The sequence below is a fragment of the Spinacia oleracea genome, chromosome 6, assembly GCF_020520425.1.
Source record: "Spinacia oleracea cultivar Varoflay chromosome 6, BTI_SOV_V1, whole genome shotgun sequence".
Classification (NCBI taxonomy): Eukaryota; Viridiplantae; Streptophyta; class Magnoliopsida; order Caryophyllales; family Amaranthaceae; genus Spinacia; species Spinacia oleracea.
In genome coordinates, this window is record NC_079492.1 from 126,840,667 (window position 1) to 126,954,459 (window position 113,793).

The 113,793-nt window shown below is 34.4% G+C and overlaps 7 protein-coding genes and 1 pseudogene across 11 annotated transcripts; 5 read left to right on the forward strand and 3 right to left on the reverse strand.

The window, feature by feature from the left end:
• Positions 1-17,028: 17,028 nt before the first annotated feature.
• LOC110804472 (protein DEHYDRATION-INDUCED 19 homolog 3) lies at positions 17,029-23,072 on the reverse strand. 3 transcript variants are annotated; one of them, XM_056831491.1, is made up of 6 exons: positions 22,784-23,072; positions 22,498-22,658; positions 21,430-21,508; positions 20,864-20,890; positions 20,629-20,758; positions 17,029-17,566 (listed from the first exon to the last, which is right to left on the reverse strand). In XM_056831491.1, the coding sequence occupies exons 1-6, from the start codon at positions 22,851-22,853 to the stop codon at positions 17,458-17,460; spliced, it is 576 nt and encodes a 191-aa protein (XP_056687469.1). In that variant the 5' UTR covers positions 22,854-23,072; the 3' UTR covers positions 17,029-17,457. The 3 variants fall into 3 exon arrangements, with proteins under 3 accessions (XP_056687469.1, XP_056687467.1, XP_056687468.1); XM_056831489.1 differs by having other exon boundaries at positions 20,629-20,890; positions 22,784-23,069; XM_056831490.1 differs by having other exon boundaries at positions 20,629-20,890; positions 22,498-22,640; positions 22,784-23,064.
• A 2,035-nt stretch (positions 23,073-25,107) lies between these two features.
• Positions 25,108-28,084, reverse strand: LOC110804478 (uncharacterized; annotated as a pseudogene).
• Positions 28,085-43,233: 15,149 nt separating this feature from the next.
• LOC110804479 (uncharacterized) lies at positions 43,234-43,959 on the forward strand. Its single transcript, XM_022010077.2, has one exon. The coding sequence runs from the start codon at positions 43,234-43,236 to the stop codon at positions 43,957-43,959; it is 726 nt and encodes a 241-aa protein (XP_021865769.2).
• A 12,678-nt stretch (positions 43,960-56,637) lies between these two features.
• On the forward strand, positions 56,638-71,362 carry LOC110794431 (tlg2p-like protein a). Of its 2 annotated transcripts, none has more exons than XM_021999411.2 (8): positions 56,638-57,088; positions 65,080-65,353; positions 67,553-67,642; positions 67,732-67,809; positions 68,752-68,829; positions 68,923-68,988; positions 69,093-69,173; positions 70,801-71,362. In XM_021999411.2, exons 1-8 carry the CDS (start codon positions 56,886-56,888, stop codon positions 70,903-70,905), a joined length of 975 nt encoding a protein of 324 aa, XP_021855103.1. In that variant the 5' UTR covers positions 56,638-56,885; the 3' UTR covers positions 70,906-71,362. The 2 variants fall into 2 exon arrangements, with proteins under 2 accessions (XP_021855103.1, XP_021855102.1); XM_021999410.2 differs by having other exon boundaries at positions 56,641-57,088; positions 65,077-65,353.
• Positions 71,363-74,111: 2,749 nt separating this feature from the next.
• Positions 74,112-78,335, forward strand: LOC110794398 (two-component response regulator ARR2-like). The gene is made up of 7 exons (XM_021999367.2): positions 74,112-74,641; positions 74,776-74,928; positions 75,522-75,947; positions 76,367-76,443; positions 76,542-77,042; positions 77,122-77,196; positions 78,213-78,335. The coding sequence occupies exons 1-7, from the start codon at positions 74,518-74,520 to the stop codon at positions 78,333-78,335; spliced, it is 1,479 nt and encodes a 492-aa protein (XP_021855059.2). The 5' UTR covers positions 74,112-74,517.
• A 986-nt stretch (positions 78,336-79,321) lies between these two features.
• On the reverse strand, positions 79,322-83,378 carry LOC110794444 (COBRA-like protein 7). Its single transcript, XM_021999426.2, has 2 exons — positions 82,710-83,378; positions 79,322-80,921 (listed from the first exon to the last, which is right to left on the reverse strand). Exons 1-2 carry the CDS (start codon positions 83,242-83,244, stop codon positions 79,477-79,479), a joined length of 1,980 nt encoding a protein of 659 aa, XP_021855118.2. The 5' UTR covers positions 83,245-83,378; the 3' UTR covers positions 79,322-79,476.
• A 5,927-nt stretch (positions 83,379-89,305) lies between these two features.
• LOC110794430 (uncharacterized) lies at positions 89,306-92,209 on the forward strand. 2 transcript variants are annotated; one of them, XM_056833314.1, is made up of 6 exons: positions 89,306-89,481; positions 89,636-89,657; positions 89,740-89,845; positions 90,250-90,357; positions 90,441-90,582; positions 91,249-92,209. In XM_056833314.1, the coding sequence occupies exons 1-5, from the start codon at positions 89,421-89,423 to the stop codon at positions 90,540-90,542; spliced, it is 399 nt and encodes a 132-aa protein (XP_056689292.1). In that variant the 5' UTR covers positions 89,306-89,420; the 3' UTR covers positions 90,543-90,582; positions 91,249-92,209. The 2 variants fall into 2 exon arrangements, with proteins under 2 accessions (XP_056689292.1, XP_021855101.1); XM_021999409.2 differs by having other exon boundaries at positions 89,308-89,481; positions 91,305-92,209.
• A 10,329-nt stretch (positions 92,210-102,538) lies between these two features.
• On the forward strand, positions 102,539-106,513 carry LOC110794429 (eukaryotic translation initiation factor 6-2). Its single transcript, XM_021999408.2, has 8 exons — positions 102,539-102,725; positions 102,966-103,021; positions 103,793-103,889; positions 103,983-104,068; positions 104,175-104,219; positions 105,590-105,720; positions 105,824-105,934; positions 106,028-106,513. Exons 2-8 carry the CDS (start codon positions 103,012-103,014, stop codon positions 106,283-106,285), a joined length of 738 nt encoding a protein of 245 aa, XP_021855100.1. The 5' UTR covers positions 102,539-102,725; positions 102,966-103,011; the 3' UTR covers positions 106,286-106,513.
• The last annotated feature ends 7,280 nt before the right edge of the window (positions 106,514-113,793 follow it).

Consider the following 113,793-nt stretch of genomic DNA (forward strand, 5'->3'; position numbering starts at 1 on the left):
TGTTGTTATTGAATGTTCAACTCCCTATTCATTAATATTATTCCATCCCCCCTTTTTTTTTGCGATACACGATAGATGTCAAGAAAAAAAAATTATAGATATATAAATTTTGGATCCGTAGGTTAAACAAGAATGTCATTGTAGCCTTGTAGGAATGAAGTCAATTGTATAGTGGACTATTATTTTAAAAAATGTGTCTATAGACAGTCCGGCTAGGCGGGAGGTGCAACCGCCCAGGGCGAAGGGGGGCCCAAAAATTAGTCTGTAGTAATACAATAGTACTAGTATTAATTAGCAATTTAGCACCACAAAGAGACAATGGAATGTTGTTGGCCCAATGGTAAAAGGCACGGGGAAATCCTTGTTTTGAACATAAACACAAGTTCGATCCGCACAACCTCTGTTGACAACTTCACATTTTATTTCTTGTTATCAAGTGTTTATTAACTTGAAAGCCGTTTAATCCTTAGTACTCATATGTATATATTTTTGGATAAAAAGTACTTGTTTGATGCACTATGAGCCTATGTTTATTTTATTTTTATTTTATTGAAATTATTGAGTATGAGTATGAGTATGTCATATAGTCTAGAAATTTGAAATTTAAGCATTTAATAAAGATAAATTAAAGGATTATCATACGAATAGCTATCCTTCCTCCGTATAACAAACCTATATGCACTTATGGATTACGAAGTATAAGATACTTCGTATGAGTTTCTCCATGTAACAAACCTATATGCACTTATGAATTGCGGAGTATCTTAAACGCGAGTAATGAATTATAAGTGAATTATTATTTTCATCAAATAAAATAAAATTGAGTTCTTTATTAATATACTAGTTTTATATGCACGTGAAGTGTGCGAATATACATAAAAAACAAAATTATGTTGCGTAGGAAAAATTATTCGCAAAGTTTCTCTATAGAAAAATTAGACATCAATTAAAGAGGTTGTATTGTTATTACAGGGTGTATTTTTTTAGTGAATTTTGTTTAAAAAAATTTAATTAAAATGTGATTTATTTGTGACAATAAAAAAATGTGGCATGATAAAGTACTTAAAAGGAAAAAAAATTGTGGCTAATAAGGAGTATATTTGGATGTGATTAAGTGTTCAATTGTGACTTTGGTTTTTTACTTTTTACTTTTTGTTGTTATGAATAAATCTGATTGACTAACTATTTTTCTTTTATGCCTTTTTATTTTATTTTACAATTAATATTAACATATATACTCCGTAATTGGTAAATACTTCGTTGTATTAATTGATTAATTTTCTTTTATGTATTTTTTTAGAGATTGCATATATAATAATCGATGATTTGCATTAGACTTTTTTAATTGGTGATTTAATTTCATTAAATAATAAATTCTTAAATTAATTAAATCAATGTCATAAAATGATAAGCATTTTTAATATTAATTCAATTTAAATATAAAGTTATGAAGGATACTTTATACTATTATACAGGGGGACACCAAAAGGGAATTTACTGTAACACCCCGACAATTCTCTCTTTTCTAAAATAACCTTTTAATATAAAACGTAAAGAATTTTCAAGGCATTATCCCCGTGTGAAAACGTAACAACTTATTCAGAATTTTGCAGCGGAAAACATAATAAATAACTGTAAGTTTATAATTGGTCTACTATGGAATTAACTCCCAAAACCAAACCACGAAAAACAAAGTCAGCGAAACTAATTCAACAAGTTTAAAGTCCACTTAAACAAATCATATCCAACTTAGAAAATTAAATTAAACTACAAGCTCTCCAATCCCGTACTCAATGATGCATCATCTTCAAACCCGTAGATGGACAATGCTTAATGATCTTTATGGACTGCTCACCAAAATGGGTCATCACATGATCAACAAGGCACAGCCATGATCAACATACACAAACAAAGCACGTAATTAGCAAAACTGAGTACTACATACTAAATCATTAATAATCCTAACATGATTCTATTAAACGAACAATCCTAACATGATTCTAGTAAACGAACAATCCTAACATGATTATATTAAACGAATAATTCTAACATGATTCTATTAAACATAAGTAAGGTCAACCAAAATATATTAACTTGAAACCACATTTGACTAGACTAGACTAGACTTTTATATCATTAATATTATTTTAATTGGAATAGTCAATGGACCGAGTTGTCTAACTAGAATCCTTCACTAAGGAAGATGAGGTACGGGCGCGACTCCATAACCTCAATGACCTGCGATATCGATGAATCTTTTAAATAAAATAGAACGCAGTGATCAATCTGGTCCCAGAAAAATCTAGGGCTACATGTAATACCTCGTATTTTTCTGAATTTATAAATATATTTTATTATATTTTAAAGTATTTTTGTGATTTTTAGAAATTAAATTACATTTACGGAGTAATAATGATTTAAATGTATTTTTATTTAAAATATTATTATTATTTTATTAAATTCCGAAATAAATTAAATAGTTTTATTATTTTATTTTCAAGGAAATTTATTGGGTCATGTTTTAAATAAATTTCGAGCCCAATCAAATGCAGTTGGTGAACCCAACAGAGTTTTAAAGCTTCTAATCCTAGTCCAAACCAAATTGTGAAAGCCCAATGCAAACCCCTAAACATAAGCCCACTAGGGATTAGGAACCTATAAATACATCCCTCCCACATTAATGATCCCCTCTAAAATTCAGAAATTCTCTCTCCTCTCTTTTTCTCTCCTCTCCTTTCGGCCCTCTCCCTTACTCGTCCCCTCACCCGCACACAAGCAGCCGAGCACTCGCCCGTGCCCCTGTAGCCTCGTGTGCCTCGTGCCTTCAAGCACCGTCCCTCACATTCGCCCCTCCTCGTGCGAGCTGCCATGCGCACTCGCCACACTTTCGCCTCTCGCTCCCTCTCGTCGCACAGCACAACCCTCGTGCGTGTTGTTGCGTGTTGTTGTGTTGTTGATGCGCTTCTTCTTGCATTGCCGCGCGCGCCCAACCCTCGCCCAAACACTTGCCCACACTCACACTCTCTCGTGCTCGTGCGCGTCGAGCCTCGCCCCTGCTGCTCGCTCGTCGCTGCCCGCACACATATATGCACACGGCTTCATGTGTGTTGTGTGTTTTGTTTGTGTTCCGTTATTTCTTTTTGTGCCCAATCACATTCAATTCGTGATTGTACAGTGCTATAGGCCGATTTGGTATAATTCTCTTCTTCCTTGCATATTTTATTTCAATTCCGTATTTTAAAATTATCTTATATTATTGATTTTGATTAATTAAACTGCTGGGAACAGTTATGAACACTGTGTTGTGATGTTTTACGTGTTTGAATTCATTAGGATGTTTTTAAATAAAAGAATTATTATTTTCAGATTTAATTACTTATTAAAACTTGGATTTTTAATGCTTAAACGTGATTTTTATGGTTAATTAAGATTAAGGTTTTAATCTTAATATAATGGATGATTGATTTACATAATTTAAAGTCGTTTTCAATTATGAAAATCAAATCTAATTTTCAGATTCAATTCGAAGCTTTAAAGTGTTGATTTTAATGATTTTAAAGGCGAAATATCAATATTTCGTACTAGGACTTTAATTTTCAAGTGAGACTATTATTTTAATTATGGATAAAAAATTTCTAATTAAATCAAAGGTTTTAGAATTTATAAAAGTTGCTGGAAATTTAGTAAACATGGATAATAACTAAGTTTTATTATTTTAATTATAGGAGGTGATTTCTAGCCTTGATTGTGATTCGCAAAGTGGCCCCCGTACTTAGATATTCGAGGTAACATGTCTAGGGTGATCACCAAATTCATGAGGACTATGTGATGATTATTATTTGTAAATCATGTGACTGAATGTATTATTGAATTCATGTTTGATGTTGTGAACAAGCAGGTTGTGGTTTATTGTTGAATTATAAAGCCTATGTGAACAGTCATATTGTGATATATTATAATCGTTGAATTATGTTAAGCATGTTGTTCAAGTTTATATGCATGTATTGGAGTTTCACATGCAAGAGATTATGTTTATGCTATTGTACGTTGAGCCAAGTGTTATGCAGTTGTGCATCATTTTTTCTACCCCGTTGTAGGGTATGATTTGGGATGTTTATGTGAATTGAACTAAGGACTATTCGTGCCATGTGCACACCCCGCTTGTTAACTGGCAATGTCGGGTTATCTCAATAGTATATTGAAAATGAACAATCGGAGTAATATCACTTGAGTCCTATGTTTGATCACAAGTCCTAAAGGATTAAATAAAGTGCCAATGTTTGGTTGCTTGTATTTTATGACTTGTTGTTGTGTCTTGAGTTCACCATGCGCATAAAATATTAATTAACGTAAAGTGCAACCCGAATGAGCTTCAAAACTCTTGGTTGAGTATGAACAATAGGGGGAGTCTTGCCAGAAAACTTGTACTCCTTGAATGATACAAGACGTTGTTTCATTCTTTCTTTTAAGCGCGTGAATTCCATCGGTAATGGGCCGACAGTCGGTATGGTCCGACATTCATTTATTTATTTATTGGTTTGGTGTGTGGTTGGCTTCCAACACCCTTTTTCTTCCTTGTATGGATATTTGTATTTTACCCGTTCGAAGCTAATTCTTACTTAATCCGTGAGTCATGAGTCGTGTCCAATGTCGAGTCTTGTCTCCATGATTACTTGTTATTAAATGGCTTTTGCATGTGGATTATTATATTGTTGAGTGAAGCATGTTAGTTTAGGATTTCATTCTAGCTTGTTCGTACTCAGCTTTCGCTCACTTCGTGCTTCATGTTTCCTTCGGTCATGGCCTTTGCCTTAATGACCCTATGATGATCCATCATTGCATTTGCGTTGTTGGGGAGTAAATTTTAAATAACAGGTTTGTAGAGGTAACTTGTGGGAGAAGTTATCGATATGGGATTGAGTTAGAGAGATTTTTCCTCTTCTGTTTTTATAAACGGTTTTTTCATGAAATACCCCTGAGGTTTCACGAAATTCACCAAATACCCCTGCGTGTTTCAAAATACATAATATACCCCTATTTTTTTCGTACTGTTCACCAAATACCCCTATTTTGACTTTCCGTTAGTCCTCCGTTAAGTCATGTTTATAATTCACCAAATGCACCTAATTCGAACTTCTAATTTCTCTAATTTTATGCTAATTGTTGATGCTCATCCTCTACCTACGATGTTGCTGCTGCTATTCCTTCTCCTAATCGCAACTCAAGAACGAAAAATAAAAACAAAACACAAAAGAAATCAAAATCTGAAAACAAAATTCAAAATCTGCAGATACTAATTCAGCTTTCTATTCATCTCCTCTATCCTAATCTATACTCTACCCTAGTTCTAGTCGCTGCAGCTACTCTCCTATATCACGCAACAAAAATCAGACCCCTTATGAAATTGCTGCTGCTTCTTTTATATGATAAGAAAAATGAGTATATACATGTGTTTAACATCAATTATACATGCCCAATTACATTAAACAAATAACAAATTAAAACCCCCAAATTCGAAATCAAGGGTTAGGCTTGCAAAATCGACTCAAAATTCAACAATTTTGAACGAAATCGAGCCAAATTTGAACGAAATTATGTAATGGCTTGAATTTAAATGGTAAGAAATTACTCTCCCACAAAATTTTTAGGTTTAAAGAGAAAATAGAGTTTATGGGATTGATGATGATGATGATGATGATATGATATGAGGAAGATAGTGCACTGGGTTTTGGGAGAAATAGAGTTATGATGATATGAGGAAGATAGTGCAAAGAATTGTGCAAGTTTTTTTTCTGTTGAAATCATCAAGAAGAAGAAGAAAAAACAGAGAGATGATGGAGAGATGATGGCAGACGGGTCAAACAACAGAGAGGGGAGGAGAGAGAAGAAGAAGAGGAGAGAAATGAATTTTTTATTTTTTAAAAAAAAAGTTAAATGTAGAATATTGGGTGAGTAAGGGTATAAAGGTAAAGTAATCCTAACGGAGCACTAACGGCCGTTAAGTCTAGGGGTATTTGGTGCACTTTAAGTTTAAATAGGGGTATATTATGTATTTTGAAACGCGCAGGGGTATTTGGTGAATTTCGTGAAACCTCAGGGGCATTTCATGAAATAACCGTTTTATAAACTCTATAACTATTTTCTAGTCGTGAACTCATGACTACTTTAATTACTTGACCTTTTTGTTAATGGATTTTAAACTATTTAATGTTTTGGTTTTGGGCCTCAACGGTTCCTAGTTGTACTATGGCCATTAACTATTTATTATATTTCAAAGTTAGTTAAATTTCGCTGCATAATTCTGGTAAATAGCCTTAGCCGTTATCACGGTGGCGGTAATATCTTGGTAATTCCTGTAGTTTGAGTTGGAAAATGGTTTTATAAAATAAGGAATTATTAGGGTGTCACACTACCACCATGAACCACAACTCATGATTGTCCGTCACTTCAGACGTGCACAGTCTAAAGTTATTGCTATTCAGTTTCACTTTATCAATTTATACTGTTATGACTCATCAACAACATAAATAATATAATCAACACAAAATCACAGCTCCTTTTTATCTTGGATCTAAATAAGTGATCACACACTTTCAATCTAGAATTAATACCAATTAATTCAATCTTTTCTTCAGCAATGGTCAACAATCTTTCATAGGTGTAAAATATCAACATACTCCCTCCGTATTTTTTTAAGAGATACACTTACCTTTTCCGGCCGTATTTTTTTAAGAGATACACTTGTCATTTTTGGTAACTTATCAACCCCACCATCTAATTAAATAATATATCTACTACACCTTATGGCCCACCATCCAATTAAAAAAATAATTTTGCAACTACACCCACCCCACCCCCACCCCCACTTGTTCAAAAGGACATGGTCCCCACAGTACTTACTTATTAAAATATCTACTCCAACTCCACTTTTTTTATTCTTCTTAAGACCCGTGCCCAACCAAGTGTATCTCTTAAAAAAATACGGAGGGAGTACTAAACAAGACCCACGGTCCTCATAAAGTAGTGAAATACTGAAAAGGGAACAACGACCAATCGTGATCTATGCCAATATATAAAATAATATAAAGTTTCCAAACTGACATGCTTGCACCAATCATCCATGCTAACATGTTATAATTCTCATAATAAAACTCTATGCTCAACACATTCATCCAACGACATAGACCATGAAATTTCAACATAAACAAGTTCACAAACATATTCAACATGGTTTCAATAATAGCACCACATCCACAAACACACAGGTATGTACGTACCTTGTGTAAACAAATTGATAGGCCACTTTAACAATCTCAAAAGTCGCCTACGGAGAATTCTCCACCTAAAAACTGCCAATATAGATTCATATCAATTCACATTGAATTTTCAGCAACATTAGGGTGCTTCAAACCCTTCCTAAACATAATTAGAACCTTCCCCAATATCAAAACTTGACTACTTAATCTCCTAGCATAGTGATTACTTCACTAATGACCACAAATTATCATAAACTTCAACAAACATTCCTTTTTAAATTCTAGCAATATGAAATAATTTAAAAGTTCACCAAAACGTAATTAACATGCTTAGAATCATAAAAACAATAACTTTAATAATCTATAATCATTCTACTATTATTCTAAAACTATTAAAACCTTAAAATTTCATGCTTTACTAATTAAAAACCTTATTTCAATTCAGTTATATAATCTGAAAATTAATAATTTACTTATGCAAAACATATAATCTGAAATTCATAATTAAATCATAAAAACTATAAATTTAATTCAAGAAAAAAAAAAATTTAAGTTAAAAACACGTAATTAATACATAAATTAGTTTAAGGGTTTAAGAATTAACCAAAAAGAAGAGAGGAGGGAGGCTGGCTAGCGGCGGACTGCGCGACAGCAAGCACGGGAGGTCGGCGCGCCGGGCGATGCGGCTGGTGGCCGCAGGTGGTCGCGGTGGTTGGCATTGGTGGTTGTGTATTCGAGCAAGAAGCAAAGAAGAGAGGGGAAGGTTGCTTGCGTGCGTGGAGGAGAAAGGAGGGAGGCTGACAGGCTAAAGTCGTATCACCTAATCAAAAATAACCTAAGGTCCACTAGCTAGGTAGCAAGGGAAGTCAGGATCGAATTCACAGGGAAATATGCGTTCTTTCTACTATCAATTAATTAATCTAGACTATTGCGAACAAGAGTTGGTTGGTGGTTTGTATACTAAGACTACGAACGATAATTAAACACGAATGAATCAATATATTAAGGAATCTAGGGTATAGGTTCGCCAACAAATAATAATCCAGGACATTGAACAATCACGATAATCAACAAAGTAATTAATTAGACTAGCATGCTCTCTCAAGTCGATACTAATCATAGACTTAGAATTAACGGGCTCTCGCTACGTATTAACTCTAATTCCACCTATTGACACAAGCCTAAACATCAAATTGCATCTCTCGAATCTTAATTTGATATTGCATAACTACCACAATTAAACCTGCGCAAATCTAATTGTATAGTGAAATAAACCAATCAATAGGAATCAATTACAATGCCAGCAATCATAATCATTCAATCATCCCTTCATATTATTCATGGATCCCCAACCCTAGAAATTAAACTACTCAAGCATGTTGACAATAAACAAAGAAATAATCATAATTGAAAGCATTATTAAAGCAAGACAATGAATTGAAATAAGAAATAATACCTATTTGAAGAACAAAGGGAAATGAAAGCTTGAATTTTTATTGAGAATTAAACTAAATGTTTTTGCATAAACTAGAGGGAAAACTAGGCTAAGGAAAATAATACTAAGGTTCAATACTAGAAAATAAGATGTCTACTAAAAATAAAAGGGCTAGTATTTATAGTTTGCCCAAAATACAAGCCAAAAATCGGAAAGAAAAAACGCGAAAAAGCATCAGGGGTTGGCGTCGCCCGATCGGGCGGCGCTTCGCCCGATCGGGAGAAATTCCGCCCGATCGGGCGGTTGCGAAATGCCCAAAACAGCGCCCAGAATGACCGCCCGTTCCGGATCGGGCGAAGCCCGCCGGATAGGGCGCGTGTCGAAACTGCACGATCCTCAATCTTCAAAACGCCATATCTCCTTCGTTATTCGTCGGAATTAGGCGAGTGACCACTTGTTGGAAAGCTATTGAAGTCTAGAATCCAGCCCAATTGGAATTACTTCATTTGGAGTTGTAGAACTTGATTTATGATTAAAATAGTGGACTATAGTCAATTTTCTACTTCTTTCGTTATTCGCTTTGCTTCAAAACTTTTCCAACTTAATGTTTGTCCTCTCGAAAGTACATAATCTCTTGTATTGATTCAAATGAGTAGGAAATGCACAAAAATATGCTAATTCCTACAATGATGAACCTGAAACTACAAACACACTACAAGGAGCACATTAGTACTAAAAATCGCTCCGAAGAGCTCATTTGAGATCAAAAATTACTAAGGGACGGGGGTAAAAACACTATAAAATATGAACATATCAAACTCCCCCAAGCTAGATCTTTGCTTGTCCCTAAGCAAAGAAATCATCGATGAATACATAAATCAACTTCACCCCAAACACATCTTAAAACAATACGATTCAAGGTAAAATCCAACAAGCATGCATCAATGTCAACCGATCAAATCTATTCGACCGCTAATCCACCTTAACAATCATCACGCAAAGAGAACCACAAATGCACAATGGAATTCAAGACTAGTGCTCACACACTCGTCACTCATTTATGTGGCGGATAAAAGATGTACCCGTTCGCTCTCCTCCCAACATATAAGTGAACAATGCCCTCCCAAACTCACAACACTCGTGTGTCTAGAAAAACATACACTCAACCTAGTAGTCGACTCGGAATGTGTCATGTCATAACTTGCATTGATAAACAACTATTTTCACATAAGTACGACTCTATGCACAAAGGTCGGAAGGTCTTCAAAGCTTGTAATGTTAGGCTTAATTAGGTAAGGGTGCGGTAAATTTGGGAAAAATGTGAGCTTAAAGCCTTGGCTTTGGGGAGCATAAATCCTAAATAAAACCATGATCAACCAATATAATGACCATAACTCTCCCACTCAAAACATGACAAAACAAGAAATAACCAACACCATACTTTCTTGCCTTTTTCACAATTATTACCAATCACTTATAAGGATATGAATTTGCAAAACTCGATTGAAACAATGCTTTGAACTTTTTCTGAGAGTAATAGAATTTTCTCTTTCTTTTCTTTTTCAATCTCTTTTTTTTTCCCTTTTCTTTTAGAAACCTTCACATTTGTTTTGTTCTTTCATCTCTTTCATTTTCAACTCATTTTTCAACAACAAACATGATAAGACGAACTCCTTTTTCAACAATACTACAACTCCCTCACCTCACTACTATTAGCTCCCCCAAGCTAGGCTTGGGACTAGTAACCAATGGGGTTTTCGCGGGCTTGTAATGTGGCTAGTCACCGAATAAAGGGCACAAGCAACAACATGGGTAGAAAAGGAGGGAACAAATGTATCTAATTTCATCTGAAGGCTACCTAAATAGAAAAATGCCTTCATCCTCCTCAATGTGCATGTATAAGAGTCATAAAACATTACTAACAGTTGCAAACCAATACTCAAAATCAACGACACACCAGGAAGCTATCACACATTCCTAACCAAGTCAACTAGCCAAGCACCACGTCCACAAACAGTTAGTCAAGGTTGACTCATGTTAAGGCATCAAAAAAATCGAATCTCAAATCATGGTTAACAAATCAACAATGCTCGTCATCAAAAACCAAGAATAAAAACAGTTTACAATCAAGGGGCACAGGGAAGCATGGTTTTTGTATTCATCGGAACGTATTTTTGGTATTTTTTTTTTTGAAAAGCGATAAACTACACTAGAAAGCAATAACACATACCTCCCCCAAGCCGAATTCAGAAATGTCCTCAGTGCTTGAAGGAGTGGAGATCGAGGGTGTCAATCTTCGTTGAACCCCTCCGGCTCCAACTCTTATGTGCCTCCCGCAAAGAGATTGGTTAGTAAGTAACCAACCAACGAGCGCAGAAGCTTATCATGCGCACTCGCACAACTTTTGTGCAACAAGACATGTACGATAATCAACAACGCCATTTGCATAAAATCCCAACGAACTCTATGCCAGTAAGGAGTGGGATGCCTAAAGGAAGAAGAACAAAAAGAAAAAACAATAATAAAAGAAGAATAGGAAAAAGAAGAAAAAGAGAAAGTAGGCATACTCTCCTTATGGAAGTTGTTTTTGCGGACTATTGATTCTTCAACATCAATGATCAATGAAATAGCTCTCTCTGTGTTTTGGAATTCATGGTGGATAGGCTCTTCACCATATAGATCTCTCTGCAAAGCATCCACCTCTTCTTTGTAAGTACTATAAGTACCTGGAAAAGATTCACAAAGAGGAACATACTCTATTGGGTCATTGGGATTTTGATTTTCGTGGGGAGGAGGAAGATCCTTAAGCAAAGGTTTTATGGGAAAAGACAAGGGGAGTGAGACGGTGTAAACGGGGCTAAGAATAACCCTTCTTGGACTTGGAATATGAGGGGTAGGGGTTGACACAACAACAAGGGTTTTATCAACTTCAACTTCCTCATGGACTTGCTTTATAACATATGGGTTTTCAGTTTCAACAGATCCTTCATCCATTGATCCAACAGTTAAATCATCATCCTCCAACTCATCCTCAACCTCGGTTATAAGTTCCTCCCACTCTTGGTTGCCTATGGGTTCACTCAGTTGACCCCCATCCCCAACACAACTCGAATCATTATTTTCAATAATTTCTTGAACTTTTCTAAATCTCTCAAGAGTAGCCTTACTAGCTTTAATAATCTCATTAGTGGCCTCTTGAGATCTAGTACACTGAATCTCAATCTCAGAGTTTAATCTTCTTAATTCCTCTAAGAAGCTATCTCTGCTTTCTGATTCGGGTTGAACAGGATTGGGCAAGGGTTCACAATAATACACGTGGGAAGCAATAGTGGAATCATGAGGCAAAACTTTGATATCCATGCAAGGGTTAGATAAGTCATTAGAATAGACATGATTATCATAAACATTAGAATGCACCTCATTATAACAAGCATTCAAGGGAGAGGGGGTAGAAACATGTAGATTATGCTCATAATTTGGATTAGCACATGTAACATGAATGGCCATTTCACGCTCATACAAATCCCTTGCAAACCACATATAGTAATCCCACATATCATCCAAAGACAAGGCTCGAAAATCACCATTAAATCTACTTTCTATCACATTCCTTGTATACTCATTTAAACCACCATAAGCAAAACCACAAGAATCCCAAAGATTAAGATTGTGGTAACCAATAAAATCATTAAGCCTATCAAAATACACCCAAAAAGGCTCATTTACGAATTGAGGGAAAGAACAATAATCCATTTATTTTCAAAAAAAACAAAAAAACGAAAACAAAACAACAACAAAAAAAACAGAAAAAAAAATAAACTAAATATAATAAAATATATACATGGTCTCAAAGAACTGGAAGTTCTCCGAGACTCAAGAAAATAATCTAGACCACAAAATTAATAGCAGAAAATAAAACCGTTTCCCCGGCAACGGCGCCAAAATTTGACAGGCTAAAGTCGTATCACCTAATCAAAAATAACCTAAGGTCCACTAGCTAGGTAGCAAGGGAAGTCAAGATCGAATCCACAGGGAAACATGCGTTCTTTCTACTATCAATTAATTAATCTAGACTATTGCGAACAAGAGTTGGTTGGTAGTTTGTATACTAAGACTACAAACGATAATTAAACACGAATTAATCAATATATTAAGGAATCTAGGGTATAGGTTCGCCAACAAATAATAATCCAGGACATTGAACAATCACGATAATCAACAAAGTAATTAATTAGACTAGCATGCTCTCTCAAGTCGATACTAATCATAGACTTAGAATTAACGGGCTCTCGCTACGTATTAACTCTAATTCCACCTATTGACACAAGCCTAAACATCAAATTGCATCTCTCGAATCTTAATTTGATATTTCATAACTACCACAATTAAACCTGCGCAAATCTAGCTAATTGTATAGTGAAATAAACCAATCAATAGGAATCAATTACAATGCCAGCAATCATAATCATTCAATCATCCCTTCATATTATTCATGGATCCCCAACCCTAGAAATTAAACTACTCAAGCATGTTGACAATAAACAAAGCAATAATCATAATTGAAAGCATTATTAAAGCAAGACAATGAATTGAAATAAGAAATAATACCTATTTGAAGAACAAAGGGAAATGAAAGCTTGAATTTTTATTGAGAATTAAACTAAATGTTTTTGCATAAACTAGAGGGAAAACTAGGCTAAGGAAAATAATACTAAGGTTCAATACTAGAAAATAAGATGTCTACTAAAAATAAAAGGGCTAGTATTTATAGTTTGCCCAAAATACAAGCCAAAAACCGGAAAGAAAAAACGCGAAAAAGCATCAGGGGTTGGCGTCGCCCGATCGGGCGGCGCTTCGCCCGATCGGGCGAACTGCTCGATAGTCGGCCCGATCGGGCGAAATTCCGCCCAATCGGGCGGTTGCGAAATGCCCAAAACAGCGCCCAGAATGACCGCCCGATCCGGATCGGGCGAAGCCCGCCCGATCGGGCGCGTGTCGAAACTGCACGATCCTCAATCTTCAAAACGCCATATCTCCTTCGTTATTCGTCTGAATTAGGCGAGTGACCACTTGTTGGAAAGCTATTGAAGTCTAAAATCCAAACCAATTGGAATTACTTCATTTGGAGTGGTAGAACTTGAGTTATGATTAAAATAGTGGACTATAGTCAATTTTCTACTTCTTTCGTTATTCGCTTTGCTTCAAAACTTTTCCAACTTAATGTTTGTGCTCTCGAAAGTACATAATCTCTTGTATTGATTCAAATGAGTAGGAAATGCACAAAAATATGCCAATTCCTACAATGATGAACCTGAAACTACAAACACACTACAAGGAGCACATTAGTACTAAAAATCGCTCCGAAGAGCTCATTTGAGATCAAAAATTACTAAGGGACGGGGGTAAAAACACTATAAAATATGAACATATCAGAGGCCGACTGGGCGGGGCAGCAACAGTTGTGCAGGTGGTGCGGCGCAGGGTCGCGCGCGGTGGTGCTGGTTCGACGGCCAAGAAGAAACAAGGTGAGGAGGAGCGAAAAACAAAGAAATAAAAAAGAAACGAAAGAGAAGAAGGAAGAGGAAAGAGAGTTACGTGATTTGTTTGTGGGTTTGTGAGTTGAGAGGAGAGGGAATAATTGTGAGTAAATTTTTGGGGTTTGGGGTTTATTTACTTGTGGGCTTTACTAATTGGGCTAGGATTAGAATTGGTTTTAGTGTTTGAATCCAAAATCGATTTGAAGTGCTTTCCAAATTCAAACGTGTTTTCGTAATTCAAATTCTTTTCAAAGTATGATTCTAAAAATTATGTTTGATTGCATAAATCATTAAATTTAGAATGTAATTAAATAAAATAAATATACATTAATTATATATTTATTACTAAAATTTGTAAATTCTATTTAAATATAAATAACTATACGTAAGAATATATTTTTTAATAAAATTTATAAATTTACGGGGGATTACATTTACGAAAATAACTTCAGAAGTTCCCTTTTAGAATTGAGATTGCAAGAGGTAATTTGGAACTCACTTCTGGAATTTAGGAGGAGAGATATTAATTTATTGTTGACTTGATCTTGACAATATAATGAACTAAACAAAAAAATTTTGATACATAGTTTTCTTTCATTTGGTGAAACAATGTTATCTAACTAATATATCAACTGTATTGCCTTAATGAGACTTTATACGAAACAATGTTATCTAACTAATATATCAGGTCAATAATAAGAAAGTACGGTAAAGAATTTTCCTTCTTTTATTTAAGTGAAAGGTAAAAATGCGTGTTTATAGAAAAGGTCAATTATAGCAATGATGAGAAGGTAATGTAAAAAAAAAAAATCCTAAGGGGTGTTTTGTTCACCTTTAAACAATAAGTTTCAATAAGTTTACATAAGTTCAGACTAGTTACAATTAGGCAGTGGCGGTGCCAGTAACGGTTCAGTGGGTTCAACTGAACCCTTACTGGAACTGCAAAATTCTGATTAGTTTTAAACAGTAAACCAAGTTATAATGAGCGCAAAATACTATCAGCTGGATGCCAAGCGCTGCAGTGGTTGAAGCTAAGCAGCTTTTATACCAAGGGTCGGGAGTTCGATTCCCATCTCCTGGCATTTTGCTTCTTGTAATCAAGGGTTTCTTATGATATGTTTTGTTTTGAGCCGATCTGTTTTTGAAATAGGTTATGATAAGTTTTATTTTGCCTTGGTTTTTGTCTCAGGGGTTATGTTAAGGGGAATTAGTGCATTTCGTTCTTAATTCGGGTTTATTAATTTGTCATTCCTTTCTATTAGGATCGGTTTTAAAAATAAATAAATGTTGTTGAAGTAATACATGTGAACCATGGAATTATTGCTTGTAACTTAGATTTTGGACTATGATATTTGATTTAACTATATTTTGTCCGAAAATTTCGAACCCTTAAGTAAAAATTCCTGGCACCGCCACTGCAATTAGGTCTCATAAGTTTAGTAAGTTCCAATCAAGTCTAATGAGTTTCAATATTATTATAATAATAATTATTATTATTATTATTATTATTATAATAAATAATATTAATTATTATGATTATTAATTATTAATATTATTAGTCATTACTCCTGGTTATTAATTATTATTATTATTATTATTATTATTATTATTATTATTATTATTAATAATACTTCACTATTATTAAAAAGTTATTATTATTAATAATTTCTATAGGTTCCAATCATGTCAATCAGGTTTGATCAATTCATATAAGTTTATATCAGATAAGTTCAGGTCAAATAAGTTGAATAGAACGCACTCTAAGTTGTATGGAATTTTTTGAACTTTTCAAAGTTTAACGCCACTTCCATAGTCTTTTTATAGAATAGAAGTTTCTGATAGAGTATAAAACTAATATTGGAACTTCAACCATCAGCTTAAGCTTTTGGTTGAGTTGGTTCTTTGACATAGTATCAGAGCCAACGTGATGCAAAGGTCACGGGTTCGAATCTCACCCACCCCTCCTTTCAAAGTGGAATATTTTGCGCTAGGTATGAGGAGGCCTATGCTGCATCCACACTTCAAGCCCAAAGGGCTTTCATGTGAGGGGGCGTGATAGAGTATAAAACTAATCTTGGGACTTCAACCATTTCTTGCTCAAAAGAGTGTAATGCATGGTATCAAGATTGTCGGTTTGTGTAAAGGTCTCTTCATTATAATGTGGACGTTGTTGTTATGTAATTTTGGTGCTCGAATCATGGTAAATTGGTAATACGGTGCAGTTGGAAGAAAAAGGGGAAAAAAACTTGTTTAACTTTCTGGTATCGTTGAATTCACTTTAGTGTCAATTTTCTATCAGTATCTTATGATTTTTGAATTATGAATATTCATTACTCTATAGTTCCTAGTCTATATACATAACGAACTTAGCATTGTGTCTGGTGGGGCACATGCCCTGCCATTACTTTCGGCAAAAATGAACTAAGGTTAATAGTATGTACTACGTATATACATTATCTTGTTGGTTGGTTCAGTGGTTTGGTCATCACTTTCCACGCAAGAGTGCTCGAATCCCACATGTTGCGATCTTCATGTTATTTTTATTTGCTCTTTCCTTCTTTCAATTGTTTTACACCATTTTTTCGTTTTTAAAAGTACTTTTTCACCGTTTTTGAAGTTTTATATTTAACGGTACGCTATCATTCTTAGATTTCTGGGTCCACCACTGTTTATATGCCCTCATTTGGACTAGGGCCTGATAAATTTGTTTAGCTCAATATTTCATCCTACTGCATTACTTTTGATTGTTTTGGAGGCTATGAACACTCTGATTATGATTTTCTGAAAGCAGTCAGTGAGATGAAAAATAACCCCTGAGGGCCCTGACAATGTATAGGTATCGTTTCTGAAATAAAGAGTCATATCAGTCTCACAATAAGACATTTTACCACCATCTCATACAACGCATTGCCAAAAACATAAAACAGAAACAAGGATGAGGTATAAACTATAAAGCTGCCATTCTGCAACCTACACCATAAACACCCTCTGAAATGGCTTCCAAATCACATCCCATGACAGAGAAAGCAGCCAGTCCACCTCTTCGCAACAAGATCCATATCACACGGTAAATACTATGTGCAGAGAGTTACATTGTTACGTTGCCAATAGCAATACTTGCTGCAGCCTGATTCCTTCATCTGCTTCACTTAAGTTACACGGTTAGGTCCATAACAAAACAGCTGGAGCATTATTCCGCAGAGCTGATACTATTGCCACAATTTCACCACTATAAATCATCATCAAGGATAGTTGAGAACAAAAGTGACTGCATAAATTTGCATTTTTGTGCATGTTCCTCCTGTTTCTCCTCGGATATCACACAGTTTTTCATGCCCCTGCCATTACCATATAGGTCAGAGACCAACTCAGAAAGAGAAAATATTCGAAAAGTAAGTGTGACTGACAAGGGAGTGACTTCACTCTTTCTGCAACAATCAGCAAAAAGCAAGCATGATACTTATAAGTTATAACAAGGAAGCAAGCATGAAACTTTGATTTGCTTTCTTCCCACCAAGAGTGTTTGGCCTTTGAATTGATAGTATACTCAAATCCCGGAATCAGAACTATCTATTTCTAGATAAGTAACAACAAATACAGGCCAGTAAAACAGATATCTTTCCGAAAGACCTGCACTAACTCACATATTTAATCTGTTTCCTAACATTAAGCCAGAGACTTTTTAAATTTTTCCAGGTGACTACTCCATCAATAACCTCCCTGTTACGTTGAAAGTAGCTGGTCTGGACAAATAGCTTATGAAAAGTCCAATTACAGCTGAAATCATCAACTCGGAAATTCTTTTATCTACTGCATTGGTTTTCCTAGTTGGGGGGGGGGGGGGGGGGTAGGGGGTAAAGGATTTGTTTGTTCTGTCAGGAGCAAATTGTGCTGAAAATCTTTTACTTTAGGATGTTCCCACACAGGGGTTGTCAAATCTGACTTATGCGTCGACTAGCTCTTCATCTTTCATTGTCTAATGTCTATTACCACTTTGTTTCCACAGTTTCAAAATGAACTCACCGGGAAAAAGTCAAGTGCATTAAAATGCATTACCATGAACAGACAGACATCTTGTATACTGGCTCACACCTATAGAAGTTAGCAACTTAGCAAGCACTCTGGAGTAGATCAATTGATGAATGAGGTATTGAGGTTTCATGGGACAAGGCTAACGAGTGTCGTCCAGGTTAGTCACTCTATTATAGGTTTTTAACAATTAGCAGAAGAAGCTGTTACAAACATAAGGAACACAAATTCCTTGATACGAAGTATAAGTTTTACCCAGCAGAGAATGAGAAATACAAATTGCAGTTCAAAAGTGCAAAAATTCCAAAGAACTGAAAACATGTATGAATTATGAACTTTTTAAGATAACCAAACCACAGAGACCCATGTTTTGTATGGATAGAAGAAATCACACCAGAGAATTGAATTCTACTAGATGCCTTGCTCGTATCTAAAGCTTGGGTAAAACATCTATAGTACACAACAGACTACAATATAAGGAAACCCCGATATTCAGATACATGTCAGACTTAACTAATCAAAACCCCAATACTGGCCACAGTGCTATTAAAACACCCGTATCAAGATGATCTTGAGTCAGGTGTCCCACATACTGCACCCACTTCAGCAGTAACAAAACAACCACAAACAGCAACAGCCATGAACAGCCAAATATGAAGCAACCAGGAGTTAGATCTGATTTATGACACAGATCAAAAGAAATACATATTATCTGCAGCAGTAATTTTTTTTAATGAAGGAGGTGATTTCAGAGTTTTCGATCGCCTAAGAAAAATAAGTTGAAAAACGGATCTAGTGCTAGATAACAGCCACAACCAAAGGGCATAATGGATACAGAGAGCAGGGGGAAGGGGCTGAAAATGCAGCTATTAGGGTGGGGAGTGATTGATTTGAAATAACAGTTTCCTTTGGCTTTACCGGTTCGGCCCTGCCCCACCCTCTGTTTATATCTTCACAAATTATAGGCACGGTTCATGACTTTATCTGTTCTTACTTTTGTTTACTCTTAAAACAGTAATATACTCCATAAATAGATATCAACAAGTTGGAAAAGTCTTTTCCATTCGATCATCCTTCTTAAAACGGTATAATAATCACAAAATCATCACCCTTAAGAAGCATGGTAGATTATCATATGAATTCTTTCCAGAGCTGCCTTAAAGCAGAACATCACAGGAATTCTCTCTGTAGAAAATTTATTTCTGTTGAGTACTACTAATTCATCTTCTGAGTCTCCAAATCCTCCTATGTATCTCTTACGTCGCACAAGTTAAGAAGTTACCATTAATTTTCGCCACTTCTAAGTTTTGTCACTAGTCCAAGTATCCAGGAAAATTCCCAATGTCATCTCAGTAGCACATATTCTCCTTTGAGTTCCCATTACTCTCAGTCTCTAAGTCCACTAGACCCCATTTCTGTTATCTTATGTGAACTATCACTGATTTTCGTAACAGATTCATCCTTCCCGTGTCCCAGCTGAGAGTTTAACCCTTCTCCACGCTGTACTGCTGAGCTGGAGTTTACTTTCCATGATAAACTCCAATTTCTGACACTGATTTTTTGTCTCCACTAGATTTCTCAATTTACAGCAAACATTCATATTTAAAGATTTACCTGCTAAGTAACTGAATAACACCAATATGCATATCAATTTTATTTTTTTCAACAAACAGACCAATACAACTTTTCTGCAGAGTAGAAACAAAAAAAAAAAAAACAGTGTTCCTTTATTTTTGTATGTCCATGACTCCACGTCGTAATCCATCCAAACTATGGCATAACATTCTCTTCAGTTTGAGAATTTAAACCAAAATAATGCGATAATGTCATCTTCTAACATGTCATAAACTTTTAACCCTGTATGTCTAAGATCTGGCAAATCGCATGGAAAAAAGTTATCTTGCTCATGAGTCCTGTCAATCACAGGACCTTAACGCCTATCCTACCTCCTATGTTCATCTTAGTCTGATCTCTCATTTTACCATTTACTTTGAAATATCATAGCCTAATCAACTTCATCTAAACTATGCCATACATCATCCATAAGAATTTATAGCAAGCATCAGAGACGCATTATTACTCAACAAAAGTATGGAAAACCTTAAAGGTTTTGACAGCCGAAGCATGTTATACATAATTGATTGCATCTAATTAGTAATTACCTAACAGGCATTGAAGTTATACTTTCAGATAAAATGCCACAAAGTAATATGACACTGCAAAGTGCAGCATGAAAACATTGGATCAGAATAATATTCCTCCGAGTCTCCGACACATCAAACAAAAGCCATGTACTAGATCCAAGTATCCAACTAATCGAAAATAACAAGGGGGAAGTAAGTAATCCTTAACATGTAAAACAGGGAACTACCTCTCTAGTGTATCCTCCTCCATGACTTCCTCTTTTACAGGTGAATCATCTTTAGAACATGACGGCTTACTTTCAGTCTCAGGAGTTGTTGAATAGCTACAGACGAATGACGTGAGTAATTGATCAACAGCTGCATCAGAGGAAGAAACCACAGATGAAGAGTTTCCTAGAAGACATTTCAAACTTCTCTCTAGCATTTCCTTCCTTAATAAAGCAAGAGTAGACTGAGAATCACCATGACTATGTCTAGTCTTGTTCTCGCTGTAAGTTCTTAGTCAAGGAAACAACTCTCAACTTTTAGGTGAGAGAAGAACCGATATTATTATAAAATTTCAACAAAACAAAAGAGGTATAAGATCATCATACGAGCTCAAGAAGTCAAGCTTTTTACTATTAAAGCAGCACAAACCAAAGTCAAGGAGTCTTGGGATTCCCTAAGAAAACATGGGAGCTCATAAGCAATCATTCAGGTAGAAATAACAGTCCAGTGTACTCGGTGCAATGGAGAACATGGTAGTTTGGATAGTTTAAACATTGAAATCATGCAGACAGTACAGGAAAACTCAGTCTACCAATTATTCACCCTTGCATATAGTGCCTATTTCAGAAGAATATATTTTGTTAGCCTTTTTTCCTTCTTTTTCATAGACCTTACTTCTTGCCTGTAACCTTTTCCTAGTTATACAAGCATAAATTCATAAACAGGTGTGCATTTAGAAACATAGAGTAGAAATTTATTCTGAATACACAATCGACCACTAAAACCTCAAATTTAGGGGAGGGGGGGGGGATAAAAGGATATCTTATAGATGTTTTCATGCTGTAAAGCTATGTGCTCAACCAGGTCTGCTCCAACGCTTGTACCACACATGGGACAAACCTGTCAAGAGGGTCACCGTTAAAAATCACACACCAGACTTCAAATAAAAGAACTTTACAATAACAGTAACTAATAAAGCCTCGTAAATATTTTTGGATATAGAACCCTGTGCACACATTATCTCTAGGATCTATATTCTATACTGCAGTCCTAACTCCTAACACTTGAACCCCCCCCCCCCCCCTTTCCTATCTTAAATTTTACAGAGATCCCTTCCACCTTTGGCCTATGCATGAAAACATATTTGGCCATGCATTTTGGCAAGATACATGGAGGCACCTCCCAACTACCACTTGTTTGGATATTCACGTTTCAAAGTACTTCTAACCTTCAACATGAAAAGGTAAAAAATGGCTCTGCTGGTGTATCCCTTAAGCCTATTCAATCATTGACATTCAGTAATTTAGTTCTGCATACAACCCCGTTGGGACCTCACGAGAACCGGACCCATCTTATGGAAACTTTAGGCAGATCCTTCCCATGGCGATAACCAAGCAGCATATTATATTCATGCCAGGATATACAATAAAAGACTTTAGACTTCAATTTTTTTGGCATAAACTACAACTCTACAAGACAGTGACCATAAAATGTCAGCCAAAACACTATGTTAAGTCCACATGTTCATCATCAGTGAAGAGCCTAAGAATATTCACAATGGCTACAAAGACGACAACAGTTAAACCCCTCAAATAATCCCACCCTTCATAATACATTAGCTCACCATCAAACCATATTATCCTACCTGTAATCTTCTAGAACCACCCTATTAAGTTCCCCAACAATGTGCAGAAACCTATCCCGAGAAAGGCATGAAAATACCGATAACATTTATAAAAAAAAAAGGCAAGTCTATTATACATTCAACTTAATCCGTAGCTACATCAAAAGAATATGAAATCACAATCATACGACCTACAATTAATAGTCAATCAACTAGTTGAAGAAATTAATAAAAGGTCGGTTTATAGTAAATAAAAGCACAATACCCCTCTTTTTGCTTCATCATAATGCTCCTCTTCAATATGACAACATAATCCAACAATATCGAAATCCTCGGAACAAAAAGGACATGGATAATCAACCTCAACATCAGTATCTCCATCATACTCTTCATAATCCAATAAATTATCTGAACCATCATCAAAAGCTAAAATTAAGAAACACCCACAAAAATTCAACGAAAACCCATCAATTACGACCAAATCAAATGCAAAAAAACACTCAAAAATCAAAAGGGAAAAAATACCCAATTCAACAAGTTTGGAGCTTTACCAGAGTAAGAAGACTGATTGTACTTGGAAGAAGAAGTAGAGAGGGAAAAACTCCAAGTTCGATCGTCCATTGATAAATTAATAAATTAAATTAACTGAAACTTGGGTAATTTGGAGCAATAGTTATGTGATTGAATGAAATGAAACAGATTGAATATTTTACAAGTCAATGAGGGTTTTGGGTTTTTTTTTCGGAAAAGATGTAGGATGTGAATATAACAGGAAAAGAGGAGAGAGAATTTGAGGGAGGGAGAGCCGGAGAGTTAAGGGGCTGTTTGGATACTTAGCTTCCACGGCTTCTGAATTACGGGAAAAGACTTTTTCTCTATATTCACTCCTTATCTATTACTACTTTACTATGTACTAAAAAAGACACCAAGAATGACACGTGTTAATTCCTAGTGCGATTATTTTCCGCCAAAAAGTTTTTTTTCCTTTTTCTCTTAAATTACTAAAACTAAAATTGTGTACTACAAAATATTAAAGGCAATTTGCAAGGATTTGATAGATTACAGTAATAGATTTGATAGAGAATCATGAAACTGCCAAGAAAAAGAAAAAACGATATAGAATCATAATCTACGGTGCACGTTATGGAAATTATCTATTACAGAAATTATATACCTAAATTAAAATCAACATATTAGTATATAACTTAACATATAAAAATTAACATATTAATATATCAAGTATTTAGGTCAAATTAGCATATCAAGCATATAAAATACGTAATACGTAGTATGGCGAAAATTGAGTCATCCGAATTAAATGATTACATAAATACGCTTATTAATCATGTAGTAACTTTAAGGAGCGAAATATTTCAGTCAAATAAATTACGAAATATATATAAAAAAAAAAAATCACATAATTTTAAATTATTCGTGCATGCACGGGGCTTAATCTAGTTTTATTAAAGAATACACTTTGATCGGATACGTAATTTTAGAAGTGTTGAAATTATTAAACAAGATGAAAGTGAGGTAGTGAGTGAATTATTTATTGTAATTAAAAAAAAATACGTGAGTAAGGCCCTGTTTATTTCACCTTATTTTAGAACCTTATTACTTATATTTCAGATTTAATCAGATCAGATCAGATCGAATCAGAAAAATAAATTCAGATCAGACTAGATTATTATTATTATTATTATTATTATAAATGCTAACAAAGTCAAACATTTCACAAATAATTAGTGGGCAACAGAGATACAATCTGGGCCCCCACTCCTCTGGCTATAGCAAAACCTATCCTAGTGAAAATATGAGCAGTAGCACGAGCCCCAATGTCCTGTGTCCTACAAAACTTCTGAATCCGGTTCAGCAACGCAACATCATCCTTATCCAGCTCCCCCAAAGAAGAGAAAGAGAACGGAAGAAAGCCATAACCAATGGCCCTGCAACGTGCTTCGACTTGACCCGCTTCCGAATAGCCACATCAGTCACAACCCGGCCCGTGGCAGTTATTATTATTATTATTATTATTATTATTATTATTATATATTGATGTCATTATTATTATATTTAATATTTTATTACTGTTAATGCTTTAATAAAAAAATGTTGTCGTCGGTGCAATTAAAATCTACTCCCTCCGTATTTATGTAAGGGGATACACTTGTCTTTTCCGGCCATATTTATTTAAGAGATACACTTGCCATTTTTAGTAACTTATCAACACCATCATCTACTTAAATAATCTATCTAATATATCTTATGTCCCACCACCATATTAAACAAATAATTTCAGAACTATACCCCACCTCCCACCCTATAAAAATGACATGGTCCCCACTTCAGGGCCGGCTCCGGCAATTTGGTGGCCCGGTGCTAAGCTTATCAACGAAGCTCATATGAGGCCCCTAAAAAAATTTTTTTTAGCGCAAATATTAACTATAAGCATTATTTATTTATTTATTTTGTAAATAAGACGTACTCCGTGTTTTTATTACACAAGAAAATGCAAAACAATATCCAATCAATGCAAGACACTAAACTGTAGTCTTCATTGTACAGTTTACTACATTCTGCAAAACACTAAACTATCCAATTAATGCAAAACATGGAATTGCAGTCTCAAAAAAAAAAAAAAAGCAGTATAGCATGCAACAGAACACCCAGCAGTAGCCAATAGAGGAAGCAGCACTGCAGTAGGCAGTAGCCAACAGCACACGCAGCACACGCAGCACAACAGTACTGCAGTAGAGCACGCATCACAGCAGTTGAGTTGTAGAGCCCGCAGCAGCACAAACAAAGCAAACACTCAACAGTTAGCCGAGCAAGCAGCATTGCAGACCAAGCAATCAGCAGAGCAAAGAGCAGGCAGTCAGCACTGCGGCAGTAGAGCACAACAACAACAAAGACCAATCAGGCAGCCTGTGCACCAGTCAGGCAGCAGATGAGCAGTGCAAGCAGCAGATGAGCAGACACTGGTCTGCAGTAAGCCTGGCAGAGTGGCAGCCTGCACAACAGGAACACTGAACAAGAGGCCTGCACAACAACACAAATGCAAATTTCCTACACAGAACCATCCAACACAACTATCCAACAGAACTATCCAACACAACTGGCCTACACAACAACAACAGATTGGCCTGAGCAAACCAGAGACCAAGACCAAAAACTAAACCAGAATCTAAAGCAACAAAACCAAAGACAAAGCTAATTAAAACTAAGTTATTATTAATGATAACATCTCAACAAAACCATTAAACCAAAGACATTGATCTTTTATTACTTAAAAAGACACATTCGCCTAACATTCTTTGAAGCAAAATCATCAATTATATCTTCATAATCAATTGTTTCCAAAATATCGTTCTCAATTGCCATCATCGCCAATCCATTGGGTCTTTCTTGTGTCATCGTAGATCGCATATATGACTTCAACAACTTCAATTTGGAAAAACTTCTCTCGGCCGATGCAACGGTGACAGGTACAGTCAACAAAATTCTGTATGCAACAAATGTGTTAGGAAAAAAATTATGACCTTTCAAGAACATTAAGATATCTAATGGTCCCATGTTTTGTCGAGGCAAAAATTCTCTAAGTAACCTTAACTCGACATACAGTTCGTCCCCATTAATATCAGATTGCCCACTATTATCCTCAAGTGCAATTACAAAGTTAGCACAACATGACTTCAAACTTTCATCATCAAGTGACTGCAACTTATAAGAAGTAAATAGAAAGCCAAATAGATTTTCATATTCTTGAAATTGCTCAAATCTCCTCTTAAGAGAAACAATGGCTTGATCAATAATGAATAAGAAATAATTTACTCTAAATGACTCCTCTGCAGATTGTGAAACAGATGGTGCATCATCTGGATTCTCATCAAAAAAACGTTTTCTACGAATTTCACGTTTTTGAGGAAAAACAGGATCAACATTCATCTCAAGAGCAATCTCCTTGGCAGTGTTAAGGGCATCATTAAAACCTGTTTCTCTATATTTCTCAAAAAAAGAATCCAAGCCCTTTATTTTTTCAATAGCAACATCAAGTAGCATATCATCCGATTGTAAATTTTTACTAACCAAGTTAACAGCATATAGTATTTCATACCAAATAACTATTGCTACCAAAAACTCAAAATCACAAAGCTCATTTTCTGCTAAAGATTTAGCTTCACTCAATCCTTTGTTATCATAATCAGTGGTTTCTTCTGCTACTTGGAGTAAAGCTTCACGTATATCAATCATTTGAAATCTAATGGCTTTAACACTATCAACACGACTTTCCCAACGAGTGGATGATAAAGACTTAGGAGTCAATCCTTTAACATTATCTTTCAAAATTTTCCACCTTTTTGTGGAATTTGCAAATATCGTATAAATTCGTTGAATGATCCCAAAAAAATCCCTAGCTTTACCACAAGTATTAGCCATATCACATAGCAACAAGTTTAGACTATGGCAACCGCAAGGAGTATAAAAAGCTCTAGGATTTATATCTAAAAGTCTCTTTTGTACTCCTTGATGTTTTCCTTTCATATTAGCTCCATTATCATAACCTTGTCCACGCACATTATCTATGTCAAGACCAAGATCTTTCAACTCTTTTTGTAAAACATCAAAAAGCCCTTGACCACTTGTGTCATTCACAATTAGGAATCCTAAAAAAGACTCTTCAATAATCATGGGTTTTGAAAAAACATCAACATATCTTATTATTAAAGACATTTGCTCTTGGTGGCTAATATCAGGAGTACAATCAAGAATAACAGAGAAATACTTTGCTGTTTAACTTTCTTGATAATTTCAGATTTGATTGCAGAACCAAGCAAACGTATTAACTCATTTTGGATGTTATGGCCAAGATAATGAACATGGATTTCATCGTTAGTAATACGCCGAACATGCTCTTGGATAACAGGATCAAATTCTGCCAACGTTTCAACAAATCCCAAGAAAATTCCATTATTACTTTGATATAGTCGCTCATTTGTACCACGAAATGCTAAATTATATTTTGCCAGAAATTTTGAAATTGCAATGATTCTTTGTATAACTTTTTTCCAATGTTCTTTTTCTTTATTAAGTTGTTTTTGAGCGACTTTATCAATAGTCTCATTCTTTTGCAACCTCAGACGCAAATCATACCAAATTCCCATGTTCTTAAAATGCTCAGGACTTGTTTCATGCTCTTTTAGTCTTATACTAACATGTGTCCAATCCCCAAAACCTTCATTAGTTAATTGACTTCTTCCATAACCTTTTTTAAACAATTTGCAACAAAAACAAAAACATTTATCAAGCTCTTTCGAATAAACAAGCCACTCTCTATCGCATTTCTCTCCATTAGATAAGACTCTATAGTATAAAGTTGCAGAAAATCGCTTAGATAATCTATCTTTGGGACCTTTATCAAAGGACAAATCTCTTTTAGGACCTTTGACTGCCAAAATATCAATCATTTTAGAATCAAGGCCATCCCAATTTCTCGGATCAAATATATCTACTGTGTAAAAAAATTCAGATTGGTTTGCATTGTTTTCTTGCCTCACATTATCATCCACATTATTCCCACCATCATTATTTTCATTTTCAAGGTCCATTTCATTGTCGATAGGATGATTATGATCAGATTCATTATTTTCATCTCCACCAACACTACGGTTTTCGTTTAAAAGCACATCATCACCATCATTTCCATTAGCACAATTATCATTTTCATTTAAAGTTTCTACATTCTGCTGCTCTATACCACTAGGTCCACCAATATTATTTTCATTCTCTACAGGTGGTTCCCTTACAACAAACTTATCCAGAGATCCTCTTAGAGACAAATCTAACTCTTCCATTCTTTTTTTCCATTTATGTTTTTCAGAACCAGATTTATGTTTCCTGATTTTAGGAGGCATAATTGATAATTCAATAATTGAAAACTTAAATAAAATAAGTGAATAACTACAATTTAACAATTACAAATACAATATTAAATATTTCAGCATTGAAAAATCAAACAACAATTCAAAAATACATAAAATTATAGCAATAAAATTATAAAAATATAAAAGATTAAAATCATTAAGAACCCAAGAACGAAGAACGAAAGAATTAAAGAAAGTCAGAAAGATATAACCTGGATTCCTTGCCAAACGAAGAACGAATTAACGGAAGAAAAAGATTAAAAGAAGAAATCCGAAATTGCCTTCCTGAGTTCCTGCAGATGCTTCAGCCTTCGGGCCCGGCTTCCAAATTCACAAAGCTCATCCGAATTTCCCCAATTCGTCAATTCCCCTCTTTTGAATTGAAAAGAATTCGAAATTTTGAATTGAAAAGAATTCGAAATTTTGAATTGAAAAGAATTCGAAATTGTAGATGAATAGATCTTGAATCTTGATTCATATATAAATATATGAAATTTGTCCGTTGAACACCACGAATTTGGGTGGGTATTCTCAGAAAATGAATTGAATTGATTGATAGATCTGAAAACGAAGATGAACGGTAATTTTTTCATAATTGTAGGAGAAGAATTCGGTTTTTAGGAGAGATAATTAAGGAAATTAATTATCTAATTGACTGATTTTTGGGAAATCAAAGAATGGGAAGGAGAGAGAATTTGAAGAGTTATTGAGTTTTGAGATTTTGAGGAAGAACTTCACTGGAATCACGGGACTGCGGGAGGGAAGTTAGAAGGAAGATGCTAATTTTTCTTCTTTTTTTTAACTTTAAAACCGGTTTAAAAAAAAAATTTGGGCCCCCAAAATTTTGGGCCTGGTGCTGTAGGTCCGACCAGACCTCCTTATGGCCGGGCCTGCCCCACTTATTTTACCTATTAAAATATCTACCCAACCTCACTTGTTTTATTACGGAGTACTTTATTTCATTCAATTGTTCTTCTTAATACCCGTGCCCGGCCAAATCTATCCCTTAAATAAATACGGAGGGAGTATTACTTACGGCATAAAAAAAACATTAACAAAACATTCAAATTCATCATGTCCAAATTAAAACCATTAAGTGCAGATCATAAACGATATGATCAGGTCATGTCCATATCAAAACTGATTTTTATAGATCAGAACCATTATATATCTATACCAGAACTGATAGGATCAAATAATATCCAGATCATAACTGATCTGTACGTATCATGTCCAGATCATGTTCAAATCTGCAAAGATCTTGTCTACATCAGAACCGATCCTTACATAACCAATATGTTCATATCAAACCCGATTTGTACAGATTATGTCCAAATCAGAATCAAGATGTCCAGATTATAACTGGTCTAGATATCGACTCTGTACAGATTATGTTCAGATAAAAAATGATCTGCAAAGATCATATATGTCCATATCAGAATTGATTTGTACCGATCATGACCATATCAGAACTAGTCTGTATAGATCATAACTAGATCAAAACTAATCTGTACAGATCATGTCCAAATCAGAAATGATATGTATAGATCGTGTCCAGAGCAAAACTGGTCTGTCCAGAGCATAACTGGTCTGTCCATAGCAGAATTGATCTGTATAGAACATGTCTAGATCAGAACTGATCTGTACAGATCATAACTGAACTGTACAGATCATGTTCAGATCAGAACTGGCATGTACAAATCATGTCCAGATTAGAACTGATCATGTCCAAAACAGAACTTATATGTCTAGATCATAACCGGTCTATCTAGATCATATCTAGGTCTATCAAAATAAGGAATAGTTAAATCATGAGCAAAGTCAAATAAATAATAACAATATTATAAATTTGTGTAACATTTATTTTACACGTAAATCGTTTAATATTAATAAATGTAGATTTTTGTTTAAACTTAATTATGAAGAATCAGATCAGATAAGATCAGATTAGATTAGATCAGATCATATCAGACCAGATCAGATCAAAAAAAATAAGTTCAGATCAGATCATATCAGAAAAAATAAGTTTAGACCAGATCAGATAAGGAGAAATAAGGTGAACTAAACAGGGCCTAAGTGTGGCAACCACGAGAAAGAGAGAAATATTAATATAATTGGAAGTGGAGATCATACCATTCCAAAAAAGAAAGTGTACTCTTTAATAAAATACAGCCGTTTATGGAAAGTGTACTCTTTAATAAAATTACGGAGGGAGTATTAAGCGAAAAGGCTATATGCACCCTCAGAGTATGACATAGTTTCATACCCTTGGCTGTGATTGGTCTAATATTTTTTGGTGAATAGAGCCAAAGTAGAAAAAATAAGGGGGGGGGATTTTAGGGAAAATGCGTCATTTTCACCCATTGTCTTTCATTGGTGCCAATAATAAGGGGTTTGTTTTTTCGGATATCAGATATGTGTGGCAACACACATATCAGCTAAAAGACAAAAAAAGAAATACCATTATGTAAAAAAAAGTACCATTTTGTAAAAAAAATATCATTATGTTAAAAAAAAAGTACCATTTTGTTTAAAAAAGTACATTTTTGTCTTTTTCCTACTTTTGTCTTATGCTATGATGTGCATGGTATGATATGCATTAACATGCACATATCAGATATGCAAACATACTTCCTCCCAAGAACAACTCCATTAAAAAAATCTGCAATATTTAAATGTCTTTTACACATATTTATGTGCAATATTTTAACGTAAATATCTTCAAATACGTATGTCAAAAAAATGTAACAACTTGATATTGTGAAACTATAAATCGAGACGATCGAGAATATGTTCCGAAATATTTATATTTTATTTGGGTTTTTCTATGTTGTACCCCTACAGTACATTGATTTCTACGTTGTACCCAAATGTTTTAAATTTTACACATTGTACTCTCGTAGTTGCAAAACTTTACCGTTTTTATCCTTGCCGCCAACCAATGTTAACAATTTCCGTTACATTTTTAAAAAATCGAGAATTTTCTACCTTAACGTTGAGTTAACAACAAACATAAGGTTGATTATAATATAGAAAACCTTAGTTTGTTTAAAAAATAATGGAATTTTTAAATGTTAGATTAACAACAAGGATAAGGTTGACTACATATTACAAGTACAGGGGTACAATATGGAAAATTTTAAACGCATGGGTACAACGTATAAATCAAAAAATACAGGGGTACAACGTAGAAAAACCCTTTCTTTTTCGTCAAGTCTCTTCCATTATGAATGATGTAATATTATAAATATGGCTAACAAAATACAATGAGTTTTTTTGGTTAACGTCACTCTACTTTTATTCATTGTTTTTTCTTGGGCGGTTTAAGTTGTGTCAGTTTCAATTGATAATCTCAACACTAACCCGACTCGTCTAATTAAATGTGTTGTATCGTGTTGTATTAACCCTTAAATTAAACGGGTTGTAAGCCATTGACACTAACCCGCTTTTTCGTATCTGATTCGTGTCGTATCATATTTTGCCATCTCTATAAATAACCAAAAACGTACATATATGAAATCAGTAATTATTCTGAAAGAGTTTTAAAAATGTGCTTAGTACGTCTTCATAATTTTTTGGTGATTTACCCATCTACATACTATAAATTTCATTATTTTTGTTAAATAAAAATATTTACATACTAAACCATCATATTTCCATACCGTAATTAATAAATGGGCTTTGCAACTTTCAAAGCGATTTATGTTATATTTTAACAACATAATAGATAACTTAGAATTTTAGTTCCTAATTGTATATGGATCAAGTTTATCATAAAAGCCGATATTTGTTTATAAAATCACAAACAAATATGTTATTGTTATATGTATCGAGAATACATCATTCACTATTAAAATCTCAATCTCGATCCTAAAACTAAGATAAAGAAAAATGGATAGAGGGAGTACGATAAGTTTTGATATAATGAGTATTGTACACACCAAATGTTGTCTCTCTCAATCAAGAGTTTAATGATTTAACCTAACTCTATCTTTTGGTTTAAAATGGGTCTTTTTAAAAAAGTTTATGTATAATGCCACTTTAATTTTACCTTCCAAATATATAATTTTACCTTCCAAATATATAAAATCATTCATTATCTTAAAAGTGTATTTATCTAATTTGTTTTATGATTTCAAAATAATACGTTTAACCACTCATACAACCAAATGATGTATATGTAAAAATAACTAATTATATCGATAGAGTTTTTAAAATGTACTTAGTAATTTATTTATTTTTAATTTTTTTTACCCTTCCAAGTACTATATGTTTCATTATCTTTGTTGATAAAAGTATTTACTTAGGGTGAGTGACAGGCTAAAGTCGTATCACCTAATCAAAGATAAACCTAAAATCACTAGCTAGGTAGCAAGGGAAGTCAGGATCGAATCCACAGGGAAACAGGCGTTCTTTCTACTATTAATCAACTAATCTAGACTATTGGGAAACAAGAGTTGGTTTGTTTGTATACTAAAACTACGACAATAATTAAACAATTAAGAAATCAGATATTAAAGAATCCAGGGCATAGGTTCACCAACGAATAACAATCCAGGATGATAAACGATCAGCAATAATCAATAACGCAATTAATTAGACTAGCATGCTCTCTCGAATCGATACTAATCATAGACTTAGAATTAACGGGCTCTCGCTACGTATTAATCCTAATTCCACCTATTGACACAAGCCTAAATATCAAATTGCATCTCTCGAATCTTAACTTGATATTGCATGACTATCACGATTAAACCTGCGCAATCTAATTGCATAGTGAAATAAACCCAATCAATAGGAATCAATCACAATACCAAAAATCACAATTATTCAATCATCCCTTCATAATTATTCATGGATCCCCAAAACCCTAGAAAAGTAACTACTCACACATAATACCAATAAATAAAGCAAACATATTAATTGAAAGCATAATTGAAATTGAATAAAAGAATAAGAACACAAAGTAATACCTAAAACGAAGAACGAAGGATTAACTGAAAGTTTGAATCTTTAATTAATTAAAAGCTGAGTGTTTGGAGAATAAAAATTGAAGTTTTTAAGCTAAGCAATAATAATACGAAGTTCCGAGAGGAGCAACGTACTAAAAACACTAAATATATATATAAGCCTTCCCTTAATCCTACGGAGTAACTAAGCAAAAGAAGACGCAATGGGACCGAAAACCGGGCACCCCGGTTTTCGGCCTAGTGAGGCGTTCCAAAAGTATCAGGTAGCGAAAACCGGGGCCACAGGTTTCTCCAAACCTGCCGGTTTCGCACTTAAGATAGATTTCCTTCAATTCTCAAAACCTGCCGGTTTCCGAAAACCGGGGCCACAGGTTTTGAGCTCAATTTGACGCAATTGCCTTGAGTTTGAACTTGAGGCCTAGGCCCAACTCCTTTGGGCCAAGTTTGACGCTCGTGGCCCCTTTGAAGCTAGCTAGATCATCCCGCAATGCTCCGGGATCCGTGTAGTCATCCAAGAGTGATAAGAAACAGGCCTCCAAAGATCAATTATCATCAAAAACAGCACTGCAACTAACAGACACTACACAACACACATTAGCACTAAAATAGGCTCCGAAGAGCTCAAATGAGATAAAAAGTGCATACGGGACGGGGGTAAAAACTATATAAAATATGAGTGTATCAGTGAGTTTATCCCTAGTCTTGAAGGGAGTCTTGAGGTGAGTCTCAAACCTAAATCCTGGGATAATCTGGTAAAAGACTACACCAAGTCTTGAAGTGAGTTTGAAAATCCAAGAATCACTCAAGACTCACTTAAGACTCCACTTTTTTCTCCCATAAATCAAATCATGACACATCATCAAACTTAATTTATCTTATTTCACCCAACTAAATTATTAATGGTTTATATATCATTTTGTTTCATTTACCTTTAAATTTATTTAATATGTTGTATTATTGTTTCTAATTTGTACGGAATATATTTCAATTTCGAAATTAACATTTTCTGTTTTTTTTTCTCGGATTATAAATTACTTTGTTTGTATATAAGAAAACAAAATTTCAATGTTATTTAGAAAATGTACCCAAAAAAAAAATATATACATCAAATATTATTTTAGGAGTTAGGTGAGTCTGAGATGAGTATGGGGATAATGTGTAAAAATAGGATGAGTTTTGTGTGAGTCTGAATAATAAAAAAGTTAGTGGAAAGCTGATGTGGCAGAGTCTGGAGATTGGAAGTGAGTCTGGGGAAAACTCACCCTAAGGGTGAGTTTATCCCTAGTCTTGAAGGGAGTCTTGAGGTGAGTCTCGAGTCTAAGTTTTGGGATAATGTGGTAAAAAACTACACCAAGTCTTGAAGTGAGTTTGAAAATCCAAGACTCACTTGAGACTCCACTTTTTTCTCTCCCCAATCAAATCATGCTACATCATCAAACTTAATTTATCTTATTTCATAAAAAAAAACTAATTATATTTTTATTCACTTTTGCTTCAAACTTAATTTATCTTATTTCACCCAAAAAAAACTAATTATATTTTTATTCAAAAAAAAAAATCAATCCCAGAATATGAGAAACGAGCAAGTGGAAATTTTAACCCAATTTCTCCAAACATCAAATTCTCAATCCAATCATACTAGTCAAAATATCGATCATCTTTTCATTACACCCGTTAGTGTTGAATCTACTTCCGACATCCCATATACTTTGTTCATTTGTTGTATATAAGAAAACATAATTTCAATATAATTTAGAAAATGTACCCAAAAAAAATATACATAAAATATTATTTTAGGAGCTAGGTGAGTTTGGGGATAATGTGTAAAAATAGGGAGAGTCTTATGTGAGTCTGGGTAATAAAAAAGTTAGTGGAAAGCTGATGTGCCAGAGTCTGAAAAATGGAAATGAGTCTGGGGATAAACTCACCCTTACTAAACCATCACCTTTTCCTTCCCGTAATTATTTTATAGGTTTGCAACTTTCAAACAAAATATTTTTATCTTTACTCCGAACCATATAATACTACCTTCGTTCCATAATGATGTTCTAATTTAGAGTTTTGACACTATTCACAATTGAAGAGAGTCTTCTAAAAAAGTTTCAATACATAAGAAGAAACGTATTCATGTGAGGTCTTGTTTGATTCGTTTCAATGAGTATTTTAAGAATATCAAAGTTTTATAATTTTAAAAATGTGTAATTAGAGATAAAAATGATTCAAAATGTGCATTAGCAAACGTGAAAAGTGAAAAATGGAACATCATTATGAAAAAGATGAAGTACAAATTATGGAGTAATTTAAGATAAAGTACTAGAACTTTAAATCCTAATCGTATATGGATCAAGTTATCCAAACTTATTTTAGATCATAAAATTAAGGTGATGTTTGTTTATAAAACTATACACGGATATGTTATTTTATACGTATCGAGGATAGATCATTCACAGTTAAAATCTTAATCTCCTAAAACTAAGATAAAGAAAAACAGATAGAAGGAGTGCGATTAGTTCTTATATAATGATTATTATAGACACCAAACTAATGTTGTCTCCCCCAATCGCTAATGATTCAACTTAACCCTATCTTTTGGTTTTTCTTTTGGATCTTTTTAAAAAAAAAGTTTATATATAATGCCACTTTAATTTTATCGTTCAAAATATATGAAATTATTAATTATCTTAAACGTGTATTTATCTAATTAGTTTTATGATTTCAAAGTAAAATCTTTCCGGAAACGCTTACCTAACCTAAACAACCAAATAACGTATATGTGAAAAATCACTAATTATATAGATAGTGTTTTAAAATGAATTTAGTAATTTTTTGCAATTTTTGGGGATTTACCTTTTCACACACTATATTTTTCGTATCTTCGTTGTTAAAAATAGTTACATACTAAACCATCACTTTTCATCCCGTAATTAATTTATGGGCTTTGCAACTTTTAAGAAATATATGCTTATCTTTACTCCGATCCACATAATACAAATTATGGAGTAATAATGATAACTTATAACTTTAGTTCCTAATCTTATATAGATCAAGTTTATCCAAATTTATTTTATATCATAAACTTAAGGTGATGTTTGTTTATAAATACATACATAGATATGTTATTCTTATATGTATCGAGGATAGATCATTCACGGTTAAACAAAAACGCATAGATGGAGTGCGATAAGTTTTGATATAAATATATAATAAGTATTGTAGACACTAAATAATGTTTCCCTCAATCTAGCATCCAATGATTTAACTTAACCCTGTATTTTTTGTTTTCATGTGTCTTTTCAAAGTTTATATATAATGTCACTTTAATTTTACCTTTCAAAATATATGAAATCATTAATTATCTTGAAAGTGTATTTATCTAATTTGTTTTATGATGTCAAAGTAAAACCTTTCAGAAACGCTTACTAACCTAAACAACCAAATAACATATACGTAAAAATTAAATCACTAATTATATTGATAGTGTTTTAAAAATGTACTTAGTACTTTTCGTAATTTTTGGGTGATTTACCTTTTCACATACTAATTTATTTATTTTTTTGATAAAAATATTTACATACTATACCACCACTTTCCATCCCGTTATTTATTTATAGGTGATAGGTCTTGCAACTTTCAACGCAATATATTTTTGACTTTTACACCACATAATAGAAATTAGGTTTTTTTTTTGTGATTTACCACCTATAAAAAATCCAAATTTGTGTTTTACCACCTAAAAATCTCAAACTTTTATTTTACCACCTAAAAAAAGTTAAAAATATTCATTTTACCACCTTTTAATAGTAAAGTTAACGAAATCGTTATTGAACCCACTTCAACGTGTTAGTATAGCATATCCCTTATAAAATTCCACAATGTTTTAAGCATGTTATATAATATAAGTTTGTAATTTGATTAATTTGGAGATTTGAAGTGCAAAAATGGGTGGTGAGAATTTAAGAACAGTAAATAAGAAGGTGAAAAATTGAATGAGAAAGAGTAAAAAAGATAATCACATAATTTGGGTAAAGAGAAGCTTAATTTATGGGCTTCACGAACATTGTCGTTAACTTTGCCGTTAACTTACCGTTAAAAGGTGGTAAAATGAATTTTTATTTATATTTTTAGGTGGTAATCTAAAAGTTGAAAATTTTAGGTGGTAAAACACAAATTCGGATTTTTTTTAGGTGGTAAAACACAAAATTTCCTAGAAATTATGAAGTAATTTAAAATAATCTAAAACTTGAATTCCTATTGTATACTAATCAAGTGTATAAAAACTTATTTTAGATCATGGAAATCAACGTTTGTTTATAAAACCACACACAGATATTATATTCTTATGTGTTGAAGATCGGTCTTTTAGGGTTAAAATCTTAATCTCCACACTAAATTAAGACAAAAAACGGATAGAATTACAACATTTTTATTGATCTCAACCAAGATAATTTTAGACAACTGACCATGTTTTGACATGGAAACAAAAATATTTGAATCTTCTTATTTGAGTTCATTACTCTTATTTATTTTATATTTTTAAACTTTCTCTCTCCTAAGTAACAATACCCTCTACCAAGTAAATAACTCAAAAAATTTCAAAAAAATATTAAAGTTACAAAAAAAAAATACTCATCGTACTAAATAATATAAAAATCTTACTAAAACAAAGCTTTTTTTTACTTCCTTTATATACTTTTACGTAGTAGTCCGTAATAAAGTGAGTATAAAGGTGAAATGTTAAGCATGGTACACGTGTCACCAACTTGAAAATATATAGGAGAAACAAGACGTATGGACAGTTAATTAAAAATAGTCGTGTATGGACAAAATTAAAAATATGAAAAGGGTGGGGGAGAGAGACCAGAGATATATTGAGCGCATTAGAGTGAAAATAACATTTTATACATAACATAATAAATAAATAAAATGATAAACATTGGATACATAAACATGGAATCAATATTTTATAAATAAAGAATTAAAAATGGGGTGGGGGGGAGGGAGGAGAGACATGAGATATAATGATGGCATTAGACTGGGTTAGCAAGAATCGAACTCGTGACCAAGGGCATTGCATATGTTCGCAGTAACCATTGTAACGTGAGGTCGGAGCCATTGACAATTGATAATTTAAATTGTATATAAGGGTTAATTACAGATACAAACTATATAAAATTACATACTAAAATAAATAAAATTCAGACTACTTCATTAGCTTGTGATGTATATATATGAAAGGGTTAATTACACATATAAAGTTCATACTAAATCCGTTTACGGTCATACTAATGTGTTTCATTCATTAACAACTCGGCGGAAAACCAGATCTGAACCCCAACCCAGAAATTTTACGTGGAAATGAAAAACTTTGAAGCTCCGAATCTTCTTAATTCAACTACAGCCCGTTCCAAAATTTAGATTCACTCCCCAATTTCTTTTACCTTATAAAATTTGAAGTCGAACCTTCACTTATAATGAAAATCGAACCCATACGACTATTCTTGTTCTACTGTTCAAGGCACAAAATCGACCCCAAACTTCTAAATCATAATTTCATTACACAAAATTGAACGAGTTTATATTATTATTACTCAGGTGATGATCTATATTGTTGAATTTTCATCGGAATTTCATCTAATATCTAGAATCACTAATTGCCCGGATTATTAAAAAAATAAAATCTGAAAAAGCCCAAATTTATTAAAAATTAAAGGTAAAAGAAAATAAAAAAGATTTGAATTTCGAATTCAAATACCATTTGAAATTTCAGATTGAAATTTCAATCCCATGTGGGGCTGCTTATGTGGCAACAACCAATGGGAGCCCATGGTATGTTACTATTTGGTACCCTGAGGGTACATGTAGCAGCTTCCAGTATTAAGTAGTGCACTTTGAAGTTTGAATTGTATGAAATTTGACAAAAGTGGGTTGATTTTATTACTTTTGTGTCCCTAAATGTTTTTTAGGTATTTTTTTTTATGTCCCAAAATGTTCTTTACATTGGGTGATCTTTCCTTTATATTATTGTTGTACACATTTTTAAACCAACCCTTAACAAGGGTATATGGTGGATTAAAGACCCTAAAGTAATAAAGGGCCAGCCTTCAATCCCAACCCACTCAAGGTACACTGGTTGCGGAATGGGGATGAGAACACCAAAGCTTTTCACCAGAGCATCAAGCAGAGGAGAAAGCAAAATAGGATCCATTCCATTCATGATGGTGCATGTCAGTGGATTAAAACTGATAGTGGTGTTCAAGGAGCCTTAATTTGTTCATTTTTATAAATCTCTTTTCTGTACCTACATAGAGAGCAGATCTCTTATCTTTGGATCCTCATGGATAGGGGTCCTAGACTATCTAAGGATCACAGGAAGAAGTTGGATTTCTCTTTCACAGTTGAGGATATTAAAAGGATCTTGGATGTTATCCCTAGCTCTAAAGCTCCTGGTATTGATGATTTTAATAGCCATTTCTTCAAGACCTCTTGGGAAACTGTCAAGAAAGACATTCACAATGTTATCACATACTTCTTTTCTACATGGAAGATTTTAAGGGAGGTAAGTGTCATCTCTATCACTCTTGTTCCCAAAGTCAAAGTTCCATCATAAGATGGTGATTTTAGGCCTATTGCTTATTGTCCAGTCATCTCTAAATGCATTTCTAAACTCATGTGTGAAAAGTTGAACTCAGTCCTTCCAGACATTATCTCACACAATCAGGGTGCCTTGTGGCTGGTAGATCTATTCTCCACAATGTCCTCGTGTGTCAAGACATTGTGAAAATGTACAGGAACAGCCAACACGTTCCATGTTGTCTAATGAAGTTAAACTTACATAAATCATATGATACAGTGGAATGAGATTTCTTAGAGGAAGTCATGTGTGATCTTGGCTTTCCCACTCATTTCACCAAACTAGTAATGACTTGCCTCACTACTACTTAATACTCAGCGTTGACCAATGGTGTGCCCACTGAACTCATTCAACCAACTAGATCAGGGTTGAGATAAGGTGACCCTTTATCCCCTCTTACGTTCACCCTAGCATGGAGTACTTCTCCAGGGCTATGAAAACTCTAGGGGAACACCCATAGTTCAAGTTTCATTCTAGGTGCAAGCTCCTCTCCTTGAATCACCTGTGCTTTGTAGATGACCTCCTTATGTTCTGTAGAGGTGCCCTAGTGTTGTTACTCTAATGCTTGAAGGGTTCAAGATGTTCTTAAGCACTACTAGATTACAAGTCAATGCTGCTAAATCTTCTATTTGTTGTTGTGGCATTAGTCAGGAAGATATAAACACAATCAGTTAGATTTCTGGGTTTAAATTTGGCACTTTCCCATTCAAATACCTAGGTTTCCCTATTAGTGCGGGGAAGCTTAAAAGCAGTGATTGTGAGGCTCTAATTGAAAAAATGGCCTTAAGGATTAAATTCTGGAGTTCCAGACATATTTCCTTTTGCTTGTAGAATCCAGTTAATCAACTCAGTGTTGATGAGAATTTGTGTTTATTGGGCACAAATGTTCATCTTTCCTAAAGTAGTACTGAAAAAAAAATCAATGCCATTTATAGGTCCTATCTTTGGCATGGATCCTATGATGATAGTAGACATGGGATTGTGGCTTGGGACAAGCTTTGCTGGCCCAAATCTCATGGAGGCCTAGGTTTCAGAAACCTTCTTCTCTAGAATCAAGCTGCAGTAGGGAAATTCGCATGTGCAGTAGCCTAAAAACAAGACAACGTATGTGTGGGGGGGACCCGTGCTGTGTATATTAAAAGGAGGATTTGGTCCTTGTTCATCCCCTCTTCCACTACAAGCTAGGTGGTGAAGTATATCCGCCAGGTTAAAAATTGGTGTAATGATAAATTCTCTGTTCAGTGGTTGTCTTCTCCTAGTTATACCATTAAAGGCATGCACACCAAGCTTACTAAAGGTGGTGACAAGGTCAAATGGTCTCCCTATATTTTGGAATAGGTTTACTGTCCCTAAATGTAACACCCCGACAATTCTCTCTTTTCTAAAATAACCTTTTAATATAAAACGTAGAGAATTATCAAGGCATTATCGCCCGTGTGAAAACGTAATGGCTTATTCAGAATTTTGCAGCGGAAAAGCATAAAACTAACTTTAGGTTTATAAATAATCGATTACAGGTTTAATCCCAAAAACCAACCAACGAAAATAAGAAAATATAAATAGGACGACAAGTTTAAAGTCCAAATTAACAAACCAAGTCACTTAGCAAAACAAAACTAAATACAAGCTCTCTAATCCCGATCCCAATGATGCAACATCTTCAAACCTGCAGATGGACAATGCTTATTGATCCTTAGAGATGGCTCACCAAAGATTGGGTCATCACAGGATCAATAAGGCATAGCCATGATCAACATGCACAAGCAAAAGCACGTAATCAGCAAAGTTGAGTACTACATACTAAAACAAAAACAATCCTAACATGATACTAATAAACGAACAACCCTAACATGATTCTAATGAAACATAAAGGAAAACCAAAACATATTGACTTGAAAGCTATACTTGACTGGACTAGACTTTTGTAACAATAACATTATTTTAATTGAAATAGTCAATGGACCGAGTTGCTACTAGAAACTTCTTCTTCTTCACTAAGGATGACGAGGTACGGGCGCGACTCCGTAAACCCCAATGACCTGCGATATCGAGGGACTTTTGAATAAAATAGAACCGGTGATCAATCCGGCCCCAGAAAAAGCCATAGGCTACCCATGACCCCAACTCCTGATTGTCCGTCACTTTAGACGTGCACAGTCTAAAGCTATTGCTACTCAGTTTCACTTTACATGATTTATAAATTAAACTCTGTTATGGCTCAACAATCACATAAGTCATACAATCAACGATTATTCACAACTGTTTTTATCTTGGAATTAAGTATGTGATCACAAGGCATCAAGCATGACTCATTCCAATTAAATCCAACCTTTCCTTTAATACTGATCAACCCCTCTATATGGGTATAAGGTTTCAACTTACTAAACAAGGTCCACAACCCTCATAAGGTAGTGAAAAGCTAAAAGGGAACAATGAACAATCGATCTGAATTAATATATAATAATCTAATGTTCCCAACCAACATGTTCGCATCAATCATCCATACAAAACATGCTATAATTCTCATAACGAAATATATATGCTTAACATGTCCATCCAACAATATTAAACATGCACTTTCAACATAACCTAGTTCATCAACAATTTCAACATAACCAAGTTCCTTAATCATTTCAACATAACCAAGTTCATCAATAATTTCAATATGGTTTCAACAAATCACACACATTCCAAGCACACAGGTATGTACGTACCTTGTGTAAACAAACTGATAGGCCACTTTAACGAATTCAAAAGTCGCCTACAAAGAATTATCCGCCTAAAAACAACCAATAAAATTCCCAATCAATATCCAACAATTTACAGCATACTAAAGTACTCTAAATAGACCCTAAACATATTTCGAACCATCCCAAATATCGAAATTTAACTAAATATCCTCCAAGCATAATAACTATTAAACTAATGATCCCAAATCGTTCTAAACTCCAATAAAACATCCCTTTTAAAATTTCCAGCAATATAAAATAATTTCAAACGTCCACAAAACATAATCAACGTTCTTAAAATCATAAAAATAATAGCTTTAATAATGTATAATCATTCTATTATGATTTTAGAATATTAAAATCTTAAAAATCCATGCTTTAATAATTAAATTCCTTATTTCAATTCAATCACATAATCTGAAAATTAAATTTATTATTTAAACATAGTATATAATCTGAAAATATAATTTAATCATAATAAATTATAATTTATACTCAAGAAGCATGAATTAAATTAATAAAACTTCATTAAAACCCTAACTTAAACGTAGTTAATAAATCTGGAAATAATTAAATTAATTTCAACAACATATAATCTGAAATTTCATAACTTAATCATAAAAATCATAAATTTAATTCAAGAAACATAAATTCAAATTAATTAAATTAATTAAAACATTTAAATAACTTAGGATTCAAGAAAAAACATAAATTCAAATTAATTAAATTAACCAAACATTTAAATAACCTATGTATGCAAAGTATTTAAAGGAATTAATCACTAAGAAAAGGGATCTTGGTGGTGTAGAGAGAGTGGCTCTAACTGAGGAGTGTAGTGCTATGTTACAAAACAAGTCTCCTCCTAAACTAAAGGACCCCGGTAGTTTCTCAATCCCTTGTCATATAGGTGCTTTATTCATTGATAAGGCTCTATGCGATTTAGGTGCTAGTGTGTCCGTCATTCCCCTCTCTATTTATAAAAAGTTGAACATGGGAGAATTAAAATGTACCACCATTACTCTTCAAATGGCCGACCATTCTATTAAATACCCCTTAGGTGTTTTAGAAGACGTCCCCGTGAGAGTAGGTAAATTCTATATTCCCGTAGACTTTGTTGTGCTTGACATAGCAGAGGACAATCAGATTCCGATAATCTTAGGAAGGCCATTCCTTCATACTGCAGGGGCAGTTATTGATGTTAAGAAAGGGAAGCTAACCTTGACTGTAGGGGATGACAAGGTGGCCTTTAGCTTGTCTCATGAGATGAAAAGTTCAATGCAAGAAGTGTCGTGTTCTTTGATTGCTTTTAATGCTAAGTTGCCTAATTCTTATTCTAGAAATCTTTCAAATAATGCACTTGGCTTGAAAGGGTTTGCAGGTGATGATGATCCTGGAGATGCAGTTGATGCTAGTCCAAAAGTTGGAACAAGAGATTCGGTACTCGAAGGCACCGGGTTTGGTGCCCCTGATCGGTGAAGTCGTAAGTTTTCTCTTCCCCTCACTTTGGTTTTACTGTCGTGTTTTGTGCAGTGGGGACACTGCATCATTCTAGCTTGGGGGAGGGATATTCTATCCTTTATTGCTTTCTTAGTGTAATTTTATCGCTTTTGTAGGTGTTGTACGCTTTGTACCATCCATTAGGGGTGGGAGTTTACGTGCAACGAAAAAAATGTACTGCTTTCCTAGTATTATTGATTAGTTTAGTTGTTTTTCTTTACTTGCATTGCATTCATATTTCCTTATACCCTGCATAGTGAATTTGACTTTCAAACCATGTTCGGACTCTTCTTGACTCTTTGGAGCTTCTCTCGAACTTAGCTATGATTCTGAAATTCAGTCGGTTGTGCTATACATTGATAACTGCTTGGCATTGTGTGAACCAATTGAATGGTATGCGGTAAGATGTTGGTCTCGTATCGAGAATAGCTAGCCAATTATCTTGTAGGTCACCTTACTATGTGTTTGTGTGATTGATGTGACTTGTTATCGTATGATTTTGGCTTGAGATTCATTAGTAGTTTAGTTGCAACTCACGCATGCCGCGTATGACAGAGGCCATTCTATTAGGAAGCCTTTAGACGAATTTAGAAACATCAGTTCCTGCCTTTCATACCCATGTTGTAGCCTCGTCCGTTTATTGTTTTAACTCCACAAATTGAGCCCTATTAGCCCCGTTGGTTACTTGTCCCGAGTCTAGCTTGGGGGAGCTTCGGTGTTCGTAATGGTTTCGTTGATGTTGATTGATTGGCACACTAAGCCAATAGTTCGTGGTTCGAGGCTATGTTTGGATTTGTGGTTCGGAAATGATGTATATTATTGTCGGCAATCAAGCTTGTAGCAGTTAGCTTTAGATTTATTTAGGTACTTTCGATTTTCATTCTTTAGTTTCATTTTCAAAAAAAAAAAAAAAAAAAAAAAAAAAAAAAAGAAAAGAAAAGAAAAAAAAAAAATAGAAATATCAAAGAAAAAAAAAAAAAATGTCTTTTGTTTTTTGTATATAGTTTGAAGGCAAGGAAAAGGGATTGAACAAAGAAATTGACATTATATTATGTTTTTTTTTTCCCTTGGTTATATATAACTTGGTTGATTGTTCGGGTTTCATGGTTCGATGGAGTTGGATTTTCGGCATTATCACGCCGACGCATATAGTTCACATTTGCTCCCCAAGTTGGACTTTACTCTCACTTTTTCCCAAATTATATCCTACCCTTCCTTTTCACCTAGCCCCATTACAAGCTTATTATAAAGACCTCTTGATCGGCATGTTTGTTTTGTGAATGAGCGAAAATTGTTCCTTGCTATTGTCATCTTACCCCGCGTTGCATCATATATTCATATTCTACAAGGTATGCGGCGACGACTAGCTTGATTGAGAACGGTTTGTGGCTAAGCTTGGTTGTTTCAATTGTGGATCATGATGCTTTGTGGTTCTATTTGTATCCGAGCTAAATTTCTGTCTTAATAACTTAGTTTGATTGTTTGCCTGAGAGTTGAGTAGGTTTGTTCAAGTTCAATGAAAGTCATGTGCGTCTCATTTCTCTGTGTTCGGTCTAGTGTTGCTTGGGGACAAGCAACAGTTTAGCTTGGGGGAATTTGATGAATCATATTTATATAGGGTATTTTAGGCTCATTTAGGTTGCATTTCTAGGCATTTCTCTCATTTTTGTTGCATTTAGAGTCATTATTGCATAAGTCATCGTTATCGTACTCTATTACGCTCCGTTTGTGTTTTCTTTGATATTTCAGGTGATTTTACAATCATTTGGATGTTTCTGGAGATTTAGAGGTGGGTCGAATGGCTATCGGATGGTTCGTATTGAAAACGTCGTGTTTGATCGGAAAATGAAGTTTTCGGAAATGATTTGCGGAAGTTCCGGTTCACTTAGCTTGAGTTATTCGGCCATCGAGGCAATTCGTTATTTTGGATGACATGAAGCTAGTTCCTGATGCTCGCCATAAAATCTTGGTGATGTGGGAAGCATCGTCGCAACATCGTACTTGAATCGTGCAATGTGGCCACATCGAAGTGCTTTATGCCCATATCTAGAGCTTTGTGGCCGCACCCAGCCCGCAGCACCCCGTCGCTTCACTAAACATCGTCTGCCATGCTCACAGCGAAGTGCTGCGCCCACAGCGAAGTGCTGCGCCCACAGCAAGAAGTGTTGCGCCCACAGCAAGGGTTGCTGCGCCCACATCTCACTCACGCTTCACTGAGAAGTTGCTGGCTTGCCCACAGCGAAGTGCTGCGCCCACAGTGCGTCCAGGCCGACGAATCCATATTGTGTATGTCTCTCATGCCATCGACCAATCGTTGATGACCTCTATTTTTATTTTCTCATTTATTTATTTATTATTATTTCAGAAATAGGAAGCCTATAAATATTGAAGGGAATTATATTCCTAGGTATCTTATCTTATGTTATTTTTCTGAGAATTCTTTGAACGTTTATTATTATTTTTCTCCTTTCATTGTCGAACGCTTTTCTGAATTCATTCATTCATCAATCTAAGGTAATTTCATAATTTCTTTTTCTCTAATCCAAATTTATTATTTTTCGTTCCTTAGATTAATTCGTTCGTTGATTATGAATTCCATTATTATTATTCGTTTCATGATTGTCAAATTAATTATGAGCGAGTAGTCTTTTTCTAGGGCTAAGTAAGGGAAGCCATGTTTATACCATAATCGTTATGCATTAAAGTTCGTTAATTTATAGATTATGATTGAGTAATTCCAATTGATTTGTTCTTAATCGTTGATTCATGTTATCGGCCAATTTCATGGATTAATTATCTAGCTAATAGGAATTAGAATCGAAAGATCGTGTTTTTAGAGGCTTTGTACAATTGGCAATTCTGATTATGTTAGCGATCGTACTGCATATGTTGAATTGAAAGCGTTAAGACCCGACCGTAGGATTAGCATGTACTTTAATTACTTGGCCTAGTTTATTCGTTGTCGAATTGAATTGTGTTATTGGATTGGTATAAGCATGGTGAACCGAACAGACGCCCTAGACCTTTAATTCATTGATAAATTACGCATTTTTATTATTGCTTTAGCTTTAGTAGTTAATACTCAAACTCAACTTTCGTTATTGAAATAGTTCGTATAGTTGGGCAAAAACTAATAGAACTTGTCTCCCTGTGGGATCGACCCGTATTTGCTAAGTATCTGCTAACAACAGACACCGTGCACTTGCGGTATCACTTTTTAACTCATCAAGTTTTTGGCGCCATTGCCGGGGAGACGGCTATATTCTATTAGTTTTAGTTTGATTGTTTGAACTGTTTCCATTGTCTCATTGGAACTCTCAGTTCCAATTGAGGCAAATCTCACTGCGTTTTCTTTCGTTGTTGTTTATGCCTAGGTCTGCCAGAACGGGTACCTTGGTTCCTCCCGATCCCGATCTTGCAAAGACCCTTCGTCAACTAAAAAAGCAACAGAAAAAGAAGAAGCAGTCAGGGTCCCAAGACTCACAGACTCCGCCGAGTCACACGATGTCTAAATCCCTGAAATCATATGGGGTTCCTTCCTCGAATAGTGTTCCGACTGGGCTCACAATGCCAACTATTGATGCAGTCAACTTTGAGATCAAGCCCGCTCTAATCTCCATGGTCTCACAAAGTCAATTTGGTGGCCATCCATCTGAGGAACCCACCAACCATTTGCAGAGGTTCAACCAACTGTGTGGTACTATCAAGCATCAAGGTGTCACTCAAGACCAATTGAAAGTCATGTTGTTTGGTTTTAGCCTTCGTGATAAGGCTCAGACATGGTTGAATGATGTCAAGGAGACAGAGTGGAGTGCTATTTCACAGGCCTTTCTAGAAGAATTCTTTCCACCCACCAAGACTGCTGAAATAAGGCATAAGCTGACTACATTCACTCAAGAGCCCGGTGAATCACTTCGAGAAGCCTGGGATAGATTCAAGGCTTTGCAGCGGTCGTGTCCGCATCACAACATTGAAAAATGGTTCTTGGTTCAGATTTTCTACCATGGTTTGCAAGATGAAACAAAGAACACGGTTGATTCTGCTGCTGGGGGTGTTTTTCTTGACAAAGAAGTGGATGCAGGTTATGATTTTCTTGCCAATTTAGCTGCCAACCATTACAGCACCACCAGATCCACATCTAAGAAGGGAAAATTGGATGTCGATGCTTATGCTCTATTGTCCTCACAAGTGGCAGCCTTGAACCTGAAGATCGATTCTTTGAAGGCTCCTCAGTCTAGTACACCCCCAATGAGTATCAATGCTATGTCTAGTGTAGCTCCAGTGACAACTTCTTACTGCGAAGTATGTGGCATCCAAGGTCACTTTGGTCATGAGTGCTCTTATAGTTTACAGGATACTACACAATTGGAGCAAGTGAATGCTTTTCAACAGAGACAACCCAATGACCCATACTCCAATTCATTTAATCCGGGTTGGAGGAATCATCCAAATTTCTCATATCGGGGCAACAATGTTCAGAATCCTCAACCCCAGCAACAATGGTCGCAACCACAGTTCCATCCACCTCAACCACATGTTTCTAGGCCTCCATTTCAACAAGGAGCCTCACATAATGCTCCCCCGGGGTTTAATAGACCCCCGCACCAAGGCTATCAGCAACAACCTCCGCAGAGCAATGCCACTCCAGAGCCTAACATGAGTGATTTGTATAAGCTCATAGCGAATATGCAGAAGACCTCAGAGATTTCTCAAAAGAACCACGATGAAAGCATAAAGGAGTTGAAGAATCAAAATAGAATGTTGGAGAACCAAGTTGCTCAACTCGCTGATACTTTGTCAAAAAGGCAACCGGGTAAACTTCCAGGGCAATCTATGTCGTCTCAAGATCACACTAGAGAGAGTGCTTGTGCCATTGTTCTTCGGAGTGGTACTACATATGATGCCCCCTTGGTACCTACTGATTTTATAGATATTGAAAAGGGGAGAGAGGAGGCTAGAAGGGCTAAGGAAAGAGTCAAGGAGAAGGTTATTGATGATTCTCTCCCTTTTGTTCCCCGATTGCCATTTCCACATCGACAATATAAGTCAAAGGGTGATCATCAGTCTGGTGAAGAGGCATATGTTGAAAGCAAGATTGTGGATGTAGGGGTTGAAATCCCAGGTGTTGAGAATGAAATAAAGAAGAAGGAAAGCGGAAAGGAGAAGGTTACTGATTCTACCCCTGTTGCACCTACACTACCATTTCCTCACCGAATGCAGAAAACAAAGGTTGATCAACAATTCGGTAAGTTCTTGGCTATGGTCAAGAATCTCGAGGTAACAATTTCTTTCATTGATTTAATATCTCAGATTCCTATGTATGCAAAGTATTTAAAGGAATTAATCACTAAGAAAAGGGATCTTGGTGGTGTAGAGAGAGTGGCTCTAACTGAGGAGTGTAGTGCTATGTTACAAAACAAGTCTCCTCCTAAACTAAAGGACCCCGGTAGTTTCTCAATCCCTTGTCATATAGGTGCTTTATTCATTGATAAGGCTCTATGCGATTTAGGTGCTAGTGTGTCCGTCATTCCCCTCTCTATTTATAAAAAGTTGAACATGGGAGAATTAAAATGTACCACCATTACTCTTCAAATGGCCGACCATTCTATTAAATACCCCTTAGGTGTTTTAGAAGACGTCCCCGTGAGAGTAGGTAAATTCTATATTCCCGTAGACTTTGTTGTGCTTGACATAGCAGAGGACAATCAGATTCCGATAATCTTAGGAAGGCCATTACTTCATACTGCAGGGGCAGTTATTGATGTTAAGAAAGGGAAGCTAACCTTGACTGTAGGGGATGACAAGGTGGCCTTTAGCTTGTCTCATGAGATGAAAAGTTCAATGCAAGAAGTGTCGTGTTCTTTGATTGCTTTTAATGCTAAGTTGCCTAATTCTTATTCTAGAAATCTTTCAAATAATGCACTTGGCTTGAAAGGGTTTGCAGGTGATGATGATCCTGGAGATGCTGTTGATGCTAGTCCAAAAGTTGGAACAAGAGATTCGGTACTCGAAGGCACCGGGTTTGGTGCCCCTGGTCGGTGAAGTTGTAAGTTTTCTCTTCCCCTCACTTTGGTTTTACTGTCGTGTTTTGTGCAGTGGGGACACTGCATCATTCTAGCTTGGGGGAGGGATATTCTATCCTTTATTGCTTTCTTAGTGTAATTTTATCGCTTTTGTAGGTGTTGTACGCTTTGTACCATCCATTAGGGGTGGGAGTTTACGTGCAACGAAAAAAATGTACTGCTTTCCTAGTATTATTGATTAGTTTAGTTGTTTTTCTTTACTTGCATTGCATTCATATTTCCTTATACCCTGCATAGTGAATTTGACTTTCAAACCATGTTCGGACTCTTCTTGACTCTTTGGAGCTTCTCTCGAACTTAGCTATGATTCTGAAATTCAGTCGGTTGTGCTATACATTGATAACTGCTTGGCATTGTGTGAACCAATTGAATGGTATGCGGTAAGATGTTGGTCTCGTATCGAGAATAGCTAGCCAATTATCTTGTAGGTCACCTTACTATGTGTTTGTGTGATTGATGTGACTTGTTATCGTATGATTTTGGCTTGAGATTCATTAGTAGTTTAGTTGCAACTCACGCATGCCGCGTATGACAGAGGCCATTCTATTAGGAAGCCTTTAGACGAATTTAGAAACATCAGTTCCTGCCTTTCATACCCATGTTGTAGCCTCGTCCGTTTATTGTTTTAACTCCACAAATTGAGCCCTATTAGCCCCGTTGGTTACTTGTCCCGAGTCTAGCTTGGGGGAGCTTCGGTGTTCGTAATGGTTTCGTTGATGTTGATTGATTGGCACACTAAGCCAATAGTTCGTGGTTCGAGGCTATGTTTGGATTTGTGGTTCGAAAATGATGTATATTATTGTCGGCAATCAAGCTTGTAGCAGTTAGCTTTAGATTTATTTAGGTACTTTCGATTTTCATTCTTTAGTTTCATTTTCAAAAAAAAAAAAAAAAAAAAAAAAAAGAAAAGAAAAGAAAAAAAAAAAATAGAAATATCAAAGGAAAAAAAAAAAAAATGTCTTTTGTTTTTTGTATATAGTTTGAAGGCAAGGAAAAGGGATTGAACAAAGAAATTGACATTATATTATGTTTTTTTTTCCCTTGGTTATATATAACTTGGTTGATTGTTCGGGTTTCATGGTTCGATGGAGTTGGATTTTCGGCATTATCACGCCGACGCATATAGTTCACATTTGCTCCCCAAGTTGGACTTTACTCTCACTTTTTCCCAAATTATATCCTACCCTTCCTTTTCACCTAGCCCCATTACAAGCTTATTATAAAGACCTCTTGATCGGCATGTTTGTTTTGTGAATGAGCGAAAATTGTTCCTTGCTATTGTCATCTTACCCCGCGTTGCATCATATATTCATATTCTACAAGGTATGCGGCGACGACTAGCTTGATTGAGAACGGTTTGTGGCTAAGCTTGGTTGTTTCAATTGTGGATCATGATGCTTTGTGGTTCTATTTGTATCCGAGCTAAATTTCTGTCTTAATAACTTAGTTTGATTGTTTGCCCGAGAGTTGAGTAGGTTTGTTCAAGTTCAATGAAAGTCATGTGCGTCTCATTTCTCTGTGTTCGGTCTAGTGTTGCTTGGGGACAAGCAACAGTTTAGCTTGGGGGAATTTGATGAATCATATTTATATAGGGTATTTTAGGCTCATTTAGGTTGCATTTCTAGGCATTTCTCTCATTTTTGTTGCATTTAGAGTCATTATTGCATAAGTCATCGTTATCGTACTCTATTACGCTCCGTTTGTGTTTTCTTTGATATTTCAGGTGATTTTACAATCATTTGGATGTTTCTGGAGATTTAGAGGTGGGTCGAATGGCTATCGGATGGTTCGTATTGAAAACGTCGTGTTTGATCGGAAAATGAAGTTTTCGGAAATGATTTGCGGAAGTTCCGGTTCACTTAGCTTGAGTTATTCGGCCATCGAGGCAATTTGTTATTTTGGATGACATGAAGCTAGTTCCTGATGCTCGCCATAAAATCTTGGTGATGTGGGAAGCATCGTCGCAACATCGTACTTGAATCGTGCAATGTGGCCACATCGAAGTGCTTTATGCCCATATCTAGAGCTTTGTGGCCGCACCCAGCCCGCAGCACCCCGTCGCTTCACTAAACATCGTCTGCCATGCTCACAGCGAAGTGCTGCGCCCACAGCGAAGTGCTGCGCCCACAGCAAGAAGTGCTGCGCCCACAGCAAGAAGTGCTGCGCCCACAGCAAGGGTTGCTGCGCCCACATCTCACTCACGCTTCACTGAGCAGTTGCTGGCTTGCCCACAGCGAAGTGCTGCGCCCACAGTGCGTCCAGGCCGACGAATCCATATTGTGTATGTCTCTCATGCCATCGACCAATCGTTGACGACCTCTATTTTTATTTTCTCATTTATTTATTTATTATTATTTCAGAAATAGGAAGCCTATAAATATTGAAGGGAATTATATTCCTAGGTATCTTATCTTATGTTATTTTTCTGAGAATTCTTTGAACGTTTATTATTATTTTTCTCCTTTCATTGTCGAACGCTTTTCTGAATTCATTCATTCATCAATCTAAGGTAATTTCATAATTTCTTTTTCTCTAATTCAAATTTATTATTTTTCGTTCCTTAGATTAATTCGTTCGTTGATTATGAATTCCATTATTATTATTCGTTTCATGATTGTCAAATTAATTATGAGCGAGTAGTCTTTTTCTAGGGCTAAGTAAGGGAAGCCATGTTTATACCATAATCGTTATGCATTAAAGTTCGTTAATTTATAGATTATGATTGAGTAATTCCAATTGATTTGTTCTTAATCGTTGATTCATGTTATCGGCCAATTTCATGGATTAATTATCTAGCTAATAGGAATTAGAATCGAAAGATCGTGTTTTTAGAGGCTTTGTACAATTGGCAATTCTGATTATGTTAGCGATCGTACTGCATATGTTGAATTGAAAGCGTTAAGACCCGACCGTAGGATTAGCATGTACTTTAATTACTTGGCCTAGTTTATTCGTTGTCGAATTGAATTGTGTTATTGGATTGGTATAAGCATGGTGAACCGAACAGACGCCCTAGACCTTTAATTCATTGATAAATTACGCATTTTTATTATTGCTTTAGCTTTAGTAGTTAATACTCAAACTCAACTTTCGTTATTGAAATAGTTCGTATAGTTGGGCAAAAACTAATAAAACTTGTCTCCCTGTGGGATCGACCCGTATTTGCTAAGTATCTGCTAACAACAGACACCGTGCACTTGCGGTATCACTTTTTAACTCATCAATGAACAAAAGAGAAGGAAAGAGAGACTACCGGCGGTCAGGGTTGCAGCGACGGAGGCGGTTGTTGCGGCGGCGACGAGAGGGTTGCTGCGCGAATCAGAAACGAACAAAGGGGAGGGAAGGAATGGTGAGAACTACGAAAGGAAAAGAAAGAAAGAACGATGAAGAAGAAGGACGACAAAGAAGGAGGAGGGACTGGCTTACTGGCGGCGCGGGCGGACGACGGTGGTCGCCGGCAAGGGTTCAGGGTGGCGGCTGAACAGTAGCAACAAGGAGGCTTGAGAGGGTTTTGTGGTTCACGTGAATAGGGAGAAAAGTTTTGTTGATTTTGTTTTTACGTAATATTGGAAGAGAGGAAAGGAGTAACATGTTTTGGGTCATATTATTTGGGCTTTACCCAATTGGGCTAGCATTAGGATTTAGTTTTAGGATTTGAGTGTTTGAGTCAAACCGAATAGGATTGTTTTTCCGAATTCAACGAGTTTTCCTAATTCAAATTCTTTTCAACATAAAATTCTAAAATTATTCTTGATTGCACAAACGTTAAAATATTTAGAATATATTTAAATAAAATTAAATATGCATTAAATATATAAATATAATGAATTTCAAAAATCGTTAAATATTTAGAACGTACTTAAAATAAAATAAATATACGTTAATTATATATTTATTACTAAAATTCATAAATTATATTTAAATATAAATAATATACGTTAAAATATATTAATAAAATTTATAAATTTACGGGGGATTACACTAAACACAGGTCAATTTTGTGGCTTGCTCTCCAAGACAAGCTTAAAACTAAAACCAGACTTCATCAATTTGGTATTGGGACTGATAGCTGTTGTACATCCTATTTGTGACAGTGCTCCTGAAACCAGGATTCACTTGTTCTTTGAATGTTGTTATATTACTGAGTGCATGAAGAAGGTTCTCTCCTGGTTTGGCCTACAAGGAAATGCTCTAAGTCTTATCTCTTTGATTAGGAAGGCTAAAAAAATGCTCTAAGGGTGATTTCAGAAGAAGAGTTGCTTATACTGTGAGCAGGGCTTGTTTACCACATTTGGAAGCCCATATCGAAACGATGGAGTCTGGCTACAGAATATCCCTACTGTTGCACATGTTGTCAAGAATGTTCAGGCTGATATCAAATGCAGAATTCAGAACATTATCAGTAGGAAAGTTAGCACTAGTGATATAGATTTGTTCTTCTCTTTGTAATAGCTTGTTTGGGATGTTTTAGCTAGGTTTTCTTAACTTCTGGTTTCAAGATGGGGTTGCTGTGCTCTTCTCTTTGAAAAGTTGTAAATTTTTTATTGTTTAATTAATGAAATCAATTACTTGCTTGGCAAAAAAAAAAAAAAAACGGTTGGTAAATTCAGTCGTTGAAAATGTGTTTTCTTGTAGTGCCCCATCCCTCTACCTCTAAACCCACATCCCATCCTCGTAATTGCTAATTTTATCAAAAAATTAACAAATCTTCAACCTCATTTATCTAGTTACTCACTTTATTAAGGGTACAAACATGGCAAACTAAGAATTTCAAACCCGATATACGTGAACCTATTTATATTTACAAACAACGAAATCTACATATTTGTTTTTAGATTTTTGGGGATCTCGTGATGAACTTCCATCAAATAATTCTTCCAGCTTGATTTGTTTTGTGTAGTGAATTAAATTCTTGATAATTACACAGTTAAGGGGTAGTAAAATAGTGAAGCATTCATATTTAGGATTTCGAAATTGTGGAGAAAATAAATTTCTCCTCTCCAAGATCCTTTTTTGTCTTTTCATTCAGTAAACAATACGAGTAAAGATTACAACATTTTTTTAAAATCCTCTTTAAGGTGGATTTCAGTTTGTGAATTGATTTTTTTTAATTTAGTGTTGTTTGATTAGTTTTAGTGAATTGGGAAAAATGTAATTAGAGAAAGAAAAAAAATCGTTGAACAATTTAGCATTTGGAGTACAACTGATGATTTGAGCTGGGCGTTGCGCCGCTGGAGCCCGGGCAGGAAAAAACCAGCACCAAGAAGGAAAAAAATTATTTTTTTAAATAAATAAACTATACCAAATGGTTACATGACACGTAAATGAACAGTTGGGTGCAATATAATAATCAAAATGTTGAATTATTATTAGGAAATTGTTAAATGTTGGATTATTTAAAACAATTTCTTACACTCGTACTCTTTACATTTAGTATTATGAATAGGATTTAACGAATAATTAATGTGTATATATATTTTTTAATTTAACTAGCCAAATTACGTTTATTTATAATGTTTTCACTTTTACTAGAAATATGACATTGGAAGAAAGGGAAAGATTTAATACACCAATGGTAAAACGTGCAAGATTAAATGACCCAATGAATTTAATTGGTTAAAATAAATTTTGGGCACAAATTTTGATAAAATATTAAGACATTTATGTGATAATATTGGGGGTGTTTGGTTAGGAGAGGTTTGAGGGAAAAAGAGCTTTTTGGGGTGAATTAGAGGTTTGACTTTTAGAAAAAGCTAATTGGGAGTGTTTGGTTAGGAGAGGATTGGAAGAGAGTTTTGGGGTGAAAAAGCTAATTTTGAAAAAGCTCAATATAGGAGCCTTTTGCAATTAGAGGTTTGAGAAAGTGGATGAAAATGACTATTTTGTCCTACTATAGCCTATAATTAAAACCACTATCAACCTTGGTACCTACATATTTTTCTCCTAAAAACATTGCCCACACTTTCTTTTTCATTTCACCCTATTTACTAGATTCGTTTTTTGTTATATTAAATTTTATATTAGTACTTTTAAGCAATTGAAGTATATTGCAATCATGCTCAAAATATTATTAGTAATATTTATCTATTTGAAAAATATATATTATTAAAAAATTTAAATTAAGAATCTTTTTTGTTTTTAAAATAAATTTATTTTATTTAGTCAATGTTTATTAGAAAAATGTAAAGAAAAAAAAAATTAACACAATAAACTATTTGTCTAATATTAATAAGAAACAAAGTATGTCAATGTCCTTAATGGTCATTTTACATATTAAACAGCTAACAACTATCAGCTATTTTACCAAACACTTTTATACAAACAGCTAATATAACCAGGTAGTCAAATCAGCTAATGTAAACAGCTAACCGCTAACAGTTAGTCAAATCAGCTATCAGCTAACAACTAACAACTCCTAACCAAACAGGGTCAATATAAAACGAAATATTCTCAATGTAAATAACAAAATAGAACATCCGAAATAAAATACATAAATAATAAAAAAAAAACCGATAGAGTACCGTATTTACATCAATTTTAGTTTTCCGTACAAATTAACTGCAAAACTTTAGAACTTGGGAAATTAACCAAATGTCCAAACGGCAAGCGTAACAAGGCAGCCCGGAAAAGGATATGAATTAATTAATCCAAATTCTAACCAAAAACCATAAAGAAAAGTAGGAGTTGATCAGCTTCTTCAGTTCATCATTCTTGAAAATCTTTTATCCATCAGTTTTGATTTTTCCTGTCCAAAACCCTAAAATTTCACTCTTTCACATTCAAACCCCCCAATTTCTCAATCGGCTTTGATTTTTGTTGAAAATGGCGACAAGAAATCGGACAACACTGTTCAGAAAGCACAGAGATGCAATTAAAGCTGTTAAAATGCCGGATTCGTCGTTAATGGGCGGCGGAGGTGGCGGCCGAAATGGTGGTCCGGTGATCGAGATGACTTCACTCCTTAATTCGCACGCATCTTCTTCCTCTTACACTCCTCTCAGTACTGAAGATCCCTCTACTTCCAGGTTACTTTTCTCTCTCTTACCGGAACTTATAATTTTATATGTTCCATTTCATCTAGTTTCCGTAACTCATCTGCATATTGTACAACTATGAATAACTTTAGATCGTGTCCCATCTATATTATCGTAACACATCTGCATATTGTACAGCTATCGGAAGTAAAATAAAAGTAGTTGTTATAGTAGCTGAGGTTAATAGTCTGTTTATTGTGTTTGGAATTCAATCTGCTTCGAGAAATATCAGTAGAATTTGGGATGTTGGAGTTTGCTTAAATGATAAGGGTTCAACATTAGCGCCGGTATTTGGTGATGAGGCCTTCTATATGGGTTGATCCGTTGTCAATGATCTGTGCATTGGTGATATGTTCGTTGCGTTGAGGGGATGTAAGTTATCTAGGATGTAGCTGTTTGGCAAGGCAAAGTGAAAACAAGCAGAGAGAGACCAAAATTGATTGGATTCTTGACTAGCTTGTTCCAGCTTGGGCTGTGAATGATTGCGTTAGGATTTGATTAAGTATGACACTGTTCCTTAGAATGAGGCGAATATAATTTTATTCTTTATTAGATCGGAGGTTGAAGGTGAACCAAAATGGGGGAATGAGAGGGTGTCGGATTGATGAATGAAGTGAAAGGGAGACAAAACCAAGGGTCTGTGCAAATGGTTAGGAACATATTATGGTTAGCATTCTTTCCTTATTGCTTTTATTTGGGATAAATCGGATGATGGCCAATATTGTGTTTTGATCTTTGCATGTTCTGATAAATGTTGTATGTTCAACTATGTCACTAATTCACTATGCCGTGCTCTAAAGTTCTAGAAATACTTAAATCCCTGATTTTGACGTTTTGATTCTTGAACTTGTACATTGTTCAATTAATTTGGTCAATGGTTGTGATGATATTGCTGACAGAACTTCTACTCTACAATTCAGACATCACTTAACAACATATGCATATATGAGGATGCTTTGATGATTAAGTTGCTTTCTTTTTCTGTTTTTTTATAAAAAGGCTTTTGTGACGTTTCCTCATGATTTGACCACATGTGAATTATGTGCTTGTAGATTAGTCATTGACAAGAAGCAAGTTACCTATTTATACACCTTAAATAAAACCAGGATTGTTACTGATTTTCTTTCCTCACCCCCCACAAAAATAAATAAATACAAACATTGTTACTGAGTTGAACCTTGATTGGCAGTGACTTGCTTCCACTTAGTTAGTAGTTACATCACTTATATCACAAAAATGAAAAATTAGCATTAGTCAGATAAAATAGGATTATGGGAAAGCTCATTGCCTAAGGGAAAGAAAGGAAATATTGACTAGTTAGAGAGTGGTTTGTAATTGATAGCTGATATATGGAAGAAAGGAAGGATTGTCAAGTTGTAAACTAGAGAGGGTGTTGTAAATTGTAATTGATAGCTGGACAGGAAAGCGTCAAATCCCTCAGTGGTTCTTTTGTGGTAGCTGGTAATAAATGGTGTCAACGGGGGATATGATTTTGTATGTAAATTTAAAAGGAAAATCAATATCCATTCCCATGGTAATGCTAGTTCACTCAAAGTTATCTATTTTTCTTCATAAATTTTCATTACCATACATTATCCTTTAGGAGTGATATTGGGTGGGAATGCAAATTTATGAAGAAAAATACCAGTTTGAGATAAGGTTCTATTACCGTGGAGGGCCATGGACTTATGATGTTATTGTTCTTGCTAAAAAACTTTAGTTTTATTCTCATTCCACCACTTATTATCGGCTACCAAACTGGCCGTAGAAACCTTTAATAGATTTATCCTTGAAGGAGAGGAGTACGAATCAAAAGATAAAGTGAAACGGGCTTAGGAAGTAGATTACTAATTCCTATCTTCATTTACCTTGTCCTTGTTTTATGATGTGCGCTGAGCCCTTAGGAAGGTGCATATTAAGAAGACGAGTGAAGTAGATGTGCGTATGTTAAGATGAATGTGTGGAACACCTTAAAGGATAAAATTAGGAATGTAGAATTGGAGATATTGATATTAAGGATACGATAAGAGAGATGTCGGCCACATGATACATTGGCAAGGGAGGTGTAGGGTGTGATAATGGAGATTCCAAAAGAAGCCGAGGGAGGCCAACTATGACTTGGATAATTAGAGTTAATATTGACATGGAAAAGTGGATTTGGAAGGGCATGTAGCCATGTGGCCCATGTAGCTCTAGGTAGAAGAGGAAGATGATCTTTTTGGATGACTACGAGAGATAATTCTTGGTTCTTGCAATCAACCACATCCTTTTGGGAATAAGATTTTGGTTTTTATGTTGTTCTTTTCGTTATGGTAAGAGGTGAACAGTTTTTTTTTTTTTTTTATTATTATTTTGTAATTTTTTTAACAGACTTATGGGGTGTGGGGTTATGGATGAAGAGGCCATTGGTGAGGAGACCAATGCTTTCTTTGAGAGTCCTTATTTTATTATAGAAGGCTTATGTAAGAGGCTAGAGGCACTGGATTATTCTTCTATTTGAAGTGTTGTAAGTGTTTAGAGAAAGAGCCCTTTGATGACGATGAGGTGTGTATTGTTGTTTTCACTTTTTGATTATAGAGGGAGATAAGTCCCTAAGCTCTAGTAACATTTCCTCTTGTTGGATTGTTAGGATGTGGTGGAAGGTGATTTTTAAAGGTGTGATGGCTATTATGGGACCAGTGTGGTTGATATAGGTAAGCACGCAACTTTTATGATTCAGTAAGGTTTTGAAAATTTTATACTTCAAAGGGTAATGCCCTTCTTGGAAACTTTTGAGGTTACAAAGAGATTGTTGATGCACCTCTCGCGGATAGTAATTTTGTTGATTTTCCCAGGAGAAGTTTTTATAAACGTATCATTTTGAAGTTTGACTCTGTGATAGCATATGGATCTTTTATTGGAGTATTTTTTTGGATATAAGGGTTTTGGATCTAGGTGGAGGAAGTAGATTCTAGACTCTAGAGTGCATGTCTTTGGCCGTTTGGGACTTTGAGGGGATTTAGGCAAGGTTATTTGCTATCCCTTTGTTCTGTTCATTTTGTTTGTTGATCCGTTGAGCCTCTCTTTTTTCACAGAAGGATGCTTTGGTTTTTTTTTTTTGAGGGGTTTCGGATAGGGGATAGTGATTCTATTGCGAGACTCCTTCATTTTTAGGCCATTGATGCCATCCATTTTCTTTTGGGTTTTATTTAAATGCTGTTTTCTTGTTTTGATTTCTCTTAAGAGGATACTTTGTCCTCTATGGTTCGTACTACTTTACATTTTTTAATTTATTTTTTTATTTTATTATAAAAATCAAAGTCATACATGTTGATTATACAACAAACAAGTAATTAGTAAATGCTTCGTCCTCAACCTTTCTGCATTCTGTCTTCTACCTTCTGTGATAATTTATGCACATGAAACTTGGAAAAACGATGTTCACAAGCACATATTTTTTAATGTAACCCTGATAGAGAATTCTTCATTTGTTCTGATATGCATTGCTAGAAAGTTGTTGCCTTTCTGAACATAGAGGGAGTGGGAATAAACAACACTTGAAAAAAGGATGGAAGAATTATGAGATGAGCCTATATGGGTCTTTTACGAGGACAACGGTACAAGAGTTTTTGGGTGAAAATATGGTCAGGCTCATAAATGTTGGAACTAAAAGTTCTAGAGCTCTTAAGTTTTGGGGAGATTGGAAATGCCAGAGTAGGCATTGCCCTTCCACAAATCCATGTGCTAAATATGATAAACAGGCCCGGTCCTGACTTTTTTAAGGGCCCGGGGCGAAATTATAAATTGGGGCCCTTTGTTTTCTTATATTCTAAAAAAAAAATATATTCATTCTAAAAATAATGTATATATAAATATAAAACCGCAGTTTCATTATCAATGAACAATGGTACAATTTGACAGTTGAATATCATAAAAGTTTATGAATTTATCTAAAAAAACCTGCTACTTCATACATTTTAAATGTCATAAAGCGATTCTATAGATTACAAAAAAGTGGCAAGAATATAAAATAGAGAAGAAGTTGACGTTTTTACAGAATGATTTAATTAAATATAGCAAAGGATTTATTGAGTAACAATGCTTTAAAAATTATTATTCATATGTAAAAGAAAACAAAGGTGATAAATTACAAGAAACACAAATAAATCCAAAGAAAAAGAATTAAAAAATGTTTTAAGAAAAGTGGACTAAAAAAGAAAAAGAAACATATAAGGGTTAACCAGTAACAATTAACAAGTCTAACAACTCGGCAAAAACAAGGAAAATGAAAGGAGGAGGAATCGAGCTCGGGAATCTTAACAAAACATACTATGTTTTCCAACCAACCAAGCTGCTATCTACACTAGTACGTTTCTGCAGCATTTAATACTATATTTTTAACAACATGTCTTTAATAATTGGGGACCCTCAAAACAGCCCTCAGGGCCGGGACTGATGATAAATCATAATAGTAACTTGTATGTTTTAGTAGACCTGGTATTGGGGTGATTTTACGGCCCATTTTGTGGGCGGTAATGGTAATGAGTTTTACTTTGATGTAATTTTTCAAGAAAATTCTCATGACAATGTCCATTGTATTGCTTCTGTACCTCCAAATATGTGCTTCATAAATTTTCATTATTACTGAGCACCACATCAGGCTTCATTTTGTTGACAAATTATGATACGATGCATGGGCTTACTCTTGTAAAAAGTCCATACATGATATGAGATACTTGCCTGTAAATAGGTTTTTGGTTGGATGAACCATTGCGTATTGAAAGTTTTGTGCACTAGTTGGCGGTAGTTTTGAGGTGTTCTAGCCTTTTGCAGTTTTCGTTATTAACATAGAATTTTTTAGCATCTCAAAAAGCTTGATTTGGAAAAACAATTATGGTGTTACTGTTACTCAAGCCTGATTTAGTTTTATAAATATATCTGTAATTGGAGATTTGGGTTTGGAACGGAATCAAGCTCTAAAACACCAGGGGTGAAAAGGCCTCTTTCCTCTACGAGGTTAAGTTTTGATATACGAGTCGAAGATTATTGGTCAAGCATTATATGGCTGCCTATTGGAATGGCAGTAGTAATGTATTGGCTTAATGCGTTGCTACAGAAGCATGCAAATGACTGTTGAGTTTGTGATGGGGAATATGATTTGTCCAATTGTCCAAACACAAAATACACACAAGCACAATCTACACACAAGCACATGGTTCCGAGTTATTTTTGTTACTTTTTTCTACTTCTGTTAATGTGAAAGGATTTAAATTGAAGCTGTGAATTATAATTCATAAAGATTTTAGAATGACTTTAGTATAATTGCCTTGAATGTAGTTGTTCTTGACATGCCTCATGAGAATGTGATCAACAAAACTGTTCTATCCTGGAGATAAGTTCTCTTTTGGATCTTGATTGCTTTATTTTTGTATAATGTCAAGGATATTTATGGAAGATTGGGAAGGTTTTCTTCTGAAAATCAGAATTCGCGAATATTTAAAAGATAGTGAACTTGACCTTCATCACAATAGAAAAGAAAAACCGTTCTCTAGAGGATAGTGATGCTCATCATTTCTTCAGGTGTAAAACACATTTTCTCTCATCATTAACGTTTTCCTAAATCTCCCACCTCCAAAGGACCACTTGCATCCTTGACTCTTGGTCATGTGTAAAAAAGATCTCCTTTCATCATTCCCCTTTTCCCACTATAACCTAAATACCTCTTACTTTAAGAGCACCTGCATCCTTGACCGAAGGCTAGGCAACTTGACACTGGAAATTGGCATAGTGGTGATTGTCGCATCCGTGGCTTTGGTGCTTGCCCATGGTCACATATGTGACCCATTGCGGAGAATATCATTAGTTTATACGGAGTAATTTTTTTCTTCTTTTAGCCAAAACATAATGCACGAGAGTGACATTAACTAGTGGGCCCATGTGGCTTTTGCATTGCTGCACGGCCTGCACCCCCTTCGTGTGGTATCAAGAGGAAGAAGGAATTGGGTGAAAAATATGTTTTTGTCCATAAGGGTATTTGCTTGCATGCTGCCATCAATACCATGCAATTTATCGGAAAGGTATTGGGTGAAGTTGGATCACCACAAGATTAGTGAGGCGAGCCACCCAAAATACATACCTACTACTTCGATGTCAGAAAAATACACCAAATGAATCCCCAGGACCAACAACCTCTTGCGGTAAGATTTGAATGACGCAAAGAAAACAGTCTATCAAATCACAATCGACATTTACACTAGAATCAAAGGAATGGGAAGCTAATTGAGTGAAAGGAGACGTTGGTGATGCAAACTAGGGTTTTTGAAAGGTTTAAGGTGTGGAATTGAAGGTGAGATTGAAATTGCTCATCTATGCGTTTTGGGAGATTTGGGGGAATTGAGGAAGATGGGAATTTCAGGGGAAATGAGGAAGATGGACAAGGTTAAGCAAGAGGGTTGGTGGAAGGCGCTTGACGTTCTTTCTATTCCGTTCCATTCCACACTCTTAATCGGGACTCCAATAGACCTAATTAGGATTATTTCGAGAGTATGGGCTACATCGACAAATGATAATTAGGATTATTGGGCTCCGTACTTTGGAATAGTAGGAATCTTGAGTAATATGAGAATGTATGTGCGAAATAGTATACGGTTAAGCACTTAAACCTCTATATTTTTATTTTTATTTGGATTTACTTCATCTATTTTTTAAATTTATTTTACAAATCACAAAATTGTGTTGTTGTGCCACTAATTGGAATTACATGGCAGCAACATGCATGCAAATACCCACCTAGACAATAACAAAAATTTCCAACGAATTTATTTTTCATCTTTGACACCGAAAGGGATGCAACAATGTAAAAGTCACATGGGCCAACTAGTTAGTCACTCATGCATTTTGTTTTAGCAGAAAAAAGTATAGAACGATGTGTCTTGTTGTTCACTCCGCAAAAATAAAAATAAAAAACTATTGATATTCTTCAAAGTTTGCCCATCGGTCACATATGTACTATTCTATCATTTTTCACACTATCAATACCCACTTGGCCAGAGCCTTCAGTCAAGGATGCATGTGATCTTAGAGTTAGAGGTATGCTAGGTTAGTGGAAAAGGAGGAATGATAGAGAAATGTTTTACACCTGACCATGAGATCTGCCGAGGCTTCATAGCTGTGATTTAGATGCATGCCATTGCCAGATGATTCGACATGTTGATTGGGTTTGTGGTGTGGCTTCTGTGGTGATGCTTATAAATCTACGTGCACATTGTGGTTGTTTGGTTATTCAATGGAAGCATTAGTTACTTTTCTATTATCCAAGGGACTACGTTAGCCACTTCTCTGACCTTGTAGGAAGTAGACGTTATGAGAAAGTTGTATTTCATGTGTTTTGTTCATCCAAATTTCAGAGATTTCCGCTTTCTAGGAACTTTAAGTCTTTAACTACCTGTGGAATATTTGTCAAATAAACAACCACTTCATCACACTCCTATTGGAGTTGGTTGTGGATATATGAAAAGTGTTTTAACCTTATCCAGTCAAACACAAGCATGCTTAAGGTTAAATAGAGTTTGTTGTTAGGTGCAGGGAGATTAACTTTGTTGCCAAGAAAGATTTGACAATGTTTTGCATCAGTTGTTTGTTAATTTAAGTTCTGCACTTTTTGTTTGAGTTTAAATGATCACGCCAAAACGTGGAGGAAAATCCACATTTTGTAGGTTAATAATGGAATGATACCCTTCAGAGAACCTCCAATAATGATCAATGTCATGTCCAATAAGGCAATAAGCCATACTAACTACTAAATGAATTCATTCCCTGATTTTCTTGAAGCAGTAGCAGTATTTGAAAGTAACTTGACCAAACATAAGATTTCGTGATCAGCTTTGCTGAAAGAAGTCACCACCAGATTGTACAGAATAAGTTTTTGAATTACACCATTCAGTATTAGCTTATACCCAATTGTGGTGATCTGATTGTCAAATCTATTTTCTTTTCTTCAGCAGAGATGCACTGACAGTGGGTCTACCACCAGCATGGGTGGACATTGCAGAAGAAATAACTGCAAATATTCAACGTGCTCGAATCAAAATGGCAGAGCTAGTGAAGGCTCATTCAAAGGCTTTAATGCCATCCTTTGAAGATGGTAGGGAAGATCAGCGCCAGATTGAAGGCCTTACCCTAGATATTACTGACCTATTGAGGAGATCAGAAAAAAGGTTAAAGGAGCTTTCAGTACGTGATCTTTCTGAGGATTCTGGTGTTCGGAAAAATGTACAGGTGGGTATTTATACCAGTACAATGTTGTCATTGTTACACATTGGTTCCAATTTGCAAGATAAGTCATTTTGTACCTTTTAGTTTGAAACAATATTTTGTTTAACACAGTTTCATTATATACACGTGGTTTAACTATTATTTTACTTATTGGTTTGATTGCTATTGTTGTCAGTTGTCACTTCCTGACCTAACAATTTTGCATTCACGAGTTGAACGACATGCATTCTGTTTTTAGGTTTATAACAGTTCCGCCAATGTATTGGCTAAAGCGGCTGGGGCTTTCTTTATTCATTCTATAGGGTAGAAACAAAGACATCAGGCTAATTTGTGTTTATACACTGCATAGTAGCAAATTTTTTCTCAAGTTAAACCCACATCCATCCACCTTTTTTATGACCATCTACTTCTTTCTCCTTGATTCTCACTCCATTCTCTTATGTCAATTAGTTATTATGTATCATATCTTAATCAAACATTTAGTCTTGTTGTCGAATGTCCTTATGTAGTACCTCTCTCTTATTAGCCTTCCTCTTTTTGTTGAAGTCTTGAGAGGGTTATAAGGGACTTACTTGGGTTGGGGTGGGGGAGGGCAAGAGATATATTCTTGTGGGGTGGGATATAGTTTGTAGGCCTTGGAAGTTGGAAGGAGAGTGGTCATAGTCTCGCGAGTTTGGTAGATCCCCTTATGTACTACGCAATTCGCTTTCATACTAAGACCTTATAAGCTGGTATGGACTTCATAGTAATGGATGGGATGCTCTCAAGTCCTTTTCAACTTCGCAATTTGCAATTTACTAGGTGGTGACTAGTAAGGGTTCAAGACTTCAAGTCTTTTATGGAACTTTTACTTTCAGAGGAACCTGCAAGATCGGTATTTGTGTTTCTCTATCTATATATCTAGATCAACAAGCTTGATTGTAGTTTCTTGTCTTAATAGGGACTACCAAGCAAGGTTTGGTTATTTGTAAGGCTTGTTCCTAATGACCCTTGAGGTCATGGGATCAAAGTGTCAAACCCACTAGGGGCTCTTTTGGGGTAAGGATTCGTTTAACTCCCCCTAAGCATACGGACTTCATTCGATTTAGTTAGAGCCCTAATCAAGATTTAGTTGCATTACAATAGGAAAGAATATCTTATATGATATATTATAAAATTATGTTCGTTAGCTCTGTAAATAGAAAAAGCTTGTTTCTTTCTCTGTTGCCACTCCCTTTTCTTCACATAACATAACTGTCTTTCTTCTATGTAATGTAACCAAGAATAAATGAGTTAAATTCCTAGTCAGTATTCAGGAATGTAGGTCTCTAAACCCAATGTCGTAGGTTGAAATATCAAATCCACAAAGTGTGATTGGGCCTATTCACTTCTTGGGATACGTAAATATCGTAAATCCAGATGTAGTAGAGGTTACAAACCAGTCGATACACAACTTGGATTGCTTGTGTCCATGGGAGAAATCCCATTTGAAGTGGGTGGTACGAGTTCGTCAGTCTGAACTCCCTGGATCAGTCAATCAGTTAGAAAAAGAAGTTTCTTTCTTGTTGTTGTGATGTCAAGTAGTATAGAAAAAACCATCCATTGCTTGTGTGATCACCCCTTAACCCTTTGTTCCCAGGACCCCCAAATGGTTCCAGTCTTCAACTGGGCTGGGGGCCTCCCTGCGTCAGGGGTCAGAGAGTATCAGTCCCTGGTCCATTGCATTACCTGGTAAGAAACGTGTTGGTAGTTAGGAATTTGGGGTGTCGCATTTTGTTGTGCATTATGGTCCAGCATTTTTTGTGTAATAGATTGTTTTCCATTATGGAGATCAGCTGCCTGTGATCATTCATTGGCTCATGGAGGATTTGCAGGTGCATTAGATTAACTAAGTGGAGGAAAACCTTAAGGCGGGCTGCTTGCACGGTTGTGTCTTGGGTGTTGTGGATGGAGATAAATGACTGGATTTTCTTGAGTAGAAATTCTAGTTGGAAGTTTTTGGGGTAGAATGGTGTTATTCCGTGAAACTGTTTTCTGGTTTAGTTTAGGTGAAATTGGATGGAATTGGCTATTTTAATATCCAGTAATTTTCTTTTAATGAACTCCTGGTCTTTGTTAGGTTGTATGCTTATGTTCATTTTGTTAACAAAGGTTACTCTCTATCCTGAAAGCATAAAATCAGATAGCAGATCAAATGATTACTTTTGAATATTTCTGCAACAGCGTTCTCTTGCTACAGATCTCCAGAACCTTTCTGTTGAATTACGTAAGAAGCAATCAACATATTTAAAGCGACTTAGGCAACAGAAGGAGGTAATGCGTATTCCTTAATATTTTTCATATCTTTTTGGCTAATTGGCTGCTGGTTTCTTAAGAACAAGCTTCTTCTTTTTCTGGTACAGGGAGCTGATGGTGTTGATTTGGAAATGAACTTAAATGGGACCATGCTGAAAGATGAAGAAGATGAATTTAGTGACATGGTATCATTGTCTACAATTCCTGAATTTCTTTAAATTGTAGCATCTATTAGTCTTGTATGGTATTTATTTATTTGTTGAACCAAATTGTATGATTAATGATGACCAACCTTGAAGTAAAGAGTTTTAGCTGCCTGTGAAGCTTTGGGCATAGAAGCTAAAGAAAATCATATACTTAGCTGTGCAAACTTTCCAGATTGATCTGTCATACTTGAGGAACACATATTCTAGAATGCTTACACTATATTTGTATAGAGGAAAGAAAGGGAAGTGATGGGAGGGAAGATGTGAGCTTGCATTTTCCTTCCAAATCTTTCCAACAGCGGAAGGATTTGGTCTATTGGAAGTACAATGGATACCTCCAATTCTCTTTTCTTCCCCCTCCCCCAAGTTATGATTAATTGTGACCAAACAAGAGAAGATGGATCCCTCACTTTCTCTTCCCTTCCTTTCCCTCCATATTACTGAATCCAAACACACCGTAAAACACTAATAATGTTTTATTGATCTCACTTTGTGATACACTTGTACATTACTCCATGTTGCACATGATACAAGCAATTGATACAAAACTGAGTAATAATGTGGCATTGATCTAAGTTCTAAGAGTTACAAGTTTACAACTCAAGCTGTTCATAGCTTGAGTTGTGTTATCTGCAACAGCTTGAGTTGTGTTATCTGCATTCCTGGGTAGTTGTTTACGACTTTAAGTATGAGAAGCAATGGAGTATACGTACGGCCTGGATCTGTGACGTTGATTCTATGGATGTGCCTCGGTTCAATATAGTTGTGGCCCTAATTAATTATTGTGCCCTTGATAAAAATTGAGCTTGTGAAATTTCATAAATTAGATGAGTAGTTAATTGCAGGTGTAACTTTTTCACGTATTAGTTGGAACATTTTGCCTTGTGTTTGTCTTGGTTGACTTGAGCTTTTCTTGTTTAGGGTTTTGACAATCATCAACTTTCCGAGTTTAAAAAAAGCGATCATTTGACAGCAGAAAGGGAAAGAGAGATCACTCAGGTAACGTTTTTCCCCATTTATTATCTTAAGCAACATATTTCAGTAGCTAATATTGTTGCTTTTGTTTGTGGATGAACTTGGTTAACTTTTTAGGTTGTGGAGTCTGTGAATGAACTTGCTCAGATCATGAAAGACCTTTCAGTTCTTGTGATTGACCAGGTTACACTCACATGATGATAATTATACTCACGTGATGATAATTAATTTGTTTATTCGCATATTCCCATTAGTAATGTGGTGATTGAAGTTGCCATTTCTTTCAGGGTACTATAGTTGACCGAATAGACTACAACATCCAGAACGTTGCAACATCAGTTGAGGAGGGCTTCAAACAGCTTCAGAAAGTACACTCTCCCCTCTTACTTTCCCATCCCCCTCCCGCACTGCCCTTGTTTGTCAAAACTTGGGTGATATTAGAAGAATCTATTAAGTATATCTATCATATGTTAACGCCTATATCTGACAGACGCCTCTCGTATAGTTCTGTCCATGTTGCACAGAAGATTCGCATAATTCTTACTTTCTCAACATAGAAACTTATTTTGGTGGAAATTTCAAGATATTTTTATAAAACCTCTTCTTTGGATTGCTGACATCTACTCAGGGGTACCTCTTAGATTTTATAGTGGATTCTGTCTTTCGTTAAGAAAACCTTAAGCAGTGTATAAGATCTACTCCATATTCAAGGAATGGGATTTGGGATAATGCCCAAAAGAAGATGAGCAAAGAGCCAAAGACCCACCTGCAGATGAGCGTGTGATCCTATAAGATGGGGACACTAGTGCACAAATATGGAAACTAGAAAAATTGTACTCCACAATTTATGATTTTTTAAGACGAGGTTCTTTTGAAAGAATTAGATTTCTTGAACAAAGTGAACATTGACCTGTTAGAGAATTATGCCTTAGTTGCAGAGTTGATCTGGATATTAAAAGGTTCAGTATATGAAGCTTGTTTTTGGAGTGTTGGCTCAAGGAGTAATGCTAGATGAAGGATCCTACCATAGATAAACATAAGTGTAGGTCCTGTAGGAGTCTATCGCAGGAATGCTATCTTTTTAGGATTTATGAGTTATGACAGAAGAGTGTTTGCATGCGTGTGTTGTCCCAACCCTTCCGTAATTATAGAGATGATATTATTTACACATAAAGCTGTAATAATGGAGTTGTATAATATCTATATTTATCTCCCATTCAAGTTAAAGTAAATGTAAGATATCCAATTATAAACCAAAATTATTTTAGGAAGGGTCAAGGGTGACAACTTTTTTAAAACATTCTAAAATTGTACTTGTATAAAGTGAATATTAATTCATAAAGGAGGGAGTATATAGTCTGAGTAACCAAAGATCTACTAAGATCTGTGCTAACTACTCTGTGCATACGAGAAAAAGAGCAAGCAAGAAATAAACTATTCCGAGAACTAAGCTTCGCAAGCTTCTTTTAGGAGCTCAGTGAGGACTAGAGAGTAGAGAGAGAGAGCTTATATCACCCCACTCTCTTTGTGCAAATCATTCCTATCTACCAACGCTAAACTGGGCTTCAGTATGCATATATGACTTGGCATTACTCATCAAAAGCCAACAGATTCAGCTGTCTATGTTTTGCACTTATGTAGAACTGTAGACGGCACCTTAAAATGAGAAGGTACACATACATCAATTTTGAAATATGGAAAAGTATGACTCTGCAGCTCAATAATATTGTACCTAATATTGATATACATGAAGCCCAGAATTAGTGAAAAAACATTCTTATTTTAAGCAGCTTCTCATTGGAGATGGAACTAGATTAAGCAATATCTATATACAACCAAAATTTTGGCGTTTCCTTCCCCTGTATTATGAGACTAGTTTTCGGATTTTGTACCAAACTTGGTTTCCTGTTTATAGTTTTATCTCCCATACAAGTTAGGTTTCTGCTATAGTTAATTTGGTGTCAACCTGTAATATACCCTGTAATTTCATTCCAGGCGGACAGATCACAAAAAGGGGGTATGGCACGATGCGCAACAATTCTCATTATTATGTGCTTAGTTATGTTGGTGCTTCTCGTTCTTAAAGAGATAATATTCTAGCCAAAGTAGAAACTTTTGTCACGTGTCTCCGGTAGTATTGGCTCGGCATCTCGCAATTTGATTAGCTTATTGATGCTGAGGTTCAGTGAGATCAAGAAATTTGTTCATTGTAATTACAGAAAAACCAGACACAAGCTCTGCACCGATTATTTTCCGGGTCCTGATGTTTGGTTTGTGACACGGAAACCACATTTTCTGATGAATTTGGTTAATAGCTAGTAAAGAAAGTTTTGTAACGATATCCAGCTGGGGATGAACTATCCATTGTATATGTGATCTTGATCTGTCAGTGTTCTTGACTGTTAATTGATTTATTATGATGAAGAATTGAAGAGCAGATTCGTCAATGGTCAGGTGCTGCTTTTGTATCAGCTGGGGTGAATGTGCAGTCTAGTTTAGCAAATCTATAAACTTTCAGGAAATATATTCTTTATACGAAGTATTATTTTTCCAAACATTTTGATTTGGTGTTTGTTATGTATGATTGTATGAAGAGATTTTTTTTTTTTTGGGTCAAACAATCCATTCAAGTGTTTCAACTAAAGAACTAACTACAACATACAGAGTAGAACTAAAGTACAATAATTCATACAGAGATTTTTTTTTTTTGGGTCAAACAATCCACTTATTTTTTTTTCTTCAAAATTTTTCTAGTAAGGAAACAAATACAGGAAAATTATTTTGCTATTACGTTTTTTTCGTGAAAAATCGTTTTCCATGGAAGATGTTCTGTTTAGAACAACATGAAAGCCTTAATGTGTTTCTTATTTGCAAGATATTAAACGGTTACCCCAATTTGTACGTATAAATTCATATTTTCTCTATTTTTTTCAGTTGCATCGTCACTTTAAGCACAATGACTACTATCTAATTTATAATTAAAAAAGAACTAGTTTGTACCCATAAAATAATGCACGAGATTGAAAAAAATGAACACATGACATAGTTAAATACTTCGTGATGAGTTATACTATGTTAATAAATTACTGAAAAAAGTTATTGCTTTCAAGTTCCTGTTAGGAATCACCTTTAGAGAGAGCTTGGGTGGGTTTGAAAAACCATATTTTCTGTATTGATATTTGAGGGGTGCGCCTTCTAACTTTACAATTCTATCCCTTTACCTTGCCCTAATGCTAACATGCCTATATATATATACAAAAACTTTTGTGTGGACCAAAGATATAAGTGACCTTATTCGAGGACTAAAGTTACCTCACTCAAGGATAAATGTGACCCTAATCATTGAAAAGATGCGACCCTAACAATAAACATTGAAGTGCCCTGATCAAGTGCTTGTTACAAGTTATAATTACGACCAATACAACACCAACAATGAAAATATACACCAATACACAAGTGTAATATAGGTAGTAGGCTACGTGGACTTTGACCCTACACCATGTACAATATTATACATTGTTCTACATTTGAGCTAATACCTTTGAAAATAAGGTAACTTATAAGTACAATAAAGATAACTTATAACATCAATAAGGGTAACTAACAGAACAGATTAGGTGCGGATAACCTTCCTCTTTTAAGCCGCCACACAATATATTATCGTAGATCGGTCTTTCTGAAAAGTTTGTGATATATATATAGGAACTGGCAATGAGAAAAGAACAATGAACAAAGCAACTATACAGTAATGTGAGGAACATAACTCTACCATACTCCAGCATGAACTCTGCCATTCTCCTCATATTTTTCACCCCCACTTCAAGTCTGGACTTGAGTGGAACAGACAAAACCTAACTTGAAATAATGATGTTGGCTTGCTGATAGAGTCATTATATCAACAATTTGTTGAGTTAATCTAATGAACTCAGTGGATATGAACCCTTCCATGAGGTGATCCCTCACATAGAGGCAATCCAGATTTCAAATGTTTAATCTTCTCATGGAATACATGATTGTGAGCTATATAGAGGGTTAATTGCCTTGTTATCACAATAAACAAGGATGTGCTTATGAACAAAACATAGTAAATATACTAACACTCCATCTATCCATACAAGTTCAGATGTAGTCCGAGATATACATCTATATACCGATTCAGTACAAGACTTGGAGATAGTCTTCTGTTTCTTTGTCTTCCAAGAGACTATATATGAAGTCTCCTAAAACTATACACCATCCTTTTGTCATCTTTCACTGTAAGCACAAGCACCCTAATTCTCATTGTAAACAAGACACACCATCAGAGGGATATAGAACAATCCCCAATCAACTTTTCCTTCATATACCTTACCATACAATTGATCGGGCTATAGTATTCAAGATAGATTCTTTTATTATTATTATTATTATTATTATTATTATTATTATTATTATTATTATTATTATTCCAATCGTAATGTTCATGATACCGCCGCTACGTTATGTAATGGAAGGTCCTATTGAGAATTCCGATGCAAGCTAGGACGCAAAGGTATAGCGTACGAGATTCAGTTGACCGAATCCCCGTGAACATTACGATTTTTATTTAAATTATTTAAAAATCTAACTAGTTATAAAAGATAAGGATGTGTATCATACGTTAACATAGCTTCTAAATGCAGATAATATTTTCTAAATGTAGAAATGAAAATTACAAAACTGCCCTAATTAATTATATAAAAAAAAACCTCAAACCCCTTAATTAAAGAGGTTCCGTGAAGTGGATAAAATCCTCCATCTAACCTCCTGACATACCATTACCCTTCCAAATTCAATTGTGTATTAATATACCATAAACATTATTTCCCAATCATGCGCATATCACTAAGTACGAAAAAAGAATGAACCGTGTTGTCTTTAAATATGAAATTAATCAACTTATGATCTATACACACAATCCAAATTACTCGTTCATATAGAAATAATACTTTATAAAATTAATCGCATGTACTTATCTAATAAACATTATTGTCCATTCTAACAATAAAATATAATATTCTATAAAATACGGAGTAACTAATTAATTATATGCGCTAGACACTATTTTGCTATGTTTTCTGTATTTTCCTGTTATCCTCCCTCCACACTTTTGATTTTAGAATGGTTAGGTGCATTCAACTATTGAGTATTTATCAAATAGCATAGATCGAATATATGATAAGTATTTATCAACTACGGAGTATTTCTATCATATAAGGACACTGCATCTTTTCATATTCTTGATAATTATTAAATCAACCTAATATTTGATGGGATTGATACTCCTAGTTATTAAATCAACGTAATATTAAGTAACACCCTTCGATCAGTTGAGTTTCAATTTGGTAAAACGCTTATAATTTGATGGGGTATTTTTAAATGATTTTTTATTAATTAATTAATTAGGGTGATTTGGTAATTTTTATTTTTGCATTTAGAAAATAATATCTGAATTAAGTAACAACCGAAAGAATCTAACTAAAAAATAAAAAAAAAATTAAATTAAATTAAATTTACAGTGAGCATAACCCTAAAACAACACTTCCCGCTTCCTCTTTGTTGTTTTTCTCTCCCTCATGTCTTCATAGCATGTTCTACTTACAAAATTAAGCTCTTAACTGTGTTCATTTATGGTATGATCCTCGACATATTGTAACAAAATATAATAAGATTTCAATTCGATCAACTCGATCGATGTCAAAAGAAATGACGTCAGTTTGTAGCTTTGTGAATCGCGAATGGAAAATTCTAATTGTGGATTATGATATTAATTGCTTAACGGAATTGGAGCAGATGTTACAAAGTTGTGGCTATAAAGGTACGTGTGCTATTCTTTGTTAAACCTTTGTTCATGATTTTTTTATTTCAATTTTTTTAATGAGTTGAGGATGAATATTAATTAATAAATTTATTTCTTGATTAATAATGTGTTATATATTGTTTGATTTGCAGTGACAAAATGCCATTATGGAAAGGAAGCAATATCAAAGTTAAAAGATGAAGGAAATCGGTACGATATAGTGATAATGGATGTTAACATGCCGGACATTGATGGATTTGAGCTCCTTAAGCGCATTAAATTAGAGATGGATCTCCCTGTTATAAGTAATAACTTTTTATTTTATCCTCAATCTATCTTAATTTTATTCTTCCGTTTCGCCGAACACGAGTTTGAGATATGTAAATAAGATATTTTTAAATTGTGATTTATAAATCAAATTAACAATTACATAGACAAGATTAACTCCAATAACTTTAGTTTTGGAGATTGAAACAAATATGAGGTCTACAATTGATTCATCACTAAGGTGAATTACTTGGTATTATGTTTCTGACAAATTTGGGGTAAAGGGTTAATGGTATGGCTTGAATAATGAATATTATTCATCAATAGGTAGAGTATTAATACAAAACCTAGGGTAACGCAAGATAAGAAACAATCTTCCTAAAAGATATAGGACCATAACCATAGATTAATCACTGGAGTAAATAATATCTTAACATAAATAAACATAAATATATTATTCTCTTAATAATATCAATATGGAAAATAGATGATACGTTTATTTTTCAATACTGATTATATCTCGTATCTCTAACAGTACGTTTCAAACTCGGTTGTTTTTCTATAGTAGTATTTAAGTAGAACAATTACAAAATTGTTTATTAAAATTGACACATTTAATTTTGTGGCAAAGTGACGTCAGAAGACGGTGATGAGGAAATGATAAGGAAAGGGTCAATGCATGGAGCATGTGATTATCTACATAAGCCAATTCAGAAGGAGAATGTGAAACATTTGTGGAAATACGCGTATAAAAAACAAAGACACGTAGAAGGGGAACAATCCGCAGAAAGTAACAGTTCAGATATAATTAATATGAATAATGAATCTACCACTTGGGGTAATTATTGTCAAAGGATTAACCCAATAATCGACGAGAACTCGGTTGTTGGTGAAGATAACGAAGAATCTTGCACGAATAAGAGGAAACATGCTAGTAATATTGATGAAGATCCGAATGTGAATGACAATGCAATTTCAAAGAAAAAGCCAAGGGTAATTTGGACAACTGAGCTCCATGCTAAGTTCGTTGCAGCAATTTATCAGATTGGGTCTGCAAGTATGCTTCTCTCGATTCCTTATTATTTTTACCCTTACGATCGATTACTTACGTGTTTTTAAAATTTACTTATAAGTTCGACAGGTAATAGGTTTTACAACATTTTTATGAGGCCGTAATATGTAAAACGTAACGGTTTTATACATCTTCTTTGTTGTTGGTTTAATTTGATATGTCATATGTGACTTGGAAGTTGGAAGTAATAACTATGGTGTTATTTGACATAAAAGTATAAAACCATTATTCATTATTGTAGATCTTAATATTAAAAATATATAGAAATTTATGAAATAACAAAATTAAAACCAAAAACCAGAAGAGAGGATAGGCAAAAAGAATTGTTTAGAGATTTTGTTTACATTAAAATAATACTTGGTATATGATTTATATGATGACACTGACCTATTAGTACAAAGCAGAGGCAGTTCCAAAAAAGATATTGGAAATAATGAATGTTCCTGGCTTAACTAGAGAAAATGTTGCGAGCCATCTACAGGTACTCTCTACTCTTTTGCTAATATCTAAATAATATTTCAATGGAGATCGATGTTTCACGTACATTTTTATTTAAGTATACTTAATTATATTGTGCAGAAATATCGTCTATATTGTAAGCGGTCAGGAGAAAATCAACAATTTCATAGTGAAGGAATGAACTTGATGTGCCTACCTGATGAAACATCTCAGGTGGTAGACACACACAATAATGTTGAAGCTCCGAGATATATTATACCAACGTCGTCGTCTTTGCAAGAACATAGTTTCACAAGCTTGAATACTCATTCTCAAATCGAAGTGTCGTCGAATATAGGATTGGGAAGTCTTGTTGAAGGTGGTGGTGTTAATGTTGTATATCACCCTGTAGCTGCTGCTGATGCTGCTGCTTCCTCAGAAACTACATCAACAGGGGGACACTCATACAGATTTGACGATCTTAATTCTCACACAAGATTTGCAAGCAATTCATATGAAAACTATTTGCTTAATTTTAGTTGCAATTACAATGATGCTGCACTCTATTTAGAACAATTTGACCATCAGTATCTAACTCCGACTCACCCATATACTCCGACTCACCCAGGTACGTCAAACATTGTAATTACATGAGTTGTTCCGTATTTTTAGCGTAGTTCGGTTTGAACTTTGTGATTTTATTTTCTGTTTTTATCTGCAGCTAGCAGTAATAGTAATAATCAACAAAGATGGAATCAAGATGGTAGAAGCTAGAGAAGAGATTCTATCATTGGTGGTTTGTTATTATCTTTATTTCTCTCAATTCGGACAACTCTTGTACATAAATTTTCAACCTATGTTTTAGGTAAACTTAATTATCAATTATTGTATATAATTTTGAAACTATTTGGATTAGTAATTGTATTTCTAGATGCCTTATATAGTTAGGATGATTTTACAATGGCTATATCAATTTGGTAGCCATTATAAACTTTTAATCTTGACACACCATTCATTTTTTTTTTTTACTTGACTTTTAATATTTTTTTTAAAATAATGTCTAAAAGAAAAGTAAAGAAAATAACAATAAAAAAATTAGAAACAAATAATCATTTCGTTTCTATCCTCTCAGAAACTCCATGATTGTTATTCACCATTAAAACGGTTTTGCTTAGCAAAATCTGAAAGAGTTATCGTATACGTACGGAGTATTTTTTTAACAAAATCTTACTCTAGTGAAAATTGAGTTTGCTTGAAAAAAATACCATTAGAACGTTTAAAAGATGATGTGAAAATATTTCTAACATGTGATTTGTGAGAGCTTTCAATTTTAGCAACCTTTGAGATAATTGATATGGTGTTTCACTTGATTTTGCAAGCAGTTTAAATAATGTGATGCTCAATTGTTAAATATTTGAATGTGCTAATTTTTTTTGTATAACTAGGTTAGGACCTATGCAATGTACGGAATTTACTAAATTTGTTTACGAAGTACTATTAATTACTCGTAAACAATAATTTACAATTATGAAATATTTTGAATAATGTACAATTTATTTGTATTTTGTTATATGTGATTGAGAAAATAAATATAAAACTAAAAATAACGACGTAGAAAAATATTATATATATGTAAAACATTATACTTCAAATTGACCAATTAAATAAGGTGTACGTTATATTATATATGTGATGAACTCCGGAGGACTGACAGTCTACCACCATAGTATCTGATTGCAAAGAACCAGTAGACAACATCACAAGTCATCAAGCACCAGTTTCTGTACTTACAAATTTGTTTGGCAAATGTAGGGAATTGCTAAAAAACCAAGGAAGCCTATGTCTGAAGTTCAGAAGAGGAGAACAGCTGAAGGAAGTGGATTTCATAGCAAGAAAGGCGCGCAACCAGCTGAGTCTGTTGGATCAGTGCATTAACATTGCCCCCCATGCCCTTTTGATGATATTTCACAGAACAATCAAATTAATTTTTTTGGAAGCATGCTTGCTTCGTAACTTTTGGGCCATTTGTGGCTGTAGCCTTATCTCCACGTATGAACTTGGAACATGTTATATTTTGGTTTGTTAAGTTTCTAATCTAGTCACTCATTACTAGCAAAAAAAAAAAAAAAAAACTAGGAGTAGATTTTTGGAAAGAAATGAAGTGTTTCTAGGTTTTTCCTTATTCCTGAGTTCTTACTAAAGTGTTTCTGGGTTTTTTCCTGCTTGGAATTGCTTATGTTTTGACACCTGCTTGGAATTGCTTATGTTTGTGGTTGTCTTCAATTTGACTTCAATTTTTTTTGGAGGTTGTAATACTTTCTCCTGGAAGGTATTACGAAGCTGTACATTATTTCTTAGTATTATTAGTTCTTCGTTGCTTCAATAGGATGGTTGCATAGACTAATTATTCCTACTCGCTAAATAATTAGCCCTAACCTATTAGCTCAAATGGGAGAGCATTGTGCAAATGCGCAAAAATATGGGTTCGAATCCCATGTAGGTTAATTTATTTGATGTATTGGCTAATATTTAAAAGATAAATAGAAATTAAAAAAGTAAAATAGAACAAAGAGGGCGAAAGAGATTGCCTTTTTTTGATTCCAATTAAGTAGGGCGGGGAAAAAGGGGCCTTCCTTGAAATAATCAAAGAGTAAGGAGGGCGAAAAATATTGTCCTATCTGATTTTATCAAGGAGGGCGAAAAATATTGCTTGCCCTACTAAGCTAATACAACGAGCCTAACGAGGCGATGAGAGAGCGATTTATATATCGGCCTAGTAGCCTAAAAGGACGAGATTTACATCAAAGAGGGCGAAAAATATTGCCCTCTTTGATCTTACATGTTGTAGTGATTTGTTACAATTATAATGATTACCCTTTTATTATAGCACTCATATAGTTAAAAGACCATTAGTAGGGAGAGAACACAACATTAATAGAATGCTTTATTGAATAAAAAAAACAAATAAATCAAAATTTCAGTCAAATACAAATGTATCCCTCAACATTTTGGTTCTCTCTATACCTTCCTCAATCCTCATACATAAGTAAATTTTCACTCACCAGTAATACAAATGTTACATAAACATGAGAGCCAGAGAAATAAGCAAGCCATACATGGCAGAAGCAAGACTGACAATTGTAGTAGCCGAAGCCGAGCTTATCGGTAATATTGTAGGAAGAGAACACTCCTCACCATTAAAGATAACCTTAGTAGGAAAACCGTCCCCTCGAGCCACATTAATCCCAGGTACTGGTGTTCTCTGCTTATCAAACAAAATCACTGACTGCAAAGTACCTGGATGTTTAGGATCTCTATTCGGATTCGACCCATTAACTTGCCCTAAAAGATAATCATTTACACTTGGAATACCATGCATGAATATTGTACTAGTATCCCCTGGTAAAGAACTTCCATTAAAGGAATAAACCCTTTCTAGTCCTCCTCCAGCCCTATCAAGCTCCGCGGCCACAAACCAATCGGAGAAATTATTCTCCCCCCAATTGAAAAGCGTTATCCTAGACGTCCACCCGTTTCGATAATCCGATGACAAATGCCAATTTATGGTAACACCACAATTATCACCACAGGGTAAGATGTTGGACACGATTGGTATACGGTTTAGTCTAGCATACTCGGTTGTGATAGCAGTTCGGTTATCAAATGGTACTAAAAGCGCGTAAGATGGTAAGGGGATTGCATCTGCAGTAGAATTACAAGCTTGTCCTTGTTGAGGGTTAGGGCACCCACAAGCACAAGTCCTACAAGGGACAACAGAGTCGTTAAAGAAAGAGGAGAAGGACACGCAACATCTTGGGGGTCTTGTGGTAATTCTCGTCTTATTACATACTATTTGCCACGTGGCAATAGCCTCAGTCCTTACGGGGAGGCCATTAGGGCCCGGGGTTGGTAGGAGACTTGGGGTTACTCGAATAGGGTTCCCACATGTGTAGTCTTGATTAAATGTACCATTGATTCTCCAATTTTGTGGTGGGTTGAAAATGGTTACGTTAAGGTCAGGTGGCATCTTGTAGACTTGCATTTGAAAGGCGGAAATGGACATGGATGGGTCCATGGTAGAAGGTAGAATCGTGCCGTTTCGACAACAATAAGGGATTGACCCAAGTGTAGGATCATTAGCCAAAGTTGGTGGTAAGTCTATGATGGTTTGTCGTGGCTCACAACTTAAGGCTCTTGAGAAATCGAGGCTTTGGTAGAAAGTGGCTTGGTCACCAAATATGCAGTTTCCGGAGTTTATTTGAGAAGGTGTAGCGCCTCGCATAGCGTAGATGAACTCGTTTCTCATCCATTCCCAGTTAAGTTGCCAATTGTCTAGGCGTCCTGTTTGATTTTGGTTAGTAATACTGACTTGTGCCCAGTAGTTTGATTCAGATGCTGATATTACATCGTACATTATGCTCAAATCGCCGCCGTCTTCTCGAGGTAGGAATCTCTCGGTTGTGTTTATGGTTGATCTTGCATTTGGATCTTGTGTGCAACATGTTGACATACTTCTATTCCCTGTACATCACCACCACAATTTTAAGTTTCATTATTATATTCTTCTATTATTCACCATCAAATTAATCTTTGCGTTTTCGAATTATTTCGTACTTATATACGTAGTATGCACTATGCACTATGATTAATTGTCTAACTAGTGCATGTGCATGTGCATGTGGCTCGGGCGATGCCCCGATTGTTACATTGAATAGTCAAAATTTTAGAATTTTCTTGAGCAAAATATTTGATAAGATACATGTAAAGGATTAAATGAAAGCATTCATCAAGTTCGTCAACTGCACAAACACACTAAGTCATTTATCATGAGAAATCATTTTTCAATTGCATCATCTTACAATTTGTATAATTTGCTTTCTAGTGGAAATAAGTGATTCAAAATTAACAAACACTAAATTAGATACATGCAAGGCATTTTTGTAGTTGATGCTTATGAGACTTATAACATCATGTTTATTCATGGTTGTCCTAATTCTTTAATTATTATTTTTTTCCAAAATAGTCAATAGAAAATAAAAAGTCACATAAAAGTTTTGTTGTAAACTTCATGTTAACATTCATTTATAAATTAATGTGATTTGGTTGTCCACGATATGACATATCATTTGGTGAGTGGATGATGTGGCGCAAAGGGAATAGTACTACGTGCCACATAGACATTTTTCACAACGCCTTTTAATATATTAGTATAGATTTTTATTGAGCTATGTTTTCTTTCTATTATTTTAATTCGATCAACTGGTCTCCAATAAAATCGGTTGACACCTACGTACGTAAATGTAAAATCATGTCTAACATATATTATCCCATTCGGGTAGGTGTTTGGTAACATGACATATAATCTGACAGTTGGTAAATGGTCATACAATCTTTACAAAAAAATTATTTAGTGATTCGCCTTATTTTCATCTATTAATTAATATATTGAATAAAGACCGAATTGAACTGGTACTGTAACGTGAGAGTGTATTTTTGCATGAATAAAACAATTTGACTAAAATCACAAAGATTTGTACAAGGGACTACTATTTATGACCAGATCAAACACACAATGGCAGGAATCCAACAAATTTCTAGAATTATAATGATGTAAGAAAGTGGAATTGGTATTATTTAGTTGGATTTTGGACTAATGTAATTGACTTTTCGTTTTAATACTTATATAATAATGGTGTACAATATTGAATCTATCTACGGAGTTTCTATCTTCCGTCAATTGGGAAATCAATGCCGGAAATTAACTTGATTTTAAGCAATTGAAATGGCTGAGTTTTTTTTACCAAAGTGCCATCAAAATACCTTTTTTAGCAATTGAAATGGCTTGGAGGGGCCAACATCTCCCCTAACAAAATTCAGACTTTTTTCTTTTAAAATGTTAATTATTACATCACATTTGACATTATTATATGGTGTATCATTTTAGTCATGCCATTCTTTTTAAACTTAAAAATCTATTAATATATATTGTCATCTAGACTAGTCTAGGTGCATGACAATTAATATTAAATTTTTACGGATATTATCAAAAGTAACTGTTTCCTCTTTATTGTTCTACCAATAATGTTTTGACCTATTAGTTAAGAGAGATGGCCTGTGCACGATAGATTACAGTTTTAAAACCTTTCTCTCCATTATTAATAATTTAAAATTTAAAATTTAAAATTTCCCCGGCCCAGTGCTTTTTTTGACGAAAATATAATACGAAGTAAGTGGCTTTTTCACTAAAAGTAAAAAAAAATCATAATAAATTCAAGTAGAAAATAAATAAAAGTGATCAATTATATGTACCTTGCATAGTTGGGTTAGTGCATATAAAGCCATGATTAGCAAGGCTAAGATTTGAAGGCATGGGAGAATCTTGGGGTGAAACACCAAACTCAGTACCCACCAAGTCAACTTGGACACCCATCCGAGTCAAATCCCCGGCAGTCTGAACGGCGGTCATTAAGTCAGTGGTAGGGTAGCCAGTAAAAACGGTGCCGTTTGAAACATTAGCAGGCAAAGGGGAGCCATGAAGAAGCACAACATTAGAGGCACTCACTAAAAGCTCCCCATGCTGAAACCCTACAAAAGCTCTCCATGACCTCAACTCATGTAATCCATTGTTTTGAATGGAAAGTATTGATTGGAACCGATATGGCTGGTCAGCCGGGTCCGAGGCCGTGATGTTAGGGGGGAGTTGCTCGCCTCGAGTGTAGGTATATTGTAAGAATATGCCATTGCATGTGGTGGAGATGTTTTGAGTTTGGGAGATTGATGTAGGGATAGAGGAGAGGCCAATGAGTAGGGTTGTAATTAGGATAATAATGGTGAGTTTTTCCATGTTTGATTAATTAGTTTGAGAGAGTACGTTAGTGTAATAAGAATGAAGCTAGCTAGCTATATTATTTATTGCCTGCAAGGAAGAAATAAGCTAGGGAGTGTTGCATATGCATGAAAGAGATACATTGATGTAAAAAGGGGGTGACAAATTATAATGAGAATTAGTCATCCGTACGTGTTGAATAGGTCTTTAACTCTTACGGTTGTTTACACTAATGCATGCATTACGTATTGGTTCAATATACTTGAATAAAAAGACACATATAAAATTATAAAGGGGTTACAGTGGGATGTTTTTTAAGTTCTATTGGTTTTGAGACTTTTGACCACTAGATGGATTATGTAAATATTTAACAGTAAATTTCATCATCTCTTTCCATGGTATCGATCATATATAGGACGTGTATTCCATGGATGATACAGAAATATATGATAACTGATTAAATTAAACTTGGATAGAACCTAGTTGAAACTGATTATAATAGACTATTCTTATAGGACGTCATTCAGACTTATAACTTATTGGACCAGAAACATTTCTTTTATTCCAGGGGAAGATCAGAGTACTCTAAGCATATTAATTGTACAATCCCAGTTGCATGGACCCGGTCCACGCTATAATTAGCATGGACCAGGGTATTTTTGTAAATTAGCAGTGGTGGATCAGGAATATTTCACGTGACCTAATCCACCTCCTTCCCCTTCTTTCTCTCCCTTCCCACCACACCACCCCTTCCATTTTCTCTCTCCTCCCTTTCTCAATGGATTTCGAAGAGCACTAGTCTATCTACAACGACGATTTCATGATGATTATGATGACAATGAGCCTCTCAATGGTGGTGATTCCGAATCTTCTTCCGACGAAAATTCTACCATCGTCGGAGAGGGCAGTCGGATGTTGCGACAAGGTTGTCTATGAGGTTGGTTGAATCGATTTTTCGTGTATAAAAATCACTGCGAAAGGGAAACCGGATGTTGCGTCAAGGTTGTTTCTAAGGAAGTTGAAGCTTGAGTTGAATTTTAGTGGATAGTAATCCTTATGGGATGAAGAAAACCCAGAAAAATATGATACTCGAGCAAGACCATTTTCATTTACAAACAACTACGAAGTAATTATTTAATGGTGGAAGTCCAAGTACTCGACACAAGCTAACCTTAATTCTCCTCAAAATCAGTTTAGTTCTCATAATGATTCTTGCTTTAACTAGATCATTTTGGTGGACAATCTCAATTACTATTTCATCAACTATTTAATTGCTTAATTATGTATACACAAAGATATTTTATATATCGCATAGAAATAGTTACTTGTTTTATATCATATAGTAACTCTTTATATTATATAGTTACTATTATATATCATATAGTTAACGCTATCAGATAGAGTAATTACATATATAAAAAATAAGAGTAATTATATATTCATTTTTACATACAAAAAGAGTAAATTATAGAAACTATGTCTTCAGAATAGTAACTATGAAAAAAAAAATATAACCATTTCGATACGAATAACTATTCTATTCAAAGAGTAACTATATAGAAAAGTAATTTTAACTGTAGAACAATTACTATATTATAAAATAAACAATATGATATAGATGCTTTAAAGGTCATATAGTAAATATATCTTCATAATAATAACTATGAAAAAAAATATGGTCATTTAGATAAAAATAACTATTTTATCCAAAGAGTAACTATATGTTATGTAACGTAGCTATATCTTCATAATAGTAACTATGAAAAAATAATAATATAGACATTTCGATAAGAATAACTAGTCTATCCAAAGAGTGACTATATCATATTATAGAAAAGTAATTTTAACCGTAGAACAATTACTACGTAATAATAAAATAAAATAATATAATATAAAAAATTAGAAACTGTATGTTCTGTATAGTATCTAGCTATATCTTCATAATAATAACTATAAAAACAAATATAGTCATTTCAATAAGAATAATTATTCTATCATAAGAGTAACTATATCATATAGAAAAGTAATTTTAACTGTAGAACAATTACTACGAAGTATATTATAAAATAAACAATATAATATAAAAAAATTAGAAACTATATGTTCTGTAAAGTAACTATATCTCCATAATAATAACTATGAAAAAAATAATAATATATTCATTTCGATAAGAATAACTATTTTACCTAAAGAGTAACTATATGTTCTGCAACGTAACTATGTATTCATAATAGTAACTATGAAAAAATAATAATATAGTCATTTCGATAAGAATAACTATTCTATTCAAAGAGTAACTATATCATATAAAAAGTTATTTTAACTGTAGAACAGTTACTACGAAGTATATTATAAAATAAACAATATAATATAAAAAATTAGAAAATATATGTTCTGTAAAGTAACTATATCTTCATAATTGTAACTATGAAAAAAATATAGCCATTTCGATAAGAATAATTATTCAATCCAAAGAGTAACTATATCATATAAAAAATAACTATAGAACAATTACTATATTATAAGATAAACAATATGATATTGATTCTTTAGAGGTAATATAGTAACTTTTTCTATTATATAGTTACTATTATATATCATATAGTTACTAAATAAAAAAGAGGAAGTATATCAAAAGTAAGAGTAATTATAACTCTTGAACAATAATTAAGAAAAACATTAACTACATAGTTGTTTTAAGTTATGACATTCTAATTATTTGCATCTATTAAATAAATCACATTAAACTCAAATGATTTTTGAACTAAAAAAATATATTAATCGCCACTTCCACGCACATCCTTCCTTCCTCTACCACGTCCTTGGTTTTCATTGTTGTCAGGATTTTCTTCTTCTTCTCCTACTTTTGTTTTCCTTGCAGAAGTTATTCTTTGCACGACTTCAATTATGGATGCATCATCTTTGTATTTCTGAATCAATAGCATATACACTAAGTTAATAATTTAACATTTAAATATGAAAAAAGTAATATAGTAACTATTTTAAACATATAGTTTATACATCATATAGTAACTCTTAGATTTAATGATGGTAAGATACTCGCAAAACTGCAGATATAGTTATTGTTATAGTCATATAGTTACTGTCATAATAATATAGTCACTCTTATTATTAATAACACACAGAACAAAAAATTATGAATATAAAAAGAACATAATAATAACAAATCATGATAAACTAAACATAGTACCTATTTCAAATATATAGTAACTATATAAACCATATAGTAACTATATAAAACATATAGTGACTATTATTATAATATAGTAACTATTGTACACATATAGTAACCATTATAATCATATAGTCACTATCTAAGAAGCGAACAAAAACATACTCTAAATAACATAGTACATAATGTAATTGTATAGTAACTATTATTTATCAAAAAGTCACTATAAACTGTTCATAACATAATAACTATCTTAAACACATAGTTACTGTTTTAAACTTATAATAACTTTCTAAAAATATAGTGACTATTTTAAACACATAGTTACTGTTTTAAAGTTATAGTAACTTTTAAAAAAATATAGTTACTCTAAAAACTACTACTAACATAAACACAACGAACATTCCAGTGACTATTAAAAACACTATTTCGCAACATAAATTAAAGGTGACTATATCATTTATATACTAACTATGTGAAACACTAACCCTAATTTCAACAAAACAACAAACATTTCAAATCACTCAACAAAATAATAACTATTGTACACATATAGTAACTGTTGTACACATATAGTAACCATTAAAATAATATAGTAACTATTGTACGCATATAGTAACCATTAAAATTACATAGTACCTCTTACTCATATAGTTACAATTTAAAATCGTGAAGTCACTGATCGAATTCGCGAAGTTAAACGATATTTCGGTAAAACACAAACATTAATTTCTTCAAAACAACAAATATTTTCAATTTTAAATAAAAATAGACTTAAAATTCTTTAAAAAACAACAAACCGAGATGTGATCTCTAAAAATTCTTGCGAAGGTTTGTAGGCGAGCGCAAATTCTTCGATTCGATTTCGGCAACGACGAACCTCCTTCTTGATCTACTACTTCCTCCAATTTTTCCTCATCTAATAGACCCAACTATAAGAATTATAAGATAATTACGAAGAAAATCGAACAAAACCTAGAAATTTTGGCTAAATTTTGAAAAGCATATAGAGAAAATGAAGAGAGAGAAAATGAAAGAGAATGAACAGAATGTAGATCTGAAATTTTGAAAAATAAAAAAGTTTAAAACCTATATAAAGTAGGTTAGACACAAATCGCATTGAAACTCTACAAAACACATAGTAACTCTTTAAAACACATAGTTACTGTTATACGCATATAGTTACTATTTAAAATCACAAAATAACTGTCACGTGACAGTTACATATGTTGCCCATACAAATTACTCCGTTGCCCTGGTCCACGCTAAATTAGCATGGACCAGGTTTATATTAGTGTAAATATTAATTGTATCGTAACTTTTTGTCTTACGTCACACATCTCTTGGTAAAAGACCATGTTTAATTTGAGATTTTGAGGTCATTTCTAATAACAAAATCTAACAACGTGTTAAAACTCTTTATGTGTAAAGAAAAAAGGTATTGAAGTTTCTAGTTTCCAGCAACTTGTTTAATGAGCAAAAGGATTGAAAAGTTTTTTTTTTTTTAAAAAAAAAAGGCCATTAGCAAACAACCTTATTTCTATTGTTTGGTTGGGTTATTTTTTAAAAAAAATGTAAAATCAATTCATTAACAAAAAGTCATACAACATCTACTATAGAAATCGAATTTAACAAATATATAACAATAGATTCAAAAAGAGGTATTCCTTCATCAAAACTACCATCGTTGGGAAGATCTTGCACTGTGTGATATCTCGCCTTTTCGGAAAGACAGTCTAACGATTTGTTGTAGCTGCAAGGACGATTTCCATTATTTTCATCTAAGTGAATTTGAAAATTTGATAATTGTTTCGTTCTCGTATAATTCTTTATCAACGAACCGAATTCACGACGATACTCCACCAAAACTATATTAAACCCATACTACTTACCTAATCCAACCATAAAGGAACTTACTACACTCAAACGATATAGTTTTATTGAATCTAAAGACAAAAACATGAATAATTAAACAAAAAGATAAGGAATAGCCAAAATTTCGAACCATTTGAGATACGTAAAACCTAGAGAGAAAAAAAGAAGGAGAACTGCTAGGGTGCTTGGTATTCCCAATTTCAAACCTACTCTTATTGTTTAGTTGGTTTGATAAAGAAAAATATTGACATTAGTAAAAGTGTATGGATATATAGAGTTTTTCATTAGTTTTTTTCCGTTGATCATGAAAGTAATATTAAGGAAAATTAAATGGCCGAATTATAATTAAAATGATTTTCACATATATTTATAGATATAGTTACGTACATTGTTTTCTCCTCTAATGAACACACATGATAAGTTTGAGGAAATCATTACAAAGTAGTACTCCGTATATTGTACTAGTTAATTGTGCATGTGCGTGTATAAATCTAAGACGAATATAATTTTTATGGTTTAGGGAAGTTATAAAGTTATGATCAATTTAAAAGGACTTGTCAAACTATGAGATATTCTTATGTGGAATAAGTTTTTTTTTTTTTTTGTGTTACCATCCGGTTCACCTTTAAGATTAATCCGGATTCGGGACGAGTTTTGGGTGGATAAGTTCCAATCTCCTCCGAATTGTTGTTGCGGGGATCAAACACGCGGTCCTCCCTACCAAGTTCAGCCTCAATCACCACTGAACCAACATGAAATTGGTTTACGTGGAATAAGTTGAATGTACTAATAACTTGTGTGACGAATAAGTTGTAACTCAAACTAGTCCAATTTTTTTTTAAAGATGCACTATATTCATCTAAAATAAATAAGTTTTAAATAAAATAAATTTCAAATAAAATAAGTTTAGAACTTCAAATAAGTTCTTTAAAAGTCAATAAATCCCGATTAGACCATTGTAAATAAATTTAGAAAAGTTCAAGTTGAAATAAATTTAAGCTCAAAGAACGCACCGTAAGTCAGTAAATGAGTGAAAACACCCGACTATGAACCGAACCAAAGCGTAGTCATCGTCGCTCTGACGCTCAGGTTGCTCACCCTCTCAAGAAAAATACATTTGACGAAGATGAGGTCAACTACAATGGTGGCTGAAGCAGTATGGAAGAACATCGAGTCTAACCATTCAGGTTTTCCTATTTACTCACTTTTTCTCAATCATACATTCATACAATCTACATTTCTACCCCAATTTCACTTCAATTTGTTCTTCTCGTGTTTCATTGATTTTTTCGACAACCAAATCAACAAATTTTAACATTGGAAGAAATTGATGTAAAATAGTGACTGATGATCAACTGGGAGTGTAAGTTTCTTCAAAATTTTCACAATTTTCTTCAAAATTTGTAATCTACGTACTCTTATTCATATTTGCAATTAAAATCCAGGTTGAATTTTTTGTTCGGGAAGAATTTTGAGCGGGCTACAAGGATTGTGGATCAACAAGGTGTCAAAAGACTCTCTGGCGAACCCAGTGGCCGCTCCATTTTTCAGGTCCTTTACTTAATTAATACTCATGGTTACGTTGATAGTGTAATTTTAATTAGTAATACTATGACAATTAAATCCGGAAGGTGTTTATTGTAGTCCTTTGCTTAATTCTTACCCAGGCGGTCCGGAATTAGTGTAATTTGAACTTTTAATGTGACAATCGAATCTGGAAGGCGGGGGTTTCTTTTGTTTATGTTCTCCAATTGTGGAATGTGATATATGCAAATTCTGGTATAATTTGATTAATTTCTATGATTATACTGTTTAATTTCTTCTATTTCTGATGAATAATGTCCCTGGATTTGGTTGACTATGGAATAATATGAACTTCTTGTGGATTAAAAATCAATCATTGTGGAAATTAAATTGAAACAAGGTTTTTTTTCCTCCTTTTTTTGGTTAGTTAGGTTGTTGGAGAATCGCGGAAGAGAGAAGAATATTTATGTTTTGCTGAGAACTACTGTGGATGCTACTCATTTTTCTATGATATAGTGAATAGAGGGGAGCAACTTTGTGTAAGTTGAAATTCCATTATTATGTTGAAGTTACTGATGAACTATAACTGGTGCTGGAAATAACAGTAGTCGGTTTGTTTTAGTGTAAGCACCAGTTGGCTGCGAGATTAGCTGAGTCTTTAGGAGCGTGTATAGAAGTCAAGTTATCTGATGAAGAGCTTGCAATGTTGCTATCAAAACTGTGACAGCAGAAGTTGTTAATCGGAGATGGGAACGCTGGAGCAGGTAGTTAAGTTTTTCCTGATTAGGGCTATATGATTCAATTTAATCACTTCTGTTAGATACTTCTTAGATATACTAATTAGTAGAGTTGTTTTCCAGTCTTTTGTGTGTGTATCATTCGTTATACATGATCCATTAGAGCGAAGATATGAGATTTATGACACTAGAGAATTAAACTTGCAACATACTCCGTACGTTGTAAATGCTCTTTGCCAATTTGTTAAACTTACCATTCTGAAAAATGACATATTTATGTGTTACTGATAACGAACTCTTAACCCTATATTCTGGTGTATCAGATGCAGAACATTTGGTTGTGTTCTTGGGGTTTAATGTGCTAGACTGCTAGTTTATCCTTCCATTTTTAATCAGACTTCTGAGATAGTCTACAGAACATGATGTTTCTGAGGGAGTGCAGAACTACTCTTTGACTCTTTTTGTTTCTGATTGGAGGTTTCTTTCCCACTAGTTCAACATTAAAACTTGAATATGTACTATTAGAATTTCATAATGCAAAGATTAAGTAAAGCTTTGAACTCATGTGAGCCATGACTTACTAGTGAAAAGGAATTCATCAAACGCAAAAGTTTTGTGTGCTTCAGTAGACTCTAATTTGTTGTCTCGGAAATTTTACGAATTCTTTCTGATACTTCAATCCTGCTTCATCAGGTCATTGTGTGTCTCCTGGGTAGTTAGTACTTAAGGTAATGTTTTCATTTTTTCAGTTGTGTGGTGGATTCTGGAGACTATAGGAGGCAATCAGACCTAGTTACTTGCGGCCCTGCAATCCAGTATGCTCCCTTATGGAATGTGCGACTGAGCAGTGTGCCTATATATTTGCTAAATCGTACGGGGTTTCCTGTTCACAATCCTAAACATAATATGCATTTGCATTGTTATTGAACTGCTCAATTGATTAGTCTTCAGGGGCTCATATCATGGAAATATGAGTTTTAAAGGTCTGTTTTTCATCAACTTAGCTCGTAAAACTGTTCCTACCATCATCATCGTCTGCAACAGAGTTATTTACTTTGGGGTACATATGTATGATCAGTGTTCAGTAACTTGCATAAGTATCAATATACATATTTCCCGAGTGGTGGAGATTACAATAATGACTACAGACACGGTCGTGGAACTGTTTGATCAGTATTTGGTGAAGAAGAACCAACAGGCAACAGCTAGGTCTTCAGTTTCACAGCCTACAGTTGCATACTCAGATTACTCCCATTACTGTTGAATCTAGAGGGTATTTAGAGGGACAGATCCACTACCGAGTACCGAGCGCAAGTCATCATAGAAAGGCGAAACCATTTGATGCGGGAAATAGTTCAACATATGCACAAGTACCAGAACTAGTAAAGGTGTAGAGGAGGGTGTAGTCCAGAGTTCCAGACCTACCAGTGTACCTCTGACAGTGTAAATAAAGACATCTATTATCGTTACAGAAATACATTGTTCGTCCAAGAGGGAGATTTTCATTACCATTTACCAAACAAAATGTATGAACAATGACAGTAGAGAGAGTTGATACAGGGATATAGTAAAGATAGCCAAATCTATCTATCTATCTATCTATCTTCTATAATAATAATAATAATTAATTAATAATAATTAACTATTACTTTAACTATTACTAAAACAAATACCGCTGATGTCATTACTGTCCACATGTCATCTTCTCATGCAAAATTTTCCCGCCTAAACCAAAATTGACATCATTAGCTTATGTGTTTTCATTTTTTTTCCTAGACTATACTGCAATTTAATTGCACTGTTTTCAATTTATCTTGGGGAAAAGTGATATGGCCACTGCACGCTTTCATTTTCCCAACATTGGCTTCCATTTTTTTCTATCTCCCTCTCTTCATTTTCGTCATTGACTCATTGTCTTGCCTTATTCCTTCACAATTTTCTACCTCCATTCTTTTTTACACGTTTTTCATAAATTTGCCCCATAATTTTTTTCTTCACGTTTTTCATCCATATCACTAATTCCGTATCAACGTAACTTCTCCTTCCATTTAAGGTTTTTGGGCAATATAATTTGGTAAATTTTTGTTCTTCATGTTTCTCCATAATAAATTAAATATAACATACGTAGTAGTTTAGAATACCTTCATAAAATTAGCATTTTGATTATATTTTAAAGCCGGGCATCGCACGGGCACTAACCTAGTATTGTACTATTCAGGTTGAAGTGAGAGTATAGTTCCTGGAAAATCAGTTATTTAGGTGAATTTTAGTAAGTTCAATCAAAATATTTGGGTTTCAAGTGTTTTTTGATACTAACAAGCAGTGGGGTTTCTTGATCATTCAACTTTCGCCGGTCGGATTTTGGCCCATTAATCATCTTAGTTGCAGGTTTGAAGTGCATTTTGTAGATAACTTTTCACGGACTTTTGACCGGTTACTCTTAGCGGCTCGGGTTTGGATCGATCAATTGGGGAGATGTCTGATTTATGGAGTGTTGCACATATATCAGGTAAAACTGGCCGTAAAAAAAAACCGACATGATTGATCCAATCTGTAATGAAGGACGACCCGAAATTATCCCACAAACCAAATAGATTATTTTCGAAATCGAAATCGACCTGGAAATGATTTGACCTAAAATGATCTGGTCCGATACCTGAACGACTTGAACTTAAGTAACCCGAACCGATCTTCACCAGAAACCGAATTAACCCCGAACCAAAATTAATTGTAAAATTAAAATCAACTCGTACCGATCCGAATCGAAGACCCGAAACCAATCCTAACATTAGAGCAACTCAAATTTACCAATAGTTTAAAATACAAGATTTTTATCTTTTATTATTATTATTATTGTTATTTTGTTATTATTATTATCATTTTATTAATTTATTCCCTTTGTGCTATAGGAAAAAGCTATGATAGTGTTATGATACATGGAAATACATTAAAGAGAACTTAATAAAAGAAATCAAATACACGGCCATAAATTTTATAACGACATATTGTCCTTGAAGTAATCCATATCATTTACGTACTTTACTAAATCATGATAAGTTATTGCTAATCACTAAAATATATTACGGAGTATGACATTTGTCCAATTCTCATGTCTCGTATTCTCGACCGTAAATTAGTAGAACAAAGACTAAAATATCCTAATTTATCACATTGTAAAATGTGAAAATGTAACCCTTGAATTTTTTATTTACGAAGTACTGTATACGGTATACCATAAACCATTGACTCAGAACCGTATACGCTTAGTCTTAGCCCTTAATTTACTTGCAAGAAAATATTGTTACATGTACGATCCATCCCAGAAAAAATCGATCTAAATCGAAAAATTCGATATAACCCGGTAAATCCGATATTAACCAATATGATATGAACCGATATTGACACGAAATCCTTATCCAAACCAGACCCGATTATCAAAAACCCGAAGTAACCTTAACCCCAATGAACTCGACCCATAACTGAAACCGATTAGAAGTAAACCAGACCTGAAATAACCCGATTCTAATGGAACAAATCTGAAACCGATTCAAATGACCCGTTTTCGGGTCTAATTGCACAGAATATGTATCATTAACAAGAACACCGGTTGGTGATTGGGCTAAATAAAACTAGAATAGTGTTTTGGTTTACACAAAGGAGAGACTAGGTTGGCGTATCGGGATATCCAAAAATAAGGAAAAATAATAATTTTGGAAAAAATCTATGCTAAAGGTCTAACTTAAGATAATAGAATGTGTAATCGTGAAATACTAATTTTTAATCAAGAATGTCCTATGAGTATTATTACTCATTATAAAGTTACATAGAATCACTTTGTGGAGCGCTAAAAGCCATAACTTTTGATAAAATATAAACTACGGAGTATAAAAGAGTGTCTAACCTATCTTGACGTACACACACTAGACGTGGCTTTTGTGTTGGGCAGATATTCAAACCCGCCTACTTAAGAGTTTGAGTTTTGAACTTTAAAGTTTTGCTTCCAAATTCTTTTAGGCCACATAACGTCATATTGTTAAAGATGGTCGTGTCATGTCATATTTCTTGCCGATCCCGCGTGTATTCGGCTTGGCGAAAATGGACTTTATCAAGCCCACTTGTTCGGTTTATGTTGTGTTGTGCCGAAATTTTTCAAAAGTGGGCGCAAGCCCACTTGCCCTCGTGCATTGTCATGGCCCCATACAATCATGCATAAGTCTAATTTTACTCAATTTAATGTACTTTGTCGTATCGTGTTGTGTTAATAGTGCCAGATAGTGCTTTTCACAAGAAAATACATTCAGAGTCCAACCCACGGTCTACGACTTCGTACCTCAACCTAAACGACTGGACATGCTTTTTCCATGCCACATATTTTTCGTGTTGGGCCGGCCCAGCCCATTGCCTCTTTACATATTGTCATGGATTTGTGGGCTCATGACATCTCTGTTTTTCAGGCAGAAAAGGGCATGGATGCTAGTCCGTACTTGTTACATTTGTACTTTACTAGTTTTCTAAATGTGCTTGGTCCCCAAGAAAACACTCTTTGACTTGAGTCTTGAGAGTCGCGACAAAGAAAAACATATTGCTTGCTCCTCAAGGGAGGAAACCCCAAGTTACTAACCATCAACTTGGGAAACAAGTAATGTGAAGTATTTCTTTAGCTATTACAGGGAGAAAATAATTGTCTATGCGGCACTACCTCGGTTTCGCAATACATACATCATTTCTTATTTGTACACAATTTATCAATCAATTTTGAAAATCTTTTTTTCACTATTATACAAGAAAAACATAGTCAAGTGAGATATTTTTAAATTCATATTAATTCGAGGATTTCAAATATCAAATTTTTTTTTTAACTTTCACTTATACGTATTTAGAGGTATTAATGTCCAAATAAGTGTGTTGGAATACGTGCAAATAGAAATGTTGCATGTATTGTTGAACGTAGTGGTAGTTTAATCAGCTGTACCTTGTAAGGCACAATTGACGCTATTTTTGTGCTAATTTACTTATTGTACTCCGCATCCTCCAAAAGATGTTTGATTCTCCACACTTTTTAAGGTACAACACATTATACCATGCACAAATCGTGCAGTCAGTGCCTAATTCATAAATTTCAGCCTTTCACATCGTGTGAACTTGATTAACACCCTGTTCTTCTGAACTTTGTTTGGCTGAACTGAACTGAACTGAAATGAATGGAGATGAACTAAATTGAACTGAACTAAATGGAAATGAACTGAACTGAACTGAACTGAATGGAACTGGATAAATGATAAATAATAAATAATAAATAATACTCCCTCCGTTCCTTTTTGTTGTATCCGTTTTCTTTTTAAGCGTTTCTTTTTGTTATATCCGTTTCTATTTTTTGGACATACATTTTATCCTAAAATACTCTTACATTTCTATCTAATTACCAAAGTACCTAAAGATTCTACCCATATTCCCACCTAAATTTCCCTACCCCTATTATTTAATTTTTTTTCCCTTCCCCATTTACCCACTCTCTCACCTCATTTATCACTCATCATTATCACTCCTCTATCTTACCTTATTTCTTTATTATTTTATCTCTTTTTTTTTTTTTTTTTATAATCTCTTACATACAATCATTTTTCTTACACCCAATCATTACATTTATACCAATACAAACCAAGATTCCAATTTTCTTAAAAACCCTCCACTTTCCCAAATGGATACAACTTAAAGAAACGGAGGGAGTAAATAATAAATAATAAATAATAAATAATAAATAATAAATAATAAATAATAAATAATAAATAATAAATAATAAATAATAAATAATAAATAATAAATAATAAATAATAAATAATAAATAATAAATAATAATAATAATAATAAATAATAAATAATAAATAATAAATAATAAATAATAAATAATAAATAATAAATAATAAATAATAAATAATAAATAATAAATAATAAATAATAAATAATAAATAATAAATAATAAATAATAAATAATAAATAATAAATAATAAATAATAAATAATAAATAATAAATAATAAATAATAAATAATAAATAATAAATAATAAATAATAAATAATAACAATTAATTATTAACAAGTAACAAGTAACAAATACTAAATAAAAAATAATACTCCTTCCATTCCTTTTTTATCTTCCTGTTTCTATAAATATATTTCCTATTTGATCTTCTTGTTTCTATTTTTGGACATTACTTTTTACCATAAATTTCCCCACCATCCTTTATTTAATTCATTCACATTTCCTCATCCACCCACCCAACCCCACTTTTATGATTTTTTTTTTACTTTAATAAAAATATCTTCTCTCTCCTTCATTTCTTTATTACTTTTCTTCATTTATTTATTATTTTCTCTTACACCCAATCATTACTCTTTCACCCAATCATTACAAAATTCTACTTTCTTATTTTCCACCCCAAACACCAAATAGGAAGATCATTTAGGAAGGGGGGAGTAGATAATAAATAATAAATAATTATAATAAATAATACATAATAAATAATCAATAATCAATAATAAACCTAAATAATACTCCGTATATAGTAAATGATAAAATAATTAATAATTAATAATTAATAATTAATAATTAATAATTAATAATTAATAATTAATAATTAATAATTAATAATTAATAATTAATAATTAATAATTAATAATTAATAATTAATAATTAATAATTAATAATTAATAATTAATAATTAATAATTAATAATTAATACTCCCTCCATTCCTAAATGATGTATCCATTTGGAAAAGGGTTGTGTTTTTAATAAAATTGGAATCTTAATTTGTATTGGTATAAGTGTAATGATTGGGTGTAAGAAAAATGATTGTATGTAAGAGATTATAATAAAAAAAAAAAAATAAAGAAATAAGGTAAGAGAGAGGAGTGATAATGATGGGTGATAAAGGAGGTGAGTGGGTATATGGGGAAGGGAAAAGAATTAAATAATAGGGGTGAGGAAATTTAGGTGGGAAATCTTTAGGTATTTTGGTAATTAGATAGAAATGTAAGGGTATTTTAGGAGAAAATGTATGTCCAAAAATAGAAACGGATACAACAAAAAGAAACGCTTAAAATAGAAACGGATACAACAAAAAGAAATGGAGGGATTAATTAGTAATTAATAATTAATAATTAATAATTAATAATTAATAATTAATAATTAATAATTAATAATTAATAATTAATAATTAATAATTAATAATTAATAATTAATAATTAATAATTAATAATTAATAATTAATAATTAATAATTAATAATTAATAATTAATAATTAATAATTAATAATTAATAATTAATAATTAATAATTAATAATTAATAATTAATAATTAATAATTAATAATTAATAATTAATAATTAATAATTAATAATTAATAATTAATAATTAATAATTAATAATTAATAATTAATAATTAATAATACTTCCTCCAAATTTTAATACTTGTAACTTTTTAACTTTTAACATTATTCACATATTCTACTTTGACTGTTGTTGGTGATTTATATGTAAAATAAACTATAGTGTTGTGAGATCTTATTATATTCTTTTCAATGTGTATTTCCAAAATATCAACTTTTTATTATTTTTAATTAAATAGGCTTAAAGATATTAATAATAAAAGTTGTGCATTAGCATGCGTGAAAATGACAAACGTTGCGAGTAAAAATGAACGGAGTAAGTACTTATAAATAATAAATTATTATTAATAATAAATAAATAATAATAATAAAAATAATAAGAAGAAGAAGAAGAAGAAGAAGAACAAGAAGAATAAGAATAAGAATAAGAATAAGAATAATAGTAATGAACATTACAACATAATTAATAGTAATATTTAACATTATCAAATAAAATAAGATCATTAAAAAATAAGATGAACACAATGCCTTTCTTTTGAACTGAACAGAATGGAACTGAATGGAACTGAATGGAGCTGAACTGAATGGAACTGAATGGAACTGAACTGAACTGAACTAAATGGAACTGCAATTAATTCCAAAAGAACAGGACCTCAGTGTGCTAGTTCGATCTTTAAATAACTTTGGTATTTTTATAATTACGTAACATTTGAAAGTTGAAGTCAAAAAATTTAGTTCTTGCAAAATACCGCCTGATAAACTATCAGATCATTGTCATATATCCCCATACTCTACTCAATTAGCAATTTAGCACAAGTAAAATGCCAGACCATATTTCATGTGACTCCTACCAACTAGGATATAATTAAGTATAATTGACAATTAAATAAGTGTCAAATGATCTAAGGTAGTGTTTGGAATATGGAATTGATTTGAATATGTTGAATTAAAATCTAGGATTTAAAATGTAGAAATTGAATTCCAAATCAAGTGTTTGGCAATCACTAGTAATTTCAATTCTAATTTCAATTCCATGGTGATGTTTGGCAAACATTAAAAAATACTTTGTATTTTAAATAAATACAAATTCCTCAAATAAAGATTACCGAGTATTAGCCAAGCACCAAAACCATATAAAGTCAAAATTAAAAAATAAAATTGAAATCATTGAGAGATAAATCATGAAATTGATTGATTAATCACAAAAAATACAATTATCACAGAAAATATAAAATTAAGATTTTGATCAAATTTGGGGAAAAATCGATTAATGAGATCTCGATCAAACTACCATTTCTCTCTCCTATAAACTCAAATCATCTTGTTAATTAACAATGGAGTACCATTCGAATTTGGGGGAAAATAAACCCTAACTTTTCAAATTTTATTATCTTCATCTTCAATCTCGTCGAAGTGGCGCATGAAGCCGAGGAAGGGGATGGAAGGATCAACGTCGATATCAATGGATTGTCGATGTTGGCTGCGACAAGGCGGCGATATCAAAGAGGCGGCGAAGATGTTCCGAGAACGTGGTCGGAGTGACAGAAGAGTGAGAACTAGTGGTGATAGAGAAAGAGCAAGGGTGAAGAGGAGAGAGAATCAATGGAGGCTAAAAGGAGGAGAGATGATGGAAGGTGGTCATCAATGGTGTCTGAGGAGAGAGAAAGGGGGAAAGGACAAATGATTGGCTTTTTTTTCATTCAATGTGGACGATCAGGTCAACAAAAAGGAGAGGAAAAAAGAATTTCAAATGACAAACATTTACTTTGCATTTCAAATTCTTTACAATGGCCTTATTTTTTAAAGTGTTGGATTTGACCAAATACAAATTCAAATACTTTAGTTTCCCAAACAGGTCATTTAGCCCAATTTCATTATTTGAAATGAAATCATTATTTCCAAACGGGCCATAATATGAGACTAGGCGTTAAGTCAATTTTTTCCTCTCACGTAATAAAATAAATTTGAGTTGCGAAAGGATAGTCTTGTAGGTAGACAGCCAGACAGGGCTACAAGAGGAGCAATTTGGTTAGTAGACAGTATAGCAACGAGGTCGATTTAGTTGGTAGACGGAGGCGATATGAGGATCATTCTTGTTATTTGACAGGGCGGCATAAGGGTTAGTTTTGGTGTCAAATGGGGGTGGCTACCGGCTAAGGTCAGTAGTATTGGTGTTAGACAGTGGTGATTGGAGATCAAGATTAATACTTCCTCCGTTTTTTAATACTCGCAACGTTTAGACTTTTTACACTATTCATATAATCTACTTTGACTATTCTTGGTGTTTGTTGTATAAGATAAAACATTGTCATGTAAGATCTTGTTAGATTCGTCTCAATATGTATTTTTTTAAATATCAACTTTTTATAATTTTAGCGTTAAGAAAATTTAAGATATAAGTGACCAAACTTGTGCATTGGCATGCGTGAAAGTAACAAACGTTGCGAGTATTAAAAAACGGAGGAAGTAATAGATAATGCGAAAAAAAAAATGAAATTTTAGAATAAGTTAAAAAAAATCATGATATAATTTGTAAAAAAAATTGTAAAAAAAATTTGTTAAAAAAATTATAAATAAAACGAATGAAATACAATTTAATTGATAATATAATTATTTATTTATTTATTCAATTTTTTTTTTTAAAAAAAATATACATTGTCGCCTAGAATTGGCGGTTGGTTCCATGGTCGTCCCGCCATGGAAAAGCGTCACCGGCCATGGTTCAGCCGCCCAAGATATGCGGCTGTACCATGGTCGCCGCCGCTTTTCCACGGCGGGACGACCATGGCTCCGACCGCCAATTCTGTGCGGCACGGTTAATTTCAAAAAATAAAAAAAACATTGGAATCCTTACCACTCGAAGCCGGGCGCAGGCGGAGGTTGGGACGGCGGGGCATTGTCTGCCTCTTTGGAGGCATCTCCGGTCCTCTTCGTCGTTCCTCGATCTTGTTCAATTTCTCTTCTCTTCGCGGTGGGTGCAGGGGCAGCGACATACCCTTGTTGGTGGAGGTGTTTTGCATCGCGGGGCAGAGGTTAAGGTGTTAGGATTTTCGACGGTGATGGAGGTGAGGGTGCAGGGGCAAGTGCGGTGCGGGGAGGTGTTTGGGTGCAGCGGGGAGGTGCGGTACGGTGCGGGCAGGGGCGGTGATGGGAGGTGAGGGTGCAGGGGCGGTGCGGGGAGGTGTTTGGGTGCAGGGGCAGGGGCGGCGCCAAAGCTAAATGGCAACCAATGGGGTGGAGCTGAACTGCTGAAGGGGTGGAGGGGAAGGAGTGATCGGGGATGGGGTGAATTTTATTATAAAGGGTAATTGTGTAATTTAATCTTAAATATACGGGCGTTTTTAGCGAATTAGGACGTCGAATAAAAACCCCCTTTTAAAACTCTAATTTAAATACGTTTTCGGTCAATGAAAGATAAGATTTCTAATTTATTTTTGAATTAAAAAAATCGAGTGCCACATAGATAATTAGGTGCCACATAAATATTTTTATTATTAATTACTAATTTATACAACCCCATCCAAAATAAAACAATCTAATAATTCAAAAAAATCTAAAATAAAATTCATCCAAAATCAAACACTGATCTAAAATGAAATGCAATCAAAAATTAAACATTTATCCAATATTAGACGCCACGTAGGAAATCTAATGGTTTCGGCCAATGAAAAATAAGATTTTGAAATTATTTTTGATAAAAAAGTCGAGTGCTAATATTTAGGTGTCACATATATATTTTTATTAATTAATTATTAATATTGCGCATATACAATTTCATCCAAAATCAAACACTCTAATAATTGAAAAATAAATCTAAAATGAAATTCAACCCAAAATCAAAAAATAATTTAATCTAATATACTTCTAAATTCAATCCAAAATCATAATCTAATACAAAATATAGTAGTTGATATATATATGAGTTTTATTTTAACTTAAATTTTTTAATAGAATCCGTGCTTCACACGGGCTAGGAGGTATATTTGTTGAATTATTAGAACGCCACAAATTTGATGCATTCGGCCAATGAACAATAAGATTTCTAATTTGTTTTTGATAAAAAATCGAGTGACACGTAGATAATTACTCAGGTGCCACGTAGAAATTTTAATTAATTAATTAATTACTAATATTATCATCTCCATCTCAAATCAAACACTCTAATAATTAAAAAAATAAATGTAAAATAAAATTCAATCCAAAATCAAACACTGATCTAAAAGAAAATTCAATCCTAAATCAAACACTAATGCAATGATTTATGGCCAATCAAAAATAAGATTTCAAAATTATTTATGAATTAAAAAAGTAGAGTACATAATCAATTAGGTTCCACATAACTATTTTTATTAATTAATTACTAATAATAATACGTATATACAATTCCATCAAAAATCAAACACTTCAATAATTAAAAAATAAACAATCGAATGGACACTAAAATTGAGTTTAACATTACTAAACAATTTTATAGAATTTGTGTATCGCACGGACACTAAAATCGAGTGAAAGAGTATTTTAATCATCTAAAGTAGTAAAAAAGAAGATATTTTACGTGGACTATAAATATACTCCATTAAAGAGACAATTGTTTAACTAGTTTTTATTTTCTATAAAATTCAGCCCCTACCCTTTCCGCAAACTCCAACTCTGCAAATCGCATAGTCCTTCCTGCTCCTCCCGCATCCTCTCCTCTTAAAACCTAACTACTCTCCCCAAGCAACCTCCTCTAGTTGGCGGCGCCACCTCTCCAACCACATCTCCGTCGCCGCTTCTGCTATCCTCGGTAATTATCTTTTTGTATCGATGTATTTTTAATGATTCTAAAACGTAATTTTCTGAATTGTTAAATATATTTTGTTGGTTTTTTTTGTTACCCTTTTTTGGTGGTTTTTCATAGTTTTACTTGAAATTCAATCCCCGTTAATCTCTCCCGTGGCCGCCCCTGTTATTTACTTTAGGGTTTGGTGTATAAACAATCAGAAACCTTTTTAATTGATTTTATTTTTTTCCTCACTTCTTGCAGCTTCTTTTACCTCTGTGGTTCGTGTATTTATTTGAATCATCCAATCATGGCGACCAGTAAGCAATTTTTCCTCCCTTTGTTTTAATTTTTTTTTCAATTTAATATTGTTCTTGTTTTATGTAGCTTTTTCCGTAAAAAAGAACTGTAGCTTTTTCCTATGTTTTGATTTCATATACAGTATGAATTTGATTAATTATAAAAGGAATCAGTTGTTCTAATTTGGTGATATCTTTTCAGCTAGAACAGTAATAGATGTTTGAGTTGTATTATCAGCTAATTAAGTAATTATAACCCTGCAATTTTTAACCTTGAGGGCACGCTTGGATTGGGTGTAATGAATTATGGGGGTAATAAAAGTCAAACCACCATAATAAAAGGACAATGAAGGAGAATTGTGGTGGTTGCATGGAGGGTGGTGTGGTGGTATTGTGATGAGAAGTTGTGGTAGTGGTGGTGTTGTGAGGAGAAGGGAGGAAGGGGGGAAGTAATTACCCCACAAATGAGGGTAATAATCACCTTAGTGGGATGGTGGGTAACTATTCCCCCCATGATGAGGGTATTTGTTCCACCTTCCCTTTTATTTTCTTCTTGCCAACACTAGCTTGTCCCCTTTGCCACCACTTCATCCCCTCATCATCACCTTCAATTACCTTAGTTTGACTTTTATTACCCTTTAATACATTTACCCTCAATCCAAGCATGCCCTGAATGTGGTTTTATGGGTTTTGTGGTTTTTTTTTCCTAGTATTGCTACCTTTCTGGGATTAGGAACATGTGTGCTGTGTCTACATGTGTTTGCTCTAACTTGTGATGGTTATTAAATGCAGGGCTTCAGTTTGAGAACAATTGTGAAATTGGTGTCTTTTCTAAGTTGACCAATGCTTATTGTTTGGTCGCGATCGGTGGGTCGGAGAACTTTTACAGGTTTGTTTGCTTAAGCTAGTGAGGTTATTAGGCTGAGTTTGGTGTTTGGACTTTTTCCCGCCTGTATTGACACTGTGTAATGTGCTTTTGCAGTACGTTTGAGTCTGAGTTGGCGGATTATATCCCTGTTGTGAAGACCTCTATTGGTGGAACAAGGATTATTGGTCGAATGTGTGCAGGTGAGGATCACCAGTAGTGCTGGTTTTTCTTTCCTTTTAGGAATAAGATGAATAATATGTGCTTCCTTACAAGAATGTTGCTTATGTTCCTTTTGTTTCATGGCAGGAAACAAAAATGGGCTTATTGTGCCTCACTCCACTACTGACCAGGGTGAGTTTGAGCGACTTATGAGATGCATTTATCTATGCTTTAATCTTCATTGTTCTTTTGTCAATGATTCAATGCTTTAGTGGTTTAGTTGCCACTATCCAATGGCTAACTTGTAATGTTCTGTAGCTTCATTTCATTGAAGCCTTGAACGTTTTTGGCTCGAACTTTTGATGTTACTGGATTATGCCATTGCACAAATTTATCCGGGGCTTGCTTTTTCTACATGCTTTTAGTTGGATTCTTTTGATGTTAATGCATTGTGTAGGTTTTTCAGAAATTGAACATCTTAAAGGGAAAGTACAAGATGGGCTTATTTGGTTACATAATTTCTGCCTTTTCCTTGTGACTGTTTCTGAAAAGTATTTTTTTTTTATTGAACTTGTAAGAGCCTGAGTGAATGCTTAATATTCTAAGACCATGAGGCCGATTCAAAGTCCCTTGAAAAGTTTGAAGTTTATGCGAGTTTTGTTGGGTTTTACTTGTTCCTAAAGTCTAAATTGGTATATTGTGGAGGGGTAATGGCCTTCTGGGTGTCTTTGAAGTTAGTTCTCAGTTTGTCATCCTAATAGCTGCTGCTACTAGCGAGTAATTTCACAGTTTGTCACCCTTCTAAAATTGCATTGGCCTCATTCATCCGTGCTTGGTTTGAACGTTTTTTTCTCATTAGGATTTTTTATCAGTGCCTTGAATCTAGTAAAATTCACCACTCTTGAGTACACTGTAAGTCTCAATGTAATGCTGAATGCTGTTTTGGGGTATTCAGCTATCAAATTCACTACTCAATGTTGACCCATAAATTATTGGAAAAGAACAATCTTATTAAAGATAGAAGAAATCGTCATCATCTGCATTGTAGACTTGAAATCTACCTAAAACCTTAGCCCATGTGGAACTTCCCTTTCGTTTTTGAAGTTTTGCTCTTCTGCACAAACCATACTGTACTTCAATGTTGCCAACTTGTACAGCTATGTAATAAATTTGTTTACAATTTTTTTTATACCAATGAAGTTGGTTCTTGGATGTTTCTTGAAATTTAGCATTAGAGCTGTGGGTTGTTGCAAGTGATTTTTAGCAAATAAGCATGTTTGTGGTGTGATTCCGATTGATTTCTTTAGGCTATTCAGGAAGGATGTTTATAAGTCTCTGGTTTACTGAGAAGATATGGTTTAAACTTTGGTGGTGTATTCTTGATCCTCACTGACTGAGTCTCTGTCCATAAGGCTTGCTTGTTGGTTGATTTGTGTTCTCTTATGAGGCAGAAATTTGTTACTCCGTATTTAACTTCTCTAATGGCATCCTTTAAGCTTTTTTTGAACTTTAATTTAGACGCATTTAATTTCTGACCCTATTCTTTGCTTTACGTCCTGAAGAACTCCAACACTTGAGGAATAGTCTTCCTGATTCCGTAGTCGTTCAACGCATTGAAGAAAAGCTATCTGCTCTAGGAAATTGCATAGCTTGCAACGATTATGTTGCTCTCACCCACACTGATCTTGATAAGGTACTTGTTTTCTCTGTGGAGTTTCTTCTTTCCTCGAGCTTTCTTCTTTAGTCACTTCTATCCGAACATTTCTCTGATTATGCTGCTTCATTTGTGTAAATAGGAAACCGAGGAGATCATTGCAGACGTACTTGGTGTTGAGGTTTTCAGGCAAACAATTGCTGGAAACATTCTAGTGGGAAGTTACTGTGCCTTCTCTAACAAAGGTGGTTTGGTAAGTACCTTCTTACCTTGATGGTATAAAAAGGAATGTTTGCTGAAATATTATTTTATTTATCTGATGTGGCTATTATTTATGGTATTATAGGTCCATCCTCACACCTCAATTGAAGATTTGGATGAGCTATCTACACTACTCCAGGTCCCCCTGGTGGCTGGAACAGTTAACCGAGGAAGTGAAGTAGTTGCTGCTGGGTTGACAGTGAACGACTGGACAGCATTCTGTGGTTCGGACACAACGGCCACAGAACTATCAGTGATTGAGAGTGTTTTCAAGTTGAGGGAAGCCCAACCCAGTGCTATTGTCGATGAGATGAGGAAATCTTTAATCGACAGCTATGTCTGAGTTTATCGCCCTTTTTATTGGTGACTAAAACACCATATTGTGCTCTCAAAGTTATCTTTAAATTAGTATATGTTGAACTCTATAGTATAGTCAGTCTTAACTATTTGGAATTATGATCAGTTGAATCAAACAGTTGAATCAGGGAGATGTATTGTAGAAAATTTAGTGTGATCTGCAAAATCCCAACAGCTTAAAGTGTGATTTTCAATTGTTATTTGGGTTGGTTTAGTGTTTTTGACGTGACATAAATTGTATGATTGTGGATGTGATCTTCGAAATTTCTCTAACCACTCCCATCACAACTGAGTTTGAAGCAATTTCTCGAGTAAATTTCTTGGTGCTAGTCGGTTTTTGGCTGTTGTCTATCGTGAATTAGTTTTTGATAGCTGCCGACCTTAGAGAATTACAGCCTACAGTTCTATCTGGAGTGACGGATAGATTGTCTTGTAAAATTCATCTTCAACCATTTGAAATGCTGAGATAGAGATTCATACTTGTATGGTTTTTTTTTGGTAGTGAATGACTCATAGGCCTTATAAAAACCATTTGAAATGCTGAGATAGAGATTCATACTTGTATGGTTTTTTTTTTGGTAGTGAATTACTCATAGGCCTTATGTATTACCACTAAGTATAGACCTCGTTGATGATTACCTCATTCATATTCATATGTAAATCAACATGCTCGTACAAGAAAAGTATGGTTCATAATACTCTAAAAACATAAAAGTGAATGTCCTATTTGTTTGCTCCATATCTTATTTAGTATATGGTCCATACGTCTCTCCTCATATACTACGGAGTATTATTTAATCTAACTAATCTAATAATTTTTTTTGGTAATAACCATAAGTCGAGTAGACTTGACTAAACGTTGATACATCAATTTTTTGAAGGGGTGTTGGGGTAGGGGCAGTGGCGAAGTCATTGATTATTATCATTGATAAGAATTGTAAAATAATATTTTCTTTGGCGAACATTTGTATTTTGGTTTCTAGATTTTTCTACTCCCTCATCTATCTAGATTTTTTGTAAGATAATTCTAGACATTTTAGTTACTAGATTTTTCTAGGCTAGCTCCTTGTTATTTCTTAAGATTATTCTAGACTATAATTTACAATCACATATTGCTAGATTTTTCTAGATTAATATTTAACACGGTCAAGCAGGTATGGGTGAGGCGATGGCAACTCGATTTGGCTCGTTGTTGGCCAAGAGATTGGGCTACGATCAAGCTTAGTGAAGGCCAAGCAGCTTTGGAAGAACTCCCCTGGACCTTTTACTGGAGGATGTGTGGTCGATTAGTAAGAAATTTAATGCTTTTGTTTGTAGTCATATATGTAGAGCAGGAAATACCGTTGCTTATTTAGCGGCGAGATTACTTTCCTATAATTGGATGGATCATGCTTATGTAGACTTTTTTCCACAAGGTATTTAACCTTGGCGGAGCTTGATTTATTGAAGTAACGATAAGCCCCCATTTTCTCTAAAAAAACTAAAAAAGACAAACGCAATTCTTAAGAAAGTGATTTTTTCCTATAGAGCAATGTTTTATGGACGCAGGGAGTATTGCACAATATCAGGCTTGTTTGCCATCAAACCAAACCGCAATCACTAATAAGAGTTGATAAAAAAAATGTCATTTGATGTTCAATAAAAATGTCAGTTTGTTTGTCTTCAGCTTTCAAGTTACTGTACGCAAATGGTATTTTTTTTAACGCAAAAAACGGAGACTTATATTAATAGTTGATTAGCGTTGAAGCTCTACAAAAGATAATCGGGTGAAACATCAAAAAAGTTGTAACCCGATACGTTCGAAACTCCTACAACTTTCCTATTACAAACCCAAAAGAGAACTACCCAAAAGATAAAAGGCCTAGCTAAAAGAACCCAAAAGATCCCCCCCCCCCGATCCAATCAGCCCAATACACAATTATCATCCAACTTAGGAGAGGAGGAACCACCACCCTACTATTTTCCAGAACTTGAGCTTTCCCCCGGAGGATCACGTGCATGGTATTGAATGTGAGAATTTTTGAATTTTTTTGTTGTATTTAGAGTACTAAACAATAAAATGTTGTATTTAGAGTACTAAACAATAAAAATTATGCGCCGGCATGATATCATCCTCCACATTTAGTTTTGTTTCCGATACAATGTCCAGAACTATTAAACATAATTGCTTGCCTTCGATATTATTCATCACGTAAATACATAGTACATGAAATCATAAGATCTAGATATGGAAACTGTAACTCTAAGTTTAGGTAATTCTATGTGATTAGGAAATATCAGAACCTAATTCGATACTACCACAAATATATCTTACTTAACATTGCCGACACCTCCGACCACCGCATTGCCGACACCTCCAACCACACACCACGTACTTTGCCGGAAATAACCTAAATATGTTGCAGGATCAAGAATCACTGCATTTGAAGACTCAACAGAAGAAGAATAAGAAGAAGAAGTTTGAGAAGAATGCAGAAGGAAGAATAGAAGAGATTAGAAGATAGAATTGAGATTTAGGAGATACTTGTTTTATTGATTGATTTCTTGTAATTACAATTCGAGTATATATAATACATGGATCAGAATTGCATTATTACAGCTTAGCCTAACAACTAACTGCATTACAAGAATCTGTTATAACAGAAATAACAGAAAGTCAAATGTTTGACTTTTTGATCAATCAAAGCTCAAAGTCAACGATATTGACTTTGATCATAAACTTCCCTTAACAATCCTTCCCCCTTGAGAAACTTGTCCCCAAGTTTATGGTAACACAAAGCTGGGATATCTAGATTGAAAAACATCAGCCACTTCCCAAGTTGCATCATGGGGAGATGTGCCCTCCCATTGCACTAAAAATTGAACTTGTGCACGATTCTGAAATTGAACAATCCGTTTATCAAGCACAGCAGCAGGCATAGGAATATCAGTAGAGTGTTTACCCTGCAACCAGTGAGGTATATGAGTTGCAAGAGGTAAGGTGCCATGGAATCTCTTCAACTGAGATACATGAAAGACATTGTGAATCTTTGCTGAAGTAGGAAGCTTTAACTTATATGCAACCTTGCCAATAAGTGCATCCACCTGGAATGGACCATAGTACTTAGGTGACAGCTTCTGATTGTGTCTGGTTTGCACAGAAGATTGTCTATATGGCTGGAGTTTGAGCCACACCCAATCACCAACATCAAATGATCTGTCTGATCTGTGCTTATCAGTTTGCTGCTTCATTCTGATTTGAGCTCTTTGTAGATGGATAACCAAATTAACCATATCTTCCCTTCTCTGAAGGCTCCTATCAACCTCATCCACTACTGACTTACCAGGTAAGTAAGGTAGATGCAAAGGAGATGGTTGACCATACACCAGTTCATATGGAGTGAGTTGAGTAGCTGAATGAAAATGGGTGTTGTACCACCACTCAGCCAGTGGCAACCAAGCAGACCAATCTTTGGGTTGATCACTGCACATGCATCTCAAGTATGTTTCAAGACACCTATTGACAACTTCAGTTTGTCCATCTGTCTCAGGGTGATAAGAAGAAGATAATTTGAATTCAGTCCCATGTAAGCTGAACAAGCCTTTCCAGAATTGGCTAAGAAAAATTGGATCTCTATCACTGACAATACTCCTTGGCCATCCATGCAATTTGAATACATGATCAAGGTAGGCCTGTGCTACTTGTATTGCAGTAAAAGGATGTGAAAGTGCTATACAATGGCTGTATTTGCTAAGCCTGTCCACAACAACAAAGATCACATCTTTGCCTGCAGATTTAGGTAATCCTGTTATGAAGTCCATAGAAACATCAAACCAAATAGCTTCAGGAATAGGGAGTGGTTGTAACAACCCAGGACATGCAGCATCATCATATTTTGCAGATTGACATTGACTGCATTGCTTGACAAATCTTCTAACATCAGTAGTCAATCCCTTCCAGTAAAATAAACTCTGCACCCTTTTGATAGTTAACTCTCTACCTGAATGGCCACTCTCAGGAGAAGAATGCAACCATGTTATGATTTTAGTCTTCAAAACCAAATCAGGACCTACTATCAATTTCCCTTTTCTCCTCAGCAGTTCATCTTGCAAAGTGTAATTATCCACCAATTCACCAGTTTGCAGCTTTTGTAGTATATCCATCAGAGAATTATCCAAAACATAACTAGCTTTGATTAATGCAGTAAGATCAGATTGGACCAAAGAGATAGCCATACATAGAATAGATGCTCCAGATACTCTTGAAAGAGCATCAACTGCAAGATTTTCTTTGCCAGACTTATACTCAATATCATAATCAAATCCCATCAATTTGGATAACCAAAATTGCTGGAATGGTGTTGAAACCTTCTGTTGCAATAACCATTTTAAACTCTTCTGATCAGTCTTGATAGTGAAATGGGAATTCAACAGATATTGCTCCCATTTTTTCACAGCAAACACTATTGCCAGTAATTCTTTTTCATAAACTGACAATCTTTGCCACTTGGGCCCCAAAGCTCTACTTATAAAAGCTAATGGATGATTATCCTGCATTAATACTGCACCAATCCCAGTGTTTGATGCATCTGTTTCCACTATAAATGGCTTTGAGAAATCAGGGACTGCCAAAACAGGAGCAGTAACAAGGGCCTTTTTAAGAGCAACAAAAGCTGATTGAGCTGCATCTGACCAAACAAAATCTCCTTTCTTGAGGAGATCTGTGAGTGGTTTGCTAATCAATGAATAATGCATGACAAACTTTCTATAATATCCTGCTAGTCCCAAAAAACTTCTCAACTCTTTGACTGAACTAGGCACTGGCCAACTCTCCACAGCTGCAACTTTATTGGGATCAGTTTCCACTCCTGTAGCAGAAATGAAATGACCTAAGTACTCTACTCTGTCAATAGCAAAGCAACATTTACTTGCCTTGGCAAACATTTGGTGTACTCTCATCAACTCAAACACCTGAGCTAAGTGGCTCCAATGCTGTTCCTTATTTCTGCTGTACACTAGAATGTCATCAAAAAAGACTAATACACACTTTCTGAGTAGTGGCTTAAAGACACTATACATCCAATTTTGAAAAGAAGCTGGGGCATTAGTGAGGCCAAAAGGCATTACCAGAAATTCAAAATGGCCTGAGTGTGTTTTGAATGCTGTTTTGTATACATCAGCTTCATGGACTCTTAACTGGTGATAACCAGCTCTGAGATCTAACTTACTGAAAACTGCAGCACCAGCTAGTTCATCAATAAACTCATCAATCACTGGTATGGGGAATTTATTCTTAACAGTCCTAGTGTTCAGTTCCCTATAATCAACACAAAGCCTCCAAGTTCCATCTTTCTTGCCTACCAAAACAACAGGTGATGCAAATGGGCTAGAACTATTCTGGATCGCCCCTCTCTCAAGCATATCTTGAACCAATTGCTCAATAACATCTCTTTGTTTCAAAGGGTATCTGTATGGCCTGATGTTAACTGGTCTGGCATTAGGTTCCAGTGGAATAGTATGGTCAAAGACACCCCTGTGAGGTGGTAATTCTGAAGGGTCAGCAAAAATGTCACTATATTTGTTTTTAAGGGCTTCCAGTTCAGCTGATTGTTGTTGTTGTTGATCCATGGTCTGAATGTTCATAAAAGAAACATCCCTGACTTGCAACAAACATAATTGTACTGCATTGCTAATCAATTTTGCAGATGGTGTACCCTCCACAACCTTCACCTTCTGTGGATGTATTCCCCTTAGAACAAATGGTTCTTCTCCTATTGAAAATTCCATTAGCAAAGCCTTAAAATCCCAACAAATAGACCCTAGTGTGGCCAACCACTGCACTCCCAAAACCATATCACACCCCCCTAATGCAATGAGCATTATATCAGCAGTAAATGACCTACCCTGCATAGACCAAGTGAATCCTTTACACACATGCTGACAAGCTAGATGATTCCCATCTGCTACAGTGACAGCTTGAGAAGGGATGGTTTCAATAACACAGCCCATTTTCTTAGCCAACTCTAGATCAAGAAAGTTATGTGTACTCCCAGAGTCCACCAAAACATGGAACAACTTGTTATTCCTAGTACCTTTGACCCTCATAGTTTGAAAGTTCTGGTTTCCAGAAAGAGCATTCAATGAAAGAATGGGTTCAGCAAACTCCATTACTGTCTAATTCATCCCCATCTTCCTCACTGTCATTAGAATCTTTATCTTCATTGCTACTACATATTTCAACAGTGAATAATTGAGGTTCTTTAAATTGACACTTATGGGACCTATCATATGGAGCATCACAGTAGTAACACAAGCCCTTGGCAATTTTTTCAGCTCTCACATCTGCTGGAATATGCCTAAAATTTTTAGCATATCTTGGATTAAATTTGGTAATCTGGCTAGGTTTTGTGTTTGGGGTAGGTAGCAAAGCAGGAAGTCCAGAATTTGTGGGTTTATTTGAGTTTAGAGGTATGGCTTGAATGGCTTTTTGTGTATAAGAATTTGGCTTGGTTGTATAAGGTTTCTGTGAAAAAGCAATAGTCTGTTCTTCTTGAAGCCTAGCAAATTCAACAGCTTCAGCAATGGTAGTAGGTCTAAAAGCTCTAACAAAGGGTTTCACAGTTGGGTTTAAACCTCCAATAAAACTTTCCAACACAAACTCTTCAGGCAATTCATGGTGAACATTCAAGACATCAGACTTTAAATCTTCAAAATTGTCTAGATATGACTCTATGGAATCTGTTTGCTGTAACTTATTGAATTGTTCTACTGTGTTAGTTCCCCTTACATCTTTAAATCTTGCAGACAAATCCAGACAAAATTCACCCCAATCAACATTCCTTTTAACTGACAGATAACTTGTCACCCATTTTTCTGCCTTGTCAATTATGTTTAATGATGCCAGATCCACTTTATGTTCATCACTCACATTACACAGACTAAAATATCTACTGCACTTTTTAATCCAAACTCTACTGTTTGTACCATCAAATTTTGGAAAAGAAATTTTAGGATTATACCCAAAAGTTTTAGGAGAATTACCATCCTTGGTAGCACCAGTATTCTTGCTGTTTTCAGAAGTGGAATCTCTCATTTGATTCTTCATTTCCAGCAGCAGATTCATCAAACCATCAAGTTTCTTGGACTGATCTTCAATGTGAGCAGATTGACTTTCCACTCTTCTTGATTGCTCGAGCATTTTCTCTTCCAATTGTTTCAGATGATCGTCCATTGCACGTCGAGTTGCAGGAGCCAGATTGCTAAGATCAATCAATTTCAGAAGTTTCTGTTGCTTAATGTGAACACAGATTTCTGTGATTAATTTCTTAATAGACTACACTAGATTAGCAACCATCAAGTGTAATCAGAGTAGCTCTGATACCAATGTTGCAGGATCAAGAATCACTGCATTTGAAGACTCAACAGAAGAAGAATAAGAAGAAGAAGTTTGAGAAGAATGCAGAAGGAAGAATAGAAGAGATTAGAAGATAGAATTGAGATTTAGGAGATAATTGT

Excerpts from the sequence above, each read along its gene's own strand:
- LOC110794444 (XM_021999426.2), bottom strand. The coding sequence starts at position 83,244 with ATGGAAAAACTCACCATTATTATCCTAATTACAACCCTACTCATTGGC. Across the intron at positions 80,922-82,709 it reads CACTAACCCAACTATGCAAG|GGAATAGAAGTATGTCAACA; the intron begins GTACATATAATT and ends GGTGATGTACAG.
- LOC110794430 (XM_056833314.1), top strand. The coding sequence starts at position 89,421 with ATGAGGTCAACTACAATGGTGGCTGAAGCAGTATGGAAGAACATCGAG. Across the intron at positions 89,482-89,635 it reads CATCGAGTCTAACCATTCAG|TGACTGATGATCAACTGGGA; the intron begins GTTTTCCTATTT and ends GATGTAAAATAG. Across the intron at positions 89,846-90,249 it reads GTGGCCGCTCCATTTTTCAG|GTTGTTGGAGAATCGCGGAA; the intron begins GTCCTTTACTTA and ends TTGGTTAGTTAG.
- LOC110794429 (XM_021999408.2), top strand. Across the intron at positions 104,220-105,589 it reads TCACTCCACTACTGACCAGG|AACTCCAACACTTGAGGAAT; the intron begins GTGAGTTTGAGC and ends TACGTCCTGAAG. Across the intron at positions 105,721-105,823 it reads CCCACACTGATCTTGATAAG|GAAACCGAGGAGATCATTGC; the intron begins GTACTTGTTTTC and ends TTGTGTAAATAG.
- LOC110804479 (XM_022010077.2), top strand. The coding sequence starts at position 43,234 with ATGTATGCAAAGTATTTAAAGGAATTAATCACTAAGAAAAGGGATCTT.
- LOC110794398 (XM_021999367.2), top strand. The coding sequence starts at position 74,518 with ATGTCAAAAGAAATGACGTCAGTTTGTAGCTTTGTGAATCGCGAATGG. Across the intron at positions 74,642-74,775 it reads ACAAAGTTGTGGCTATAAAG|TGACAAAATGCCATTATGGA; the intron begins GTACGTGTGCTA and ends TTTGATTTGCAG. Across the intron at positions 75,948-76,366 it reads TTATCAGATTGGGTCTGCAA|AGGCAGTTCCAAAAAAGATA; the intron begins GTATGCTTCTCT and ends AGTACAAAGCAG.
- LOC110794431 (XM_021999410.2), top strand. The coding sequence starts at position 56,886 with ATGGCGACAAGAAATCGGACAACACTGTTCAGAAAGCACAGAGATGCA. Across the intron at positions 57,089-65,076 it reads GAAGATCCCTCTACTTCCAG|CAGAGATGCACTGACAGTGG; the intron begins GTTACTTTTCTC and ends TCTTTTCTTCAG. Across the intron at positions 68,989-69,092 it reads CAGTTCTTGTGATTGACCAG|GGTACTATAGTTGACCGAAT; the intron begins GTTACACTCACA and ends CATTTCTTTCAG.
- LOC110804472 (XM_056831489.1), bottom strand. The coding sequence starts at position 22,853 with ATGGACGATCGAACTTGGAGTTTTTCCCTCTCTACTTCTTCTTCCAAG. Across the intron at positions 21,509-22,497 it reads ATGATGAAGCAAAAAGAGGG|GTTTGTCCCATGTGTGGTAC; the intron begins GTATTGTGCTTT and ends CCCTCTTGACAG. Across the intron at positions 17,567-20,628 it reads GAGGAGGATACACTAGAGAG|GGGCATGAAAAACTGTGTGA; the intron begins GTAGTTCCCTGT and ends TGGTAATGGCAG.